Here is a 144,179-nt window from a genome sequence, read left to right as displayed (position 1 = left end):
GCCGGCCAACATCTGCTCTCTCGGCATGGTTGCTTCGCCAGAAATTTGACGAACAAGATTCTTGCCTGCCTGAAGGATCCATTGTTGTCTACGTAGACGCAAGCATACAAGACTGTAAAGCAACAATGGCTATCTACTGCCCGTGCAGACCTGCCCTGAATCAAACCTCTTTGTTTCAGCTTACGGAACCCCCTTCGTCGTTTTGTGCTGAGCTCTTTGCAGTTCAAGAAGCACTCTGCTCTGTGGCCGACATAACTATGCTCCCTGCGGCCCGCGTTGTCATCCGCACTGACGCCCTTCAAGTTGTCCGGTTGCTACGACCTGTTAGCCGCTGTCCCAAGATATGTCAGGACATCCACCGGCTCGCGGCACGCATCCCGCAGCCAGTACGTATTGAGTGGGTCCCACGGGATCGCTGATCTATCAAACCCAGGCAGATATAGCGACCCGCCTTGCGAATACAAACTCATCACCGCCTCGGCTCCTTCATTTGGACAATTTTACCCTCCTTTCCTAAAGAAAGCAACTCCTCCGGCACCGCACACGTGCTCTCATCCCTCCGTGTGCGGTAACCCTCCCCCGCGGTCTTACACGTGCAGAGGAGGTTGCGCTTAGGAGGATCCGGGTCGAGGTTGCCCTCACACCAGCCACTACACGGAAGTTGTCTCAGTGCCGAGAATTGTTTCCTAGGCCTGGGTGTCCGATATGTAAACACGAGGACATTGAGGTCGACATTCATCACTTACTGTGGGACTGCCCAGCTCTCAAGCCTACAAGGATCCGGCACCTGGTGGTAGCAGGTCTTTCACTAAGCAACCCTGCTTCATACATTGCCTGGACGCAGGGACCGTACCATCGTTCTCTACTGGACTTCATCAAATCAGCTAACCTTTTTCCATTCATGTAATCTCTACTACATCATTCATCACACCTTCACCCATCATTGATTCCCAGGGACAATAAATTTGGCTTCAAAATAATTCTAATAAATGTCCTTGCAAGCATCCAAATAAACGAAAAAGAAGCGAAAGCAATGTACCGCCGAACAACACAACACATTTCCACGCTTGCGCAAGTGAAACAAGATCTTTTTTTCTGGTATCCTTCATGCTGAAATAACATCACAGTCGTGCTTCTTTAATACGGACACTTTCCTGAGCAAAAGTGTCCATAAAGGAAGTCGTCCGTAATAACGAATGATGAAGAAAAACCAAAAGTCTCTAGAAACGATTTCTGACCGCGAGCTGGTTCTCTGCTGTTTGGCAGATAATGAAGTGAAAATTGGGCAATAATGAATGCTAAAGGTGATTCTTCGGGAACTCATTCTCATTAAAGGCATGCGGTGCAGGTTTTAGCTCGTTTGGACCGCCTAGTGATCACAGAGACGCGTTATGGCGCCTTTGGTGTGATGCTGTATCTCCTACTGCGAAGTCTGCTACTGACTAGTCTCATAGCTTCTGAATATGATTTAGAAGGGAAAGTATACAAATAATTTTTTCGCAGCCATTCATGCAATGCGGCAAATGATAAGGCGCCCCGACAGGGCACCTTGCTGCTGTGCGAACAATGGACAGGGTGAAAATGTACGAAGCCCATTGGGACCTACGTAATTTTGTCCCGTTTATAGCGATGGTGACAAAATCCCAAGTGCCTCTACCAGATGTTCCAGGCTTTTAAGAGGCTTTTAAGTTGAAAAGAATCTCTGCAGGTTCTCTTTCATGAAAGACCAAAAAACCCAAGAACGAGAGAGATATTTTTTCCTATTCAAGCACGAAAGCAAACGCGCCAAAGAACGGATGGGGAAAAACCTGCCGAAGCAATGTGCTGGTAATGCCACACTGACGGAAGTTCTCTGAAGAGAAGAAAATGGCATGAATGGAACGGTCAGCACTGCACTCCATGTGTAACGCAATGTCTGTGCTCACTTCAGCCGAAGAGGAACGCCGTGACCCCTCATCGAAAGTTGTGTGCAAGTACGCACATGTCGAAATTCACATTTCAAGCCCTAAAACACGAGCAAAAACCATCATCGTATTCCTTCATCAACTATATAATAGGTGCGCAAATTTATCCGGTTGCTTTAGTCATTTGTCCCGTTGGTGGAGTTCAGCTTGAGGCTACGATAAAGATCGTGCAGGCGCTCCCGTTCCATGTCCAGCTCTCGGCGGACAAGGCGCTCTCACGTCCCGCTTCCACGCAAGTGAGTCGGCCAGGAGGTGTTCGCGCTACAGGGAATAAAACGGGTGTTGCGCTTGTTGGATGATGTGCAGCCCAGATGGTAACTGTGCCGTAGGCGCACCAAGAGCAAGCTGGACAAGAGGAGGCTGGGCACAAGCGTGGGCGAAAGCTACCATCTGGTGCACAAGTTGTTCCTCGTCTTTTCTTGCGCCACAGAGGTCGGATGGTGAATACGCTTCAGACCCAAGAGCGAGGAGCACGGCAGCAGCAGCATTGACGAGATATCGCAGCAGCCGGGCTAGCTGTCGCGCTCCTACGACGATGCTTGCTGGTCCCGGTGCAGTGGCTGCGGCAAAAAGATGTAGGAGTCGGGCGACAGCTAGTGCCGAATGCTGGAGCACAAGGCGGTCCCGTTTGTTGCGAGGACGACGTGGACATCGAGGGAGGGATGCTAGCAGGCGCTGGGCAGTGGCGATGAGTGCGACACTGTGTTCTACGTCGACAGCAATCCTACCAGAACGTTCTACGGTGCCACCAGGGAAAGACTTTTCGCATTGTTGGGGTGCACCAAGAAGACTGTTCTTCAGCACAGAATCTGGGGTACGATGCAGACACAGCACGACATGAACATTCTCTGGTGCAGCTGTGGGCAATGCACCAAAGGCACGCGGGCAGTTGATCTTCAGAAAGCGCACGTCAAGGGCGAAGGAGCGGTCCCTGTATGATCGTTGCTGCTCCATCTTAAGCCTGTCCGGGGAGCGTTGCGGCATTGCAGCTGGAAGCACGGCAGCAGGGGCAAGTTGATGAGGGACGCCGCTTACGTGGGCACAGTCGAGGGCTCGCGCTGCACGCAGAGTTCCCCCGTGGAGGCTCTTCAGCTCTGCCAACTGTCGACGTTGTCCTCTGCAAAAGTCGCTGTGAAGCGCAGAGAATGAAAGATCCTGCACAAAATGGCGACTGCAGCAGGCAGGGCTCGTTCAGAGCGTGAATGGCGGCGAACGGAAATTCGAAAACACGCGTGCCGCGTGGTGCGCCGGCTGAGCGGGCTGTGTTGTTGTTGTTGTTAGCCTATCAAAAGATGGCACATACGCACACTGGCGGATCGGCCAAGAATCGGGTGGCTATTCACCTGAACGCAGTTAACAAAAAGGAAAAGCACGTGGGAGCATAACACCGGTGAATTTTTCGTCATGAACAGAAAAGGGATGAGTGTTTTGATTTTAAAATTTTAAGAATAATAATAAAGAGGGTGATTAAATATTAATGATTTTGTCAAAATGTAATAATTGATAGAAAAGAAAAGGTTGAAACACTTAGCAAGGCAGTCGGTGAGATTCTATCAGGAAATTTTGAACAGCGGTGCAAACAGATCTGTGGCTGAACCCAAATGTGGTGGCGCCAAATGATAGCAAGAGCGGGCTGTTCAAACTAAGGCCAAGATGCTGCAAGGGCTCCTCCAGCAACCTTTTTCTCAGTGAGTTGAATCGGCGACAATACAGCCAAAAATGTTCAATAGGTTCCGGCTCACGGCAAAATGCACAAAGGGGAGAGAGCGCCAAACCCAACTTGTGTAAATAGAAATTTAGAGGAGAGATGCGGCAGCGTAGCCTCGTCAGTGATACTTCAAGCTGCCGAGAGCAACAAGTTTTCCTGTTCCAATAATATTTAAGGTGCTCATAATCCGCCGATGTTAAAAGTGATGTGTCTTGCGTGCTTAAAAACGCACGTCGCCGAAATCTCGATGCTGTAATGTAGGCCTGTAGCCGGGATGATTGGCAACACGGGGCCGCTGAGGGAAGCCTTTGCGAGATTATCAGCAATCTCATTTACTGTCACACTGCTGTGGCCGGGAACCCATACTAAATGAACAAGGCTCAAATGCGGAGGAAGTAGGGATAAGAAAGTTGATAAAATGGGACCGTCAACCTGTGCAGCGAGGGACGAACACAAAGATAAAGAATCAGTAATTACTGCAACTGCTGTAATAGAGGGGTCTACCTTGCGTAGAGCAAGTACAACTGCTAGAAACTCTGCTTGAAAAATAGGGGTGAAATCTGGAAGGCGCAGAGAAAAGGACCAGTCTAAATGGGAGCAAAATATTCCCACACCTGCTTTTTCATTGCATTGCGATGCATCAGTGGCTATTGCTATATCGGTTGGTAGGGTCCTCAGATGATCTTCTAGAAGGCCATTTAGAATACTCGGTGGCAAAAGTTTTGCATTTTTTGGGAATATGTCGTCGAAAACAATGTGTATAGTGGGCCCATTACGAAGCGCAGGAAGGATATCATAAATGTTTACATCTAAAGGCTGAAGTAATCTTTGCTCAAACACTACCTGAGGGGAATTGAAACGAGACCAGGGGACACCAAAAAAGGAGGACGGCTGAGAACAGAAAATGCTTTGGGAACGGTGGAAATGGGATTCATAGATCCTGAGGTAAGTTTGCACAGTTAAAAATTGAAGTCGTGATAAGAGAGACGGAATGCGGGCTTCAAGGTACAGCACATTGATAGCCACAAATTTTGGAAGGCCGAGGCACATGCGAAGTGCTTCCCTCTCTAAAAGGACGAAAGGGCGAAGTTTATATGTAGCCGAGCCTGAAAACTACACTGATCCAAATTCTAAAATTGGCCTGACATACAATATGTAGATCATTAATAGCGCATCTCTGCGCATGCCGAACCGGTGATGACATAATCTCCGTAACATGCCCACGGCACGAGCCCCTTTCGCCGCGACATGGTCAATGTGAGGTCGCCAGGTGAGTTTGTTGTCATAAATGACCCCTAGGTATTTTAGGGATTGAACCTGCGGTATTATTTTTAACTGGCAAGTGAGAGAGACCACTACAGGAGTGAATAGAGGGAAAACAAGAGTAGCGCACTTGTCAACATTTAACTTCAGGTGTAATGAGCTCAACCAGTGCTCAAGTGTATTCAAATATGACTGCAACAGACCATATAGAGAATGTATATCCGGCGCAGCAGCAAAAAACGCAATGTCGTCCGCATAGACGTAAGTGCGTACATGGCGGTGGAGAGGAATTGAGCTTAACAGAATATTAAAGAGCACAGGAGAAAGAACAGCTCCTTGCGGTACACCTCGCGTTTGTCTATACATCTCTGAATGAGCACCATTATGGACGCAAAAGAATTCCCTTTTATGAAGAAATGCAGATATCCATGCAACTATATAATCTGGAAATTGAAGAGACTGTAGCCTATGTATCAGGATGGAGTGTTCTACACTGTCGTAAGCTTTGGCGACATCTAACGTAACCAAAGCCGCGACCAGGCGTTGACGATGAGCAAGGAGAATTCTGCTCTCAAGATCAGCATGTACATTCCATATCGAACACCGTGGCCGGAAACCGAGTTGGCACGGGCTGAGTATACTTTTGCGGTCCACAATGGCTGACACCCGAATTAGTAACAACCTTTCTATCAACTTTACCACGTTTGATGTTAAAGAAATTGGCCTAATATTATCCAATTCATAGCCTCCACCCTGATTTTTAAGTAAAGGGATCACCTTGGACAGCTTCCACTCAGAAGGTATCCAAGCGTGTTTGAGAGAGTAGTTTATTAGGTGCAATAAGGAGTTGGGAGACTCTTCAAATAGAATCTTGAGCATCTTTGTGGTAACACCATCAGGGCCAGGAGCAGCAGCTGGCAATCTCTGGACAACTTGTGAAAGCTCTGATAGATTTACTTGTGAGGCATTATCATTTGGTACACACTGGTGCAAACAACAATGGTCGCATAGGTAGTAAAGACGAGAACCGCTTTTGCAGGCCTGTGGCTATTAATTCAACCGCCTGGATAGCTTCTACAGGTGACATAACTAATGACTGAAAATTATTAGAGGACATGAGCTGTTTCCTAGACCGTAGAAAACCGAATAGTGCACGTCGGTTGCCCGCCTTTGAAAGATAATCTAAGTGTTCTGAGTCATATTTTTCCATTGCGCGAGAAACTGTACGTTTAAAGGTGGCTGCAATAAATTTATAATCACTCCAGTTATTCGGACATTGGTTATGAAGAAGCTTTTTCCATGCTGCCTTCCTCCGCCTGTAATCTCTTGTACAGTCCGCATTCCACCAGTTAGAAGAATTCCCTTTTATTGGCCTCACCAGGAACTCCGACTTTTTACGGCTTTCCTCAATAGCCAGACATATGCTTGCTGACTGGTGGACCTCGGCGATGTTAGACACCGGAGCAAGGGCAGAGCGCAACGCCGTCTGAAATCTGTCATAATTTACATGTGACCGCAACTGAGAAGACGCCGGAATAACACGACATATGATATCAAAATGAATAGGTATATGATCACTTGAAGTGCCGCTATCAACTGTCGACCAATTCGTTACGCCAATTCCAGGACTAATGAACGTGAGATCTAAGACAGATTGAGTGTGTGAGCGAAGATAAGTGGCCGATCCTGAATTTAAGCACATCAGGTTGTGATCAGAAACCCAGTCCCAAAGGCGCTTGCCGCATGAATTAGTCCTAAAACCCCAAGACACATGGTGAGAATTGAAGTCCCCAGCCACGAGAACTGGGTTTTTACAGTTTACGAGTAAAAAATCCAGAGGTCTAACATCCTGGACTCCATTGGGGAAATAACAATTTGCTATTGAAAATGGAGAGCACCCAGGAAGTACAATGTCTATTGCCAAAATCTCACAGTCAGGAGACATTTGTTGAAACGATACCACAGCCCTGTGGCAAAATTTTGAAGAGACTGAAGTTAGTAAACCCCCGCCTCTTGACTGGCGGTCTAGGCGAAATGACCGATAATTTTTTATATGAAAATGTTTGTCGGTTGAAAGCCACGTTTCTTGCAGAATTATGACATCCGGATTAAGCTGAGTAGAAAGGCAGTGTAAATCTGTGGAAGCGGAAAGAATAGAGCGACAGTTCCACTGCAGAACTCGCAACGACGCTATGGTTGCGAAAGTCTAGCAGCAGCAACTGCCTGCTCCAAAATGGTATCCTTGGGTTTAGTGCCAAGCTGCTTCTTCTTTGATTTGGGCTGGGTGCCCTGAGAAGACAACGAATGAGACATGGGGGACCTACTGCGCTTAAGAAGCCGCGCATCAGGCTCCACCATCTCGGAATCATACATTATATCAACATCCCTCGAAGTACCCGAGGTAGGTACAGCGGAAGTGACAGAAGTTTGTTCCTGGGGTTGTGATGCTACTGGAATTTGAGACCGGATAAGAGGACAGGGAATTGTTGTCGAAAGAGGTGCCAAACTAGCCTGCACGGCATGTGTAATCTGAGTCGCTAGAACATTTGTAAAGCACTCCGACATACTTGCGACAATCTTTTCTACCATTTTAGACATCGAAGCCTCCACAGCAGCCGCAATTGCCTGGGACAGCGTTGAGTCTAGCATGACACCTTGCCGAGCGGTCACACCGGCATAACCGCGGGCACGTTCTTTGACTTCTGAAATAGCGTCACGGCGCGAACAGCGTTTCCTGTCAATTATTTCCAGAATTTGAATTTCCTGAGCTCGAGAGGGACAATTTGAGTAGTTTGCAGAGTGCGCACCATCGCAAAGGCAACACTTCTCATTCTTCTCAGTGCAGGTGCTTGTTGCATGACCATCCCCACAGTTGCAACACCTCAAGTTGGATTTGCAACCGCCAGCGCTATGTCCATAACGCCAGCAGTTTTTACACTGCAGAGGCCGAGATGATAATGGGTCTACCCGAAAAATTAGAGGCCATGCCTTGATTTCAGAGGGGCAGGAAGTGCCGGCAAAGGTAGCAATCACTGATTCAGTGGGCATCCGCACGTTGTTTACATCCCGGCTACAGCGGTGCACAGCAACAACACCTGCAGCCGACAGAAGCTCAAGAGTCTCTGCCGGAGACAGGGAAGAGTCTACACCTCGTACAATACCTTTAGTGCACGCCAGATGAGAAAGGATGAAAGAACTTACCCGAAGGGAGGCAAAGGATGAGGAGTTTAGTAAATCTCTTACACAGGCGAGGTCTGGCGATCTGCACAGAATCCCACCGCGTCCAAACTGGCGAACCTCTGAGATTGACTCATAATGAGAAGTCGTCGACTGGAGAGCAGCCCGAACAGCACCAGGGTTGTTCATCCTGATAGCACCACCATCCTTAGGCACCAGCGCGACAGGGATACTGCCGACACCACTGCGCAAAAAAGCTTCCAACGGTAGGAGATCAGTTGACAGAGAAGCCGACCAGAGGGAACTCCCCTGGCCTGGAGACTGGGTGGACATAGTCCGGGCTTACTGCCTTACCGCGCAAAGACGCAGAGAGAAAATGCCACAATCAGCCACCCGAAACTTAGCCGATCGTTCCCAGCAGAGCAGAGCCGTCGGGGCAGCGATGAACAGGACGAACGCCACTGGGTCGAACGATCTCAGCTCCAGCTTTGTACATGCAGCTCCCAAAGCGACTCAGGCTCTGACGGATTCCATAGTGAAGGGCTCCGGAAAATTCGGCCACTCGGGGTTCTTTAACGTCCACTGTCATCGCACAGTACACGGGCCTCTAGAATTTCGCCTCCATCGAAATTCGACCGCCGCGACCGGGATCGAACCGGCATCTTTCGGGTCAGAAGCCGAGCGCCATAACCACTCAGCCACCGCGGCGGCTGTGATATAAAAGAGGTTCCGGATTTTCGGGCTCTTTGTGTGGAAGCGTTTTTCAGTGATTTCGGTATCTATATTCCTATAGCTCGTAACGCAACTCTTCGGGTTGCATTGGCGGGTTTCACATTTCGAGTATCATGTCAGAAGGATTACAGATCAGGTGTCGGACATCTCCAATATATGTCGATTTGCCTGCATTTACCAATATTTTTTTTGCTCCTATGACCACGAAGATGTATTCCTTTTCATTTTTACCGGTTGATGACATAGTCGATGGCATTCAAGGAGGAAAGGCCCTATGTGTGCAAAGTTTAGAAGGCTGTATCCTCGAGACCTTTCCATCTGATACGCGCAGATTTCAGAACCGCTGTTCCTCGGACAGCAGAAACAGGTGCAGGCAACTTGTGCTACCACGTCCAGAGTGCTTGCGCCCGATGCACGTCGCGGTAGAGGAATGTAGGAAGAGCATGTCAATTTCAATGGAAAATATCGCGGTCTCAATAGGCCAAATTTTATCGCCTTTCTTGTCGCGCGATTTACCACTGTTCCGGAGGACGCTCTCATTCCATTTAGAATCGAACACCTTGCAGATGGCTACTGCAGACCGGATGCTGGGAACACGTGCGAGTATTTGCGTCCGGTCGAAGAACAAGCTTTGATGTTTGCACTGCTTGAGCCACGATGCTCGGGCGCTACGCACGCGCGGGCATTTCTGTATCTTAACTCCGGTTGGTGAAAGTGGCGCGTGAGTAGATGTGATATTGCCCTGCTTTTGTGATGATTAATTTTTTCGCGAGAGAGCGAGGTGACCAGTGAGAAACTGGCCCGAAATGGACGGAATGCGGGCGCCCGAGAGAGAGCTATAGGGCACTTGCGTTGCAGAGACCGAACGATAGGGTCCGATCCGGTCGAGACTCAGAGCCTGACGGAGATTGGGCTTGGTGTGGATTCCGGCCTATTTGAGAGCGCGAGGCAGATACCTCGCTTGGTGGCGGATTCTGGCCTGATTCAGAAGCGCTCAGCTTGTAGTTTGCGGGTTAGACAATCGAATAGTCCAAAGCTGATTGGCATCCTAGTTGTAGTGGGCTCTGGCCTGCATGAGAGTTTGTAGCTTGTCCTGGGTGCAGCTGCCGAGCACTTTCTAACAAAACTGTAAATAAACGAGCCATTTGAAGAAAGTGTTGTCCTCTTCACCCGTGGTAGCGTGTCGCTGTGTCGGCAAGCACACGGGAACATCATGAATGAAGAACAACAACATGGTTGCATCATCTAACCTCACTACTTAAATGTTATGGCGAATTTCTTCGAACAAGAGCTTGTTTCGATAAAACTGATGGTCAAAGATGGGCATCCCCACGAGGGCGTCCTCACCCTCACCTCATGAGGATTTCACTCGGTGTAGGTGAGGGTGAGGGAGCATGGCTGGATGAAAATTATAGAAAACATTATAGAAAATAACAACATATCGCTAAGAGATATCACAGTGAAGAGCCTAAAAACCATTTCGTACCTTTTTGATGACGTTTAGCTTGAACTTGCTCTAAACTGTAAATAAGATTATACCGCGGGTAAATTCTGCTTATGTTGTTCACTTGGATGATGTAGTGCTTTTTTTCTGGTATTTACATTGTTTTATGTTTTGATTGTGATGCTAAATGTTGAAATGTTGTATTTATCTCATGTTGATATTTTAGTTTTTGTTTCGACTGCCTCACCCGTAGCTGTCCTGTGAAAAACTGAGGCAATACGCTGCCTCGGCAACGTGGGCTTAGGGTGCCTCTCAAGCTGCATTCAAGCAGCTTTTTTTTTTGCCCTCCATCCTCTCTCTCCCAGTGATACCTGCAACACTAAGAACGAGAAATAAACTTCAACTTCAAACTTCAAAATACGTGAGGACGAGGGTGAGGGAGGGCAGAATTCACTATTCGAGGGCGGTGGTGGTGTTCCAAACCGTACTCCGGGTTAGCGCTTTTGCCTGTGGCTCCCGTTATGAATTCCCATTTTAAAGCGCTACTTCTTAGGGTGAAGATCCCGGGGAAGACGTAGTTTGTGCACTCTGGAGGTACACGAGGTGAACACGAAACGCGGGTGCAGCACACCTCCGTCGTCGTGATGAACTACACCGCCGAAAGAAAGCACTCTTCTAACTCAGAAACCTTTTTTTTACTTGTGTAAAGTATTCGGGGAGACGCCCTGTATAGTGCGATAACAAGGGGCCACTGGCAGGGCCATGGAGGTGACTGCCAGTCCAACGGGGACCATGGTACCTCAGTCAACACTTTCATTATCAGCCCCGAGTCTGTCGGATGATCAGAGTGTAGAGTCAAGCACTTAGAAATTATACCTAGTAAGGCTATTGAATTAACAAGTTCTAGGCCTTCTTTGCCGGAACGAAGTCAGATTTCAGCTCATTGAGGTTTCACAGAATTGCGTTCTGCGCAAAAAATGCTTTTGCGAAATTCCACTGTCGAATCAAAGCCTGTTGGCGGCGTTGGTGTGGAATTTTTTTTATTCACGCTGTGAGTACTTCAGTACAGTCATATGTTCTTTCTATATTCTATTTTCTCTGGAACTGGGGATGGGAAAGCGGTGCCGCAATGTTGTGGGCAAGGGCGAACGCTGCAGTCTTACCATAAAAATAAAGCAGCACCTGAAAAGCCTTGGTCTGAATCATCGCTCGCTCCGCCTAGCATTGTACGATGTGCTAAAAAGAAAAAGTACTGCTTTTCAAATTATATTCGACATCTCTAGGTTTTATTCTGTCTCTGGTAAGACCTGTGACTGCGTAATCGCGCGCCTGATTTTATGAACTAAATGTCTATCAGGCATGGTAGGTAATTGACACTCAGCGTTTGAGTAAGGCGTAGACGGGCAAGCAAAAAAAATCACTGGCGGTTTCGCTTGAGGTTAACCATGAATTACCGAGCGCTAGCACCGTAAGTCCTATTTCGCATGGTTTATCCTGACTTTCTATGCTGTTCCTTTGCCTGAACATGCTTACTCTGGTGGATATGTAATATGATGTAAGTTTGCGTGTTATTGCATCGTTTTAGACATGTACTGCGGTAGAATTGGTCATTCTTTACATTCACAGATGCCTGGGAGTCCTGACTCCGCTCCAGGCGCAGAGGTGCAGCGGTTAAGCTATGCGCCACTGCCCCTGCGATGACAGGTGCTGCCGTCAGCGGTGGGGCTTGTGAGACCTATGTTGTTCCTGAGGAATCTCTCTCGGCTAATCATTAAATTGAGCTGCCACGCTGGGTCGTTTGCTCACAATCCGATGGGCAGCTTGTGATGACGTCACAATGTCACGTGACCAAGGTGGCCCACGTGCTAGAAGAAGGCTTCGGACAGACAGACAACCACTTTTCGGTGGATTGGAAGCAATAGAGCACAAAAAGGGCAACCACAGGAATCTTTCACTCCATACTTGGGGAGTTAGTGGTCCCTATTATTCATTCCTTATGCTGCATTTTAGCGAGCCGTTTTGATTTTCAAGTGGCCTCAATAATGTTTTATTTTAAGTAACCGCATAAGGCCTCACTGCAGCTGAAAGCCGACACCGCACCGGGGGAAGACACTAAAGAAATAAAAAAAACTTAAACTTGGGGAGCGGGGTCCGAACTAAAAAATTAGTTACGCCGTCGCCACGGCCCTTCTTTAAGTATGACATTTATAAGATTGAAAATGTGTTCCACTTACATTAACTAAATTATTTACAAAGCTTCTAGGATACGCCACGAAACACGTCGCAAAAAGACAGCAACAGAGCAGCAGACGCGAGGTATAGGCTGAGCGCATCACCAAGAAGGATTGCCACTCCGGTTTTCAGTCGGTCTGTTCATACATTTCTCTAATTTGAACAATCAGCTGGAAGAAATCCTAACGTCCTGCCTGTACGAACTTCGAATCTCTCGTGCTGTGCTTGTATTGTCGTCGTCTTCGTCACATAGCCGCGTTCACGAGAGTTGTTGGAAGTGCCAGTCTCTCACACTGTAGTTTGAAAGCGTGGTCTTCATCATTTTCCGTCCGTGCGCGTGGAAGCGTCATCAGACGAGCATGTAACAAATGGCACGAAATGGCGGGAGATTCGAAACAGTGAAATTGAAAAGACCCAGTGCAATCGCAGTGTCATCGGGTAATGGTAATTAAGCGACCTACAAAACTTCCTCGTTCTGAGTCTATTCTGTGCCTAGCACTCATTGTAATTATCGTGGTAACCGCTACTTATTTGTTTTCTAAATACTCTTAACGTACATTACTTTTTTTACACAGGCACAACAACGTACTGACTGATTTTAGCAGTCCATTTTAGCACAGTGAGCATGGCACAAGCAAACGGGGCAGCATGATAAGCTTTTTCTTTTGCGTTGCCATCCAGATTAGTGATTTCAAAACTGCACATCGCTGCAGGAGTGACGGTCGCTTTCTAGGGCTGCTGCACTGCCCACTGTATGTTCAGCGCTTGCTTTCTTGCGTCATCACATTATCAAAAGTTCTGTTGTCTTGTGGCGGGGTTGAAAAAAATCCTGGCCCGAATTAAAAGCAAATGCGATCGGAATTGGTAGAAGGCCAGAGCAAGGGTAATTGAACAATGGGGGGCCTGCAGGAGTCTCAAAACATAACTGAGAAAAAACTCTCCGGTTTAACTCAGCGAATTGATGGCACTGAGATATAGTTGTCGGGCCTAAATGTCCTAGCCACGAAGGTAGAAGACATGGAATCAGGAAATATCGGAACTTCACGAGCAGCTTAATACAGTCAGAAACCAGACAGACGATTTAGAAAGCAGAGGCAGGGGAAATAACCTCATAATTCACGAAAGAAAAGAGTTTAGCGAGGAGACTAGCAAGGAACTGGCAAAGGAAGTAATTGATGATGTTTTTTCCTAGAACAAGGTTTAACAGTGAGTGGTGTCGAAAGATGCCACAGGGTGCGAAAAAAGAAGTAAATAAGGCGCGACCATTCGTTTTGAAACTCCTCGACTTCTGTGAAAAAAATTTCAACAGTACGATCATACTATTGACAAAGAACACAAAAAAAAACAGATCAAAATCCAAACACCCAAAAAATCTCAAAATCATTAGCTGGTGAATTTTCTAAACAGGTTAGGGAGATACGAAAACAGCAGTGGAAAAGCTGTGAAGAAGAGGGGAAAGAGGGCGCCAAGCTTTACAGGTAATCTAGGAAAAGCTAAGCGTTAATCGCGTACTGTATTGTTGAGATGAAACAAGAGCTCCTCGCTTCAGGCTTAGAAAGAAAGCAAACTGACTTCGGACAAAGAGACTTCAGACCTTGAAAATACTAAATGTCAATTGCAGAAGCGTCATAAGCAAGACAACTGAGTTGGATGCCCTTCTGCCTTTGCACGACCCTGAAATAGCGGTTTTGACAGAAACTTGGCTTAACAATAGAGTGTTTGACAGTGAGTTCGTTACCACAAGCTACAGTTCGTACTGAAAGCATTGTGATGGTAGAGGTGTAGATGTCAGCATTCGGTTTAACTCACCCCTGTGAATTTTACCAATGACTGATGTACCCAATGTAGAGTGCATTTTTTGCACAACGTACTATGGAAACGTTAAATATATTATTGCAACAATCTACAGGCCCCCCAACTCTACCGTTGCCGTGTTATAGGAACTGAAACAATATTTGTGCACGAATGTATTATGCTGTCAGGATATATTAATTTGCCTGAAGTAGGCTGGTCAATTCATTCAGTTAAAAAGCACGGCCCCCATGGTGCACCTATGTTGGGCATTGCTCTTGGGTTCGACTTATTGCAGATTGTAGAAGAAAATACCGTATTTCAGGGAAATTCTCAATCAATGTTCGACCTATTTTTTCTTAGCCGATCAATTACTGTCAAAACAACTAGTCAGATAGTAAATAGAATATCGGGGGACAAAGCTGTACAGCTCGCTACTGCAGACGCCGCTTTACATAAGAAACCTAAACATTCATCCTATCTAAACTTTTCTCCAGCTTTTCTCAAGATGCATTGTAAGAGTCTCGGACTCTTGATCACTAATGACTTCACTTGGACTAAGCACATTGGACTAAGCATAACGGCTAATGTTAAGCGCAAGTGTTTCTTTCTGAAGAGATCTACGAGACTTCCTTCTGTCCGACTGCTCGCATACAAAAACATAATTCTGCCGATACTAGACTATGCATGCGTTATGTGGGACACTTTCTCTAAAACTTACACTAATAAGACACAAATGGTGCCAAGGAAAGCAGCTCGCTTCATTCAAAATAGACCTGGACAGTACGTAAGTGACAGAACTGTTAACCAAAGCGAACTTGCCCCCATCAACGCAAAGAAACCGTGTGTCACGACTAAAATTGGTCTTTCGAATTTATCAACGGCCATATAAGGCAGATATTACGAGAATAATTTCTGTTTCATCTGGTTACGCCACTAGGCAAAGAGGCACAGTAAGGCCCTTTACCACGCCCAATAACCGTTTAAAGTATTATTTCCGCGAACAGTAATTGAAGGGAAACTCTTAACCAATGACCACGTTTCGAAATCATCTATGTCGACATTTATTTCCAGCATTGTTTAAAATCTGTTGTGCATGCTTATTCTCCAAAATTTTCAAGCTACGTTATTCTACTTTGTTCTTGTGTTCGCTGCCTGCGTTGTTACGTCGTGTTTACTTATCTGTATACCATCCTTCTAAAATCCCCACTGGGGATTGCAGTATAAGCAAAATGAATATAGACTGCAATGGAATGTTATAAGTGCAGGGCGCATGTATGCATGCAGTGCGTGCAGAAGTAAAACCAGAGTGATATCTTAGGGCCAAACTCGTAACTGTCTCGGTTTTGTCTCACGTATTCGCTCAAACAGCTCACACACACGTAACCGCACACAGGCAACAGTATAAGGAGATAGCCTCTCGTTCAACAGAGCCTTGAGGGCTTGTCTTGTATGTTTATTACTGAGTAATAACGCCAAAAGTTGCAGACTAGAAAATATAACTAAGAATGTTAAAATGACTGTTAGTGGGCGTGAGTGTGAGGTAGGGCCGACGATGTGAGGGTGAGGGCGAGGGAGGGCCGCACAACGTTTCAAAATGAGGGCGAGGGAGGGCCATGGATTCAAAAGGGAGGGTGAGGGAGGAAAAGTAAAATCAGGGCGTTTGCCCACCTCTGCTGCCAAGCGGCTGAAGGCTCACGCCTTCAGCCAAACCACCTGCAGGAGATCGAGCGACCGGTTGTTTCCTGGCCGCACGGGGGACTGCATAGGCGGCGGAAAGTTGTGATGTAACACGGTTGGACACGGCTTCGCGTCTCTAACGCTGAGTGCGTTCCTCACACTGGATAGGCAGTGCGCCCACCCTGGAAAGTGGCAGTTAAATTAATGATTGATTTCGAGAGCTTGGTCCCCAAATAAATGCTGCGGCCTATTGCTGCAGTGCCGCGTGTCTTCCACAACGTTGTCAGCGCTAATGCATGAAGCCCACATCTCTCTCACCACCGCCTCGTACATCAGAGCGCGATGGAGGCGTCCACTGTCCCAGGGAGCCAGTTATGCGCCTTCCTTTCCTCAAAATCATCGGAGCCTAGAACGTTGTCAACGCCAGCGACAATGAACACAATGAAACCCGAAGATCTATAGAAAATGAAAATGAAAATTTGTTTTGGGGAAAGTAAATGGTGCCGTATCTGTCTCACATATCGGCGGACACCTGAAGTGCGCCGTAAGGGAAGTGATAAAGGAGGGAGTGAAAGAAGAAAGGAAGAAAGAGGTGCCGTAATGAAGGGCTCCGGAAAAAGTAATGTGGATAAGCTCAGCTCATCCAGTATATACAAGGCGAAATATGTCGGCGTTTGCTGCGTTCATTGGCGTTGGCGTTGAGAACGTTCTAGACGGCGATCGCTTTATGGAAAGGAAGAGCGCATAACTGGCTCCCTGGATATGCGGACGCTTCGATCGTGCTTTGATACATGTGGCGGTGGTGAGAGAGAGAGATGTGGCCTGAATGCATTAGCGCTGACAGCGTTGTGTCTGATATGCGGCACTGCACCAATAGCTAGGCCGCAGCGTTCATTTGGTGATCAATCTCTCGCGATCAACCATTAACTGTATGCCACCTCCCAGGGTGGCAGAGAGGGGAGGGGGGGCGTTGCCTATCGAGTGTTCCGAACGCAATCAAACCAGGCTTTTGCAGTTCGACACCAACGCCACCAACATGAATGCGAGATAGAGGTTTCCACTCACCCACTGAGCTAGTTGTGCGCTTTTCCTTTCGTGAAAATGAACGGCCTTTGCAAAGTTGTCAACATCAATGAACTCTATGAACATCGTCGGCTCACTTGTTTTGTTTGGTTTTTGAGCAAAAGCAATGGCACAGTAACCGTCTCACATATCTTGGTGGACTCCCGAACCGCGTCCTAAAAGAAGGGATTAAGGAGGGAGAGAAAGAAGAAAGAGAAAACTGAAAATTTAAAGTTGGATTTTGAGGAGAGGCGCGGCGCTGCGCCCCGGCGGAACACCTGTGGTTCGCTGCTACTAGTGGCGCATGCGCAGTACGGACTAGGGAGCGAGAGAGAGAGAGAAATATCTGTGACGAGGCGCGCGTTGTGACGTCATGTGCCTCCTCGGAGCACCGCCACGTCGAAATCGCAAGTTCGCGCCCAGTAAAGCTTTAATAATAATAATTGGTTTAGGGGAAAGGAAATGGCGCAGTATCTGTCTCATATATCGTTGGACACCTGAAACGCGCCGTAAGGGAAGGGATAAAGGAGGGACTTAAAGAAGAAAGGAAGAAAGACGTGCCGTAGTGGAGGGTTCCGGAATAATTTCGCCCACCTGGGGAACTTAAACGTGCGCTGACATCGCACAGCAGAATGGCCCCATAGCGTTTCGCCTCCATCGAAACGCAGCCGCTGCTGTCGGGTTCGAACCCTGGTACGCCGGATCAGTAGCCCAGGGCCCTAACCACTGAGCCACCATAGCGGGTAGCTTAGGGCACCGCAAGTTTTACCTTGAAATGACATTTGCCGGATTTGGCTGCCGGTGATTATGGTGTGGGTGTAAGACAGGCCCGGGGAGAAGACAGGCTTGACCTAGATTCAAAATGGAATTGGCGCACCTCTACATATGAGGTTGGCCACCATCGGAAATTTCAAAATTGAGTTGGTCCACGTTCGGAACCGACCTGGGAAAATGCCAAAATGGCCTTGGCCAACCCCCGAAAATTTGAAAATTAAGTGACCCACGTTCGGAAGGTACCTGAGGCATCCTCGAATAGTAATTGGCCCACCCCCGAAATTCGGGTAGCCTAGCGTGCTTTCGCACAACAGTTCGTGCATAGGAACGGTCAACCACCAGTCATTGTTTTTAGTGCGAAAACACTTCTAGCCGCACTCCCTGGGTTTCAGCGGTGTGTTCATGTCTGTGAAGCCTCCGAGAAGCAAGTTTAACTGGCTCACGTTTTCAGTGGAAACCTCAATAACGCTGTGACTAAACGGTGGCATCTACCTAAAAAATTGAGGCTGTTATGCGCCTTTCCGTTTCTCAAAACCAGTGGAAGGTTTAGACTCCGTTGATTTTGAGGTGGTGGTGCTAAAACTTTATTGGATGCACTGGGGCGGGTTTTAGAGGAGAGTGGAGGGTTTCACCGCTCCCTTGCCTGGGTGGTAGTCCTCATTCCGTGACACCATTGGCGGTAGCCGCTGCCCGCGCTCTTTGGACCAGAGCCTTCTGGGACTCCAGGTCCAAGCAGCCGTACAAGGTCGCCTCCCAGCTTTCTCTCGTTGGTTGATTTACTCTGTTTATTTGCGGATTTTTCTGGCAGGCCCATTTCATATGATATGCGCCTGCCCACATCTCACAAACTTTGTGCTATTGGGGATATGCAACTCGATTCCTCCATTACTAATAATGTCCATCGTCCTTCGTTTCATTAAGAAGTAAACTGACACAAGTTCTATGCTAGGCCAGTGTTGTGGGATTTCAGTAGCCAAAGGACAAACATCGCCGTCTTAAAAACCTCACAGGACCAGCAGTACTGAAGCAGACCTCAATCCTGCACGTTGTGTACAATGTCGTGAAACTGTGTCTATATTTGTGTGTACTCTGTGCTACATCAACAACCTGTCATCATCGTTTCACAACGTCTCCTATTGTTTCATGACCTGGTATAAATTCTCTTTACTCTCTGACCTATATCCATTTGCTGTTGAAGTGCTACACTCTTATGTGGTAAATGCTTTAAATATATATACACAGACAAAACGATATCGCAAGAACATTTCAATGATGTAATTTCCTTGCAATGCAGTCGCTGGAAGGAGTGGAATGACCGTATTGTTCTCGATGTACGAGGCTTCGTTTACCCCTTACGCGCACTCCCTCTACGCTGTCCCTATTACCAAGCATGCACTGCCAATATACCAGCGACTTAATCTGTAAAACTGCCGAGGTACACTGTCCGCGTGCTCATCATCTTTACCTTGCGACGAGAGCAGAAACGTCACATCTTAGGGTTGAAAACAAAATGACCCCATAAATGCCTCTTATTTCTAAGAATAATGGAGGTGATTTCGGCTGCACTCACCTTTCCACGCTCTCTTTCCAAATGGTTCCACATGGGAAAGATAAGTAATTTTATAAAAATGAGTTTAACGTTCCCAAGCGACAGATGCATGTTTCGGCTTGGGAACGTAGTGTCTTTTCGGTGCTTTCAACTCAGCAATGTAGAATTTCACTTCGCTTTCCTATGTATCTCCTTTCACCGTGCCTTCCACTCTCCTACACCCTCGAGGCTGTGAGCCTAACAGCATTTTCGCGCATTACTCTGTATCATATACAGCTCGTTCGGTCGAAAAGCCGTCGGCGTTGTAGTAGTCGGCCCAACGTGTCGGAAATAATTGGGGGCGGCGTAAAAAAATCGTAGCATGGTAATTTGTGGTTCTAGTGATTGATGATTGATTGGTGTGTGATAGGCGATGACGAGTTAATGAAATTATTGTAATTTATTGATTAATTAAGGAAATAAGAAAATGTCAAAATTGAAAAAAGGAAGGTGGTTCAAAGGTATCAATATGGTAATGAAAAGCCAATGCTTGATGATGCTAATTAAGAAAATATAGTGTATGCAATTCACTTATTAATTAACTGAAACAATTTCAAGAAATGAAAAATGCGTTCAAAGGTTTCAAACTGCTCAGGATGGAAAGCCTAACCCAGTACTCTTTCGCGTCATGACGGACGACTCTAGCGTCTTCTTCCTGCCACCGAAGTAAAACCGCGATGAAAAGAAATGCGGACACTGGAGCGCCTAGGCCCCGCTCTGTTCGCATTTCTTTCCATCTCCCCTGCACGTGTGTGTAGTGTTGTTTGAGCTAATGCGTGAGACAAAACCGAGACAGTCACGAGTTGAGGCCCAAAATATCACTCTGTCTTTACTATTGGAACGCACTGCATGCATGCATGTGCCCTGCACATATAACATGTCATTGTTTTCTATATGCACTGCTGAAATGAGACAGCGCGTTGTTGTGTCTGTGTATAAAATCATATGCACGCCAATAATATTTAAATAAAACAATGCAGTAGCGATTACCACGACAATTACAATAAGTGCTAGATACAGAATAGACTCACAACAAGGAACGTTTGTCGGTCGCTTAATTACCCTTACCGGACGACATTGCGATAGCACTGGGTCTTCTGAATTTCACTGAGCAGTTCTAATCTCCCGCCATTTTGTGCTGTTTGCGGTATGCTCGTCTGACGACGCTTCCACGCGCTCTGATGAAAGGGGATAAAGACGACACTTTCAAACTACAGCATGGGAGACTGGAAGTTTAACGCGCGTGAACGCGGGTACGTGACGAAGATGACAACATCGCAAGCACAGCTTGAGATCTTGGGAGCTTGTTCAGGCAGGACGTTAAGATTTCTCCCAACTGATTATTCAATTAAGGGAAGTGTATGAACCAACTTACTTTAAGCAGGAGTGGCACTCCCTCTTGATGATGTGCTCAGCCTTACCTCGCGTCTAGAGCTCTATTGCTCTCTTTTTGCGATGTGTTTCGTGGCATTTCCTTGGTTTCTAAATAATTTAGTTATTGTAAATGGAATATATCTTCAATGTAATGGATATCATGCTTTAAAAAACGCTGTGGTGATGGCATATTGGTCTGAAGCAGCGGCCAGCGGAACTGATTTTTTAGCGCTGCCATGGTTTAGCATCCCACACCCCAGCTATAAAGTTTTTTATTTCTTTAGTGCCTTTTCCCAGTGTGATGCCGGCTTTCCGCTCCAGAGAGCCTTTTATGCTGTCGCTGAAAGTAAAACATTATTTACACCCCTTCAAAATGAAATCGGGCGTTAAATGCAGCAATTGGGCTAAATAATGGTAATAACTAACTCCACGAGTCTTGAATGAACGAATCTTATGGTTGCTATTTTAGTGCCCTAGCGCTTTCACTCTGCCGAAAAGCGATTGTCTGTCTTCCCGAAGCCTGCATATAGTACGTGGGCCACCTTGGTCACGTGACGTTGTGAGGTCATTACAATCTGTGCCAGATCGTCAGCAAACTGCCCACCGTGGCAGTTCAATTAGTGATTAGTCGCGAGATGTTACTCAGGAACAATGTGGGTATAACAAGCCCCACCGATGGCAGCAACTGCTATCGCAGGGCAGTGGCGCGTAGCTTAACTGTTGCACCTCTGCGCCGGGAGCGGAATCAGGACTCGCAGGGATCTGTGAATGTAGGGACTGACCAATTCTACCGCAGCACAAGTCTAAAATGGTGCAATATGACGCAAACTTACATCATATGACATATCAACCTAAGTAAGCGAGTTCAGGTCAAGCAAAAGCATAGAAAGTGAGGATAAACCGTGCAAACCCGGGGCTGATGGTGCTAGAGCACGATAATTCGTGGTTAATCCCAAGCTAAAACACCCGTGATTTTTTTTTTGATTCCACGTCTATGCATTATCTAAGCCATGAGTGTCAATTTTCTACAATGCCTGCAAGAAATTTGGTTCATATAATCAGGTGCACGATTACGTGGCTACAGCCCTTACCAGGGAGAGAAACAAACCAAGAGATGTTCCTGTTATTTGGAGAGCAGTCTAACTTTTTTTCTTCTTTAGCACATCGTACAACGCAAGGCGCGAGGGAGCGAGGATTCAGACCATGGTGAGTAAGGTCCTGCTTTATTTTCATGGTAAGACGACAGTGGTCGTCGCCCTTGCTCAACACATTGTGGCACCGGTTTCCTATACTTCAATTCCAGCGAAAACAGACAGATGATACGACTGTACTGAACTACTCACAGTGTGAATGAAAAAATTCCACAGCAACGCCGCCAACACGCTTTGATTTGACAGTGGAATTTCGTAGAAGCATTTTTTGCGCGGCAGCTAGTTCTTTGAAACCTAACTAAACTGAAATGGGACTTTGTTCCGGGAAACAAGGCTTAAACCTTGAGAATTCAACATCCTTATCACGCATAATTTCTACATGTTCTGCTCCCACTCTGTTCATCTCACAGACTCGGGGCAGTTAATGAAATTGCTGACTGCGGTACGACGGTTCCTGTTGGACCGGCGGCCATCCGCAAGACCCGGCATGTGCCCCGTTGTTGAGCTTGTTGAGGTATTTCATCTAAGACTTTACACAATTTTAAAGAGTAGGCTTTTTGAGTTGAGAACAGCGTTTTTTTCGGCATAGCATTATCAGCGGTGTGGTACATCGCGGCGACGGAGGAGGCGTTCGGCTCCCCGCCTTTCGTGTTTACCGCGTGTACCTCCAGTCTGCAGAAACTACGTCTTCCCCGGGAATCTCCACCCCAAGAACTAGTGCTTTATAACGGGAATTTATAACGTGCTGCACAGGCAAAAAACGTTAGCCAGGGGTATAGTTCGGACCACCACCCTCGTCCTGAGACAGTACATCTTGCCCTCCCTCACCCTCACCTCTAATGATTTCACTCCCTCGCCCTCACCTCACCATGTCTTTCCTCCCTCACCATCGTACGCACGAATTTTTTTGCGCCCATCCTCCCTCACCGTCACCTCAGCGAGTGAAATCGACATGAGGTGAGGGTGAGGACGCCGTCATGACGGCTCGCCCTCGTGAGGATGCCCATCTCTGCTGATGATACGAGCTTTGTCGTCACAGCACACACAGCTCCCATTCAAGAGACCATATTGTGAGAACTAGTGAAAAACCAGCGGCGGCGAGCGGCGTCGCTGCCGTGACGCAAACATGATCGCGACGGGATATGCCCCATCCGCGCCGCGATGAGTCGAACTCAACACAGCCATCCAGTCACGCACTTTCTTCTTAAGAGCGTTGGTTCGAGCAGACGTAGCCGAATTTATATCACGACGATCAAATGACTTCCTCTAGTCGGCACACGTTTCGTCATCAACGCGCACTTCTTCACTCACTGTCGCGCAGTCCGCTCGCTGGGTTAGTCCCGACTCCGTAAGCCTTCGTCCACCGAGTGTGCCCTCCGTTTTGTAACTTTCGTTCGCGCTTCTTCGCCGTTTCCCGCGTTTTTCGTTTTCCTTCAAAGCCTAGCTAAGGATCTTATTGCGCGCTTCCTTTCTTTGTTTTATTTACAACACAGGCACGGCGACTGAGAAGGCGTGCGGCTTCCCGCCTTTCGTGTTCGCATCGTGGGCATCCTGATGCAGAAACTATCCGTCTTCCCTGCGATCCTTCACCCTAAGAACCAGCGCTCAAAAACGGGAATCCGTAACGGGCAAAACAAACAAGAAACGTGAGCTCAGAGTTAATCTAGCACTCCCTCGCTCTCACCTCATCATGCACTTCCACCCTTGCCCTCGTCTGACCATGCCTTCTCTCCCTCGCCTCATCCCCACAAATGTTCATTTGCGGATCCTTCCTCACTCTCACCTCACCGAGTGAAATCATCATGATGTGAGGGTGAGGACGCCCTCAAGAGGGCTCGCCCCGATAGGATGCCCACCTCTGTTCGTATTAGAGCAGTGGTTGCAATGTAATACCACCGGCGTAAAAATGAGTTAACAGCGTGAAAATAAAGCAATCGAGCCAAAAGACAAAAACAAAATATCAGTGCAATTCTAAAAATTTGTCCACGCAAAAATCGAACTAAACGAAAAAGAAGCGGAAGCAATGTACCGGCGAGCAACAAACATACATTTTTCCCGCTTACGCAAGCGAAACTAGACCTTTTTGTCTGGCCGTCTTCGTGCTTAAAAAAAAAACATTACATTCGTGCCGCGTTAATAGGAACACTTTCCCGCACAAAAGTGTCCAAAAAGTGAGTCACCCGCAAAAACCAATCATGAAAAAAAAATAGTTGTAAAGAATCTATTGATGACTGCGGACTGCTTGTCTGCTTATTGGCAGGCAGTGAAGTTGAAATCTGGCAATAATGAAAGCCAGCGGTGATTTTTCGGGTACTCATTCTCCTTAAAATCATGTGGTGCAGGTTTTAGCCCGTTTGGAGAGCTATAATGATCATAGAGACGCGTTATGGCGCCTTTGGTATGATGCACAATCTCCTACTGCGAAGTCTGTTACTCACTAGTCTCACAGCTTCTGAATCTGGTTTACAATGGAAAGCAGAGAAAGAATTTTTTCGCAGCCATTCACGCAATGCAGCAAATGATAAGGCGCGCCGACAGGGCACCTTGCTACTGTAAAACATGGAACCACGCACAGACTAAAAGGCCCTTAATACGGCATTTGCACGTTCGCTCTGTCTTTTGCATGCGCTCTCCACTCAAAATAAAAGGCCTTGAACATCTAGTAGAGGCACTTGGGATTTTGTCACCATCGCTATAAACGGGACAAAATTACGTAGGTCCCAATGGGCTTCGCACATTTTCACTCTGTCCATTGTTCGCACAGCGAGTTTCCATATTCACGTCGCGAAAATATATTGTAAACGTTTGGTCAAAACTGCCCATAATTCGAGTTCTCTATATTAACGGGGTCGTAATAGCTGAGCGCGACTCTATATGTTCGTGCTAAATGGTAGTATATTTATTGCTTGAGGCATACTGTTCACTACTTCACTCACGAAACGAACTGTGACACAAGCAAGCACCTTAGAAGAACCAAGATGTAGACTGGACATAGAAATTGACCGCAACAGGAATCCAGAGAAAAGGCATCTGGCAACTGTTTCCTTCCTCCATGGCCTCAGACTGCGTAGTCCGCATCGTGACAATAGCAATGGGCGTGTCATTGAACCGTCGCCACACATGATACTGTTTTGATATGCCTGTGCATGGTTTCCAGTTGACGGTGGCTTGTAACGGTTACAAACGTTGACTGTGTCCTTGCAAGCCGTGATGTAATTCCTCAACCAAGTAACGTCCCTGACAATGTGATAACCATCTGTTGTGAGCAGAACGCGCTACGCTAGCAGTCGAAGCTTCATGAGGCAGTTGAGTCTCGGTGTGTACCGGGCTGTCTAAAGTTGAGGAGAAGTGTGCCAAACATGTGACTGCTCTGCTTAATCCAACGATCTCATTTGCCTCGCCGCAATTCTATCCGCCACACATCATTACTTCTCTCTTGTGACCAATTGTAATCCGCAGTCAACAGCCAGAAAGTTGTGGGGTACATCTGGAGAGTACGGACCTACTTTGGTTAAAAGTGAATTTCAAAAAATGAAATCTATACGTTAATTGTTTTTCTTCGGTCTAAAGCAAAGACCCTAACCACTTGTTACAAATTATAAGCGTTTAAAGCGATCTCCGTGCCCCTTTAATGCATTATTGCTTCAGGATTGAGTTGGTAAATGTGGTTTAACGATCCAAAGCGACACGTGGACTGTGTGGCCGTGGTTCTTTTATCATCACGCAGCACATGGGCGTTATGCATTTCTATTGCACCGAAACGCGGCCTCGATCCTGCGTCAGGGGACATAGAAGAACGGGCTAACCAAGTAGCCATCGGTGCGGGTATTTCAGGATTTGAAGCTACAAGTTAATGCTCTTCGGCTCCTTTTTTTCCACACCACTACACGCAAGTTGAAAAGAATCTCTGCAGGTTCTCTTTCATGAAAGACCAAAAAACCCAAGAACGAGAGAGATATTTTTTCCTATTCAAGCACGAAAGCAAACGCGCCAAAGAACGGATGGCGAAAAACCTGCCGAAGCAATGTGCTGGTAATGCCACAATGACGGAAGTTCTCTGAAGAGAAGAAAATGGCATGAATGGAACGGTCAGCACTGCACTCCATGTGTAGCGGCAATGTCTGTGCTCACATCAGCCGAAGAGGAACGCCGTGCCCCCTCATCGAAAATTGTGTGCAAGCACGCACATGTCGAAATTCACATTTGAAGCTCTAAAACACGAGCAAAAATCATCATCTTATTGCTTCATCAACAATTCAATAGGTAGGCAAATTTATCCGGATGCTTTAGTCATTTGTCCCGTTGGTGGAGTTCAGCTTGAGGCTACGATGAAGATCGTGCAGGCTCTCCCGTTCCTTGTCCAGCTCTCGGCGGACAAGGCGCTCTCACGTCCCGTTTCCACGCAAGTGAGTCGGCCAGGAGGTGTTCGCGCTACAGGGAATAAAACGGGTGTTGCGCTTGTTGGATGATGTGGAGCCCAGATGGTAACTGTGCCGTAATCGCACCAAGAGCAAGCTGGAGAAGAGGAGGCAGGGCACAAGCATGGGCGAAGGCTACCATCTGGTGCACAAGTTGTTCCTCGTCTTTTCTTGCGCCACGGAGGTCGGATGGTGAATACGCTTCAGTCCCAAGAGCGAGGAGCACGGCAGCAGCAGCATTGACGAGATATCGCAGCAGCCGGGCTAGCTGTCGCGCTCCTACGACGATGCTTGCTGGTCCCGGTGCAGTGGCTGCCGCAACAAGATGTAGGAGTCGGGCGACAGCTAGTGCCGAAGGCTGGAGCACAAGGCGGTCCCGTTTGTTGCGAGGACGACGTGGACATCGAGGGAAGGATGCTAGCAGGTGCTAGGCAGTGGCGATGAGGGCGACACTGTGTTCTACGTCGACAGCAATCCTACCAGAACGTTCTAGGACGCCAACAGGGAAAGATTTTTCGTATTGTTGGGGTGCAGCAAGGAGACTGTTCTTCAGCCCAGAATCTGGTGTACGATGCAGGCTCAGCACGACATGAACATTCTATGGTGCAGCTGTGGGCAGCGCGCCAAAGGCATGCGGGCAGTTGATCTTCAGAAAGCACACGTCAAGCGCGAAAGAGCAGTCCCAAGACGATCGTTGCTGCTCCATCTTACGACTGTACGGGAGGCGTTACGGCATTGCAGCTGGAAGCACGGCAGCACGGGCAAGTTGATGAGGGACGCCGCTTACGTGGCCACAGTCGAGGGCTCGCGCTGCACGCAGTGTTCCCCCGGGAAGCCTCTTCAGCTCTGCCAACTATCGACGTTGTCCTCTGCAAAAGTCGCTGTGAAGCGTCGGGAATGAAAGATTCTGCACAAAATGGCGACTGCAGCAGGCAGGGCTCGTTCAGAGCGTGAATGACGGCGAACGGAAATTCGAAAACAAGCGTGCCGCGTGGTGCGCCGGCTGAGCGGGCTGCGTTGTTGTTTGCCTCCTTCATCTTTCTCTCCTTCCAGGTCATGATATAGAAGAGGTTTGTTTATGGCTTACGGGGGTTTAACGTTCCAAAGCGACTCAGGCTCTGACGGATGCCATAGTGAAGAGCTCCGGAAATTTCGGCCACTCGGGGTTCTTTAACGTCCTCTGTGATCGCACAGTACACGGGCCTCTAGCATTTCGCCTCCATCGAAATTCGACCGCCGCGACCGGGATCAAACCCGCATCTTACGGGTCAGCCGCCCAGCGCATAACAACTGAGCCGCCGCGACGGCTCTGAAATAAGAGGTTCCGGATTTTCGGGTTTTTTGTGAGGAAGCGTTTTTGAGTGATTTCTGTTTCTATATCCCTATAGCTCGTAACGCAACTCTTCGCGTTGCATTGGCGGATTCCGCATTTCGACTATCATGTCAGAAGGATTACAGATCAGGTGTCGGTCATCTCCAAAATATGTCGATTTGCCTGCATTTGCCAATATTTATTTGCTCCATTGACAATGAAGATGCATTCCTTTTCTTTTTTACCGGTTGTTGACATAATTGATGTCATACAAGGGGGAAAGGCCCTATGTGAGCAAAATTTAGAAGGCTGTATCCTCGAGACCTTTCCATCTAATACGCGCAGATTTCAGAACCGCTGCTCCTGGGACAGCAGAAACAGGTGCAGGCAACTTATGCTACCACGTTAAGAGTGCTCGCGCCCAATGCACGCCGCGGTAGAGGAAAGTAGGAAGTGCATGTCAATTTGAATTGGAAATATCGCGGTCTCAATAGGCCGAATGTTATCGCCTTTCTGGTCGCGCGATTTACCACTGTTCCGGAGGACGCTCTCATTCCATTTAGAATCGAACACCTTGCAAATGGCTACTTGAGACGGGATGCTGGGAACACGTGCGAGTATTTGCGTCCGGTTGGAAAACAAGCTTTGCTGTTTGCACTGCTTGAGCCACGATGCTCGGGCGCTGGCGGACACGAGGCGCCACACACGTGCGGGAATTTCTGTATCTTAACTCCGGTTGGTGGAAGTGGCGCGTGAATAGGTTTGATTTTGGCCTTCTTTTGGGATGCTTAATTTCATCAGTAGAGAGCGAGGTGACCAGTGAGAAACTGGCCCGAAATGGACGGAATGCGGGCGCCCGAGAGAGAGCTATAGGGCAGTGGCGTTGCAGAGACCGAGCGATAGGGTCAGATCCGGTCGTGACTCAGAGCCTGACGGATATCGGGCTTGGTGCGGATTCCGGCCTCTTTCAGAGCGGGAGGCAGATACCTCGCTTGGCGACGGGTTCTGGTCTGATTCAGCAGCGCTCAGCTTGTAGTTTACGTTAGAGTCACTAAATAAAGACTTAGAGTACCGGCACTCTTTTCTCCTATTGTTCTGTGCCGCCGCCACGATCATTGGTCTGTTTGCATCACGTGATATTTGTTTACACTGCGACGGTTCATGGAGGCTGCCATTTTGTGGCTTATGCGTTTTCAGTCGGGCAACTGTGGTAGTCCTAGTGCTGCGACGCTGCGAGTGCTGCCGGTGACCGACTCAGTGACCAGGGATTCCGCGCCTCGCAGCATTTCAGCTGCACAAGAGCATACGAGGACGCCGTTTTGCTGCGTGGTTGGCTGTTTCAACTCGCAGAATGATGGAAAACGCTTCATGCGCTTTCCGCTTTCCATGCCGTACGCCTACGATCCCCGCCGCAGCGCAGGGTGGCTAACAGCGTTGTTTACAAAATGGCCGGGCCAAAGTTAGCGGCGAGGTCGCCGAAGCGGCAGTCTGGCAACAATGATAAACAACAAAATGGCCGCCCCTGCTTACCGCCGTGCTGCAGTGACGGTACTCTAAGTCTTTATTTACTGACTCTAGTTTACGTGTTAGACAATTGAATAGTCCAAAACTGACGGGCATCCCAGTTGGAGTGGGCTCTGGGCTGCTTGAGAGTTTGCAGCTTTTCCTGGGTGCAGCTGCCGAGCACTTTCTAACATAATTGTAAATAAACGAGCCAGTTGAAGAAAGTGTTGTCCTCTTCGCCCGTGGTAGCGTGTCGCTGTGTCGGCAAGCACACGGGACAATCATGAATGAAGAACAACAACATGGTTCCATCATCTAACCTCACTACTTAATTGCTATGGCGAATTTCTCCGAACAAGAGCTTGTTTCGATAAAACTGATGTTCAGAGACGGGCATCCCCACGAGGGCGTCCTCACCCTCACCTCATGAGGATTTCACTCGGTGTTGGTGAGGGTGAGGGAGGATGGCTGGATGAAAATTATAGAAAACATTATAGAAAATAACAACATATCGCTAGGAGATATCACAGTGAAGAGCCTAAAAACCATTTTGTACCTTTTTAAGACGTTAGCTTGAACTTGCTCTAAACTATAAATAAGATTTTAACGCGGGTAAATTCTGCTTATATTGTTAACTTGGATGATGTAGTCCTTTTGTTTTCTAGTATTTACATTGCTTTATGTTTTGATTGGGATGCTAAATGCTGAAATGTTTTATTTAATTCATGTTGATACTTTAGTTTTTGTTTCGACTGCCTCACTCGTAGCTGTCTTGTGAAAAACTGAGGCAATACGCTGCCTCGGCAACGTGGATGTAGGGTGCCTCTCAAGCTGCATTCAAGCAGCTTTTTTTCCCTCCGTCCTCTCTCTCCCAGTGATACCTGCAACACTAAGAACGAGAAATAAACTTCAACTTCAAACTTCAAACTTCAAAATACGTGAGGACGAAGGTGAGGGAGGACAGACGTGGCGAGGAGAGGGAGAGGGAGGGAAGACATCATGAGGTGAGGGTGAGGGAGGGCAGAATTCACTATTCGAGGGCCAGGGTGGTGGCCCAAACCGTACTCCGGGTTAACGCTTTTGCCTGTGCCGTCCGTTATGAATTCCCATTTTAAAGCGCTACTTCTTGGGGTGAAGATCCCGGGGAAGACGTAGTTTATGCAATCTGGAGGTGCACGAAGTGAACACGAAACGCGGGTGCAGCACACCTTCTCCGTCGTCGTGATGAACTACACCGCCGAAAGAAAGCACTTTTCTAACTCAGACACCTTTTTTTTAATTGTGTAAAGTACTTGGGGAGACGCCCTGTATAGTGCGATAACAAGGGGCCACTGGCAGGGCAGTGGGGGTGACTGCCAGTCCAACGGGGATCATGGTACCGCAGTCAACACTTTCATTATCAGCCCCGAGTCTGTCGGATGATCAGAGTGTAGAGTCAAACACGTAGAAATTATACCTAGTAAGGATATTGAATTACCAAGTTCTATGCCTTCTTTGTCGGAACGAAGTCAGATTTTAGCTCATTGAGGTTTCACAGAATTGGGATCAGCGCAAAAAATGCATTTGCGAAATTTCACTGTCGAATCAAAGCCTGTTGGTGACGTTGGTGTGGAATTTTTTTTTTATTCACGCTGTGAGTAGTTCAGTAGAGTCATATCTTCTTTCTATATTCTATTTTCTCTGGAACTGCTGGATGGGAAAGCGGTGTCGCAATGTAGTGGGCAAGGGCGACCGCTGTAGTCTTACCATAAAAAAAAAGCAGCACCTTAAAAGCCTTGGTCTGAATCATCGCCCGCTCCGCATTGCATTGTGCGATGTGCTAAAAAGAAAAAATGTACTGCTCTCCAAATAATATCAACATCTCTAGGTTTAATTCTGTCCTGGTAAGACCTGTGACCGCGTAATCGCGCGCCTGATTTTATGAACTAAAAGTCTATCAGACATGGTAGGTAATTGACACTCAGCGTTTGAGTAAGGCGTAGATGGGCAAGGAAAATAATCACGGGCGGTTTCGCTTGGGGTTAACCATGAATTATCGTGCGCTAGCACCGTTAGTCCTATTTCGCATGGTTTATCCTGACTTTCTATGCTGTTCCTTTGCCTGAACATGCTTACTTTAGTGGATATGTAATGTGATGTAAGTTTGCGTGTTATTGCATCGTTTTAGACTTGTACTGCGGTAGAATTGGTCATTCTTTACATTCACAGATACCTGGGTGTCCTGACTCCGCTCCAGGCGCAGAGGTGCAGCGGTTAAGCTACGCGCCACTGCCCCTGCGATGACAGGTGCTGCCGCCAGCGGTGGGGCTTGTGGGACCTATGTTGTTCCTGAGGAATCTCTCTCGACTAATCATTAAATTGAGCTGCCACGCTGGGTCGTTTGCTCACAATCCGATGGGCAGCTTGTGATGACGTCACAATGTCACGTGAACAAGGTGGCCCACGTGCTAGAAGAAGGCTTCGGACAGACAGACAACCACTTTTCGGCGGATTGGAAGCAATAGAGCACAAAAAGGGCAACCACAGGAATCTTTCACTCCAGACTCGGGGAGTTAGTGATTACTATTATTCAGTCCGAATGCTGCATTTTACCGAGCCGTTTTGATTTTCAAGTGGCCTTAATAATGTGTTATTTTATGTAACCGCATAAGGCCTCACTGCAGCTGAAAGCCGACACCGCACCGGGGGAAGACACTAAAGAAATAAAAAAAACTTAAACTTGGGGAGCGGGGTCCTAACTAAAAAATCAACCACGGCCCTTCTTTAAGTATGACATTTATAAGATTGAAAATGTGTTCTACTTCATTAACTAAATTATTTACAAAACTTTTAGGATACGCCACGAAACACGTCGCAAAAAGACAGCAACAGAGCAGGAGACGCGAGGTATAGGCTGAACGCATCACCAAGAAGATTGACACTCCGGTTTTAAGTCAGTCGGTTCATATATTTCCCTAATTTGAACAATCAGTTGGAAGAAATTCTAACATCCTGCCTGTACGAACAACAAAGCTGAAAGAAGAAGTGTGTCTCTGCTAAAGTGGCTGCACATCGCTTTTCAGAGAAACCTCGTCATCCACGTAAATATGTGTCCTATTTGAAGAAAATTGCATCCTCGCCTTCTGAAGAAGCTCCGGACGTCCTCCCACCGTCTGAGACCTCCTGGGAACAATGCATGAGTGCAGCTTAGCTGGGCACTGACGCTAAGCTTACTGCCTCCGCTGCCACGCTTGCGGAGGTAGCTCTGCCGGCGTCTCTCGTGGCAGCATCTGCCACGCAGTCGACACCTGATCCACGGCGCCAGGTCCAGCTTTGTGCTCCCGGTTCATCGACAGATGCACCCCTCCTGCCTTCTCGAAATGCCGCACTGCTCGTGAGTGAACTGCCATCAGGGCACATGGCCATCAACTCTACACCACTGGATGGGCCTCAAACCGCACGCCATGATGAACAGGGCATTCCAATGGACTTATCGGCACATCTACCCGTGCAAAAGTGCCCTCGTCCAACTCACAAGCATCCATCAAATGACAGCCAACAGATTCCACTTTCGCCAAGTGATGGCTCCCAAGGTAAGCGCACTTGTCTTACGATCGAGAACTCGGTGGAGCCTACACCCGGATCGTCTTCTTACAAAGTGACCATTAAATCACTGACCAACAAAACCCTCACGGATATACCCAACAAGATTTTACAAGCTAACTTGGACGTGTGTCTCGGAACCAAAGGTTTTCGGGGCTTCACAGCCTGGACAAAGTCCAACACCATTGCAGTGTGGCTTCAGACTCTGACTGCTGTACAACGGCTGCAAACGCTCACCAGTATTTCACTGACAAGCGAGATCTCAGTGCCAGTACAAGTGTACTAAATTGAAGGCTCCGACTTGCAGCGCTGCGTCGTCTACAACGTCGGTATCACTGAGGATCAAACTGCCCTCCAGCGTGAGCTGTACTGTCCCACGCACCGTGTCACCCAGGCCCGACACATGGGAAAGGTGCGCTCTTGCATAGCCACCTTGCAAGGCCCTCTGTCACTACCAGCCCGTCTGTACTATTATGGCTATTTTACGGCCTCGGCCATATAAACCGAGTGCGGTATATTGCTATAACTGCTTGCGTACTGGACATATGCGCAAATCCTGCCCCTTCACTGCTGCCGGTGAATGTACATCGGAAGGGAAAGTGGCTTATCGATGCGGCCTTTGTAAATCCGACGACCACGAGATAACATCTCCAAGCTGTCCGACAAAACAGAAGGCAACACAACAGGCTCGTCGCCGAATGACTAAGCATTGGCCATTACAAGACAGTATAACTTCATTGCAGACATCCAATCGGTTCACAGCTCTCCAGTGGTCGGAGCTCCCTGAGCACACCTCGCATGATCCTTCAGCTCAGAAGCCTTCTAACGGTACTGTGCGAAAAGAACGCATCCGAAAACAGCCAACAAAGCAGCGCAGTGTGCCTGCACTACCGCAGGACGATATGGCCGCAGTCGACGAACAAATCGCACGTCTTTTAGCGGAGGTCACCAAGCTCGGCAACACCATGAACTGCTCGCTCAACGTAGACGGGCAGCGGAATCATCCGCCGCATCTATCAATGGCGCAGCAACATCGCGTTCCTGCCGCCCACCAGTGTCATTTTTATCCGCCTCTTCCCGAATTACCGCAATGCCACTGGACAACTCTGCGACTTCTTTGCTCTGGTTTATGGTCAACCAGTTGTCCTACCTGACGTCTGTGATTCTACAGAGCTTGGTGTAGTAACTAGAAATGGCAAGTTCCAGTCGTGCTGGTGTGCTGCTGTGGAACTGCAGAGGCATTTCCACCATGGTGGGAGAGCTCAAGGCCCGACTACAAATTCACAAGCTCAAGGTGTGGGCCATGCTGCTACAGGAAACAAACGCGTTGCCATCGATTCCAGGCTTCAGTGCCTACATTTCTCCTTCAATGATAGTCCGTCGTGTACAAACTACTGCTCTCCCGTGAAAGGCGGCGGTGTATGTGGACTCACGTTTTCTGCATGTATGTCTTGCTCTCGAAAACTGGTGCACTTCGTATCAAGAGGTAGTGGCAGTGGCTGCGAAACTTAGGAAGGGTACCGTTGTGGTCGTTTCATGTTATGTTAGACCAGCCGGTGGTGCTTCCTCCCGTATTAATCTTGGCTGGCTAACAAGTGTCCGTCGGCAGTATCCAGGGTGTCTGATTTTAGTCGGGGGCGGCATTAACGCCCCTCACCAGGATTGGGGTTACACCAGTTCAAGCCCTCGTGGCAGGCGTGTGCGGGACGCCTTCACGGGTGCCCAATTTGTGCTGCTGAACCATCCTGGGACAGCAACACGGCCAGTGCGTCAAACTCGCATTGCTGCCAATGCTCCAGACTTGACGTGGTGGTCGGGTCCGGGTGCTCCCTCCTCGCACATGGAGACAGACTGCTGGGGAAGTGATCATCACCCTATCATTATCGGTCTTCACACCTCACATTTCCGACCTTTAAGCTACAAATGTCCTGTGATCACATTGGGACAGTTTTCGCTCCTGTATGGACAATCTCTCCTCGGATTCTTCGCCAATCCTTGTTGAGCGCATACAAACAGCGCTCAACAGCGCTACAACTACCACCTGGACTGATGTTGGTCGACCGGCACCAGACCTCGGCCTTCTTAACTTGTGGGCGGCACGCCGTCAAGCATAGCTGGCTGCTACGCGAGACCTTACTTCGACGCAGGCACGTACGCGATATCACTATCTTACAGCTAAGGCACGCAAATATGAATGCGACCTCTCTCGGCTGCAGTGGCATGCGTGGTGCGAACAATTTTCTGCAAAATCCTCGAATGCCTCTCTCTGGCGAACATTCCGTACAATGAAACGCGGTCGCCGTTCGACTGACGCAGCGACAACCGCATGCTTCGCGGCTAACTTGTCGACAGATGATTTCGCCAAAGTAGCAGCGCGAAAGTTTTTCCCAAAATGCAATGCTGTGCCTTCTTCATCCGATAGTTTAAATACGACAGGCATCCCAGCGCGACAGCGTATACGAAAGCGTATTACGCGACAGCGTATACAGCACGTTCGGTCGAAAAGCCGTCTGCGTAGTAGTAGTCGGCACAGCGTGTCGAAAATAATCGGGGGCTGCGTAAAAAAATCGTAGCATGGTAATTTGTGCTTCTGGTGATTGATGATTGATTGGTGTGTGATAGGCGATGACGAGTTAATGAAATCATTGTGATTTATTGATTAATTAAGGAAATAAGAAAATGGCAAAATTGGAAAAAGGTGGTTCAAAGGTATCAATATACTCAGAATTAATAGCCAATGCTTGATAATGCTAATTAAAAAATAGTGTGCGCAATTCATCGATTAATTAACTGAAACAAAATCAAGAAATGAAAAATGCGTTCAAAGGTGTCAAACTGCTCATGATGGAAAGCCTGACCCACTACGCTATCGCGTCATACCCTTAAGGCGGAGCTTAAGTATCCTCTCCAATTCCTAACGCGACAACGTTAAGGAGCTGGTGTCGCAGAAAAGCCGGTGTCGTCGGCGTCTTTGGCGCGGTACGTGTGTCCAGCGAGAATTGTGAGACAGGCGTTATTTCCGTTAATTAAAACCAATTTTCATTTCAATTTCCTTTCCTTACGGCCCGGTTCGGGTGTCCATCGAGATATGTGAGAAATGCGTCCTTTCATTTCCTTTAAAAAAAAATATTTTCATTTTCCTTGCCTTACGGCGCGGTTCGGGTGTCCACCAAGATATGCTTCATTTCCTTAAATTGTCCGGGCAAGGGCTGGCACCGAAGGACGATGGCGTTTCCGTGGATTCCTTGGCAATGCTGCAACACGCTGTCGCATCCTGCTCTTAAAGGCGAACCTTAAGCGTCCTCCATTTTTTTTACTCACCAAAGCATCCAGTACTTCTTCCAGACTTGAAAATCTTATTTCAGATTAAATTTAGAAGCGTCTTCATTATTGGAATTGGCGTAATCCTTGTGATTCAGAATGGCGCCTCCCGATCGAACGATCAGTGTGGCCACCCTACTAAAGGGGTGCTCTATCGAGGCAGCATAAGAGATAAAAAAAAGCGGTTTTTGAGGAAAGTAAATGGCGCAGTAACTCTCTCACTTCTCAATGCACAGCTCAACCGCGTCGTGAGGGAAAGGATAGCCGGTGGAGTGTCCCCGTGTACAGAAGCGAGAAAGAAAAGCTCAGCCAGGAGGGCAGCGTCGTGCCACTGGGCCCAGCAAGTAAAACAAAAAGCTGGACAAAAGATACACTTTTTGTATTTACATTTTACACTACTGCTAATTTCAATTAACAGTTTAGTACAGCTCCTTGAGGCCAGCGATTGTGGTTGCAGTGCCCGAGCCGTCGTTGTGGATTTCAAGGACACTCTGCCTAAATATGTTCGCTGAATGAGCAGACATTTTAGCGCTGAGTACTAAGATATACCGTACAAAACTGCGGGTATGACGGCGTTCGAGCGTTCAGAAACCGCACATGTTTTCCTCTGTTCAAAGTGCGGAAGTAGTCCGCAAAAATAAGTAAATAAAGGGAGGTGTATCACTCCGCGTTGTTCTGTGGCCGTGTGCCCCAACCAGAGGTGGGCAAATGCCCTCATTTTTACTTTTCACCCTCAATTTTGACTCCATGACCCTTCCTATCAACTCCAAAAATTTGCTGGCCCTTCCTCGGCCTCACATCATCGGCACTCCCTCACCTTCTCCCTGACTGTCAGTCGTTTTAAATTTCAAGTTATTTTTTGATGTCAGCAACTTATGTGCGTTATTACTGAGTAATAAACATCAAAACAGGCCCTCAAGGCACTACTGGACGAAAGCCTTATATTGTTGTGCGTGTACTATCGCGATGGAAATAAATGAGAACAGAGCGAGGCCTAGGCGCTCCGCTGTTTGAATTTCTTTTGATCGCGCTTTTACTTGGGTGGCACGAAAACGATATGTTAGAGTCATCCTAGAATGACTGACGGGCGACTCTAGAGTCTTCTTCCTGTCACCGAAGTAAAACCGCGATGAAAAGAAATGCGAACAGTGGAGCGCCTAGGCCCCGCTCTGTTCGCATTTCTTTCCATCTCCCCTGCACGTGTGTGTAGTGTTGTTTGAGCTAATACGTGAGACAAAATCCGAGACAGTTACGAGTTGAGCCCCAAAATATCACCCTGTCTTTACTACTGGAACGCACTGCATGCATGCACGTGCCCTGCACTTATAACATTTCATTGTTATCTATATGCACTGCTGAAATGAGACAGCGCGTTGTTGTGTCTGTGTATACAATCAAATGCACGCCAATAATATTTAAAAAACAATGCAGTAGCGATTACCACGACAATTACAATAAGTGCTAAATACAAAATAGACTCACAACAAGGAACGTTTGTAGGTCACTTAATTACCCTTACCCGATGACATTGCGATAGCACTGGGTTTTCTGAATTTCACTGAGCACTTCTAATCTACCGCCATTTTGTGCGGTTTGCGGTATGCTCGTCTGACGACGCTTCCACGCGCTCTGATGAAAAGGGATAAAGACGACACTTTCAAACTACAGCATGAGACACTAGCAGTTTAACGCGCGTGAACGCGGGTACGTGACGAAGACGACAACATCGCAAGCACAGTTTGAGATCTTGGGAGTTTGTTCAGGCAGGACGTTAAGATTTCTCCCAACTGATTATTAAATTAAGGGAAGTGTATGAACCAACTTACTTTAAGCAGGAGTGGCACTCCCTCTTGATGATGTGCTCAGCCTTACCTCGCGTCTAGAGCTCTATTGCTCTCTTTTTGCGATGTGTTTCGTGGCATTTCCTTGGTTTCTAAATAATTTAGTTATTGTAAATGGAATATATCTTCAATGTAATGGATATCATGCTTTAAAAAAAGCTGTGGTGATGGCATATTGGTCTGAAGCAGCGGCCAGCGGCACTGATTTTTTAGCGCTGCCATGGTTTAGCATCACACACCCCAGCTATAAAGTTTTTTTATTTCTTTAGTGTCCTTTCCCAGTGTGATGCCGGCTTTCCGCTACAGAGAGCCTTTTATGCTGTCGCTGAAAGTAAAACATTATTCACACCAGTTCAGAATCAAATCGGGAGTTAAATGCAGCCATTGGGCTGAATAATGGTAATAACTAACTCCACGAGTCTTGAATGAACGAATCTTATGGTTGCTATTTTAGTGCCCTAGCGCTTTCACTCTGCCGAAAAGCGATTGTCTGTCTTCCCGAAGCCTGCATATAGTACGTGGGCCACCTTGGTCACGTGACGTTGTGAGGTCATTACAAGCTGTGCCAGATTGTCAGCAAACTGCCCACCGTGGCAGTTCAATTAGTGATTAGTCGCGAGATGTTACTCAAGAACAATGTGGGTATCACAAGCCCCACCGATGGCAGCAACTGCTATCGCAGGGCAGTGGCGCGTTGATTAACTGTTGCACATCTGCGCCGGGAGCGGAATCAGGACTCGCATTGATCTGTGAATGTAGGGACTGACCAATTTACCGCAGCACAAGTCTAAAATTGTGCAATATGACGCAAACTTACATCATATGACTTATCAACCTAAGCAAGCGAGTTCAGGTCAAGCAAAAGCATAGAAAGTGAGGATAAACCGTGCAAACCCAGGGCTGATGGTGCTAGAGCACGATAATTCGTGGTTAATCCCAAGCTAAAACACCCGTGATTTTTTTTGTTTCCATGTCTATGCATTATCCAAGCCATGAGCGTCAATTTTCTACAATGCCTGCAAGAAATTTGGTTCATATAATCAGGTGCGCGATTACATGGCTACAGCCCTTGCCAGGGAAAGAAATAAACCAAGAGATTTTCATGTTATTTGGAGAGCAGTGCAATTTTTTTCTTTTTTAGCACATCTTACAATGCAAGGCGGAGTGAGCGATGATTCAGACCAAGGTGATTAAGGTGCTGCTTTATTTTCATGGTAAGACGACAGTGGTCGTCACCCTTGCTCAACACATTGTGGCACCACTTTCCTATACTGCAATTCCAGCGAAAACAGACAGATGATACGACTGTACTGAACTACTCACAGTGTGAATGAAAAAATTCCACAGCAACGTCGCCAACACGCTTTGATTTGACAGTGGAATTTCGTAGAAGCATTTTTTTGCGCCCCAGCCAGTTCTTTCAAACCTCACTAAGCTGAAATCGGAATTCGTTCCGGGAAACAAGGCTTAAAACTTGAGAATTCAACAACCTTATCACGCATAATTTCTACATGTTCTGCTCCCACTCTGTTCATCTCACAGACTCGGGGCTGTTACTGAAATTGCTGACTGCGGTACGACCGTTCCTGTTGGACCGGCGGCCGCCCGCAAGGCCCGGCATGTGCCCCCTTGTTAGCGCACTACCTAAGACTTTGCACAATTTTAAAGACTAGGCTTTTTGAGTTAGAATAGCGCTTTTTTCGGCAAAGCGTTGTCAGCGGTGTAGCACATCGCGGCGACGGAGAAGGCGTTCGGCTCCCCGCCTTTCGTGTTCACCTCGTGTACCTCCAGTCTGCAGAAACTACGTCTTCCCCGGGAGCCTTCACCCCAAGAACTAGTGCTTTAGAACGGGAATTTAAAACGTGCTGCACAGGCAAAAAACATTAGCCAGGGGTATAGTTCGGACCACCACCCTCGCCCTCAGACAGTACATCTTGCCCTCCCTCACCCTCACCTCACCATGTCTTTCCTCCCTCACCTTCCTACTCACGAATTTCCTTGCGCCCATCCTGCCTCACCCTCACCTCAGCGAGTGAAATCGACATGAGGTGAGGGTGTGGACGCCCTCATGAGGGCTCGCCCTCGTGAGGATGCCCATCTCTGCTGATGGTACGAGCTTTGTCGTCACAGCACACAGAGCCCCCATTCAAGAGACCATATTCCGAGAACTAGTGAAAAACCAGCGGCGGCGAGCGGCGTCGCCGCCGTGGCGCAGACATGATCGCAAATGGAGATGCCCCATCCGCGCCGCGATGAGTCGATCTCGACACAGCCATCCAGTTACGCACTTTCTTCTTAAGAGCGTTGGTTCGAGCAGACGTGACCGAAATTATATCACGACGATCCAATGATTGCCGCCAGCCGGCCCCCTTTTGCTCAGCTACGCGCACTTCTTCACTCACTGTCGCGCAGTCCGCTCGCTGGGTTAGTCCCGACTCCGTAAGCCTTCGTCCACCGAGTGTGCCGACCGTTTTGTGACTTTCGTTCGCGCTTCTTTGCCGTTTCTCGCGTTTTTCGTTTTCTTTCAAAGCCTAGCTGAGGATCTTACTGCGCGCTTCCTTTGTTTGTTTTATTTACAACACGGGCACGTTGACGGAGAAGGCGTCCGGCTCCCTGCCTTTCGTGTGCGCATCCTGCTCCTTCTGACTGTAGAAACTGTGTGTCTTCCCCGCGAAACTTCGCCCTAAGAACCAGCGCTCAAAAACAGGAATCCGTAACGGGCTGCACAGACAAGAAACGTCAGCTCGGAGTGAATCTAGCCCTCCCTCGCTCTCACCTCATCATGTCTTCCTCCCTCGCCCTCACCTCATCATGCATTCCCACCCTTGCTCTCGCCTGACCATACCTTGTCTCCGTCGCCTCTTCCCCACAAATTTTCATTTGCGGAACCTTCCTCACCCTCACCTCACCAACCTCATGAGGTGAGGGGGAGGACGCCCTCGTGAGGGCTCGCCCCATTAGGATGCCCACCTCTGCTCGTGTTAGAGCAGTGGTTGCAATATAATACCACCGGCGTAAAAATAAGTTAACAGCGTGAAAATAAAGCAATCGAGCTAAAAGACAAAAAAATATCAATTCAATTCTAAAAATCTGCCCGCGCAAAAATCGACATAAACGAAAAAGAAGCGGACAGACAGAAAAACTTTATTGAGCAAGTGAGTTTAAGACCCAGTTGGGAACCTCGGCCACTGCGCGGTCCCGCACTGCATCAAGTAGATCATGTCGGGGCATGACGTCGGCAGCCCGACATTTCTCCCGCTTAGGCAAGCGAAACTGGACGTTTTTGTCTGGTCGTCTTCATGCTGAAAAAAAAAAACATTACTGTCATGCCGTGTTAACAGGAACACTTTCCCGCGCAAAAGTGTCCATAAAGCGAGTCGTCCGCAAAAACGAATCATGAAGAAAAACAAAATGTTATAAAGAATCTATTGATTACCGCGGACTGCTTGTCTGCTTATTGGTAGGCAGAGAAGTTGAAATCTGGCAATAATGAAAGCCAGCGGTGATTTTTCGGGTACTCATTCTCCTTAAAATCATGTGGTGCAGGTTGTAGCCCGTTTGGAGAGCTATAATGATCATAGAGACGCGTTATGGCGCCTTTGGTGTGATGCAGTATCTCCTACTGCGAAGTCTGTTACTCACTAGTCTCACAGCTTCTGAATCTGGTTTACAATGGAAAGCAGAGAAAGAATTTTTTCGCAGCCATTCACGCAATGCAGCAAATGATAAGGCGCGCCGACAGGGCACCTTGCCGCTGTAAAACATGGAACCACGCACACACTAAAAGGCCCTTAATACGGCATTTGCACTTTCTCTGTCTTTTGCAGCGCTCTCCACTCAAAATTCAAGGCCTGGAACATCTGGTAGAGGCACTTGGGATCTTGTCACCATCGCTGTCCATATAAACGGGACAAAATTACGTAGGTCCCAATGGGGTTCGTATATTTTCACCCTGTCCATTGTTCGGACAGCGAGTTTCCATATTAACGAGGCGTAAATATATTGAAACAGTTTGGTCATAACTGCCCATAAATCGAGTTGTCCATATTAACGGGGTCGTAATAGCTGAGCATGACTCTATATGTTTGTGCTAAATGGTAGTATATTTATTGCTTGAGGCACACTGTTCACTACTTCACTCACGAATCGAACTTTGACAGAAGCAAGCACCTTACAAGAACCAAGATGTAGACTGGACATAAAAATTGACCGCAGCGGGAATCCAGAGAAAAGGCATCTGGCAACTGTTTCCTTCCTCCATGGCCTCAGAATGCATAGTCCGCATAGTGACAATAGCAATGGGTGTCTCGTATAACCGTCGCCAGATATGGCACTTTTTCGCGATGCCTGTGCATAGTTTCTATTTGACGGTGGACGGTGGCGTGTAACGGTTACAAACGGTGGCTGTGTCCTTGCAAGCTGTGATGTAATTCCTCAGCAAAGTAACGGCCCTGACAATGTTACGACCCTCTGCTGTGAGCACAAGGTTCGACTCTCGGTTTGTTACCGGCATGTCTAAAGAAGCGGACCAGTGCGTCAAAACATATAACTCCATTGCTTAATCAAAGCATCTCGTTTTTTTTTTTTTTGAAAGCGAAATTTATTGCCCCAGGGCATCAATAATGGGTGAAGGTGTGATGAATGATCTCGTTTTCCTGGCCGCAATTCTAGCTGCCAGACATCGTTACTTCGCTCTTGTGGCAAATTGTAATTCGCAGCCAGAAAATTGTGGCGTACATCTGAAGATTTCCAACCTATTTCGGTTAAAACTTAATTTCAAACGTGAAATCGATACGTTTATCTTTTTTTTTCAGTCTCAACTGAAAACTTCGAAGACTTCTTATAATTTAGTACGCTTTTAAAGCTATCTGAGTGCGGCATTAATGAATTATCGCTTCAGGATTGGAATGGTTACTTCGGCTTCATGAGCCAAAGCGACACGTGGGTTGTGTGGCGTTAGCTCTGTTGACATCGCACAGCGTACCGCGTCATGCATTTCGATTCCATCGAAACGCGGCCTCGAACCTGCGTCCTGGAGCTCAGCCGAGCCCGCTAACCAAACAGCCATCCCTGCGGACATTTAAGGATTTGAAGCTATGGGGGTTGATGCTCCACGGCACTTTTTTTGTGTGTTAGCAGCACCAGCTGTACGCAAGTTGAAAAGCATATCTGCAGGTTCTCTTTCATGCACGATCAAAAAACTCGAGTACAGGACAGATATTTGTTTTTCAAGCACGAAAGGAACACGCCAATAAAAAAAAACGGATGGCGAGAAAGCTGGCGAAATAATGTGCCCGAATTGCAGCATTGGCGGAAGTTCACCGAAAAGAATTAACTGCCCAATTTATTACGTAATAACGCCGTGCCCACAGAGCGAAACACACGTGGCTGCACGCATTTTAAAAAATTCACACTTGAAGAGTCAAAACACGAGTCAAAATCATATTTTCATCAGCAATTCAGTCAGTTAAAATTTATCCGGTCTCTTCACTCATTTCGCCTCCCCTTGGTCAAGCTCAGCTCGAGGCTACGATGAAGATCGTACGGGCGCTCCCGTCCCATGTCCAGCTCTCGGCACACATCGTGTCCTGCCGTCTTGCTTCTACACAAGTGAGCCGGTGGGGAGGTGATCGCGCTACACGACCTGGTACGGGTGCTCCGCTTCTTCGACGACACGGATCCCAGATGGTAATAGGGCCGTCGACGCACCAAGAGCAAGCTGGACAAGAAGAATCTTGGAACAGGCTTTGGCAAAAGACGCCAGCTGGTGCAGAAGTTCTTCCTCGTCGTCTCTTGAGCCACAGAGGTCGGATGGTAAATGCGCTTCAGTCGCAAGAGCGAGGAGCGCGGCAGCAGCAGCCTGGACGAGATATCGCCGCAGCCGGGCTAGCTGTCCCGCTTCTACGACGACGCGTGCTGGTCCCGGTGCAGTGGCTGCCGCAACAAGACGTAGAAGTCGAGCGACAGCTCGGCCCGAAAACTGGAGCACAAGGCGGTCCCGTTTGCTGCCAGGACGACGTGAGCATCGAGGAAAGAGTGCTAGCAGGTGCTGGGCAGTGGCGATGGCGACGTTGCACTCTGCGTCGACTGCAATCCTACCAGAACGTTCTTGGGCGCCACCAGGGGAATGCTTTTCGTATTGTTGGGGTGCAGCAAGAAGACTGCTCTTCAGCCCAGAATCTGGGGTACGATGCAAGTCCAGCACGACATGAACATTCTCTGGTGCAGCTGTGGGCAACCCGCCAAAGGCACGTGGGCAGTCGATTTTCAGAAAGCACACGTCAAGGGCGAAGGAACAGTCCCTGGACGATCGTTGCTGCTCCATCTTACGCCTGTCCGGGAGGCGTTGCGGCACTGCAGCTGGAAGGACGACAGCAGAGGCAAGTTGATGAGGGACGCCGCTTACGTGGACACAGTCGTGGGCTCGCGCTGTCGAGCTACACGCAGGGTTCCCCCGGTACGGCTCTGCAGCTCTGCCAACTGTCGGCGTTGTCCTCTGCGAAAGTCGCTGTCAAGCGCCGAGAAGGAAAAATTCTGGACAAAATGGCGACCTGCAGCAGGCAGGGCACGTCCAGAGCGTGACTAGCAGCGAACGGAAATTCGAAAACACGTGTGCCGCGTGGGGCGCGAGTCGAGCGGGGTTTGAAGCGAACTGCCTTCATCTTGCTCTCCTTCCAGGTCATATATAATAGAGGTCCCGGATTTTCGGGCTCTTTGTGAGGAGGCGTTTTTCAATTCTTTCAATTTGTGCCCTGTTACGCAGCTCTTCGGGTTGCACTGGCGGGTTTCGCTTTTGGAGTCTCATGTAAGAAAGGTTACAGATGAGGTGTCGGTCATCTGCAATCTATGGTGATTTGCCTACATTTCATCATCAGCCTGACTACACCCACTGCACAGCATAGGTCTCTCCCATTTCTCTCCAGTTAACCCTGTCCTTTGCCAGCTGCGCCCACACTATGCCCGCAAACTTCTTAATTTCGTCCGCGCACCTAACCTTCTGCCGCCCCCTGCTACGCTTGCCTTTTCTTGGAATCCACTCCGTTACCCGTAGGACCAGCGGTTATCCTGCATTCGCATTACATGCTCTGCCCAAGCACATTTCTTCCTCTTGATTTCAACTAAAATGCCCTTAACCTGCGTTTGTTCCCGCACCCATTCTACCCGCTTCCGGTCTCTTAACGTTACACCTATCATTTTTCTTTCCATGACTCGCTTCGTTTTCCTTAACTTAAGCTCAACCCTTTTCGTTAGCCTCCACGTTTCTGCCCCGCAGGTGAGTGCCGATAAGATATAGCCGTTGTGCACTTTTCTCTTGAGGGATATTGGTAATCTGCCATTCATGATCTGAGAGAACATGCCATATGAGCTCCACCCCATTCTTATCCTTCTAGCTATTTCCCTCTCATGATCAGGATCAGCTGTCACTACATTTGCCAATGTTTATTTGCAGCTGTGTCAGTGCAGAGATTTACTTTCCTTTTTTGCTGCTTATTGGCATTATCGAAGTCAATCAAGGAGGTTAAAACCTATCTGAGCGACATTTAGAAGATTGTATTCTATAGAGTTTTGCATCTCATACACGCGGATATCACAACTGCTGCTCCTCGGACTGTTGTAAACAGGTGCAGGCGACTTGTGTTACCGCGTCCAGCGTGCTTGCGCCCGATTCGCGCGGCAGTATAGAGTGAGCAATAAGGGGATGCCCAAGGAACGCTTATTGGAAAGGTCGAAAGCGCACATTCCCTTGCGCGAGAAATTAAGACGCGCATATAAGGCGCATATATATACGCCGAAGGACCGAGTGTTTCCCATCGCTTATTTTCTCTTCTTGGACTGCCCGGTCGCGAGCACTCTACACGTATAGTTCGGCACAAAAACCATAGAATCGGATGTAGGAGCCGAAACCTGACTCACTTTATCGTCTCGGTTCTTTTTTTGAGACCATGAAATCATAGAAAGCGCGTGACTGCTCAGCCGTGCCTGAATGAATACCCCGCGACCGGATTGGGGATTAGCACGCACTGCACGTAGTCACTGTCACGGATGTGCTTCGAGCAGACAGCGCTTACTTTCGACGCCTTGAGCTTGTCAGCCATCACAGCAAGCTTTTGATCTCGCAGGAACCCTTTGAAGACGACTAGGTTGCGGCCGTCGGTGCCCGTGCACCCAAGCGCCGAGCAATACCTCGGCATGTTGAATCCACTGCTCGAATCAGAGCTGCCACGCTTTCTTCGAACCCGCGTCTTTCGGGCCAGCATCCGAGCGCCGTAACCACTGAGCCACCGCGTCGGCTATGAACCTTTTGAAAGGTGTCGCCTAGTTGGCAGCTTTGTTTCGGCAAGGGGGGGGGGGGGGGTACTGAGAAGAACCTGGACCTTGGGAGAGGCTACAGGGTGAGGAATAAATTATGCTGTTAGAGACCTTTTCTAAAAGAGGTGGATTGGCGTCGCAATATTGGACACTGGGCTGTACTCGTAGAGCAGGAAAGAGTTGAGGATTAAGCTCACTCAAGCTCTCCCCATAGCCCAAAAAATCGGTTGCTCCGGGGATTGTGAATTGATTGTGGTATGGGGGCAGACGTTTAGTATATTTGCAACCCTTCTGCTTTTGCGACAGTGCACTCCTGCAGAGAAGAATCTAGGCGAACAATGAAGTCATCGTGATCGCGATACTATGTGGCGACGGCGTCCGCACGAAAAGCTCCACATCAGAGTACGAAGGGCAGATCAAAAGTCGGAATTCAACGAGTTATGAAGGTGGAGTAGAGGCTGAACCCACGTGAGATTAAGGAGATATTTCGCAGTATGTCGTAGAATAAGGAGTGCAAGACGGAGCTTCGAACTGTGCTTGACACCTTCAATCTCTTTATCAGTTTCGCCTTGTAAATTTCGTTGTGAATCAATTTCTATAAATCTCGATCGCTGAGAGTGCTCCTGGACACCGGTGCTCTTGTCAACTACCGCGTGGGACGTGATATCTTGCATTCCAGTTTGGTGATGTTGGCTTAAAGGTAGCGGCGTGTATGGCATTCGCCAGTTATCCAGCGGGTTCAGCCTTTCACCTGGCCTGCTGTGCGGCTTATCGGGGGTGAAATGATTGAAATGAATAGATTTTTGACCCCATCTCGTGGAGACAAAAAATGAAAGAAAGAAACCACGTTCGTCATGGCGCTTATTAGCCGAGCTGCCCTTGCGCCACTAAAAATCATGGCATCATCATGAATGTACTGGCGCAAGGCGCAAGCACCGGCCCTTGCTATGAGCGATGAGAACATGAGCAAACCAAGCCAAGCAGACATTACGATAAATACCAGGTAAATGCCAGCCGAAACTCGCCCATCGGGAATTTCATAATGCAACAACAGATGACGTAACAAGTCACCTATAGAGCACGGGAAATACCAACAAGAGCGCATCAAAGGCGTTTTCCGCTTTCTTCCATTCTACCAGCACGTCGCCACTCCTGCCGCATCAGCCATGACAAGATTGTGCACCCATCATCAGCCTATATTTCCTTTTTTTTCGTAAGAATTCCCAAGGACTAGAATGACCTACCTGCTGCTGCTGTCATCCATTGCAATCACGACCACTTCAAGCGTTTAATTGAACAACTCATCTGTCATCGCGACTGTCCACCCCTCATGTAAAACCCCTGCTAAGGGGAATTTGAGGTATGAAAACTGCGTCTAAACGAGCATAAGAAGCAGTAAGCGCAGTCAAAAGAACCCGAACTGCGGCTTCGAGAAGCAAGTGGACGATGTATGAAATGATGTCGTTGCCACTCAAGAACCATTTGCTTGCCTAATATTATTAGTTGCGGCCAACTTGGCACGGCTTGATCGTGTATGCTCAGCTACCACCTCAGCCCGCTGGTTAAGCCAGCGTCACAAGCCGACGTGACCAAAATGAAAAGCGACTTATGTTAAATGACGCAAGCTGCAACGCAGTCACCAGCCGTCTTCTCTGTTTCGCGTCTTAATGCAGAAATGCTTTCTGTCCGAGCACGAAAGAAAAAGACTGGCTAGCCTATTATACGAGTGGACAGGATGGACTCCTCACGCGCGTCTCCGGCGGCTGAAGAGATCGTTCATCAAATTTAACTGACTAATTATTCATTTTGAAATTTCAAAAGTTCTCACGATGGACTATGGGCAATCGCCAAGAATGCGGCCCGAGCTTCAATATCGCGAAATAAGCCAATATATTTTGAAACCTTGATTCATGGTATGTGAAATGCCCTGCACTGTTTGACTCTCAGTTACATGTGCACTTGAGGCGGCCATTCGGGCCTTACACATGGGTCTTTTTGTTGGGATACACGACCAACCTTAGTCTGAAGGAAAGATCACCGCGTGCTGCAGCGAATAAACAATAAATTGCAGTCAGCCTTTTACTAGCAGCCAGCCTATTCTGTGGACAGTTCGAAGACCTCATGCAGCTATTGAAGACAACGGCCACGGTGTAAAGCAGACTGGAAGAAAGCTGGCATTCAATAGTGATTATGATTTTGTATCTATATAGCTAAAATAAATAAAAAGCTTTAACGTATCCAAGCGTAATCAAAAACAGTTGAGTTTATTTTACGCAGGTCGCCTGTCTGGTGGATATTATCGGATTTGAGATTTTTTTGAAATCCGAGTTCCACATTACGCGGTAATGCCGTCAGTGATGCACTAATGCTGGCCATTTACACTGCTTCGTCGTGGAGAACATGTAGGGGGAAGTGTGCTCCATGCACACCTCGTCTTTTTTTTCTCTCTCTCTCTTTCTCTAGATGGTCAATTTCGAGTGGCGGGAAAGGCGGGTACAAATGCCGTTAGGCAGTTCTTTGGTTGATTGTTCAACAAAGTCGCTTACCGTGACAGCTGGTAGTCCATCGTAGAGAGGAAAGCACACGTGTCTGATGCAATGCTCCGAAGCGGTGTGCTGCAGGAGCATATGAAGTGAAATCTTAGCGCAGCTGCTTTGCAAAGGGCGAGGTTATTGTCCGGTTATTATCCGGCTAGGCTCGAGCTCAAGTATAGTTTGTGAAACTGAGCCACTGCTTTAAGATTTCTCTTGTTCTCCTCTGCAGAGCACCGCTCCAGCTCTCAAATGGGCTCACGTCCTTACCTTGGCGAGCTCTTTAAGCCCAATCCCTTGTTACAAAATTACAGTCATGAGAATGCTGACCAGGTATGACGGAGCGGCGCCCAAAATCTTTACACTCTAAACTGGAAGGACCAAAAAGAGGTAAGTTGTCCTCTGGCGTGTGCGCTAAAGGACAGCTTACTCCTTTTTTGCTCCCATATGGGTGTATTCGTGTTTAGAGTGTACGGGCCGCGTTGCGCAACTACGAGAGCATGAACCGATAACGAGAAAAAAACTCCGCCATGCGTGCTATAGAGTGCAGACAAGCCCATCTGCATATGCGGAGGGCTGATGGGCTTGTCTTCGTTGTCAGGCTTCTATCATTCCTGCGGTGATCCCTTCAAGCTCTTTTTACTATCGCAATTTATTTTTTTTGTACTTTGCTTCTGTTTATCAGTTTTACAAAACTGGTTGCACGAATGTTATCACCACAGAATTATTCCGCTCGAAACGAGACGGGGCAGTGCTATAGTTGCGTTGTTTGCCTCATTGTTAATTCGTGTTCGCATGGTTGCACGTAGCCACCGGTGATTGGCAGTCGGCGCTATTGCTATTCCATTTCAGGTTACCTTGCCCATGACTGTATATGCACCGTCAACCACAAGAGCACTTGAGTGACCCCGAACGCACATTCTTGAATTTATCTCCACGTGAAAATTCATCCCTGAAAATGTGCGGAAATTAAGGCAACCAAAAGAGCCCAGAAAGAAGAAACAATTTCCTCGGAAGCACTGTGGCGGTGGCTCATGCAGCAGGAAAGTTTGCAAGTCTCTTTCGAATAGTACGGGCCAATACACAGTGCGGCGTCGCCTTGAGAAAGTGAAAGTTACGCAGTACAGGAATGTCGCAGCAGCCGCTTGCGGAGGGAGTTCCGCACGGATGACCTTCACGGCACACCTGAGTCTGGAAGAGAAGCTATGTTTCAGCAAGAAAAGCGTAAACATGTCAGCACGTGGCTTTAAAGGGCCTCTTGAAGCCGCCTCATCTTAGCGCTTGCGTCGTTACACGTGCGCTGATCAAGTCTCCCGTAGCGAGGCTGGTGTTATTGCACAGGATGTTGCTCCGCTTTTCACCAAGTACAAAAAAAAAACAAATAAAAATAAGGAATTGAGAAGCTAATAACCTCCTTGCTGTAGTACTTATATGGAGCATTTGTCGTTTAGGTCATTATGAAGCACGGTGAATTCAGTGATATGGAGCACTGCTGCAATTAGCTCTTCGCCAGCTTTGATGCTTCTGCCCACGGTATTTCAAAGCAGACTCCAGCGCGCCGAATATTTCTTTTTGAGCTACACCTTGCCATTCGGAAACAAAAAGAAAAGAATCAACGGGAAAGTAATAATAATAATAATAATAATAATAATAATAATAATAATAATAATAATAATAATAATAATAATAATAATAATAATAATATTAATAATAACGCCTCTATTTTCCATTATTGTGATGGGGGAGGTAGGGAGAAAAAGCCGGACAATCGGCTTGACGAGGCTTCCACCCCCCAATAAATAATAAAAAAGGTAAAATAAAGGCATAAGCAGAACAGTGTAGCGTGTACAGAAAAATAAAAGTGCACTTGACGACACATTCATGGATTGTCAGCACAAGATTCACAGAATCAGAAATGACGACATTTGCAATGGGATGACTGTGATGAATGGCCATCGTTTTAGCAATGTGTGTACGGTGAATCATGAACCACGCGTAGTCAGCAGGCGAGGTAAAAAAAAAGTATGCCGGGATTCAGTATGTGTGATCTTAAACAGCGGCAGTTCGACGAGACGATAGCTTGTCAGTCAAAAGACGTCACTAATATTTCTGATTGCTTCGCGTAGTTCCAAGAATTCTTAAAGCACCTGCGACGCTGTTTCACAGACTTTGTGGATTCGCCGCAGTCGGGCAGTGGGGCGCCACCGCATTTGTGAAGGCATTTCGAAGCACTAACGAGAGCGGCCATTCTTTTTCTTCTTGTTGTGTTTGATGCGTCAGCTGGGGCACCACCACCAGATGGCGTTTGATAACAACGAAAGTTCTTAGCGACTCAGCCAACCTTTTTCTGGGCTCGTTACAGACCACGAGGAAACTGCACGAACGCGCAATCTCTGACTCATGCCCCCCCCCCCCCCCCCGCATCAAAGACGTCCACTGTGCTTAGATCCCATCCCTGGAACACTTTGACGTTCGACATACTCTCCTTTGACGCGCCCCGAGGCTGGCTTTCTCAGCCCAGTATAACTTTATCTTGACTCAGAAAAAAAAAGACCTGAGGGGGGGGGCAAAAGGAAAACAAGGTGCATAGGAATACAGCAAAATAGTAAAAGCTGTGTTTATAGTCGGCTAGGCTCTCCCGCCTTCTCCTCACACGGGGCATCGCGTGAATGCAGACCCTTTCAAGGGGTGCTAACCTCGGGGCCTCTCGCTCCGGCACCGCCTCGCTCTCGTTGGGAGGCGATGGATCCCGGGTCGAGAGCGGGTGTCTATCGCGCCCGTGAAATAGCGCAGTCGTTAACGCCCGCAGCGCCAGGAAGTAGCCCGGGGCCACCTACACTGTCGCAACGCTAAATGCGCTCCGCTAATGGAACGGCAGCCCGAAGGCGGCAGTCGGGGCCCGCGTGGCGACAGCGGTGGCGGATGCGTGTACTACGCAGCGCGGGCAACGCAACGCCGCTCCGCTGCCGTGTCGGCCGACGAGGCCAGACACGGGGTTCGCTGTGGTGAGGCAACCTGTTGAAATATACATGACGCGGTGATCATTCCTGTCCTGCTCACGTGCTCCGGGGCCTCCTCGTAGGCACCTCCCGAAAGCATAATTCACTGAGCTTATGCTCTGAGCTCTTGCACTCACCGCCATGCGTGGCGTTGACGCGCACCTCTCGCTGGCTTCGCTATTGCTGTACACTCCGTTCCTCCTCCCGTTTTTTTTTTTTTCTCACCGCAGCGACGGATGTTTTTGATGAACAGAACAAGCGTATAAAAACAAATCCTAACTGAATGAAGCGCTGTGAGCTAAGAGGAATATTTTGGGACTATGATTTGTACAGCTCACGGGGAGGATTCAGCGCTGCTCCGAGACTAGATGACATCAATACCATAGAGAAGTACACACTTGCAAGAATACGATATTGCTGGAGGTGTCTGAACATCGCCACAATATATAAAGCCTTAGTGCAGAAAAATAAAGGTCGATTTGCGTATTTTGGCCGAATGCGAATTAGGTGCGCTAGCAGATTGGTTTCCACTTCGGTTCCGGCGTTTAGATTCAGTGTTCAGGAATGGCAGTTGTTTGGATAGCAAAAATTGGTTAATGTCCATATATGCGGAATTGGTCATTCTCTGCATTCATAGATACCTGGGAGTCTTCCTACCACTCCTGGCGCAGTGGTGCAGTGGTCAAGCGATGCGCCACTGCCCTTCTGTGGCAGGCGCTGCCATCGGCGGCACTAGGTTGCTTGGTTTAATTGGGTTGCGATCCAGGTTGCTCACCCCGAGCAGCTTCTCACGATTGAATGGGCTACCGCCTGACACGGTGGCCAGGCTGCTCACTTACCCACCACTTGGTGGGCAGGTGAGCAGCCTGCCACAAAACTAGCTTCAGATAGATAAACAAACAGACAACGGATAAATGAGGGGGATGGCTACTATAAATGCTAGTGCGCTAAAAACGCAAATCGTTGCACTGTAATGGCCATGTATAGGCAACTTATCAGAGAATGGTCACAGCTATTACATCTTACCGTAATTAGCGGAACGGCCAAACTGCGCAGCATTTAAGGCCCTGTGGTGGAGCTGGGTCCTATAAATGAACAGACATGTACGGTGGCACGTAAATTAAACAACAATGTGACATTTAATAATGACAAAATATATATATAACCCGTCAATGTACTCCCGACAGATGTTCAGAGCAATACGAGTATACACCCACATCACAGCCCGCTGCAAAGGTGCAGTTCGATGCACTGTCTCTCACAGTCAGAGTGGGATAGTGAAGAACGCTTCCGCGGTTTCAGTTTCTTCTCATTCCCACCAGACGCACACAGAACACGGCACAAGGAGCACACAGGCCAAACGTTTCCTTCGCACGCGCTTACACGTTGTCCGATCGTATTGTCTGTGGCACTGCATGACCTTAGTCACTTTCTGCACTCACATCACGCACAGAAATGCTTCACACTTCTTGCGGCGGGGGAGGAGACGTGCTCGGCGCTTTCACGAACGTCCGCACCTTCTCCGCTATTGGTCCAACAAACCATATGAGCGAAGAGAGGATGCATGCAGTCGCCATGCTGTAGAACAGACCGTCGTAGCTGTGCCAGTTGTCCTTGAAGTAACCTGCAAAAGGAAGCGCAGAGTGATGGACAATCTGTCGGTCCGCTGATCGCCAGACACGCGTAAAGGTTCGCGGCTCATCATACAGTTGCCAGCCCGTTTTCCTTCTCAGCGAGCGGAGACCCCGGCAGACCGGGACCGATCTCGGAGCGCATCAACGTGCGTATGCATTGCTCAACGTGCTATGAGGAAAGCTTTGCGAGGTACGCCGGAAATGTAAGAGGGACCCGAAGTCATTTGGGACAATTTTCGCACGCTTCAAACACTCGGATTCTATATTCGCTTAAGATTATATTTTCTGCTCAAGAGGAAATTTTTGAACGTCTGCCGGCAGTTAACAAGAACGGTTATATGTCATCATAGAAAGCGTTGCTTACAGAAATTGTTTAAATAAATGTATAGCACGTTTAACTGTAAAGCGCTTCAGTGTGCGCAGGTAAATGTCAGGCTGCTTTCATTTTAAAAGCATGCGGCGGAAATTATTAAGAAACACACTCCACAAGCAGCAGCAGCCTGTCTCGGTTTGGTGCAATTTATACAACAAACCGTAGAAGGTCATGCAGTGAGCATATCAGCCGTGAGAGCCCAACGCACGATACTTTTCGCATCATCTCGCAGCCAACGGCAGCTTTAAGAAACACTGCCTTAATGAGACGGTTATTGTATAAACAGCACGATAAAGTTAGCCATCCTTACGGACTCACCGATGATGAATGGTCGCAGTAAGGAAGCAATGCCAATGAACATGTTGGACATTCCAAAGGCCATGACAGCTAGATGAGGTCCCAAGAACTCGGTGAGAAGAACGGGAGACATAAATATCAGCCCGCCGGTCACCAAACCGAACAGCAGGGTCATCAGCACAAAGGACCAGTAGCTGTCCATGGAAGGCATGACGAGCATTGTCAGACCCGTGATAAAGCCTCCGCAAATAAAGATTCCTTTATTGTCGATAATTTTCTTGTAAGCCAAGAGGCCCGGAATGGGTTTGCTGAAAAGGTCCGTTATGCCGTACACAGACAACAGAAACACCCCTTCGCTTTGCGTCAGACCTTTGTCCGTGGCATAGTCTGGAATGATGATGATGAACGTGCTGAACACGAAGAAGAAGCCCACCGCCGAGGTGGTCACCAGGATAAAGTGGTAATTTCGCAGCAGCTTCAGGTCGTTGAGCACAACGCGAATCAAGTTTCCGCACAGGGAGGAGCCAGCGCGGTCCACGTCGGTGAGCGACGCCTTGAGAGACGACTGCTTGCCACTCGTCCTGGTGTCGGGAGCAGTGTCGGGAGCTGACCCAGTCTCCCAGAGGGGCTCGAGGGGGCTGGGGTCGTTCAGTTTCTTCAGGCTGGTCGCGGGGCTGCACGCGTGGTGCTGGTCGAGGTGCTCTTCCCGGCTGTGCCACTGGTCGCCATCGGACAGCACCATGCACAGGCCGGACACGGACACGGCGCACGCCGACGCGCTATCGTCCGCGAAGGCCGAGCGAACGGACATGCGCGAAGAGTAGCGCCTCGCGAAGTTTCCGCCGTTCTGGAAAGGGTGGAAATCGAGGCTCTGGCACTTCTCGCGCAGTGGTTCCAGCATCTTCTCCTCCTCGGCCTCTGGCTTGGGCTCCTCGGCTTCGGCTTCCCTGTGCGGCGCCTTGGAAAGGGGCGTCAGCAAGATGGAGCCCATGACTCCGTGCAGGATGGTGGCGCCGTAGATGAGCAGCGCTCCGCGCAGGCCGAACTCGTTGATGAGGTACTCCAGCAGCGCAGGCCAGAAGAAGGAGCCGATGGTGGAGCCGGAGTAGGCCACTCCGCAGGCGATGGCGCGGTGGTTCTCGAAACACTGGGTGAGTAGCAGCGGCGTCAGGTTGCAAACCATGCCCGTCCCTATGCCTGCGAAGGTCGGAGAAAGTCTGATACTTACCGCACTGCATAATATCAATGAAAAAAAAAAGCAAACAACCCGCACGAGCATGCTCATGGATAGGCGCACATTACAATTATGAATCTGTGCTTTAATATGTCCTTGTGTGTGAAGAAAAACACGCGATAATGATGGTAGAGTAAAAAAACGATCATAGCGACTATGATAAATTAAGTATACTTTAAGAATTAGTCTTCGTCGTTAATAAAAAAACGGTTTTAATTAATTAAATTCATTAAATTCATTTTTCTTCCATTGGGATTTGAAGCAATTGTTAAGTTGTCCCTTTGCGTAATCAAGGTTTTAAAGCTGCCATGAGGCGTAACCGAGGTGTTCGTATTTATTTATCGCATTTTTACAACCAGTCGTTTACTGCGAAAAAAAATCAAAGCATAAAAATCGCAAAAAAAATTAATGCAGATTGCCATTTCTTTTCTTTTTTCGCCACCGATGTGATTCCAAATTTGCTGCAGTAAAGCGGAGTAAGGCATATTAGAAATGAGTTTTTTTGCATAATTGATCGCAGCTTATTTAGTAAATTAGCAGCCATGGACATCCCCGAAGGCACAAACAAAATTTCGATTCAAGAATCAGGAGATTCCTTTCGCTCTAACAAACTTTTTATGAGTGTCTTTGCGCATTTTCTTGTACGATTACAGGCAGAGAAGCGCGCCTTCGTGCAGGTGAACTATACTTCACTGACCAGCCATTACACGCAAAATTCAACAGGAGATGACAAAGGAATTTTTAAATATGTGTAACGCGCAGACTTACACCTGCCTATTGAGGTTCTCGCCAAGCCAACCAAGGTACATTAGCAAATGCTATCAACATACAAAATTCTTTTCAAAATATTCAAACATTCTTTTCAAAACACTCTTTTCAAAAGAGAAAACAAAAGCGAAAACACGCGCTACAAGGCGCTCGCCCTTGCGTTACATGTCAAACAGCCTAGCAAAAAAAAAGACAAAGGCACAGCGCCTCAGTCTATTTTTGTGGCGCTGTTTGGCAACGAACTGTGCGTGTCGAGAGAAGACAATGGAAGGAAAGAAAAGAAAAAGAAAGAAGGCAGAAGAGAGGACGTGCGCCAGCTTCTGGCTATTCACTGAAATGCGTCCCGGCCAAACGTATGAACTTGTGCCAGCGCGAACACTTGTCTCACAGACAAGCGTGCACCACTGCGAAACAACAATGCAAAAAAAATAAGAAGAAAAACACGCGTACGTAAACGTCAGCAGTCTGTAAAGCTTCCAAGTGTCAATTTAAAATCTCCACAGTCGCTTGGAAACTAACGTCTGTCAAGACCACGTTTGTCTTTCCGCTGCCCTTTTCATTATAGCAGTGCGTTAATTCTCAGCCTCTGCCGGATGCGCACACGCAAAAAAGTTGACCTTTTAACGCGCACAATCAATGACAGCGAAATCAATACTGCGCTTCGTTCTGGGCACCTGCTGACAGTTTGCCAATTTTACGCATCGCAGAAACGGCTTTCGTTTTCGGTTTCACGAACTCGGAGATAAATTAGACTGCGAGCGGTGGTGCCAATACTTGCCGTAAAATATTCCCAGAAGAATGACAACGACGGTGATGTCATCGGTGAAGAAACACGAGCTGATGGCGACGGCTGTGACCACCACTCCTGCCGACACGATTAGCCTTATGGACAGCAGTCGGCTCAGGGCGCCGGCAAAGGGTCCTGGGGCGAAAAAAAATACATATATACAAGACATTTGGGCACATTGTTGAACAATGCTGCAATACAGCGAGCACATGTTTAAACCTAGTTTTGCACTTTGCAAGAGCAGCGGACATTTTTTTGCAGTGAGCTGATAGCTGCGTGAACAGTAAAATAATTAGGGGAAATAACTAGCGTGATTAGCCACTTCGCCAAGTCGATTAGTCATAGGATGAAAAGAAACTTCATGCAACGGCGAGGTTTAGTGAACAATCCAAGGGACGGGTTACGCGTCAACGATTAAGTAAGAAGAAACGACAACCTGAAATGTCCCACAATGTCGAAAACAAAGGTTAGACCGCCTCTCCGTGGTGGCGAAATGGGTATATATGGCGTCCGGCTGCTCAGCCCAAGATCCCGGGATCGAATCCCAGCGACAGTCGCATTTCAACGGAGGCGAAATCCAAAAGACGCCCATGTGCTGTGCGATGTGCGTGCATATTTAAGGACCCCAGATGATCGAAACTGATCCGGAGTCCTCCACTACGACGTTCCTCGTAGAATTACACTATCAGGATTAAATAAAAAAAATAAATAAATGATGAGCAGTGCGCGAAAATAGTTTTTTTGATGTAGGTTGTGCGACCACGCAGACAAAAAGCGAGGGGGTAATTGTTGTCGTCAGCCAAGTAATTAAATAAAATTGATTATTAAACTTTGTCTGGCACTGCAGTTAGCGCACAAGTTTATATTGCAATCTTAGAGGCAGTCGCAATCCCTGACTGCTCCAACTTGTAGAATTCTTCTTGCACTCGCGTGCTCCGCAATGTCCGCCTCCAGTACGAGTAATTAAGCTGGCGCCGCGGGGGCTGAGTGGTTACGGCGCTCGGCTGCAGGCCCGGAAGACGCGGGTTCGATCCCGGCCGCGGCGGTCTAATTTCGATGGAGGCGAAATTCTATAGAGGCCCGTGTACTGTGCGATGTCAGTGCACGTTAAAGAACCCCAGGTGGTTGAGAGTATTCCGTAGCGCTTCACTACGGCGCCCCTCATAGTCTGAGTTGGTTTGGGACGTTAAACCCCCATAAACCACAAACGAAACCAGTACGAGTAATTACCCATGCAAGATGGTGACAGTCGAGGCGAAACTCTTCTTCAATATGACGCAGATGTTGTGTACGGCGTTTATCCCATTCCGATGGGCAAATGTGAAAGGGAAACGGGAAATAGCTACACCAGCCGCCTGTACACCGCTGGCGAACAAAACCCCACAAGCAACAAGTGCGTCACATCGCACCGATCGTCACCGTCTTGCGGGCGTAATTACGCGGACTGAGTTGAAAGTTTGGGGGCGCGCATACGTCGGGGAACGCGAGTACAAGGAAAAATCTGCCCAATGGAGCATTCATGGAACGTGACTTCCTCTAAATTCCCAATACAAGCATGCATGCTATCTGCAGAGAGTATAAAGTTCATTAATTCATTTTAGTCAGCCAGGCGATTGAGGACGAGAATTGTGCTGTCACGTTGCGCCCGACTGGTCGCATAGACTATACTTGCGAAAAAGGCTTTTGTGTGCTACTTATTGCTTGTTTGTAAAAAAAAACAAACAAAAAACATGACAGACTAGTTTTGAACAGCAAGTATAGCTAGTGCTGATAGTCTCTGTTTACGTTTCACCAAATGTAAATTTCTCGCTGCAGAGAAAGCGCCTGTAATAATACGTCTTTGTAACGCGTAAATCACTTAATCCCAGTGGCCAGCTGAGGGCACATCGCCCCGGCGCACACGCGGTACAAAAGAAAAGCGCCTAAAACTTTCCACGACGCTTGCGTATCGCCGGAAGAAGATTCAGCGGGCACAAAGGGAGCCGTGCTTCTGCTTCGATCACTTGACGACGGTGACGTTCCAAAAACGAGCGAAGGCCAAGGGCATCACTACCGCGATCGGAGGTCCCCGAGCGCGTGTTGCGCATGCACGCGCGCACGCTGTCAGTCGTTGAAACGGCAGTCGGGCGTGCTGCGCAAATATCTTGGACCTTTGTCTTGCGCGTACAAGGCCGCACAGGTGTCCCCCCCCCCCCCTTCCCCCCACGGACGCCGTAACGACAGCTGCCGGCGACGGAAGATGAATCCTCTTTCGTGCGCAGACGTGTCCGGCCAGCCGTAGCCGCAGTGGGGGGCGAAGTTTGTGCTCGTTTCTTCGTGTATACCTTATATGCATTACCGAAGCGCTTCACGTGCGCTCGAAAAACGAATTGCCCAACGCGGAAGTGGCCGACTGCCACCCATTGACGACAGCCAGCTACCGGGAAATGCGTGGGGCAAGCCGGGCACCCGCAGCGCCTGCTTTCCTCACTCATAATCGCCCTTCGCGCGCACGTCTGCACGCCCTCCGTAAAGCTCCTCCCAGGTCGGAGTTCTTTGCCACTGAACTGGCCAAGCCTTCGTAAAGACTCCGCTAATTATGGGCCGCGTCCTTTAGTACACGCGTGTTTCAATCCCTCGAGCGTCGCAATGTGACTGATAGTCTAGCGGTACGGCGTATGTCTCTCTCTCAAATCCACGCTACACAACCTACCTACGTAAGTAAGTAATTGACAGCGTAACGTATATCCTGGTTGCATAATTCCTGATTGCTTAAAATTTTTCCGCAGAGTAACAGCACGTCTTCCTCAATAGGAAAGTTTATACGAACATTTCCGGTGCCATCTGCTATTGCAAATAGACGATAATCTAGTACTTATTGGAACAGATGCACGACGTTTGAAACATCCGCTACGCTGACAGAGTGTTATGAACATTTTCACCTCTCGATAGCTGCTTCAGCAAAACAATATTACCTGCATCGGTCGGTGTTTGTCATCTAAAGTATTACACAAGAGCTTTATAGAGCAGCACCGATAAATAAGCTTCAAATCGAAGTAGCGATACCACCGCTTTTCAAAAGCGCTTTCGCCGATACAGCCATCGCGAAATTTCGGGAGTTTGGCGGCGTGATGTCGACACTAGTTTCCGATTGTTTCGGTGTCGTTCGTCTATACTTGTCTTCAATGGAGACAGCGCGCCCGCCTAACGGTAGTTCCTTCATATTACGCCTGCTACGGATAAATATGCTTCGCAGAGAATGTAACCGCACAAGTAAACGCCGACCGAAATCCGAGCGTGCCGTGTTTATATCGCAGGCGACTTCGAAACAGCTGCCTGCAAATAAAAATGGAAACAGGTTTAAATCCCCTCAGTGCGATACAAGAAGCGATCTTTGCATACCGCACTCATACACAGAGTGCGGGTACGGAATCGTTTTAATGATTCATGAGCACCTGCAGAATGCGGACAACAGCTATATTTCCAGCGTCAGCTGAAGCGTTAGCGTTACCGCGTTATCACAATCGTTACCGCGCCTCCAAGGAGCTAAACTGCAAATGGTAGGGTTCGACTTCCCGAAGCGACACATGGGCTATGAGCCTATGAGGTACACCGCATAGTGGAGGGCTCCATATTAATTTAGACCACTTGGAGTTCTTTAACATGCGCTCACATCGCACAGCACACGCGCGACTTTTGCGTTTCGCCTCCACCGAAATGCGGCCGCGCGCGAAATGGTAACGGTACCATGAGCGAAATGGTAACGGTACCAGCGCACGCTAATATGCTGAAGCATTATAACGGGAACGGCCACTGTTCGCAACTGACACCTGAAATAGACGTTAAACAACCATCGTATTTCTTTTTTTTCCTTTTTATTATTCAGCGTTGGTGTTTCATTTCATTCCGCACGCGGTTCGCAACTTGATAGAAATGTGAATAAAGAATTTTCATCACAAACATCTCTATGGCGTACGCATGCTCTGAGCTGAGAGGGTTTTGAGCCGTTCATTTCTGCGCATCGCGCACGGAGGGGGGTGGGGGGGGGGGGGGGGGGGGGGGGTGCTCCTTTGTCCGCGTGCAAAGGGAACGCGACGAGCGCTCGTTTCCTACCTATACAGGGTCCTGCCTTTGTTCCCGCCCACGCTGCGTATTAATGCGGCTTGCAGTCCTTGTCTGGAATTCCCGCGCTTTCACGGAGGGTGCTCAACAAATTGTGTCTTCCGGTTCGTAACCTTTTTGTTGTGTGATGGAGGCAATAGAAGTTGGCATTCATATTAAATTTTTAATGTTGTGTTTCCCAGGAGCTCGTTGCATCTCGGTGTAGTGCGCACCAGTGGCGACGCACCACCTTCGTGATATGCTTACAGAAATTGCATAGCTGTAAAAGAAACCCGCTGCTCAGCAATTCTCGCGTCAGAGTAACATTGTGGACAAAGACGCAGGCTTTAAAGGAGGAAGCAGGAATAATCGCGACCAGCTGGGGTTCTTTAACGTTCCCCTAAATCTCAGTATACAGAGCTGTTTCGGCCTTTGCCTCCATCGAAACGCGGCCGCCACGGCAGAGATTCGATCCCGCGACCTTGGGACAGCTTTGCACTAACCCGACCCAACTGTTTATAACAACAAGTGAGAGTCGACAAGTGTTGGTATCTTCGCTCGTTCAGTTCCCTTCCGTGCGAGGTAATTCCAGCCGGCGAAAAAATGCGCCTTCATTCCTTGGCTTGAGAGGCTTTTGGACCCCTTCTCGCATGTCGCGTCTTTTGCGAAACCGGCCGTGCGGGCTTGTGAAGCGAATAGCAGCTCCGCCTGCTGCTCGTGTTTGCGACGTACGTCGGCGCTTCGCGAAACGCCGCCAGCGTTCCACGCAGCGATCAAATTTTGTTGCCGCGAGGTGCGCGCGCAAAGAAGTCGCGATTCTCTCGATGCGTCCGTTGCGCTGACTATAACGGGGAGCGAGTTCCTCGGTGCGAGCGGATGCCCCGCTTTCGACAGGGCGACTTGGAAGGTCTTCGCAATTTTCCTCCCTGTCGCGGAGAAAATTGGCCGTTTTGTCTCCATTGCGCGCTTCTACATGCTGCCGTTAGAATATGAACGCAAAAAAAAAAGCAAGAAACCATATCAGTTCTCGAAGGGCCGATTACTGAAAGTGCGCCTGTCGACGGGCTGTGTGATGCAGTGCGCCAGCGACGTCAGCAAACGGAGCTATCTTTCTTCTTTTCTATTCTTTTTTTTGCGATACTTACGCAGCCGTCACTATGATCCTGGATGCGACATGCGTGCGGGAAGTGGTTGCTTGGTGGCACTTACAGTAACGCGGCCTCGGATATTAATTTGCCGATTGCCTGAGCATGCTTCATATTAGTTTCCTTGTGACCGTACGCGAAGCTTCCCCTCTGCAGTGTAGTTGGAATGATTGTCGTGCACCATTTGGGCTTATAGCAGCGTCGGCTGGCTCCTCAATCTAACGTTCTGTGCTATTTTAGTGCAGAGGCTCTAACATCCGACCTGCTCGCGAATTGCGATGCCAGATATATTCCGTATTCAGAGCCCAAGTGTTTTCAGCGAGGACGTCGGTGGGATCTTAATCATATGAATAAAAAACACCTGTCTCAATCTCGTGGTTATATCAAAGCAAGTATGAGTGATTAAATTACAACCTACGCAAGAAACGAGGAAGTATAGAAAAACATCGGAAACTTCTGCTCGCCAACCTCTCGCTTGCCTGAAGAATGCGGAACTTGATATGTACGGCAAATGGAGCGACCACGACAGCGCTTCATAAATTCCCAACGAGTCTGCCAGCCCCTGGCTTCCGACATGCACAAAAAAAAGTTTGTTTCTAATTAAGTTACTCGTCAAGATTCTTGCAGCGAGTGAAGACAGAAACTGACAGAAAAAAAAAATGGAGAAGAACACAGCACTCTTTTTTTTTTTCTGTCAGTCCGTGGTTTGATGCCTGCAAAGTCCGCTTCTCAGCTTTATGTTACTCGGCGGCGCAGTGATCGATCCGCTGTATTTATTAACCATCTGCCCCGAAGATGAAAACAGGCACGGGCTCTAACCGCACCGGATACATTCCTCTCGTATAGCGCCAGCTGCTTCGCGACACACCTGTATACCGCAGGTTAGCGCAAGAGGTCCCCGATTCAGTATTCGATATCCGCAACCGGTTCTTGCCCTGGGACACCGGACGCAGACACGATCGTGAATACAATAGAGTGCGTGCCGCTCGACACATATACGGTTCCCTATAGAGCATCGCGAATGTTGAACCGTATACCTAGCGCACGTAATGCCGCGATTGTGCTGTTTCAAGTCGTGCGAACGGATCCGATACCGATCGATATGTTCGAACATTTCAAGAAGAACAGAAGGGAAACGAATGGCTCAATTGCCGGACCTCTAGCTGCGAGCTCTGAAAAAGGCGAGAGCGCTCTGTAATCGACATATGCATCGCCGATCATCACAGATCACCATATATTTGCCTTAGTTCTTTCTTATTTATGTCGTACGACTTCCTCTATTTGCTGTCGCGTTGCAACGGAGGAAAAAAAATGTGCTTCCGTGAAAGGTTGCAAAATGCGACACGCCCCCCCATTAGCAACGAACCCCTTTAGCCGGGGATTACGCCCCCTCCATGACCAACAAGGCGCTTCAGACCTCTCTGTAAGCTGCGTGATAATATATATATATATATATTATATATATATATATATATATATATATATATATATATATATATACCAAAAGTGATTTCTGGCAGCTGATTTGGTCTATATATATATATATATATATATATATATATATATATATATATATATATATATATATATATATATATATATATATATATATATATATATATATATATATATATATATATATATATATATATATATATTAATGTGCTTCGAGGTCGAGGTCAACGTGAACTACAGCTTGACTTAGTTTCCTGATCATTTTTCTCATCCTTAACTTCCTTGTCGTACAGCACGAATAAAAGCCATTGGGCGCTGGGGGCTTTTGCTGCCTTGGTTGCAAGGCAACCAGTTTAAACAGCGGACCTCGATCGCACCGGGCGAAAGTGTTATTAATAAATGTTCCGGTCACTTGGTGGTTGTGTATCTGGACGTTCCGCATTGTGCACTTTCTTCTTGCGCAATGTATTCGCCGAGCAGCCACCACTTTCAAGGCGTAGTTTCACATTACAGAGGACAAACACGTGCGAGAACGGACACGAACCACATGGCGATCTCTTGTATTGACTGTGCGTGTTGGGGCCCGTATTTCTTTTCGCGGTGTAAAACGTGTCGACAAAAAAGCTGTCTTAACGCATTAACTTTCTATCCGCCACTACGACGAAGAAAATGGACAGACTTTTTTGTAATGACCTGAGGAAACTTGAAATCTCGCATTTCTCAGAGCTTCGTTGAAATGAGTCCGTACTCGGCGCGAAAAGGTGAGGCTGACGATTTCTATTCGTATTTGCTCTCTCTGCCTCCGTACGGCTCGTAAAGAAAGCAACCTCCTTGATTATTTATTTAGTAAGTTGTTGTATAGGCAATACATGGTACTGCCCGTGGGGCATGACAAAACGAGGTAATTAGTCTCCTGACGAGGCCCTGGCCCCACTGGGCGCAACAACAGCGGCTACAAAATACATGTAGACAGTGCGTATACAGCTAGGTACAACAATCATCACCGTACCAAAGTACACATGACACTGTACACAAATCAAGAAATCAGAACACAATAACATTGCAACTTTCCGCAATAACACTGCGTTAAGATGGCTAGATCTGGGTTGTTTTTTTATGTCGCACAGGCAACTAAGTGTGTCATGCGCCCAAAGGAAAGGTTTCTACCCGTTTGTCCAAGTCTATTGCGCTATAGTCTTTTTTAAAAATCATGAACCACTGACTAGCCCAGTTCTCTGCCTTGACAGGAAGCAAAAGGTGCTTAAAATATTATAGCTTGTTTAGGAGCTTTATTTCTTTAGATAAACTGCTTAGTTATATTGGATTTTGTGGCACATAAGCTGCTAAGGCTATCATGCGGCAAAAACAGGGTTAAAATGTCTTGTGTCGAAGAGATTAATCTGTTTGAAATCTATACTTTGTTTAAAACATTTCCTTCCTCTAAAAATCTAAACACGCGCGAAAAATCAACAAGCCCATTTTACACTAAAGCAGCATTGCGTGAAAAGGCATTTGGTGATTCCAGACTAGAGCAAATATTTTTCTTTAGTGTTTCTAGTTTTAGTTATATTGGATTTTATGGCACTAAAGCAACAAAAGTTGTGATACGCCAAACGTAGGGTTAGAATGCCATGTGTTCAAGGAGATACCTATAGTTTCTTTAAAAATTGGCTTCTTTAAGAAACTTGAGAATAATTGAAAAATCAGCAACTGCTTGATCACCTAAAAGCAACATGGGTGTAGTGGCTTGTATTCGTTGTAGAATGTTCTAAAATATTTTTTCTTAGTTTTCAAGTTTTGTACATGTAATTAGAATGTTTACTGTAAGTTCATCGCCATACATTTCGCAGTAAGGTTTGTCTTGCTTTGTCAGTAAGAAGTTCTGTGTATGGTGTGTGTGTTTGTGCCCAATGCGTAGAAGACATAAAATAACTTCTGTAAAACGTCCCTGATGTCTACATGATTTCCCTTCTCCTATAATATTTTCCATAAAACTTGTTGCTGGGCTGGTAGGTGACACATACTTGAATAAAAAGGAGCGCAAAAAAGACAACAGGAGGAAGACACCTACTGTTGTCGCAATTTTTTTGTGCCTCTCCTTGCTATTCAAGTACCCTATAATTGGTTTTACAGAATGCAGTTTCTTGTTTACTTGCTCCTTCCATGTAGCCTGCCCGTGGCCTGTGCAATGTCAGTGCACGTTAAAAAACCCCAGGTGGTTGAAATTGACCGGAGCCCTCCCCTACGGCGCCCCTCATAGCCTGAGTCGCTTTGGGACGTTGAACCCCCAATAACCTAATCTTCTTCCTGAGTTTACTGTACATTAACTTCAAGAAATCCCTGTGCGGTACGTTCACTTGTTTTATTTGATCAATTCGGGCTTGTGCAGCGCATGCATCTGCTTTCTCATTACCCACAATTCCAGCATGGCTAGGGACCCAGCAGAATATAATGCTATGTTTTGTGTCGTGACTATGTTATGCATGATGTTTGCTATTATGGGATCAGCAGCATTTCAAGAGCGCAGTGCTTTGAGCATACTAAGGAAGTCAGTGTAAATGATTCTGTTTTTGATGTTCTCTCTCACTATTTGTTCTACAGCTTCGAAGATGGCATAACACTCGGCAGTAAAAACCGATGCGCACTTTGGCAGTCGTATTATTTTTTCACTGTTTCATTGAATTACTGCACTTCCAACTTTTTTCGAGCCATCAATGTAAAATTCAGTACAGGTGTCATATTTTTCTTGCAGTGCGAAGTATCCTTGTAGTTTATGCTCGTGTGAGGTTTGCTTTTTGTCTGAATGCGTCAGTGAGGAGTCACATACTGCGGGGAGGCTGTACCATGGCAGCAGGTGGTCTTGTCTCGGTGGAACTTAGGTAGAGTATCTAGTACAGCTAAATATTCGCATACATCTTCAAAGCGCAATAATAATGGCCTGATAAAATTCGCTTTGTTGCTGAATAATCTTTTGGATGGCCACTTGGTGACAATGGAATGGCAGAGATGTTTCGGAAGAGAAAGGATCTTTATGACATTTGTGCATGTCAGTGCGCTTCTTCGATCCTCTAGAGCGGGCTCATTAGCTTCAACGTAAAGGCTGGTTTACCGGGGATGTTCTGTATGCTCCAGATAGGCGGAGACCAAGGTTATGAACAGGGTCTGATCGTTTAAGGTAGGATGCTCTTCATGAACCATAGCCTACGCACCCATAGTCCAGCTTAGAGCGTACCAGAGAGCGATAGATTTGTAAAAGGCATGCTCTATCAAAACCCCACCGTTTTTGTGAGAGCCCTTTTACTACACTGAGAGCTTGAGGGCCTTTCTTTTTAAGGTTGTTAACGTGTGGTATGTTTCTAGTTTTGTGCATGCGAATAAAATATAGTTTACTGTGAGCTCGCCTTCACGTATTTCACACAGATGTTCGTCTTCCTTCGTGAAAAAGAATATGTGTGTGTCCAATGCCAAAACGGTATAAGATTTCTTCGGTAAAATGTTCTCTACGTCAACATGATTTTCATTCAGACAGAATGGGCTTTACGAGATGTAGTTTATTGTTCACTTCGTTATCCCACGGAGTAGTCTGCCTTTATTCCTCAATTTTCTGTTCACTCAATTCATGTAATCTCTATGGGGTACATTAATTTTCTTCATTATAGCGCTACGAGCCCGTGCAGCACAAGCATCTGCTCTCGTTACCATCTATCCCGACGTCACTTGGAACCCAGTAGAATTCCGAAGTGTGTCGTTGTGTTGAGTTGGGTTTTATGGCACATAGGCAGATGTCCTTGTGTCGTGACCGCCACTGCAGCGGTTGCCTAGTCATTTGAGCATCCGCTTCGCATGCGGGAGGTGCGGGGTGCGATCCCCAGCGCCGACGGGTACCCACCGGTGATACGGTGGGTACAAGCTTTCCCCTGACCTGGTGGTCGGCTTATTTAGGGTGAAATGCTTCTTGGGAAATGGGTCTCTGACCCCGCCTTGAGTAGAAGAAGAAACATTGTGCCACGGCGCTCTTTGGTCACAGATGCCCTTGCGCCGCAAAAATCATCACCGTTGTGTCGTGACCTCTGTTATGTTGTGTATTAAGTTTTTTTTTTTATTAAGGGCTCAGAAGCACTTCTGGAGTGTAGTGCCTTGAGTACACTCAGTGAATTAGTGTAGCTGATAATATTTTGGCAATATAATTTATTACTTTCTCTACAGCTACACAGATTGCATAACATTCAGTCGTAAAAACTGACGCATACTGTGACAATCGTATTATTCTCCTTTTTTTTTCCCAACAGCGCTTCCGACATGAATTTCTGTGTTCGAGCCACCTGCATAAAATTCTGCCTACCTTGCATGCCTTTCTTTTAGTGCGGATTATTTCGCTAATTTGCTCATGTATTGTTTGCTTTTTGTTAAGGTGTGATAATGTGAAGTCACATACAGGGAGGCGGCAGTGCCATGGAGGGAATGGATAATGTCTTGGGGCGATGTGGGGACCAGCATCTCATTTCTCTTCAAGGCGCAGTAGTAGAGACCTGACCGACTGGGGCTTATTACTGAACAGTTGATTTGGCTTTTCCTTTGTTTGCACGCTCGAATGAGCTGTGCCGCCGCTGCAACGCGGGCGTGCTGGGACTGACGTCCATCACCTCACGAGTGTGCAGGCAGCAGGCCTCGCCTGATGGGCGGAAGCATTGCGGGCAGCCGACTCAAGGGCCAGGGGTCCTTTTTCAGAGATGGCAGAGGAGCCTTCAATGTCCCTGCCGGGGACGTGAACGGTCCTGCCTGGGCAGGTGCGTGCCAAAGCCTGGTGTGGTGTAACGCTCCGTCGCACCTCAGTGGCGAAATTTGTGCTTGGAGTGAGAGAAAATTTGTTAGCCACTGAGGTACGTCTTGAGGTACGTCTTCTGAGGTATTTTCCTTTGTCTTTGACGTGATTATTTATTTTTACGCCTTCAAATTACAATTTACAACAGTTCAATTAACAATGGAAGCATAAGTCGCCGAAAAGAGTGCTTTTCCTGGTGTCGGCGTTCTCCGCACTCCCGATGGGCTTGCCACTACCATTTTCCGGAAGCCCACAGACACTGGCAAGTACCCGGATTTTACATCTCTCCACCTTATTGGCCACAAACGTTCCGTAGCGTCCGCTCTATTCAACCGAGCAGCTAGGCTGTGCTCCAGTCCCGGGTCTGCGCTCTTCCGAGCAGAATAAAGTCTGCGTCGACCTCGAAAACAATGGGTGCCCACGACAACTGCTTCAAAACAAAGAACGCCGCTGTCTGCAACCTGCAGACCCCCGATTCGCCGGACAACAGAAACGCGCGAGCGTGCCTTAATCCCGGGGGACAAGTGAGGCTCTGGCGCGAATGTTTGCGAAATACGACGTGCGCACTGCGCACGTGCCGTCTAGCGAGCTAAATTAACCGCTCTGTCAGGTAAAAGATCGTCTGGAGCGCCCACGTTACCGCAGAGTCGTGCATAGGATCCCCTGGAAAAACTGCGATGCTTCTTACACTGGCGAGTCAAGCGATTTTAAAAGACGATTAAGAGAACACAAGAACGACGTCACCCAATGGCGCACGTCCTCCGACACCCTTGCAGAGCATGCTCAAATGATGCAGCTCACCACTGCCTGGCAAAACGACGCCATCTTGGACACAATGAAATCTCTACCGTAACGATCGCTGTTGGAATTTGTTTACATACAGACTACCAAGAACCTTTCGTCAGCAGGACGAACGGCAATCTCCCCAATAACTACGCCCACTCACTGCTCTGTCAAGTACGCATATAAGAAGCGGCCCATTCCGTCCATCCTCATAGTAAACAAGGAACCCGTAGGGGCCTCGAAACGTCATGCTTTAAATCCATTTGTGGCGAGCATATGTTTTATTCAACCACTATGCTTCCACCTCGTCGGATAGGATGCTGTCGAATCCCTGACTACGATATGGATATTGCTTACAGGAGGCTACACGCCTCTTGATAAAAAGGAGACTAGCAGTAATAGTCACAAACTATTCGATATTAGTTAACCAGCCTACTAGTCAGCACGTCTTACCTGTATTCTGATGCGCTACACCACTGACAGTTCTAATAAAAAAAATCGCTATTCTAACTCAAAAAGCCTATTTTTAAACACTGCTGAACATCTTATGGGAAACATCCGGTAGATGTGTACTACTTGTTCAGCATGCCTGGCCGCAAGGACTCCCGTCTCTTCCGGTGGGGGCGCCTTCTGCGGCTGTTGCTAGGGCTCCCTGCCGCGCGTTCTTGCCACGCTTCGGCCGGCGCGAATGCGAAGATTTTGATAAGCGAGTTGTACGGAAAAGCGCCGTCATCGCGTCTGCTCGGCATCGCGGTGAGGAAACTTCTTTGCTGGCGGAACGGCATCACGCAGCGAGCGTGCAAGGACGTCCACCCTCTATAGAGCCGGAACTCCTTTCCTTCTGCAGTTGTGGTGCAAGCGCCGGCCTCGAAATGAGCGCAGATCCCGTAACCGCAAGAAAGGCGCCCTCGTGAGGGCGGCTGGAAGAAGGCGGAAAGAGAAAATAAAATTAAGAAAGCGCGCTGGCGTAGTTTGTTTACCGCTATATTTGCTTGCTCGACCTAGTAACGAATGTAAGCAATGTGCTCCACAGCGCCGGAGGCGGTAGATAGCGCCGAATGCAATTTGCAACGAAGCGATACTCTCAGCCAGTGAGTGGAGGCGAGGGAAGCACGGAGAATTAAGGCGGGCCCGCGTAGAGAGAGTACCGTTCATCACTCGAAGTCGAGATACAATCGGTCTAAACACGCGAAAACCTGGCACTTCACCCGCAACCATCTGCTAGCCTAGCACTATATATATATATATATATATATATATATATATATATATATATATATATATATATATATATATATATATATATATATATATATGGGCATGTTCAGATAAGAACGGTAATCGAGGTCCCATGACCATTTTTTGTTTTCAATTAAAGTTTTATATGTGATAGGTAAATGTGTCCACACAAAGGAATGAACCTTAGTTTTGCAAGAAACTGCGTAGTTTTCTCGGAAAAAAATCGTATGTCACAAGAGGTGGAGAATGTCATTTTTGCCACTTCGCAAAGTTGCAAGTTTGCAGCATCACTGCATGCACAATAAATTTTTTCCGCACATAAGTGTTTTTTCAGTACCTCTTTGCAACTTTTTCTACGCGAAAAATAAAAAATACGTTTTCTTGCTATTATAATCTTTTAAGTAAAAAATCGCAAACTTCGCTTCCGGAGCTATGCGGTGCAAAAAAGGCACTTTTCAGGGCAGCCTTAGGGCAAGATGCGTTAAGATCTCCCCACTGAATCTTTTTCTCAGTATTTTTCAGCTACTTTTGCTCACTTCAGACAAGTTTTGTAGCTCTACAATTGACAAATATTTTTCAATATGGCCTCAAATTTGGCCCAAGTTCAAAAACGTCAAAAAAGTGACAAATTTTATTTTGATTTAAAAAAAAACATCATCACCGAATTTTATTAAAATTTGCCTGAATAATCCTCAATACTTTATAATTTGAAGGCATCAAGAAAGTGTTGCATTATATTGTTTTAAAGTATGAAAATAAATACAAAACCGACTTCATTATTTCAATCCCTACGACTGCTCACTATTCCCTCTTAGGATGCGCAATCGTCAGAAGCTGGATTTAGTATTGGTTTTTTGTGGGTAAATTTTAAACGCTACAGTTGCTGAGTTTATAAGTGCAAATTTTAAGTGTTTTTTTTTCTCTTACAATCAAAGGCGTAAGGCTCCTATTCGCTTTCGTACTGTTCTAACAGTGGGACCTAAATTACTGTAGGCATATTTTAGCACGTTTTTTTGGAGTGACGCGGGTGTAGGGGTAGTTTATGCAAACAATTAATCCACCCGTCGCTACTCTCAAGATGCCTTTAACCACTGCCTTTAACTGCTACCGCCGCTCCAGGGATGAACCGCGCTTGGCAGCCGCTCCTATAGCTAGGTATGTAGGAAAATTTCCCTGCAAAGACGCTACCCCATACCGTTGCACGAATGTGCAGGAAAACTTTCTTGAAAGTAAAGGTTTCTAATTTTTGAATTTTTCTTCTATACTCTCCTCAAGAGTACCACTGAGTACCACTCTGTGGTTATGGTCAATGCGACAGTTACTCTTAAACAACAGACTTGCGAAGTGATTCGTCCTAAATTACTTTTTCTCTTACATTGTGTTTATGGGAAACTAACCAAAAGCTACCGATCGCCTGGCAGTTATGCCTCAGCCTTCAACCGAGATAGCCCTGGTGAGCGGATGTTGTTCGGATCTCGAGTTTCGCGAGTCGTTTTCCAGGCCTGGTAGACCCGGTGGGGTCGTTTTCTGTACTCATGAGTTTTCTCTGCGCTGAAGGGCTCCCTCTACAAGCGTACATGGTATCTCAGTCTCAGCTCGTACACCAGACCAAAACGGCATCAGTGTCGACGGTGGGCAGCCTGTGTTAAAAATCCATCCATCTGTCCCTCTCCTTTTTTGGAAAATCAGCCCTGGGCCCTGCATCTGTCACCTGCTCCTCTGTCCCGCGATAATCTTTGGAAGCGTTGAGCTTTTGCATTCATGAAGAGATTTCCGCGGCGAACGTTTTGTGCCGGCTACTCAGAAAGGCACAAACAGAGAATCGAAAAAGGACGTAATTTTCGCAGTGTAAAGAGACTCAATGTCGCTGCTCTCAAAAAGGTCCTACTTCCCGAAGAAGCTCTCCGAGTACGAGAAAGTGACTTCATCTGTCAGAATTGTTACCGTCGGTTCAAGGAAGACAGAGATAATATGCAGGCAGAGTCAACCGAAACATTCCAAGAATTCCGCCCTGGGAAGAAATCGTAGAAAATTTAAACTCAAGTGTCAGCCTTACCTCCGAAATCTCGCCCCTAAAACCACCGAGCGCTCTAAAAAAAATGGCTCAGACTTTCCTGTGCAAAGCGAAAGAAGGAAGAGGTGGAAAGAGCTACGGTGACGAAAATCCGATCGGGGATACAGGCAGCATATATCATCCCAGAGACTTCGCGTGCGTCAGAAGAAAAGTGTGCACAATGCAGCAGCTGGGAAGACAACCTACATGCTGCCTACAATAGGTGTACGTCCTTTCAAGAGCGTTGCCAGCTGCTGACACTGCTACCACGCAACCTAACCGTGAAATATGTGCAGGAAGTTATTCCAGAGGCAACGAGGTACGTTATCCGAAAATCGAAGAAGATGGTGGATGAAGAAGGCGTATGGTCAACACAGCAGAGATATACAAGATGTAAACTTTAACAAGAAGACATTACCACCGTTTTAAAATATTACACCATGGATGAACTCGATTGCTCTAGACCGACTACGAACAAGAAGGACGTTGTGAGAATCGAAAAGGAGGGTGAGAAAGAATGGATACCTAAATGCTTCATGGCGCGGTCCTTGCGAGAAGCATTCAGGCTCTACAAGCAAGCTCACCCTGCCTCCCAGGTTGGCCTCACAAAATTCATATCCTTGTCTCCTGAGTGGGTGAAAGGCTCGCCACAGCGGCAAGTATGTGTTTCCGTATGCTGTGCAAACTTTCAGTTGTGCCTCGTGGGACTGCAGAACGCGTCCGGAAGGTCGCTTTCTTCCGAGGATATGCGGAGTCTCTACGTATACCAAGAACCTACTGTGTCATGTTTCCTCAGGAATTGTGAGCACTGTCCACAAGATGGCATTTTCACTTCGGAAAATTTTGAAATGAGCAGCAAGGACGAGGTGTTGATTGCTACATGGGAATACGGTGAGCTAGTTAAAAAAACTCTGACCGCTTCATCATTTATGAGAGAATTTCTAAGAAAGACCATGAAGTGGATTCCCCGCAACTATATTAGATCTGTGCAAGCAAGAGCAATACATGAAGAAAAACACAGCTGCAAGAGAGGAGTAATTGTTTTGCATTTTGATTTCGCCGAAAACTGGACATTTGTGCTACCAGACGCAGCACAAGCGTATCACTGGCAGAAAAAGCAGGTCACCGTATTTACCTGCGTTGTCACGTCAAGAAAATCAACTCGGAACTACGCCGTTATTTCCGACGATATCTCTCATGATTCAGCTCATGCATGCTTGGCTCTGTCGAAAATCTAAGCACACCTCGAAGACAACGCGCCAATCTACACCAAGATAACATATGTGAGCGACGCGGCTGCCACTCACTTCAAGAATAAATATCAGTTTCATGAGCTACAAAGTAGTGAACGTCAAGAGACGAAATGGATGTTTTCGGTCACTGGACACGGCAAAAATGCTTGCGACGGCATTGGTGGGCTTGTGAAACATCAAGCATCACACCACAACTTGCGGAAGCCTGCAAGTGAGGCCATAAAAACAGCCAGCGGCTTCGTAGACGCAATTCAAGGAACGCTAAAGAATATCACCATTCTGGAGCTCCCACAGAGGGAGCTTGCAGACTTTCGCGAAATGAAGAAGGAAGAATGGAAAATGGCAAAGAAAGTGCCTGGGGTTCAGACGCTCTATATGTGGAAGTATGTTCAAACAAATGAAGGCAGTGCATCCTACGTGGCCTCCACCGTTGCTTCGGAATGGAAAAGACTGTGATCTGGTTTGTGCATCGTGCTCGACAATATACTCTGCGCATACCAAAGTCAACTGCTGCCGTTTATTCCGTTACGGCTTTCTGAATTGCAATCTGCACAAAAAGCGGCATATCATTTGTAAATTGCGTCCTGATTAAAACTCCTCCTGATTAAAAACCTTGCAGATAAATTGTTCCTCTCAGAAGACGACGTTCTGTCTCCTGACAGTGCCCTGTAGAACCATTGAACACAGAGGTAAACAGATGCAGGTACGGAAACGTCGGCTTCAGAAACACATTAATATTAATTTTTATATATAAAATTTTTTCTAAGAACCAAGAAATGATCTAATATTTTTAAAGAATCGATTACATACCAATGTACCTTACGATGATAAATTAGAGAATACAAAAGAAAGTTTGACCGCCACCAGCCAGTTCTTGAGACATAAGGAAAATAGCGACTTTATTCCCATATTGACGGATTAAGAACGCCGCTAACAAGCGAGTAGAAGCTGTACAAACATTCAGGATTATTCGCATATTGTGGTAAATGAAATTTAACCACGTTCAGTGAGTGCTAAATCAAATTTCTGACAGTTACTATTTCTAAGAGGCAGTAATAAGCAATTATATAATAACAAAATATGAACTCAGTTTTGTATCTATTTTAATACTTCAAATCAATATAATGCAACACTTTTTTGGTACCTTCAAATTATCAAGTATTGAGGATTATTCGAACAAATTTTAATAAAATTCGATGAAGATTTTTTAAAAATCCAAGTCAAAGTTGTCACTTTTTTGACGTTTTTGAACTTCTACCAATTTTGAGGCCATATTGAAAAATATCTGTCAACTGTAGAGCTACAAAACTTGTCTGAAGTGAGCAAAAGTAGCTGAAAAATACTGATAAAAAGATTCAGTGGGGAGATTTTAACGCATCTTGCCCTAAGACTGCCCTGAAAAGTGCCTTTTTTGCACCGCATAGCTCCGGAAGCGAAGTTTGCGATTTTTTACTCAAAAGATTATATTAGCAAGAAAACGTATTTTTTATTTTTCGCGTAGAAAAAGTTGCAAAGAGGTACTGAAAAAATACTTATATATATATATATATATATATATATATATATATATATATATATATATATATTCATTTATAACACCGCTGCCATCTAGCTTGCGAAAGCGATGGGTGGTTGGATGACGCATCTTCACGCGCATGCAGAAATCGCGGTAAAAGCTACCGATGTTTACGTCCTTGTTCAGCCTTTTGTAAATTCAATGGTATTGCGAAAGCGTGGTTTGCGTGAGCGTCGAAAACAGCGCGACGCAAGATTTTGCAGCTGAGCTATTTTGGTGGCAGTCATCACAGATCCCTCCAGCCATCTCATCAGGGGTTCTTCCCTTTATCTAATAACATTTCGCTCACAGTGCAACTTGAAAAAAATAAACTTTCGCTGTCACCAGCCGCGCACTATAGCTAACGGCATTACACTTAGAAGCTGTGACAGTAAGCGAATTCACTATAAATATTAACGCCATCCGCATCCGCCCTCACAAGCTTCCGTTGCACGGCCACCGCTCTCATCAGCGTAATTCTCGAGTCGGCTGGCGACGCATGATACGGGATTGCGTTGCCATTTTTCCCTTAAGTTTCTGTTCAGTTTATACCTCCCACTGATGTGGCTGTACTGCAGTTCTTCTTCAACGAAACAATCAGCGAATACAGAGTAAAATCGTTTCTAATCATATCTACCGCATGTTGCCTGTCTCTCCGGCCTATACTTTATGTAACTTTAATTAAAAAGTTTCGCTCTGTCTTGTTCAATGAAGCGCCAGAAACATTTTATATAAGAAAAACAGAAATAAATTTTCTCCTCTAGCAAAATGGCGTGCATCTGGATCAGTTGGTCCCCATGGCCGTCGGTCAGCAGCGCGTAACATTTGTCTCATCCATGTTGGTCCCAGATGTGAACGCAGATGCAGTGGTATCACCAGGGTCAGCTACACCCGATGCGGTAGCTGTCGCCCCCCCCCCCCTCCCCCTTCATCTCTTCCCAATAGTGGACTGATGTAAACATGTCGGAACTTGTGAAAGCGTGGGTACCCGTAAGCGAAATTTAATACGTTTGGAGTATACCATGGGATGTTTATATTGTATTTTAAACATAATTTGTATTCATGATTGCGCTAATTATATGTGAAAAATAGGCTGGTCAAATTTTTTGCTCGGTATCCGAAATATATTAAAAAATATCTCACCTGAAAGCATGCTTCGAGCGTGTGTGTGTGTGTGTGTGTGTGTGTGTGTGTGTGTGTGTGTGTGTGTGTGTGTGTGTGTGTGTGTGTGTGTGTGTGTGTGTGTGTGTGTGTGTGTGTGTGTGTGTGTGTGTGTGTGTGTGTGTGTGTGTGTGTGTGTGTGTGTGTGTGTGTGTGTGTGTGTGTGTGTGTGTGTGTGTGTGTGTGTGTGTGTGTGTGTGTGTGTGTGTGTGTGTGTGTGTGTGTGTGTGTGTGTGTGTGTGTGTGTGTGTGTGTGTGTGTGTGTGTGTGTGTGTGTGTGTGTGTGTGTGTGTGTGTGTGTGTGTGTGTGTGTGTGTGTGTGTGTGTGTGTGTGTGTGTGTGTGTGTGTGTGTGTGTGTGTGTGTGTGTGTGTGTGTGTGTGTGTGTGTGTGTGTGTGTGTGTGTGTGTGTGTGTGTGTGTGTGTGTGTGTGTGTGTGTGTGTGTGTGTGTGTGTGTGTGTGTGTGTGTGTGTGTGTGTGTGTGTGTGTGTGTGTGTGTGTGTGTGTGTGTGTGTGTGTGTGTGTGTGTGTGTGTGTGTGTGTGTGTGTGTGTGTGTGTGTGTGTGTGTGTGTGTGTGTGTGTGTGTGTGTGTGTGTGTGTGTGTGTGTGTGTGTGTGTGTGTGTGTGTGTGTGTGTGTGTGTGTGTGTGTGTGTGTGTGTGTGTGTGTGTGTGTGTGTGTGTGTGTGTGTGTGTGTGTGTGTGTGTGTGTGTGTGTGTGTGTGTGTGTGTGTGTGTGTGTGTGTGTGTGTGTGTGTGTGTGTGTGTGTGTGTGTGTGTGTGTGTGTGTGTGTGTGTGTGTGTGTGTGTGTGTGTGTGTGTGTGTGTGTGTGTGTGTGTGTGTGTGTGTGTGTGTGTGTGTGTGTGTGTGTGTGTGTGTGTGTGTGTGTGTGTGTGTGTGTGTGTGTGTGTGTGTGTGTGTGTGTGTGTGTGTGTGTGTGTGCGCGCGTGCGTGCGTGCGTGCGTGCGTGCGTGCGTGCGTGCGTGCGTGCGTGCGTAAACGACAGTCACCGAAACCAAAGTGCATAGGGGAATAATTTTTATTTGTAGTGCTGACCGGTGGGAGAATATTACTTCGATTAATACGTCGCTTAAATAAAATTACTTATAAAGCACCAGAAAAAACAACCATGCCGCCGGTGGGATCCGAACCCACAACCTCCGGATATCGCGTCCGGTGCTCTTACCAACTGAGCTACGGCGACGGCTGTCCAATCTACTGCTCTCGTGGGTATTTATGTTTATTGCGTGTAAGCAAACTTTGAGAGTGTTCACCAGCGCCACCCTCGTACATAGCGGCGGACGTACCACTTCCTGTATCACCGCGAGTGTGACGTGCAACCATGGGATATGAAACCATTTCGTCCAAAGTATACTTCAATTCTAAATGGGCAGTCGTCGAAAACTTATGTGCAGCACACTGCAATCTGCCGTAGAACAATCTAGCGCTCGAAATCGTGTTTCGGGGAACGGTCAAAACACTTTTCCTGACGTCATTTCGTTTATCATAACTTCTAGCAGGCAGACAACCACCACTACTACATTACGAATGGAGAAACTCACAGGGCCGGTCGGCTCCCATAAACGCCCATGTATGTGTCGGTTGACAGTTCGAATCCTGAACGACGTTGCAATTAGCGATTCGGTTCTAGATCGCACGCAGGTTGGAACTCGACCAGTACCGCACTTGTATGGCAATTTGAGGGCACACAGTCTTTGCGCCAGAAACGGAGCTACGGGCATGATGATGTGTCCTTTCTCGGGGTGTATATATAAGGCTAGCCAAGTACGACACACGTCGGAACACTTCCAGTTTGCTGATGTCCCTTTCGGTGAGTGCTTGCGGCTTGGTGACGTCTCTCGCGGTTAGGTGACATCGCGTGACCTTGTGACGTCATCTCTTCATGACCAATGGGGGAATTTTATGACAACGCCGGGTTCTCTTACGGGTGGGGCTCCTGATGACTATCGCATTACAAGGGTCTTCGACCAAACCGTTGCGTCAATGGATCAGTGGTACGTTCCGCCGTCGAACAACTTAAATCCAACTCAAGTCAAGTCAAATTTTATTTTCAGCATCTCGCGTCTACTGACAGCTTTGATGTTGAAAGGGAGCACAAGCAAAAAGCCAGACAAGGGCTTGATAAGGCCTGCACCCCGTGGAGTTGGATCGGAGCGACGCGGGGCTAACAAGTCTCACAATGTTCGAGAAATGGCAGAAAAAAAGCCGAACTTAATTTTAGTATATTTTTAATGTGTCAGATATACAGCTAGCAAGCGGGAAAAGTATTTTTGACGTATTTGCTAGGAAGCATTCATATTGATATTTAAGAATACGGACAAAATAACACAAAATCAATATGAAATCAGTATGATAAGTTCGAAATGCATTTTTAGCGCAACCTTTCGTTGCTAACGGACTGATTGCGCAGTAATGACCAAGGACAACTAAAGAGGCGAATGGCCTATTGCCCCAACCAAACTTACCGATACCTACTGAACTTGCATGCGTAAGAATGACCAAGGACGTATAAGCAAACCAATGAAGGTAGTTGACACAGATTGGATAGCAGCTAAAGTACACTTGCAAGAATGACAAGGTACTAACATTTAATAATACAAAGCAAACACTTTCAGAAACGGCACTAGATACATTCGCGAGGAGTGTATAGTAAGTTGTCTACGCCAGTATGCTCTGTCTGTGTCAGAGAGCCGAGTTTTCCCGCGCAAACATGTCCGGACATGAACTCACAATACCTGTTCATTGCGGTTAATGCACTGCAAGTGATGGGATGGCAAATGCAACAAAGTGTTTGCTAGGCAAACAGCAATGAATTCCGAATTCATTCTCCTGATTAAATTATTTGCAAAGAAAAACAAATGAACGTAAATAAATCCATGAAAGAACAATTGCTCTACAGGGTCGCCTAATATGAAAGGCAATACGGAAGCGCGTGGCCGCCGGACTTTGCGAAGCGCGGAGGCCACGCGCTCCCGTGTTCCCTTTCATATTGAGCGACCCTGCTCATGGTCGCAGTACACCTTCCTACCACCAAGTATAATATTGGGTCAAGCAGTTTAAACGCCCTGCGGAATCAATGGAAGATGACCCCCGTACAGGGCAGGGCACGGTACTTGAAAAAAGTATCTATTCCGAACCAAATACCCTCAGAAATTGTATTTTCGACACCGATTCAATATACCCAACTAAATATTTATATCCGATACAAATACTGCATTGTCAATACTTCGATACGAAACTGAAATCGCCAATATTAATAAAGCTGGTAATATGATGTGCTATATTAAGAAATTTCTCTGTGGTTCCAGGAATATTTTTAGCCTATTTGATATAGCGCACTGTATCTGAAAGGCACTTTGTAATAGTTAGCTGCTGGGCTAGTTGGTTTGGAAGGGCAAATATGTCGATCGATTTCTCCTCATTAAACAGCTGTGAGTAAGCAGCGCCCATGTTGTCTTCTTTCTTGTGTGTTGCACGTCTTGGCGCTAGAATCCTTTTATTATATATCAAAGGGTTTATCCACTCCACAGTCGGCGCAGCTGGTTTCGTTAAAACATTAGTATTGGAATGAAGCCATGGGTACGGTGAAACGATCAATACCGTAAGTAGGCTAGCAAAATCTTTTTTCAAGCTAATGTTCTTCATGCGAAACACTCTCTGAGCACTTGACTACATGCGAATAAACTCGAAACCGCTTCTGACGCTCTTCGCTTGTTACCGCAGTATATATTGATTGTCTCTACATTTGCCCTGTGCTAAAAGGTGCAAGGCCCGTGTACTTAGGACAGCCGAAAAGTTATTTTCCAGCACTGTGCTTCACAGACGTTCGAAGTAGAACATTCTTCGTCGAAGGCTAGAAAGAAAACAACAAAGAATAGAAGGGCTAAAATTTTTTATTAGGCAAAACATATCTCGGTAACCTCTTGTTTAGACATCTATTTAATTAACGGCAGTCAGAGCATTTCATAAGACGTCGGTCTGAAAGAGCCTCGCAATGCGGCCATTCTTTAAGCGAAGCAAGTGAAAAAAAAAAAAAGGCTCTTAACAGGAGCGCGTTCTATTTTATGAAGGTGGGTTTTAACGCGAGACGTTAAGGAACCCGTTCAGCGGGGAAACCGCCGTAGATGGCATTGGCGTGTCGAGGAAGATCGGTATTGGTCGACAGGGTCGTGACGTCATAACCACATGACCTGGCGCGGGTAAATAATGCACCCCACAACGACCACTGATGACGTCACAACTGATGACGTCACAACGGAATTCTTCATTGGTCTACACGGCCATGTCGTCATTTCGCCAAAATTACTTAGTGCCTCTGAACGAAGAAGAAAAATTGAGCTGAAAACAAAAACTGATGAGCGGGGACTCGAACCGCTGCCCCTTGAGTCACGAGCCGGGCGAGCTACCGCTCGAGAACTCTCTCTTCTTTATTGCCTTCAAAGGCATGGGAACATAATGCAGTGCAAGTCAGGTAGCTATTTACAGAACTGCAGCACTCTTACTAGCTGGCAGTGAACATTCCAGCTGTTTCAGTTGTGTTATATTTCGAAACAGCAATACAATTTCATCATCGAAGTATCTGTCCTTCATTACATTATGGGTTTTTAAACACTCGTTGGATTTGGTTAAAGGGAGGTCTTGTGAGAAATAAAAATAAAGATTTTAAAATAATAAAATAAAGTGTCCGCATCTGCAGAGTGATATGTAAAGAGTACCCCAGGCAGCTGAAAGGACGCATTGACGCTATCGCATCATACTCCAAAGCGCTAACTCGATGGACACATCCTGGGCGTACGGGCGGAGCGGTCCGCCCGACCGGCGACTTACTGAGCATGCGCTGCACAGCCTCAATCAAATTGTAAACAGTGAAAAGGCCCATACAAGTCAACCATAATTTGTTTAGTTTTGTTAAACGTCGAAAAACAAACCACACCTTTCAGTGAACCCTCAGATGTTGCTGCTTCATGCGGCATACGCCTTCAAGCAAAAATGCAGTACTGCATAAAACAGGGCCAGTTGCTGCAATTCGTGATAAAGTAAAGTAAAAGACGGCAGGATGTACTGAAAAAGGAAACGGAATAAGCAGAGGCTCAAAAGAAAAGAGAAAGCCGCCGCGGTGGCTCAGTGGTTATGGCGCTCGGCTGCTGGCCCGAAAGACGCGGGTTCGATCCCGGCCGCGGCAGTCGAATTTCGATGGAGGCGAAATTCTAGAGGCCCGTGTACTGTGCGATGTCAGTGCACGTTAAAAGAACCCCAGGTGGTCGAAATTCCCGGAGCCAATCACTACGGCCTCTCTCATAGCGTGCGTCGCTTGGGGACGTTAAACCCCCCAAAACCCTAAAAGAAAAGAGAACGGTTTATTAGGAAGCAGGAAACTAGTGAACTGTCATTTAGTGGTGCCTGGGAGGACAAGCACGCTTTATTTATCGGCTCACAGCTCGACATGAGGCTTTGTCTCTTGCTCTGAACGCGCCAGAGCCCTGTTCGAAAACAGACTCCCGGCTCATTGAGGCAAATCGTCAAGAGCTGAGGACTGTGCGTGGGTTGTCCGTTGCTGACGCTACTTAACAGCGAGTTAGCCTTCGTCCGTGGCACGTGCTTTGTTTTTGTCCTACTTTTTGTTAATGTGTGCTTTTACCGATTAGAGCGCGGTCGCAAACTCCCTGCTTCTTAATTATTGCGCATAGTTAGTGAAGAAAGGGGCCTGCCCTGCCACTTTCTTCACTAACTATAGACACACCGACCCCCTCTGCGCAGTTCACCCAAGGTTCACCCATGTGTCACGCTACGGAGTTAGTGAAAGTCAGCCGTGTCGTCTATTTTCGCTATGCACGGGCCCGAGCATGCTGCGCAGTTATCTACATAAAAACAGCGATAACGCGACCTCGGTGTTATCGATTACGGGAGCTATCATCCCGCACCACACGTGCCGCCGCGCGAACCTTGGGAAGCCGGTTGTCGCCGGCTCTACGGACGAGGTGTTCTTCCGAAGAAACCACCTGCGAGTCTGTCCGACTTCGCCTCTCATGCATTACTAGAGGCATCACCGCTTATCAAATTCGCACAGCGTCGTGAAAGTTAGCGTCAGCCATTCAGAGGCCAAGTTCGCAAAGCTGATCTCGCGCATGAACGGCTCGTGAACAACGCCAGACAGCCAGGGCACCTGTCAGTCATGAATAGCTCTCACGTGAGACCGGATTTGGCCCTAGCCTCTGAGTGGGTGGCGCTGGACTTTGTCAAGGTCGCGCACTGAGTTCAAGGTGGCAACTCGTGGCGCGCTCACCGGTCATGCAGAGCGTGGCCCCTGCGAGGCTGAAGGGCCACGAGGCCTGCTCGTAGCTGCAGCGGTAGGTGCGCACCAGGGCCACGTAGAGCACGCCGCCGGCGCGGAAGAAGCCCAGCACGAACATGTTGATCCAAAAGACGGCCGCCACGATGACCAGGCCGTGCAGCTGTCGCGCGCGCAGCGCCGGCTTGCGCGACAGTCCCATGGCTCCTGCGTGGCCCGACTGGCGCTGCGAGGGGGAGAAGGCGACGGTATTTAGACTGGGCCGCTCCTATGCGCGGCGCCCGCTTGCGCCGGATGTCGCGGACGCGGCTTCACCCCCACCACTCTCGAGGGAAGAGAAAAACGAAACAATGAAAAAAAAAGCTTCGCGCGGAAGTGCCTTTCGTTGACCGACTTTCGCCGCTCGCGCAAAGTGGTGACTCGGTGCATGCGTTAATGGAGATCCGTCCCCGCGATCATCCCGCGGCGGAGAAAGCCCCGGCTGCAGACAACTGCCGCGCGCACCTTGGCTTCTTGGCAGCAGTGCCTGCACGGTTCCCACGGACCGCAGTTACTTTCGGCTTTACCCCTGCTCTTATGCAGTTGCCCTCCCCCGCCGGCCCCTTTCTCCTGAAGCAAAAGCCGCCGCCAGACACACGTGCAAGGGGAAGTACCGTGCCTCCTCGTTTTATCACTTTTTTAAATCAGCGGAGTCTTCGCAACAGGGTGCAAGCACGGGCAGACGGCCGATACCGCCAGGGCTCGCTCCCCTCTCTCCGTCGTTGCATCAGCGCTGGTCATGACTATATAGTCGTCCTCCAGCAGTGCGTGCATGTGTGTTAGGTCGTGCACATTTGTGTGTGTGTGTGTGTGTGTGTGTGTGCATGCGGGATGAGAGACACGCGGTGAACATTACCGCCAGAAGCTGTAATCAGTGACGTGCCAAGATAAACGGGATTAAGATTTCGCACCGACACGAGAGATGCTGTAACGAAACACCGCGAGGTGTTACCAAGAAAAAAAAAATGATTTCAGCGCGCTGTGATGGACGCCACAGATAAGGCTGTGGTAGATAACGCGATACGAAGCCGAAGCTGCCATGTTTTGCAGGCATCTTTTCACCAACAGCGTGAAAAGAGTAAGTATACATCACGCTTCACTTATATATATATATATATATATATATATATATATATATATATATATATATATATATATATATATATATATATATATGTATATATATATATGGGTTGGACTTACCGGTTTTTATTCTTTAAAATTCGGGGGACATCTTCCAGCGTTTATCTCAAAACGCAGATTACGTTTCATTTTTCGGCGGATATTATTTCCTACACATTAATTGCTGTTTTTTCTTCGGTGATATAAGGATGTATTCCTGTGCGGCCAAAATTCACCGATAATTTATCTTGGCTTTTTTGTCAGTCTGAGCATTCGATTAACAGTAATTAACGCACAGATAGCCGTTAATTCTTTTCGAAGCACTTATATACCTCTGCTTTCAGAAGAAAATTTTGTTGCCAATAAAAATGAAAGCAAATTATGAAACCGTAAGAAAAACCGCAAGTCGAAGCTGATTTCTCAAAGATGGGCTGCCATGTTATCGCTGAGACGAGAGGGCAGGGCATCGCATGGACTGCCGGGTGACGACACCGATGGAACTGCCGCTTAACCGTCGCGGTAACCTGAACATGACCCTCTTTCCTAGCGCTTATACATGGTCTACAGTGCTGTAATATGCAGGGGAGAAACCGGCTTGGCCAAGTAACTGTTCTAACCGAGTGATGAGAGTGAACAGCGCTACGCTAGCAGACGACGTTTGGCGATGAGATGAAGCCTCCCAGTCTGCAGAGGTTCCTAAGGTAATGGAGCCGTACTTCAAAGCGCACAACTGCGCTACTTAATCCAAAGGCACCACCGTATCGGCACGCCCCTGGCTTCCGCATTTTCTTAATTTTCCCCTATGCCTGAGTCTAACTCCTACTAAGAGCCAGTTAGATGTGGAGTGCATGCCAAGGATACTGATCTTTTTCGGTCAAAACCGAATTTCGAAAATTGAATTCAGCGTACTTATATTATACACTCCGCGGTGTCTCAGTGGATAAGGCGCTTGTCTACTGAGCCGGAGTACCCGGGTGCGATCCCGACCTCGGCGGCCGCGCTTCGATGGAGGCGAAACGCTACGGCGCCCGTGTGCTGTGCGATGTCAGTGCACGTTAAATATCCCCAGGTGGTCGAAATTATTCCGGAGTCCTCCACAACGGCACTTTTCTCTTCCTTTCTTCTCTCACTCCCTCCTTTATCCCTTCTCTTACGGCGTGGTTCAGGTGTCCACCGAGATATGTGAGACAGTTACTGCGCTATTTACTTTCCTGAAAAACCAATTCTCATTTTTCATTTGCTTATATTGTTTTTTCGAGGAAAAAAAAAACGGAAAAGTCGAACCCTTACTTATAAGCACTGCTTTCGTTAAAAGAAATTTACATTTATTTCATCCAGCTGCCGCGGTGGCTCAGTGGTTATGGTCCGACCCGAAAGACGTGGGTTCCTAATTCCCGACGGCGGCGGTCGCATTTCGATGGAGGCGAAATGCTGCAGAGGCTCGTCTGCTGTGCGATGTCAGCGCAGGCAAAGAACCCCAGGTGTTCGAAATTGTCCGGAGCCATCTACTGTGGCGTCCCTCGTAGCCTTAGTCGCGTTGGGACGTTAAACTCCACAAAACCAAACCAAACCATCCATTTCATCCTTATTTTCTTGCTCCCCTGTGGATATATTCTTGACGGGGAAAACTCTATTTAGATGCCCAATGGCACGCTCGGAAGACAGTATAAGGTTGCAGGACACGAGGCGCTTTACACGAAGGATTAACACTGCCGTGCGCAAGAAATCACAGGGTACAAAAACAGAGCAAATAAAACAATCCTAAAGACCTAAGCATGTAGCTATCTAATAGGCAACCGTCGCAAAGAATATACGACTGAGGCCGAATGAAACTCCACAAATTAACACTATCACAACAGCTGTGTAAAGAACTTTGGTCTTACGAAGTGTACAGTTGATAATCTTTCACAAAAACAGGTGCTTCTCAGAGGGCTTAAAGCAAGATGGATTTCGCGTTTACACTTCTTCGGATTAAATATTATATGCTTCTTTACTAGTCACAGGTTCGAAAACTGCAGACACGCAGTGTACCGCAACAACTTCAGCGCGTTAGAACATTTTTATTCATATTACGGACAGCATTCACTGATGGTGTTGAAGGCGCCGGATGACAGGCAAAAGGAACGCAGAGTGTCAAAACCGTGTGCGCGTTCTACTCCGCTGATATGACCGGTGCGCAAAACAGGTTGTGCAGAGGGTCGGCTCGCGACTGCAAGCTGTATCTTTTAAAGATATTTTTTTTCTGTCATCATTCGTTCCTCTCATAATTCATTCAAGTCGCGGTCACCCACACCTCTAGCATGCTTTATATTGGGGCGTAAATTATGCGAAGTTTTTTCTCTAAGATACAGTCAAGCAGTCAGTGGCTGCACGTAGCTTTTAGTTCGTTTTTTTTTTCTTTGCGCGTGATGCCCACATGTTTCAGTCTGTACGCATGGTTGCCGGAAAAACATCGCAGGCGTTATCAACTTATTTTCTGCCCTACTCACGTAATCGTATCTTCCGCACGATGTGCTCCATCTCTTAATACGAAGAATTCTTGCTTCTGTTTTTGTTTAATTCACTGCATTGCACTTCGATTACGGCAAAAGAACAGCTTGCGAAGAAAGCCAGTTTGCCTCATTTCGGAATCTCCACGATATCGACAATCAATAAGGAGCGGACTTAAGCACTTTCTCTCCCCCCCCCCCCCCCCCCCCCCCCTTAGAAAAGAACGCTAACGCTTTCTTACGGGCGCCTCTCGAAGACTTAGACAGGCTATACCTTCGTTAGCCTCCGACAGAGGATGCTTGTTGTTGCTAGCTTTGTGTCGCTAAATAGACAAAATCCAGTCGTTGCCCTGGATTCCATTCTACGGCGTTTGGATCGGTTTATCGGGATGAATTTTGTCAAAAATCGCCACCAGTTTTCTAATAAGCCGCATATGTCTGTAGTCGGAGCCGGCGGCCCGTTAGCTATAATGAAATGGAAGTGACTAACGAGGAAGAACTGCTCGCATAATATTGCGGATAAAACATGCCTGGTGGTGCCGGGCAAGGAAGGCTCCGTGGTGACCTTATTTCGCATCCGCGTTCATTTCTACTAAATCGGGTCACCGCTACTAGTTGTGCTGAACTCACGCTTCAATTATTGTGACAGGGAGTATTATTGTGACGGAGTATTGTGTGAAGAACGTATAAGACCAACGTTTTTCCTCTGCCACTCTTTGATCTCGTGTTACGCTTATTTGACTGATATTCTTGTTCCAGAGTCAGATGAAGACTCACCATTCAGCTTGGTTGAAGTGCTAAAGCTTTGGGTCGCAGGTCACATTGTTACCGGGGCAAGATTTAAGCGTTAACACTCCGAGACTTTCATACGCCGCACAGGTTTGATCACTACAACAGCAAGCGTCATTCAGTCAAGCGTCACTCGAGCGAAGAAATGTTTGAGCCATGTTCCAACGTTTTTTCCACCGCATATCGATCAGCCTCCACAAACTTAAATCCGGGATATAGACAGATCGACATTCTTTACACGCAAGGGAAGCGCGTACAAGCCAAGGATTCTTGAACGTCGATTTTAATCGTGAGGCAACTGTGGGATATTGTAAGACATTGTTATGGAAATACTGAAGGTAATGGTCCATTCTCCCGATGCGTACCAAACTCTTTATTTTAAAATTTGTCCATTGCTCGCATCGAGTAGTGAAGACTGGAACAGAAAAGAAATGGGGAACGTTTTTGACGATAGCAAGCACGTTAATAGCAAAAAAAAAAATGCAAGTCTGCTGAGGGGAAATCTGCAGATATATTGATTGTCGCAGTGGAATCCTACAATATATGAAAAAAAAATGCGTTCATAAACAATATTTCCCGTTGAAACAATTCCCTTGTCCAGAATTTCTGGGTATGATGGGGTACAATGGGTAACGGGCCAGGCGTCAGCCGCATGCCTTAGATGTGATAATAGATGCTGATGCAAGGATCTATTGTGGCACCTGATGGGGGTTGAGCACATCCAACTTATCTTTGATTGGAGTATCCTTCCCTGGTGCTCTCTGAGGCCGCTGATTCATCAATTTGTTCCGCACATTTTCTTATCTTTTGTTCGGCATCGAAACCTTGTATTTTTTTAATTACTCCTTCCCAGAAATCCTGTCACTGGGAAGCCACGATATCGATTTGCGCGTTATCTTCGCCCGTCATTGTTATCTGCTACTCGGTACACCATCATTGTTCTCGAAGGGAGAGTTATTATCGATGCTTGCATTTGGACGTTTCATATGGAAGTTTTTCGACGGGCGCGTACGCATCTGAGCTTATATGCACATTAGAAATAAAAATTGAAGACATGACAGTCCGATTCGTATTAGGCAAATTATAAGCGGCAACTTAGCACCACAGAAAGTGAAGGCAGACTCAAGTAGCAGGAACCCTCACAGTCGCAGAAGCAGTCTGAGGTTAAAACTTATGCTACGAAAAGGAAAATGGTCGGGGTAACGTTAAGCGACAGGAAGACGGCTGAGTGGGTCAGGGGGAAAAATACGTAAGTTAATAATATTCTAGCTAAAGTCAAGAAGGAGAAATGAGTATGGGTAGGGCCAGTCATGCGGAGAGCAGACGACCGGTGGTCGTTAAGGGTAACGGAGCGGATTCAGAAGGAAGGTAAACGTAGCATGCAGGAGGCGACAGAAAGGTAACTGAGTGGGTGAGATGAGGAAGATTGTAGGAATATGACGGTCTCGGAGAGTGCAAGACAGGGCTAAGTGGATATCAGCGGGAGAAAGCCTTTGCTGTGCACTTGACGTTACGTGGCTGACGGTGGTCGTCAAAACTGCCTTTCGGACGACTGAGTTAGAGCCGTGATACACTGAAATGATTTTAAGGCGGCAGGTCGGAGATTTTCGCCCGACGGTGCGCACACGATGCCCGGCTTCGAAAGAAACGCCCGCCGCCTCCGCCGACCTGGACGAGTGACTTAATAATAATAATAATAATTGGTTTTTTGGGGAAAGAAAATGGCGCACTATCTGTCTCATATATCGTTGGACACCTGAACCACGCCGTATGGGAAGGGATAAGGGAGGGAGCGAAAGAAGAAAGGAAGAAAGAGGTGCCGTAGTGGAGCGCTCCGGAATAATTTCGACCGCCTGGGGATCTTTAACGTGCACTGACATCGCACAGCACACGGGCGCCTTAGCGTTTTGCCTCCATAAAAACGCAGCCGCCGCGGTCGGGTTCGAACCCGGGAACTCCGGATCAGTAGTCGAGCGCCCTAACCACTGAGCCACCGCGGCGGGTGAGCGACTTCCGGTGAGACCGGAAGCGGCGCAGAAAGCCCATTCTTCTGGTTTGACTGCTCGCGCCTGCGGTCGCCTACGTGGCTGCACTGATGGCTGCCATGGCTGGCGAGCGACGCAATGATGTGGGCTCGGAAATGTGATTATCGTGGAAATAAACGCTACATATAAAGCATGAAATGTCGCTTTTTTCCGAGAACACGACTAACCTTGGATCGCAATGCCTGTGCTTCCTACCTGAAGCGAAAGGTGCCGATGAAAAAAAAAAAAACACTCCGCTAGTATCCGCGGCTCAGAGAGCGCCCCAAGGTACGCGACTTCATGCATTCTAGCATGCAAATCTCTCTCTCTCTCTCTCTCTCTCTCTCTATATATATATATATATATATATATATATATATATATATATATATATATATATATATATATATATATATATATATATATATATATATATATATATATATATATCCGGTTTCAAGTTATCCGCAATATCCGGTTTCAAGTTACGACATATGCCTTAAAACACCCTCGTTCCGTCGGACAAGGTGGCCGAGTTTTCTTCGCGTGGATTGGTTTGTAAATGGCGTGGTAAATTCGGCAACAAAGAAAAAAGAAAGACTAGGTGGCCGAGTGGTTAAGGCGATGGACTGCTAATCCATTGGGCTCTGCCCGCGTGGGTTCGAATCCCATCCTCGTCGAAATTTCTTTTTAATTTTATATGATTGACAGGTGCAGCGGACACTTTCTGAGGACGCACAAATCCTGTCCACAACGATGAGCCTATAAAGGCTTTCGCCTTAAAATTAGTACAATGGCGTCGAAGTGAACATTTTCGTGATTTTTACAGAGGGGTCAGCGTCGCTGCTTTCACAGACCTCCTCGGTCAGTGGTATTTGCCACTTGTCGACCAGAGTTTCTTTCGCGTCGAGGAATACGCGGCGCAGCCCGCCGCTTCTTCGCTCCGTGTGCCTCCAGATGGGCGTTGCGCCGCTGCAATACTTTCTGCCGCGCGAACTTCGTCGAAAAAGGCGTCTCGTGTACCTCGACCTTTACGCAGCCAGGAGCGCAAAAACATGCAATGTCGGTGTGAAGTGGGAGCACGATATGTGTGCAGACACGTTAAAAGGGGATTGCACACAGTTGTGGCAACAAAGGGCACTTTTTGGTGACTTGGATATCCTAGAGAGATACACTAGCTGTATGTGTGCGGCGAGCCTCCTTTCATTTCGAAGTGCCCGAATTTTCAACACTCTGTGCGTCATTACAACCGGGAACCGAATTTGGTAAGGACTGCCTCCCCGATTCATTTTTTGTCCCCTCTGTTACCAGTAGATACGACCTGTGACGTCACACCTGATATGAAGCCAAGCAAGTTCAGTCGCTGGACCCGGTATCGGAGTGTGGAGGCAAGCGTTCTGAAAATATGAACAATAAATGATAAAAAATGCTCACGAATGGTTTCGTTCTCCACTATTACAATATTAGGACTATAAAGTATAAACTGCGATGCCGCGAAGGAGAATCATAAAACTTTTCCGCACATATTATTTTAATGGCGAGACTGCGCAATACACATGACTTGTCACCTTCCTACGGCGCTGCGTAAAACGCATGGTGCGGGGACAACTAATGGATTGCCTCCTTTTTCGGGGGCGCTCGTGCGAAAGGTGCAGTTCTCGCCGTGGACGTTGCTAAAGCTGACATCGCTCAACTACGGCGCCAAAAGGCTGCTGTTTTAGACCGCCTCATTCGCCACCGCTGTCTGAACCAATTAATTGAACACAGGACGCACGTGCCAGATTCAGGAAATCTCTCGCGTATAAGCTGACCTTCATACCTCTCCACTGCCAGCGCGTACAAGATAAAAACGACAGCAACGTGAAGAGAAGGAGCAAACAATGACGGACGAGCAGCTGGTATAGAAGAAAATGCGGGCCGTAAACACGAGACGGGCCATGGCCATCACAGCTCCCGGACCCCTAATCCGCACGCAGGGCTGCTGTATGTGCTACATAAAAGCAAGCAAAGGCTATATAATCCCTCAGCAGCGCGGCATTTCTTTACCAGAGAGCCCCGCATAGCCACCGCTGAGATGGCCTCCTTAAAGTCATCATAATCGTCATTAGCCGGGATGATATGCGTCCACTGAAGGACGCATGTCTCTCCCATCGATCTCTAATTAGGGCTAATTGGAGATCCAGTCCCAGCCATCCCATCCCATATAATCTCATCTTCCACCTGTCCGGCTCTCTGCCGGTTCCGGCTGCCTCCCTTTGAACCCGTTCTTTTCCCTCCAGCAACCGTAGGTTGTCTGCTGCCGCACTGCATGCTCCGGCCGAGCATTTTCCCCTCGTGGTTTCCGCTACGACTTTATTCCCCAATTCACGTCGGTCCTTACCTGTCCCTCGGCGTCATCCCCATCGTTTTATTTTTCCCCCACCATTCGGCACGCTATCCTCAATTTAATTTCAGGCCGTTTTGTAAGTCCCCAGGTTTCGGCCCCACAGGTGAGTATAGTGACCTGATACAAATCTAATATACTTGCCTTAAAGATATCGATAAGCTGGTGCTCATAACATCGCAGTGCCAGCCAAATGCGATGCAACTCATTATGTGGCTTTTCGGTCACTGCTTTGCCCAGGTACATATACACCTCATACTCACTACACATCGTAAAATGAGGTCCGCAGTTTTCGTCATTTTAATTTTTAGGCCTACCTTTGAACTTTGCATGTGCAGGTCCACAGTGCTAAGCGTTCACATAAGCGTTCACATAAGAGTTCTGTGCAGCTCATCTTAACAGCACATTTTGAGCCCCTGCTGGTGCTGGAGAGGATCAGAGTTGGAAAAACAGCGCACCTTTAGACACGGACAAAGGCAGATATAACGACACATCGCTGTGTCGTTATATCTGCCTCTGTCCGTGTCTAAAGGTGCGCTGTTTTTCCAAATATGAGCTACCAACTAGCCCGTTTGACCACCCTTGCGAGGATCAGAGACAGGCCTCGAACCATTACGCGCTCCAGTGCATCGAGATTGAATAGAGAATGCATATTAATATACATTCAACGTAAACGCCAGTACACAAATACAACAAAAATGACGATATGAACATATTAACAAATTATCACGTTCTCGTCACAGCGTCACGAAACAAAATGCCGGAAAAGTGCACCTCACTCGAAGTTGTTTTTTTGGGGGGGGGGGGGGGGGGGGGTGGGGGGGGGCAGGGGGGGGGGGGGGACTAAATTCGATGGACAGTGACAACTAAAGACAAGCTTTGTCTGGAGTGGTAGGGGGCGGGACTCGCTGGTTATGTGGGACTCCCTGGTGATGTGGAACTCACTGATTAGCATAGCATGTCGCCAACAAGCCATGCACGATAATGCATGCAACGCGGGGCTGCGCGACAAGAGAAATTACACATGCACATTATGGACAGCATCACAAAGGGAGCCGAGCCAGCTCGTTATTGCAGCATCAAACCAGAGGGTGTATGTCCAACATGCTCAAAGACCGCTTATGCGATAAACAGCCCGAACCGCACAGGGTCACAGCGAACGGCCCTTTCATGAGCTATGACTGCGTAATTCGCTTAGGATGACGGACCAGCCCGAAGCCCACGAAGACACCAATAATTGGAAGCCCCACAAAGGGCTCTTGCTCAAGCCCCTAATTGCTAAAGGCACTGCGGCGCATTCAGTGCATCCAATAACGACGTTACACATCAAGTATAATTCATCAGGGGCGTCCTTGCGCCTGATTAATGCGTCAAAACTGCAGCGGCGCGCATCCTCGAACGGCAGTGTACTCATAGTCGCTCGGCGTCAATAAAAAGCAAATGACGCAGCGGGGATGGCCTCGAAGCATATACGGTCCTCCGTCACAAACGCGTATAGTGACGGGTGTGCAACCGCAGGATCGCGCAGAATAGAACGACTCCTTTTGGCGGCGGCGCGATGCGATTAAAGAAGGCTTTCGACTCTGCAGGCTGCAACCGCCACGCTCCTTGCGCGGCATATCAGGAGTCTCGCATTTTACTTCTTTTCTGCGTTACTGCTAAGCGGCACACTCAGGAAGCTCTCGGGCATGTTTTCCGGGAGACAGGACCCACATGGCCCCAGCGTATCGTCTGTCCGTGGCTCACTCTCCGGTTACATGTCCGAATAAAACGGGCCGTTGAGTTGGATGACCGCGGCGTCAGTGAGGATAAGGCGTGAGCAGTGAAGACAGCGAAACGTGAATCTGCGGTCCCTCACCTGTCCCGCGCACCGTACACAGCCTCATTTTTCATGTTCGCGGCGGGATCTAGACCTCCCAGTAAACGCCTGTGACGGGTGTAGATGTTTTCCGTGTCGTTAAAAATGATTGAGTGCAGGGTTGTAGTCGAGCACCGCTTCCGCAGCTTTCAGAACATGATTCATGAGGCTTGTTCCCGTACCCTTTCCTGAAGCCAGAGCAGGCGGCGTCCAGAATGTATAACGCGGCTCACTGCTCGTTAGCATTCCGCCAAGCACTGAACTTGGTGGGCGCAAAAGCAAACGAAAACGACCGGGCCGGAAGGAAGATAAAACTAATCGCGTATAATCAACACCTTCTTTTCACCACTTGTGGTTCGTAGAAAATTAATGATGGAACTTATTGATAGCCTCGCGTGACAAGCTCAAACGAACAGCGTTCAGACGAGCTGAATCCATCTGGAGAGAGCGTGACCGGAGGCGCGCCAGTTATGGTCACGGACACAATAATATAGACCGCGCTTCAGCGAGCGCATTACCTAGCGAAAATTAATGGGATTTGAATGTTTATAAAAGTAAATGCCGCTTGCGCTCTGACGCATAAAAGCAGCAAACTTTCTACTTTCCGTTACGCAACGGAAAGGAGGGCCTCACCACCGATGTATGGTCCATATATTACTCTGTACGCGACAGTATGTGCAACGCAAAGTTCAGCGTAACATTATTGGGCGTATTTCGTTTAAGTACGCATGGACAAATGCGCAACCAATGTTTACAGCCTGTAAGATTTGTACCGTCTTTTTTCCCTAGCTTCCTCTATTTGCGGCCCAATACTTTAATGTCAAACGGGAAATCGCTTGACAATAAGATGAAGGGCTGATTTCGTACATTTCCGAATTATGTGTTAAAAATGCAAAACTGTTGAGCGCAGCCGCAGCAGGGTATTCCGCCTTATTAACAGCAGCCCCTCTCCCATATTTTCTTTGCTGATTTTCCCCGAACCAAGTAACAACGGGTCTCATGAGGGTTTAATCCCCGCGTTGTGATAAAAAAAACCTTAAGGATACCTGGCTCGCAGTTCCATGGGAAATTCCCATTACAGCATTTCACCTCTGTTCCTTGTAATAAAACTGCACGGCATGGGGCTGGAGACGCCCATTACTGCTTTATAACGCGTGCAAGTCGCCAACACGTGCGGCCCTTTAATGACTCGGGGGAGTTACTGTTTGACGCACGAGGGAGTTTCCGAGGGGGTTTCCGAGCCATACCGGCTCGTGCGGCTGACTTTGTCCTGGGTATCCGCGATTCACACGCCGCTATGAGAGTTCGTCTCTCTGCAGCTCTGTCCGCGCGTTTTTAAGAGCGTTTGCTCTTACTACTTTCATTCGTCAAGGACGCGTCTGTCTGCAATGAACGTCAAATTGATCAAAACAGTTACCACGTGATTACACTATATCACATAGCAACAGTGTGAGCGTAGCGCCTCAATTGATACCGATACTTTCGATCCGTTATATATGTGCCAGTATAGCAGCCATCGAAGTGGACCCCCTCCCCACCTCCAGGACCACCATTTGCATAAAATTTGAAGGCTACCCGTTTGACGCAGAATGTTCGAAATGGTGTCAAATGACTTTGCATGTTCCTGAGGATAAAACTGCTAATTGAAATGAAGCCCAAAATATATGCGGGATTCGCACCGACGACCTTTCCGCCCCCAACCGTTCATTCCGAGGACCTTCAGACAGCCATTACGGCTGAACCATTTGTCGCAGCGGGTTCCGGGCGGTGTCAAACAATTCGTGGCGTTGTGATGCACACGGTTATAAAATTCATTAACTGATATAACGAGGAAATGTACCGGATGTAGCGAAGGTGGCTTTAAATCGCAATAGTAAGCGCAAAATCCATGAGATAGATGGCGCTGATTGTCTCTTAGAAATAGGGTGCCTCGATGGCGGAGGCGAGCGGGCATCCAGGCCCTCTACTTAGAAAGGAAACATCCGCGGATGTTTGGATTTAGTCTTCTACAGGTTTGCTGAGCACACCGATGTAAACACTTGAAGCTCCCGCAGCCAACGCTCTCAAGTCGAACACTGAGTCAGTGTTGGCGGATTTTTTTGTTTGTTTGTTTTGGCACACCCCGCGAGAACTCTTAGTAGTGTCCCGAAGAAAGCGCTTTCCCGGTAACATGCTTGGAGTTAAAAGCGGAACAAATCAGTATATGTTCACTACACTGAGAAAGTATCAGGCGGTTGCTTTGTTATTTGACGGTGGCAGGCATTGGTCCTTGATGCTGGTCCCCTATGCGCCTTTGACGTTTTGGTACCTGAAGGAAACTGCCGCATGTGCTCATCACCGGCACATTATACGGCTACGCGCCCGCCTTTCACTCGGAGTGTCATGTTTGCTGTTGATTTGCTGTTGATGTTTGCTGTTGAGTAAAGTGCCATTTCTTCGTGGAGGTAGCCTGGAAGTCGCAAGCGTGGCCAGTACTGTTACCAGGGGGTCTTGGCGTCCATTAAAATGCCTTCAGCAACACCCACGGCTGGAGCCAGTATATATGGCTTTTGACACGTGTGAGGTTTAGAGTCACACTGCTGCTGCTGTGTGTGTGTTATTTTACTGACACACAATATTGCCTGCGTAGACCGGTGTGTTTACTGCTTCAGACAAAAGGCAATGCGTCTCATTTGAATGTCACTTTCAGCGCAGGAGATGCGCATGCCATGTTTCGGGCCGAAGAAATATACATGGACTGGCCCCTTTTTTTATCCTAGTTACGTGAGCGCTCAGCGCCTACTACCGGCATCAGATGAGACGCGGCCATTTCGCGCGCTCATAAACGTAGACAAACCTTGGCGCAGCATTGCGTCTGCGCATTTAAGCTCACTGACGTTTAACGCTGAATGTCTCGATGCCGCCTCGATAGCGTGCGACGCCAGAAAGGTTTACTGGCGTTTGATCTCAGTGCACCGCTTATTTATCAGAATGTGCAATCAGGAGAAAAATTTCAGCCCCAGCAAACAAGAAAAGACAACTGATTTCTTGACGCAGTTTATGCATGAAGGCTGCAATTCAAGAGTGAAATTTGCATTCTCAAGTTCCTCCGCAGCACTTTGAGTTTGCCTTTCGTGCAGGTCCCGCATTCCGCAACTTTTATTCCCCATAATATGCGTCTCCTTTCAACACTCTACTTGCTTAAAAAAATGGTTCAATAAAGAATAATAGTTTGTTTTTTGTGCCCTGCTAATAGGTGGAAAACGCCCATACCATCGCCAGTGCGCAAAAGTGTAGTGACATTCGACGGTGACCGGATTCCACTAGTTTCTTCCCGCTTGACAGCAGGATGTCCTCCCTTGCAAACGACTGGCGTCTCGCAACAAGACGGAGAGCGAACAAAAGGAAAATGGCTGGCCCCTGGGCCCGTGTCCAGACAAGGAAAGCGCAAGACCGGATGCGGCAGCGGCAGTCCCACGCCGCTCGAGGCAGACTCACAGTAGTTGTAAACCAGTCTGAGAGATCGTCGTAGCTATAGCAGATGTAGCTTGCTTTTATTTACCCTCTCATTTACTGCGCAAACGCCCCAACCCTTTGCATGCGTCTGCCTTTTCGGTGTCTGCCCCGCGCAGACGATTTTTTGCCTTTCTGCTCGTTTCTCTCGACAGGCGGCGAACGCGTCGAGGGTTTTAACGATGCGCAAACTACGTGCGTAATGGCGCCCCGCAGAGCGTACTTGGCTGCTTCTCCGCGACAAGAGAGGATCCCGAGTTCGAAGCCTCAAAAACTGGCGCTTAAAAAGCAACGCTAAAACTTCCGGCGGCTGCCGCGAGACGCTTCGCCGCGTGTTAAAATGAAGCTCAACAGTTCGCTTAATGACGTTAAATTCTCCGAGGAAGGTCCATCACCGAACGCACTTTTAAAACACGCGCCAGCAAATATTCGCCGCTTATATCTTGTACCTAGCCAATATGTTCCGATTCGATCAAGTTCCGCGATAGTCTGCCCGATTTTTTTACTTCTTACATACGCAGGCGGAAGTTGAAGCGAATTGGGCTCTGGGGTGCCTAATTTAATTGATTGAAGAGAAAACTTGTGGTAACACCACCACCGCTGGATACCGTGGTTTGTCATTTGCACGGGCACCGGCTAGCGGAGAGACGTTGTCACGTTGCACCTTTTGCTTTGTCATTTACTGGCTCGGCGTCAGCCATCCGCGGGAATGTAGCTCAGCTAATTTATGCAGGTAGAAAATGCGCAAACTAAAAACACAGGCTGAAATTGTAACCGGCTGGCTCCACTGAATCGCATGCACACCCTCTCTTTATGCGTTCACTCGGAAATCCGCACGGCCAATATCTCCTGCGCCGGAGTTTGCATAAAGAGCTGCTACCGAGAATGAAAGAACACAATTAGCGGGAACTATGGACTAAACGACGCCGTTTAGGAAAATGTGTACCATGGCTAATCACGCGTGACCGCCAGAGAAACCGCCGAGTTTAACTACGTCCACGACTAGAGCAAACTTGCACAATACGAGAAGCGTGTTCTCGGGAGGAAGTAAAAAAAAAAGCGCATTAACTGGGTCAGTCCGCGTGCGCCTTCTTCGCGGTTAATACTCTCTATAGGTAGCGGGCTTCATTCAACGTATAGAAGTCGGCTCGGAAATTGCGCCGCCTACATATATCTGGCCTAGCAATAAAGCTGGAGCGTCAGTTTGTCCTGGCCCAGACGTCAATTACCGGTTGTCAGGCGGGGCGGCGGCGGCGGCACGTGGGAAGGGGGGAATAGGAGGCGACGCGCTCCAAGCCTTTTCCGAACCTGCGCCCCTCCCCTTCCGTCGAGGGGCAATCAACGCGAGGGCAGAGAATGTGCGGAGATCACCCCACGTTGTCGATCCCGGTAGCGGTAGGCAAAGCAAATAGCGGTCTCCCGCAGTACAAACAGCGCGCGGCGCGGAAAGGCTGCGCGTTCCAGCGCTTCCTCTGCGCCGTTGAAGGTCACGGCCACGACGACGCTCGTCTTTCGAGCGTGTGCGCGCTTCCAGAGAGAGAGGGGGGGGGGGGACCAAACTGAAGTGGAGCGCCGCGGTAATGCGTTCCCGCTCAATTCTCGCGCCATCTGGCGGAAATTAGGACCTGCGCGGTGGCGTTCGTGCGACAATGCATCATATATATTGGGGCTGCAATCACGCGTGCGGAAACCACAAGTAGACCTGGAAAAGCTGTGGGTAGTGGTTCGTTAAGGGTCGGTTTCTTACCCGAATGCAGTTCCTTTGACTGTCAGAATCGACCGGTGCATAGGTGCTGGCCAGTCAAGAATTGAACATACGTACGACCAACATCGCGTACCCGTCCGCATGTCTGCTATTTTCTGCTTACGACAGCTTGGGGCTAAGGTGCGTCTATAAGCACCGTGCGCTGGAATGGGGCTGCCAGCAATCTGCGACACGTAGGGCCACCCCCCGGCCGAGTCGAGCACTTAGCGGACGTTTCCGCTCATTCAGTGTGTACACGGTTTTGTCGACCGCTTCTTTTTTTTGTTGTTGTTGTTCCGGAAACACTGCTATTTAGTCCCAGAACACTTCCAGATTGAAGATGGCGTGTTTTTCGAGCAAGCACTTAACCCAAGGAAAAAAATAGAAGCGTTAATAGCTGGCACGTCACCTGCACCGGCGCCTTTGAATGCCGCGCTGCGTTATCAAAACCAGCTCGACACACATCGTCTGCGCTGGCGCAAACCTTTTCAATCGCCGAGCCATTGATAGTGAATGCGCTTTGGGGCTATAGTCAGATACAACTTAAGTCTCCAGTAAAGCGCCGCCCACATTCAGGGCCGCCACGCAAAATTCCTCCACCACAAAAAAAAAAAACAGTCCGTTGCTAATACTTTCATTGTTGCCTAATGAGAATAAAAATTTTAAGTTCAAGAATTTTTATACCTGGCTCGTTTAATAAAGTCAAACGTTGAAAAGTTGATCTCGTCTGCTGTTGTGGTTGACTTTCCTCCACGGTACGCGGAGGACAGGACGCCGCGAACCGTGGCCCAGTGTTAACAACTTCTGTTTTCTTAAGTTGTATCCTACTATAGTTACACGATCTATGTTTGCTGCTTCTACTGCTTCGTGGCCTCAGGGCTGCGGAAAATCTAAACGAATACTTCAGAAAACAGTTTGTTCTTCCGTCGAGCAACGTACTAGTTTAATCACACCTAAGGCGTACGAAATACCCAGCGACTCGGGGCTGGTCAGCCTCACAGGCCGCTGGGTTCGTCTGCACGCTTTTATCGCCCCAAATGCTTTCTGATCTACCGGCATTGTAGCGTTTCCATTGTGTAGATATTATGCTTTGTGCAGTGGCTTCCTCTGCCATTTCCACCGACATCTACGTTAGGCTTTCGAAACATGTAAATACAGCGGCAGCTACGGGCATAAGGCAACGATACCAAACTTGGTAAGTACAGTTGGTCCGGAAGCGCGTGAGGACTGCTTAAGCCATTCCCCGCTTTCGTAGCTCACACTTCATTCGCAATAAGTTTGGAGTGTTTTTGGCAGATGTGCGCACGTTGCTGAGCGGCGGTTTTCCTTGGCTACTTCTATAAACAACACCCAGCTCTTCGTGAGCGCAGAAGGCTGCTTTTGGAATTCTTCAGCGCATTATTTGACCTTTCGGGAAGTATTCATTAATTCGATGTTCTGGCAGTGTGGTAGCCCTTAGGTGGATGTCAAGGAGTAATTACTCCTTTGTTCATCAATTCCTTCGAAATTAGAGCCACCATTGCAGCGCGTTCGGGAGAATAGCGCAAGCGGCACGCGAAGAATGCGGATGTCACAGTTACTTTTCTTCTTCTTATCAAATTATGACAACTATTGCAGACCTCTCCTATTTCATTAAAGTTCTTCTCTCCTCTCCTCCATCAAATTATGCTATTAATTATTTTAATGTCTAAGGCAACAATAAATAAATTCCTGACGCTTTTCTTGCTTTGAAATACTGTTGGCTACTTTCGTATATACGTACCCTAATGAGCCCCTCTTCTGAACAGTCTTGAGAGATTTTTTGTGAGCTTTACCAGTCCCATTGGACTAAACATTTCAAAAACATCTTAACGGGCGCGACAGAAAGTGCCATTTTTTTGACATAGTATTTGTATTGTTTTAAGTACTCTTATAACGATCCCAAACATTTCAGGAGTATTTTTGGGCGCAAAAGGGTTATAAACAAAAAACAACAATTTCAAACAAGAAGATGGCTCCAAAAGGCGCCGATTTAAAATTATATAGTGATGTTGCCACCGGGCTGTGACAAGTCTTTTGGTCTATCATCCAAAAATACATTTGTATATATAACAAGCATTTTCGTTCGAAGATTGTTCTGAAAAAAAAAAAGTTAACGTAATTGAGATCTGCTTTGGTAAGCAGGAGGAAAGGATCTATTCAGAGGTAAGTTTGCTAACTCCATGCACATTACAAGTTCCAGTTGATTTTATAGTTCTATAAGAACTCATAGACCTGGTTAAAAAACGCGCATCACGTGCAACTTTCCCATTGTACTGAATTTGCATATCCGAGTGCGGCCTTCCGCACAGTCGATAAACATTTATACCGCAACTTGGCGCATTACTGACGGCGTTCACTCGTTGCATTAGTGCCACGCCAGAGCAGAAATGGGCCCGCTTTTCAGGCACGCACTTTTCAATGCCACGAGTGATGTGATTCAAGGGTAGTCCTGTACCGGAAACGTCCGCTTCGCGCAGGTTACCACGGCAGATGGCGCGACGTGTCCGCTCGAAGACAGCAGCACACGGAGCCTATATAAGATCACCAACAGCCGAATTCATACGCCGAATTCATAGTGGTGGCCTAGTCGTTTGAGAATCCGCCTCGCCTGCGGAAGGTGCTGGGTTCGATTCCCAGTGCCGCCGGGTACCCACCGATGATACAATGGGTACCCGCCTGTTGCTGGGCTTCTTTAGGATGAAATGCTTTGGAAATGGGTTTTTGCCCCACCTTGCGTAGAAGAAAAAGCTTTGTGTCATGGCGCTCTCTGGCCACAGATACCCTTGCACCATAAAAATTCATCATCATCAGACGGCGCTGTAATGCACCCCTGAACTCAGCGTAAGCACGCAGGTTCACACAGGTCGTTAGTGAGTTTAGCACTGAACGACATATTGTATCGAAATCGAGGATGCTGCGCAAAGAGTTGAGAGGTGCAAGGCAGGGAGGAGACCGGTACTGCGTCTAGCCCCCGCCCCGTTCCTTCAACTCATTTCTTTCTTTTAGTGCCTTTCAAATCAGTGGGAAAGCTAGTTTGTAGATCACTTTCATGGCCATGTCACCTGTTTCTTTGTGCCCGCCTCTGGGAGTGTAAAATAAGTAACCGTCACAGGGTGTGCATCTGTCCTGAAAAATATAGCGCAGGTATACGATCGCCGACACACCACTTTAAGCGCAGTTCAGACATTCTATTATCTTTCTTTCTTTTATTGGTGAGCGCACTCACTTCTTATCCCTTCAGATCAAGAATAAAAGTAATTCAGCTAGGTATCGGCACTCCTTCCGTGCGTGCCATGAACGCTTATACGGGGTGTTGCTAGCTATCAGGTCGCTTGTTCGCGCTTCTTATACTGCACAGTGAAACGCACTCACTTTATTTGTATTCATGGCAGTATCAACGTGTGCTCCTGCTCAGATAACCATTGGAGCGTGGATACTTTAGAACACGAGTGAAAAAGAGAGAAAAAAAAAAGAAAAGCAATGATCGCTAGCGGGAGTGTATACAGGACCGCTGGATGAGAGCCAAAACGAATTTTCGCAAAGTAACTGTACGGCCGTTTGTTTCTTAATTATTGGGAGAGGGCGTCCTTAACTTCAGGCTATTGCCGAAGCTTTCTCACATTAACGGCTCTTCCTCAAGGCGCATTAAAAGCAGCGTTCTATCTCAAGCTGGAAGCTTCTTTTCCACCCGACTGAACCAACTGCAGGCAAAACGTAACCTAGCGATGGGTCTGCTCTCAGCAAAGCTTCTAACGTATCTCATTCAGAGCCGTACGTGTGTGTCACCGGTCAACAAACCCGTGGTTATTGCTCCAAGTGTTCCAAGACGCGTAGGCGCCGAGCACAGAGTCTTGTTCACAATGCAGGGGACAATTTACACACGACCTGACAGAAATTTTAGCGCTGCACTTGCCTTAGAAGGTCGGATAGCGGCGTGGTATTCTTGCAAAATACTCAACAGTTCGTTCTCGACAGGAGAGGCGCGCGTACTGTCAGCTTGTTTTTTAAAACTTCACTTTCGGCGAGTTACAGCGCAAGGAGACACATCCGTTCGCTTCTGAAACAACAAAGCGAAAAAACTAATCTAGCCAAGGCTTGCATACAGTTTTACCACTTTGCAAAGCGAAGATATCGTTCTTTACTCCACCTTACGTGGTCAGCGAGCACTTGTACTAACTGACAGTTTGCGCGGGTATATGAAGAACGCTGCTGCAAACAACCTTTCGTAAACTCACTCCCGCCAGCTCAAAGAAAGAACTAAAAACAAACAAACTATGGCCATACGTGCCTAGCAGCAAGGTCTTAGTCTTAGCTCAGAAACCAGCCGAGAACACAGAAAGCATCGGAGACATTTAAGTGCGGAGAGCCACGGGGCTTCATCGCCGTATAGAGCGCCAATAGAAAGTGAAGTGTTTTCGCAAGGCCATGAAAACACCAGACGACTCTCGGTGCTTCCGACCGGGCCCACGGGCTGATCCCAAGGACAAGAGATACGAGCGCCATCTAATCCTGCTTCCGTTCCCTAAGACCCCCGAAATACGGGGTATCCTCGCTCCCTAAGTGGCGACGGAGCTTTCAGAAGCCGTATGCACACCGTCCCAGTACCCAGCGCCTCTGCAATAGCCGCTGCGCATAAACTTTTGCCTTTCTCTCCCTCGTATGCGCAGGAAAAAAAAAATGCCTTCTCGAAATAAGGGAACGGTGCATCACTTATTCACTGCAACGCGCTTCATTGAAGACGAGCTACGGCGCCGCGTGGCTTCGCTTGACGTCTCCAACGAAGATGCATGTACTGCGCACGCGAGGCAATTTGCGTCGCAGCGGGGGCGTATTCTTTGCACGTTCTTTTTTTTTCTCCCTGTAATTTCACCCAAGACGACGATTGGGCGCACATAGCGCGGCGCATTGCAGACACGTGCGTTACGCTGCAGGGAAGACTGCCGCAATGCCGAAGCCCGCCAATACTGAACCTGCATGGAAGGCGACGCGCAAGCCAGACAAGTTAGGGGAACCGCTTTCATTGCTGCTGGTTACCCTGAAACGGTCGTTTAATGCGAACGTCTGAATTATAGGACAAACTATATGCCATGAAGTAATCAGAAATAAGCGCCAAACATTCGAGTTTTGATGTCTTCGTTGACTACAGCGTCCTCGCTTTCGTGACAAACTTGGCACGTCAGTTTCAGCTCGTTCCTTGTCATCTGCCTTACATGACTATAACCGTCCGATGCGCTGTGATTTTAGCGCTTTGACAAGTCGTAAATATTGGCGTACACAGTTGTGCGCAGAGTCATCAAGGTGGGGGACGCGGCGGTTTGGTGTCGCCCTAATCGTTTGCGAGCTATTGCGAGCAGCGAGTTTTAATAATTATTTCGGAACTATAGGGTCCACGCAGAGCTTTCAAATTTGCCTCGAATACCCGCAAAGACCACATCTACAGACCTGTTTCGCTATAATATAATAATAATAATTGGTTTTGGGGGAAAAGGAAATGGCGCAGTATCTATAATATTCCCATCGAAATCATTTTCAGGATTCCTTTAAGTCTGGCGACATAGCCTGGCGCGGTAACGCGCTCTGCCTCAATGCATGCATAACTGCTCTCAAAAGAGATCCGCGCAAGACAATCGGTGTCAACGCACGCTTTTCACTCTCGAAATCGGCCGATGGTGGCAGCGCCTTTTTTCGTTTTCGGGTATTTTCTAGCTTGTGAAAGCTCCGTTTTCGATGACATCGGTCTCTTTGTGATTACAACGGTGTACCTTATCGATGAAGGCCAACTTCTCTTCCTCAGCGTCCCTTTAAGTTCGTAATACGCGTGGTCGAATATATAGAAGAAGAAAATGGCGGTGGTATAGCTCTGGTTAAACCTGGAGTGACGCGATAGCTACAGGTGGACAAGCGGAACTTGCTCAGTTGAATTGCAAAGTCAGTCTTTCGCCGCTCCGTTTCGCTGGGCGTTCCTTCTTAATCTTCGTTCCGCTTGACACGGCGCATGCGCACAGCTGTGGCAGCTCGGTTTCGCCGGCGCGCCGCGCCGCCGGCAGCAGCAGCTGCTCCGCGCCACGTGGCTGGTCACGTGACCAGCCAGGTGACGAACCACGTGATCAGCCATGGCGCCGCGCCGCCGGCAGCTGCTCCGCACCACGTGACAAACGACGTGACGGCGTGGCGGCGCAGCCACAGCCACAGGGTGGCTGCGCCGCCACGCTGATGGCTCGAAATGCTACCGTAATGTAGCTATCGCTACAAAAACGTCACAAGAAGTGAGCAAAATGCGGTCAAAGTTACTAATTACAGAATGTTGGAAGAGTCCGATAATACTCACAGACTTAATGTATTGTTTTTTTTTCTCCCTGCTTAGCAGGTATATTTATGATTTGTGCTCCGAATTGTATAAGAATTATAAGAGAAGTATAGCACTGAAGACAGTGTTCCTCCATGAGGGACAAAAGGTTCCGTAAGGTTTCGTGATGTTCTAGAGTGCTGTCGCGAGCCCTGATGCATATCCTGCCCAAGCCGACTTCCTCTTGATTTCGACTAGGATATCATTAGTCTGCGTTTTTTCCTTTACCCGCTTTGCCTGCTTGCGGTCTCTTAAAGTTACACCAATAATTTTTCTTTCCATAGCTCGCTGCGTTCTCCTTAACTTAACCGGTACAATTTTAGTTTGTTTCTACGTTTCATCCCCATAGGGAAGTACCCGCAAGAAACAGCTGCTGTGTACTTTTCTCTTGAGGGATATTGGTAAACTGCCATTCGGACCTGAGAGACCCGGCCAATAGCTCTCTGAAATACGAAGCGCTAAAGTATAACCCGCATAACGAAGTTTTAGCACAGCCGGAAGTCTATACAGCTACTCGTTTCCATTGCCCCAAGGGCCGCGTAGAGCGCCCACCTGATACGGCACATGCGCAGTAGGCACCTGGCTGGTCAGGTATCACTTATATCCTTGCGCTCTCTCTAATACTGAGCCGTTTGGCTTCCGTATAGACATTCGAATTGCTCTTAATTACAAGCGATCGAGAACCTCAGTGTTCACTGAGAGGCAAAAACAGTTAAGCAACGCGGCAAGCGGCCGAAGTGTAATGCCACCCCAACTGCAGCTGTCCTTCAGGAGAACTGAGATCTTGGCATGTTGGTGCGGGTTCGAACTTAGAAAAACTGCTCGTGAACGGGAAACACAGACGCGAAGCGCACTGTATACAGCGCTCGTCCCGGGTGTGCTTCTTTTCTGTGCTTCTTCGCGCGCTGTTTTCCAAATGTGGGAGGTAGCTGTGCTTCCTGCCACTATTTCGCATTTGACTGCAAAACTTGTGATTCGTAAAAAGAGCGATTTAAATTTTGCGCCTGAAGGAACCGTCCATACTAATCGACCGACTTATTAAAACTTTGCAACGCTATGGGGGCTATGGTGCTGGCCCCAGCTAATCAGACACCACGTTTCGCGACTTGTTGACGTGCATGCACTGACCAATCATGAACCGTGGTGACCTTACCCGGCGAGCCGACTCACTCTGTGCACGTTACCTAATGCTGCACCACGCGAGTGAGACGTATTGCATTGCAACGCGAAGGAGGAGGCAAGTTGGTGAAAACATGTGGCAAACAAGCAGCCGCATATGTATACAAGAACCATCGACGAGTGGCCGACTGCCGGCGTTGTGAGAACGAGGCAGAGGGTGGGTATACTGCATGGCAGTGACCAGTGTGGAGGAAAAAGTTTGGTTTAGAGCTCCCTTGATTCCTCCAAAGTGACGTACGGTGGCACTCCAACTAAGCGCCGAACCCGCATTGCGACAACTCTTGACGTGTGGCGGAGAAAGGTAGCCCTCTGTTCTGAATTCCCTGCTGTGAGCTACGCAGGAAATCTGGGTGCGCGTTTATGGATCCGCTTCCTCGAGGTGCTCTGTGCTCATATGCAGGCGCTTAATTTTCACCGCATGCAAAGTGATAGCGGAACGCGCTATACGCTGAACCACACTGTTAAATGGAACCTTAACTTTAATCACGTCATCGCTGAGCTGCGCCACATGATAAATCTGTATACGGGCAACTTCCTCACGTTCACCACTCGGACACCACGCAATTCCCAACAGAGCCAACCCACAAAAGGTACATTTTCGCCCTGAGCTACCCTCATCACTTATTTTACGCGACTGCCCGGAATAAACGAGAAAACTAAGTTGCCGAAATCAGGAACGGGAAGTTTTCCCCTGCCTTCGGACCTGTGTGGCTGGATCTAGCCCACAACATTGGCAGACCAGTTAGTTTTTAGTCAACTGTATTAAACATGAATCGCAAATCCACCAAGGCTAAAAATTACGCGACATAGGCCCTGGGCATAGGGTATCTTTCGAAATTATTCCGGAGCCCTCCACTACGGCACCAATTCCTTTCTTCTTTCACTCCCTCCTTTATTCCTTCCCTTACGGCGCGGTTCAGGTGTCCAACGATATATGAGACAGATACTGCGCCATTTACTTTCCCCAAAAAACAAATTATATATTATAGGGTATCTCATAAAGGCTCTCCTAACTAATAAAACTGCCTTCTGGGCTCCCCGCCGCGCGCCGGGCGTAGAGTACTTGCCTCGCTCGCAACCAATAAGCGACCTACGCACGGCGAGTGCGAGAAAACACGGCGAGATGGAATGCACGGGGCCAGCAAATAACGGAGGAAGTGCGTGCGGTTGGAGAAACACAATGCGGTGGCGCAAACATGTGTTTCGAAGTGGAGCAAGAAAACAAAGGGTTCAGCAACGACAAGCACTAACAGCTTCACAAAAGATGGCAAGATAACAATAGCGATGTTTTTATTCTAGCCTACGAAGCCCACAGCTCTAATCTACAAGACTGCCGTCGCAGACATTCGAATTGACATTTTGAACAGAAAGAAAACATGACAATACTTCAGGCCACTCAATGTTTTCGTGCAGCTATATGACGACAGCAAGGAGGATGCAGAAGTACTCAATAAAATTCATCACGCCATTCAGCGCAGTGAGATTTTGGGAGGCTAGGCATCCGCTGATTGATGCAGGCCAGAACTGAAGCAAATGAACTGAAGACGAAGCTAATTGGGTGGTACTCTTCTATAATTTCCATCCGGGCGTTAAATTATTTAATTAGGGAGTAATCACTCATTAGCGTCTACCTGAACGCAGCAACACGGGTACGAAGGAAAGCTGTACACCTATACACACTTTATTCATTTCGACAGATGCGTCTCTGAAATACCGCTGAGTGTCCTGTCTACTCTGCGCTATATTCTCTTGCTGAGTTGGTTCTTCGAAAAATGGGCGGACCTGTACCGGCCTACGTCCCCTTTTAAGTTTCAACGATTCTCAATAGCAAATCAATTTAGCCAATCTTAGTTGCGATTTTTTTTAATGGCTTTGCCTAGGCGCACGGGTACACATCAAGCTGTGCACAGTCTTTCTGCGCATTAGATTCTGGTCTTACGGGACAAAGGTATACAGTTCCTTCCAAAGCCATCAAGTTGTATACTACTGCTGTAATCGAACCGAAATCTCCTTGTCAAGTTTTGGCTTATGCGCAGGTCGTTCCTTTCGCAGAACGACGCTAGGCGCTTCATCTTGCCATAGGCACTTGCAGAGAAGTGTGTCGAGTGTGCGCTCTAAGAGCCTACGCTCTTGGAGAGCAATGGTGCCGGTCTTCGCCTGCAGCTTTCTTGGTTGCACGGCTTCCATGGAAGGAGCTCACGTGAAGGCGCCTGCAGTTCCCGCCCATCAGGACCGGTTCCGCAGACACCCTTCCGGTTGATGAAATACAACTTTTAAACACCACCACCACCTGAGGCTCCAGCATCCCCCCCCCCCCCCCCCCCCCCCCCCCCCCCCCCCCATCCCGAGAGATCGCTCAAAAGTTCTGATCACGTAGTACTTCGCCACGAGCAATAAAACTTGCATCACACGTATGCTGATGATAACGGAAGGAGAAACTACTGAGAGGGAAAAACCCTGCGTGCAGGTATCACCACCCCCTTTTTTTTAATTTTCTTTTTCGGAGAACTTGGCCTCGTGAGAGCTTTCATGGAAACGCTCTTTAATGTGTGTGATGGCTGCTAACCCGGTCAATGCTTTCCTCTGTCGTCTTACGTGTCAGCAGAACCATGCATCTTACGTCGAGGAGGTCTTGTTTGCTTTCTGCTCTGTTTGAGCTCGTGTTCCTGATAAGATGTAGCAGCGACGCAGCTCATTGGCTGGTGTGTCAAGGCTGGGCCCATGGGCATTTGTAGCGGGAAGTACGGAAAATGGCATTGACACTGACCTTTTTGCTTGGCTACGTCAGTTGTTCGCTAGTAAATTTCACAGCGTAACGTGAATGTGCACGCGAGGTGATTAGACGGGAAAAGGGGTTGGAATTTTGCCAAGCGAAGTGCGCAAGTCAGTTTTTCCTTGCTCTTTCGGTGGGGCAACATACTATGCTGGCCGCAGTTTTCTACAGTCATTCTTTGGACAAGTCCTATGAAGTAATTTATGCATCCACATTTGACAGGCGCTTCCACCTGTCTGATCGCGAATACCATCGTCACTGAGGCTACAAACGAAGTATACTGTGATATATATATATATATATATATATATATATATATATATATATATATATATATATATATATATATATATATATATATATATATATATATATATATATATATATATATATGAAGTATTGGTGAAAAATATTTTCACTGGCCACAGATGACATATCTTACCTGCTTGTTTGAAATAAAGTGTGCACGTCAGTTAACGTTCGAAGGAATTCACCCCTTTCGGCACTTACCAAAAGTGCCGATACCAAACCTGTCACACGACTGGCGCTCGAGCACGTTGCATGTTGGGTCTAACAAATGCCTGTCATTATTCCCCTCGCTTGACAAGCGTGAAAAGGGCTCCTGTCGGCGCAGTAAGCAAGCACTTTTCTTCCTTTGGCCTTCACGCGCAGGTTTCCGTGTCCCTGCGGCACAGCCGGGTTCCATCCGACGCGGTTGACCGCAGGGTCCCCGGTAGCAAGAAAACAATGAGGCACAGAAAGCAAGCAAAAACAACAAAGTGGAGCAGAGCGTCGTCGTGAGGTAAAGAACGAGCTGTCACGATGTCTCACAGCGCGGCGAGCAGCTCACCTGACGTACTGTACCTGAGCACCGGCTGGCGACGGGCGAGTCGAGATCACCGCAGAAAGAGAGAGCGGGTCCGCTGGCGCCAGATCACAGCGCCGAGCACCAGCGGCGAACAGGGACACCGAATCTGACGTCCGCAGGCAGCGGCGGGCGCAGGGAGAGAGACTGGCCGGAAAGTGCGAGCGTGCGGTCGAAAGGGAGCGTCGCGGACTGCCGCTGCTCCCTGCGCTACGCAACGGCCTGTGAAGCCGGTGACGCCGTCTGCTTTTCCCGGTGGCGGCGTTACGAACGAGCCCTCCTTTCCTCCCGGGTGCCTTCTTTCTCTCTCTCTCTCTCTTTTCCTTCTCTTCGTGTCTTCGCTCCGGTTGGCAATGCGGCCTTTCATGCCGATTCAAGCGGTTCCCTCTGCCGCTCGCGAAGTCGGGAGTCAATGTGCGCGCAATCAATTTCGCGTCGCTGAAAAAGGCAAAAGAGCGTACTGGAAGCAGATTCTCGGATGCTCGCGTTGGGTCGGCGTCGACGCCTCCTCATTGGCTGCTTCGTGCTTTCGTGCGTTCCGTCTTTCCACAGATTGGACGCACGTGGTTGGGTGTCACTGGGCCGGGGTCCTCTGTCTGAGCTCATCCGTCATAATTGACTGTAGTTGGCCGCAGGGCCTTCAGCCTTTGGCCCGTAGATTGGAAGCCTTAATTCGAGCCAGCCGCTGCGAATGACGTCGCGAAGTGTTTCAACGCGACGCTAGGCTACGTAGGACTTCTACCTTTCTCTCTTTATTGCTTTTATGGGCACGAAGCGGTTGTGAACGCTTGCGCGTTAGAAAAAGAAAGCGTATTTGCCTCGAAACATAAGTCACTGCACAGTGTAGATTTTACGAATTCAAGTGAATGCTTGCACATCCCAGGAACGAATTTTGCGAGCACCACTGAATATATTGCATTTATTTTTCTCCTCTTAATCTCCTTCCCTAGACCAGTCACATCCATCTTCTTAAGTTGCAGTCCTTGCACAAATGGGTTAGCTCTTCACTTATCAGCGTTTCTACTTTCAGAATGCTTTAAAACAGAAAACAAACGGCTGTGCGCCACACTGTATCGCCGTGCATTACTACAGAAATGGACCAGGACGAATTTTTCTTTAGCTGCGAAGTTTCCGAGAAAGCTGTATAGGTTTCCTTTGCACCCATATGTCTGCTCTCGGGGTGATGCCAATAATTACTCCCTTATTACTGATATCAATTCCTTTCTACACGTCCGTAAATGGCTGCATTCTAATGTTTATTTGATTTAGTGCATTGCTGCGGGGTGATAAAGACAGGCAGGAGAGCAGACACGCGAGGAACATGAAAAAAAAAACTGCGCAATGGATGACTCTGCACCCACCAAAGAAAGAACGGAACACGGCCGCGCCGATAGCGGCATGCACGGTACTCAGTTGTGTCGCCTGATCAATGAGACCTAAGGCTGCCCTCATTTGACTGCATCGACTTGCATTCTCGATTTGTCGGTCATTATATGAAGGGGCTTCAAGAGGCGGCCATACTAGAAATAACCAGGTATACCGCGTCTTGCGCCGCCAAGAAGGGCACATAATCAACAGCCTGCCTCCGCTAAGAAGAACCGGACAAGCATAGGGCGCGGGAAATGACCTCCAACCCTATACAGTCGTGCCTCGTTAATATGGACGACAAGAGAACACAGAAAAACTGCACGGAAAGCGCAGTTTTGCTTACGTAAGGTTCCATGAATTACAGTTTCATTGCTCCAAGAGGCGCCATCACGCGTCTCATGGACCAATAGGCGCTCCGAACGTGCTAAAATTTGCCCCGCATGATTTTAAAGATAATGGCGACCGGAATATCGTACCTGGAGCTTCCAAAATTGCTCGATTTCCACTTCGTTGCATGCTGCTACGAAGAGAAGCAGACCGTAATCATAAAGCTTATTTTTCATATTTATTTTCGGTTTTCTTCATGATTCGTTATTACGGGCGGCTCGCTTTATAGACACTTTTGTTCAGGAACCAAAGCGTCCATATTAACGAGGCACGGCTGTATACACGGTCGGAAATAATTTCCCGCACCCTATAGTGAACCTATAGGGTTCATCACCTCTCTTCCCATAAGCCCACAGCGGATTTGCACTTGACCTGGAGAAACAAGCGACACTGTCCAGCCAACGTGCTTCAAACAGGCGTGAAAGACCGGGCTCAGTCTTTGCGTGAAATCATAGCGAGCTCTTGAGCGTGTCTATCATCTGGTCCGTAATCGCGTAACGAAAAATGCAGATGTAGCGTATGCCACCTCGGAGGATGAGCGGTGAAAGAGCGAGAAGATGGAAAAAGAAAGGCCGCGAGGAAGAGTGTTCCGGTTTGCAACTCTGCACCAGAGAAAAAAAATGGCGGATATAAAGGGGAAATAGAAGGTTGACATACAGTGTGAGAAATATGAGAGGGAACAAAATTTTTGCTCAAAAGGCGAATTTTGTGATTGTTTCCTCAATAAATTTCAGGGTGACTTTTGGATATTATACGCCAAGAGGAAAACTGGTTGTGCTTCTCACACAATCAAGAAGTAATCTTTTAAATGAATGTTCAAACTTTGTTCCCTGTCACATTGATCAAGACGTACGTACGAAGGTCGTCAGTTGAGGACGTGTCTGTGGCAGAGTCACAAATTAGCGGTGAAGTTTCATGACCTATAGGGGGCGCCACTGATAATACAACATGGCTGCCAAAGGGATGATCCTGAGGCCGCTCTATCCCTGCGCTTTGCTTCGCTGCGCTGCCTGAGGCTGCATTGAAACGTTCGTGCGAGCGTGCGGCTTAGGCGAAGGAGCCCTCAATGCGGTCCCTGTTTTGTGCTCTGGCTCGAAGGTATATATTATCAGTCAGCGTACAAGCATTCCGTGCGCAAACACAGCGGGTGCAATATAAACACCCGACGCAGGTGTGGATGCATGGTCTGGTATGCAAAACATTTCGCTCCCGACAATGGGGAGCGGCAGGTGCGCGGAGAGAAAACACAGATAGCGAGAAAATTTCCGGGTTTTACCTTTTTATGGTACCCGCGCGGGCGGCAAGTTCGCAGTCTGTAAATCCGCTTTTAACCCGATTTCAGCGCATACGCCGTCGCATCTTCCTGCCTTGACAAGCAAAACCCAAGGAATCGCGACCTGTGCGCAAGTAGAGAACGGGAATACAAAACATCAATGACGGTCTGCAGTGGTCATTTCGGCCCCACTGGCTTATTTTGGAGCATTTACATTTAGGCAACGATTTTTAATGACGTAAGTCGTCAACAAGCCCTGATGGAAATATTTTTTCAGCAGCGATCGCCTTACAGGGGAGGTAGCACCGGCTTTAAAGAGAAGCCCTGCTAGTATACTTCCTCAGTGTCATAAATGCTGCGGATGTCGCTCCACTTCGTTGTAAAGTTAAACAACGGAAACTACCTTTTGTGCAATTCGTCTATACCGCAAACGTACCTTCAAATCTTTCTCAAAACTGCAAGGACCCATATGGCCCATAGGACAAGCAACACTTACTCGAAGTTTACAGCCAGATAATTCCGAGCCAAAACCTCGTACTCATTGATAGCTCTCATCATTACACGGGAGGGGGGGGCTCATTATTATTGAGCTAGCACTTATAGTAGCCATTCCCCGCATTTAGCCGTTGTGTGTTTGTCTGTGTGAAGCCTGTTTTGTGGCAGGCTGTGCAGCTGCCCAGGTGTGTGTGTGTATGTATGTATATATATATATATATATATATATATATATATATATATATATATATATATATATATATATTAGCAGACATGGGAAATGAAGTGAGGGGCTCGTTTGACAAACATATTAAGGAAGCCAACAGTCACCGAAACCAAGGTGCATAGGGGAATGTTTCTATTTTTATTTATTTATTTTTTAAATATCTAGTGCCAATCAATTAGTTTTTTTTTAAAAGAAAATTACTTATAAAGCAGCTGAAAAAACAACCATGCCGCCGGTGGGATCCGAACCCACGACCACCGAATATCGCGTCCGGTGCTCTTACCAACTGAGCTACGGCGACGGCTGTCCAATCTGCTGCTTTCGTGGGTATTTATGTTTTGCGTGTAAGCGAACCTTGAGAGTGTTCGCCAGCGCCACCCTCGTCCATAGCGGTGGACGTAGCACGTCCTGTAATACCGCAAATGTGACGCAGAACGTCATCTAACGACGAGGGCGGAAACTGTGCGAGAGCCCTCTTATACTACCTATGGCATCAAGACTGCCAGAACCGAGACCCCCTTAAGCTATTAGCAGACATGGGAAATGCAGTGAGGGGCTCGTTTGACAAACATATTAAGGAAGCCAACAGTCACCGAAACCAAGGTGCATAGGGGAATGTTTCTATTTTTATTTATTTATTTATTTTAAATATCTAGTGCCAATCAATTAGTGTTTTTTAAAGAAAATTACTTATAAAGCAGCAGAAAAAACAACCATGCCGCCGGTGGGATTCGAACCCACTTAAAAAAAAACTAATTGATTGGCACTAAATATTTTTTAAAAAATAAATAAATAAAAATAGAAACATTCCCCTATGCACCTTGGTTTCGGTGACTGTTGGCTTCCTTAATATATATATATATATATATATATATATATATATATATATATATATATATATATATATATATATATATATATATATATATATATATATATATATATATATATATATATATCAGGCAAGGTTAAGGAAATGAGGGACTCGTTTTTGACAAACATATGAAGATGAAGGGACCCAACAGTCACCTTGGTTTCGGTGACTGTTGGCTCCCTTTATATATATATATATATATATATATATATATATATATATATATATATATATATATATATATATATATATATATATATATATATATATATATATATATATATATATATATATATATATATATATATATATATAGCAGAAAAGGAAAGGGAAATGAGGGGCTCGATACTCATATCAGAATAGCCAACAGCCACAGAAACCAATACGCACGGGGGATTTTTTTTTATTTGTGGTGTTGATCAATTCGGAGGTCGTGGGTTATATGGTTGTTTTTTCTTCCGCATAGTCCGCATATATGGACATTAACTCATTATCGCTATCCAATCAACTGCCATTGGTGAACGCTGAGTATAAAAGCCGGAACCGAAGTGAAAACCGAACAGCTGGCGCACCTAAATCGCATCTCGCCTAGCTACGCAAACCGACCATAATTTTTTTCTTAAATTTACTTTTTCAGATCAACCTCCATTCATATATCTCCATTGCCACTAGAGACGGAAGCAACACTCAATATTGTCTACTATCATTTTTCCTCCACCTTTCAGAAATTCTTCATCTGCCCACACAAGCGAAAATACTGAAGTCCGGGATTCTCATCATGCCTCTTATATCTCTGAGTTTACATTAGCTAAGCCATCCCAGCAAAAAAAAAAAGAATAATCATTATTTACCTTCATCGTGCAGTAATCTCGTTAACAGCCGTTCCAATGGCCTCGGCTATGACAATGCCAGTAACTTTTTCTTTTCTTATTCTTTTCTTTTCTGCTATGCATAATTGTTATTATCATTATTTATTTTTCTACTTCGTATTGAATTACGCCGTTATAGTTTGTGGCATGGGCCGGGACACTTTCTCTTTTAATTCTCTTTCGTAGTGCCGCCATAGTATTAGTATTAGTTCAACATACCATGAATTTACCGAATTTAGTGCGGAATCGGCGACCATACTGACTGCAAGTGTTGCGCAGACTGAATCATGCAAGAAAGGAGATTTTTTTTTTCTTAAAAAGTACCTGTACGCTCAAGTGGTCGCTGCTGAAAAATGTTGCCCTCAAGGGCGGTTCACAATTTAAGTCAGTCGAGATCATTGCCCAAAAGTATTATACTGGGAGAAATAATTATGGCATAAATGCACACTGATAACTGGCCACAGTCTTGGTCACAGGTTTTGCAATGCGAATCCTTGATTACGCTGCAAATTTAGAGCCACGCGCAAAAACGGGGACAATCGAAAGAGCGCAACCAACAGGACTGCTACAGCGCTAGTGCTGAAGTTTATGTGTTTCTTGGTGGTGTTGTTTCATCGCGCTGCTTTAAATTTTCATGATGAGTAACTGACTTGCCCACACTGCGATTTCACTTAACTTGATTGCCTACTCCTTCTCGAGCTTAAAATTAGAGGGAACATATGCAGGTTTACCTTGCCCTTGGACGCACAGCTCAAGCACTGTGGTAGACAGAAACTGCAATTGCGTGTATGTTTTCTGTCGCATTTTGTGCTTTATAAGTGCGCTTGGATGTTACATCAGCGTATTACCGTGGCTACGTGAAAATTTTCCACTAAAAACTCAATAGCACGCTAAAAGCGCTGCGTGACAGAAGTAACAGTACACAAGTTGGGTGGTCCCGGAGGCGGCCGCGTGGAGGCGACACCGTGCGTGAAAGTTGCAAATAGCCGCCGACAGCCAGTCGCTAGCCAAATTCGCAAAGTCGTTGGCATATCTGAACGGTTCGCTGGCGGCCAGCGCATCGTATACACATTTTTTTTTTCTGTTGTGATCGGTCAGCACACGGGCATTAGTCAATCGGAAGCCGCTTTGTGAATGCGGTCCCTTGTTACTGCATGTGCCCGCCAACTGGAGCGCAATAAATTATGGACTCGGCTATATCTCAAGCTTGCCGCCATATACAAAAACAGTGGCAAACGCAGTGCCGGCGTGCCGGCTACGGGGACCATGCAAGGGGCGTGCCATCTTTGCTAAAAGAAACCAGGCAACAAGGTTTCTTTCTTAGCCGTGTACAAGTGCACGATTGTTGGGCATCGATGTTAATCGTGAGGCAAGTGTGGAATATTGTAAATTACTGTTATGGAAATATTGAAGGTATTGGTCCGTTCTTCCGATGTGCAGCAAAGTCTTATAAAGTTTGCCCATCGCTCACATCGAGTATAGTTATGACTGCCGTGGAAAACAAACTAATTGGTTTTTTGGGGGAAATGAAGTGGCGCAGTATCTGTCTCATATATCGTTGGACACTTGAACCGCGCCGTAAGGGAAAGAATAAATGAGGGAGTGAAAGAAGAAAGGAATAGGTGCCGTAGTGGAGGGCTCCGGAATAATTTCGAAAACAAACTAGCGAACGTTTTTGACGTTAGCAAAAATGTTAGTAGCAAAAAATGAAAGCCTGCCGAGCGGAGATCTGAGGATGTATTGTTTGTTATAGTGTAATCTTGCGATATATGGAAAAACTGTGTTCATAAACAACTTCCGGTTGAAAAATCCGCTTGTCTAGAACTTCTGGATATGAGTGGAGTGGAGAAAGGTATAAGGAGAACTCTTCTCCTCATCTTTCTAGTCGTTTTGGTCTTTAGGGGCGCCCTTAATGGCTCCACTATACGGATGAAAATCAAACCCCATTGCTTGGCAACGTTTGGCAAAAGCGGTGCATGCTGTGAGCGTGCGACGCATTACCGTTGTTTCCCCATTGTTCTCTCCCTTTAAAGTCCGCGTTTTCCATCTACCAATGCAGGGCAGCCCCTTGGAACCCTATTTCGCTTAACCGTCTCCCCTTCCCTTAGCTTCTATCCTTTACTCTCTCTCTCTGTGTCTCTATTCGAGCAGAAAAGCGATACGTAAGCTCTGAGCGGCGCGAGTGCCTGCAGACCTATAGGTTAGACACACTTGCTTGTCTGGCGTTATTTATTGTGCATCATAAACCCAGCATGTGGACGTTTTTTTTTTTGCATTTCGTCCCCCTTCGAGAATTCCAGCGGCTAGGATAGCAACCACTTACCGGCAGCACAGAATTTGCTGGCACCCAGAGCTATCGAGGCGGTGTTGAGTCACACGCTGTGCTACTTTGTTTAGTTCAGTCCCGAAAACACATGCGAAGACTCGTTATACTCCAGTCGGGTCCACAGTGCTGCCCACACGTAAGAGTGCCCTTCCTGTTGAATGCACCTGCTGTGTACAACAGTCTACTCACAGTATTATGAGCACAAAAAGGCGTCGCTGTAGTTGTGAAAAGCGTACATAAATAAAAAAAATCTAGCAGAGACACTGCTCTCGCTCATTACGCAATGTTTTCTAGTTTATTCGCTGCAAATGAAAGGCGGATGGAGTGTCAGCAGGAAGTCATCCATCTGCCAACAAATCAAGGTGATGTCCGATAATAAAGTCTTAGAAGCTTAGCATTCTGCAAAAAAAAAATCCTCTACTAGAACCGACGTCACCAAAAATGCACAGGGAGAGTTCCAAAGCCAATAATACAAACGGTTCACTCCATAAAGACAGTTCTGTAAAGGCAAATTCCCTAAAGTAACATGATATTGATGCAAGCTATAATGAAGCAACAGAACATATCGCCGCTCAGAAGTACTTCCGCGCCGGCGGAAAATTGAATTCAGGCAGCGTACGCTCAATGAGAGGCTCTCAACGGCGGGAGCGTATACTTATCTCCGGGGCGAGATGAGGGACGTGCAAATGAGATCGAAGAGTAGGCGGCAGAACAGATGCTCGACACAGCAGTTCCGGTCTTTTTGAGAAGCAAACGGAGGGAAGAATGCTGAAAAATATAAGTGGTACTGCTATTGTGCGCGACCAGCTAGCGGCAGGAACGACGCTGGCAATATTGCACTCGAAAGAGTCCGCAGAGAAGAATATTCTATGATTTTCGTCGAGCGTAACTGGTGAAAATATGGCTAACAATTTATTTGTAGCATGTCTTGTGTTCAGGAAATGAACAGAGGGCAAAACACAGGTCTAGAACGACCGGGCTGTGCGTTCCGCAGCTCCCAAAGCAGCTGCGACCAGGAAGGCAAAAAATGGCGATACAATTCCATGAGTAAGTGCACATGCTTACATCCAGACCATTTTTAACCAAATGTTATCGCTAGATATCGCGTGTTCAGCCCGAAACACACCCAAAACGTGTTCTAGAAAAGCGTTCTGTCCTCTGTACGGGCTGCTGGGGTTAAACGTGACAGGAATAGAGAAAACTGAGCGAACGTTAAGTGAATGAAAAGGTGTCGGCAAGACTACGCACTCCGTCTGAAATAGCCAGCAGAGAGCATACTATGTGTTCATGCGCAAGGTGTACAAATTTGTACCAACTTACCCTCGAGACCATACTCTTCTCACTGAGAACTCACATTTACAAAGCACCTGACCACAGCTTCCTGAACCTAACACCGCGGCCTTCTTGGCTTATGCAATAATAATTTATTAGTATATTGTGAGACGTTTTCTGCAACAAAAATGCCCATGTCACCCCTGAAGAAGGCGCCTAGCCGGCTCCGAAACGTCGGGACTTTTTAACTTGAAACGTTTTTGTTGAAGAAAATGTCTCACAATTTGCTATAAGTTATTCCCAACCAGACAGGAATTCTGTCGAAATGTTTAGTTTTCAATAATAATTTCAGTGTGTGTAAAGGCCTTATCTTTATCGAGAAGTCTAGGGGTGAAGGCGTTCAGAGCAGCGAGCTCAGCTGATATCCGGAGGTGTTTGATCGGGTCACAGTATCAGGGTAGAGCAAATTCTGAGTCCTGCATGTGCCATCTGCGGGTGTGATGAGACTACATAGCCCACATTCCTTTTAAATGCCCTGCCTACAGTGCCGAAAGACAGTCTCTCTGCCGTGGTCTGGAGCGTATATATCCACGCCCACTGACGGAAATGAAGATTCGCGCCACTGGCCGCGGCGATCGTCGGCGGTGAAGGCCTCCAAGGCTCTGCTCCGCTTCTTGAGGACTTCTGGCCTGCACGATAGGCTGTGAGTGTACCGAACGCTGTGACTTCGCATAGTGACTTTAATTTCCTACTACTCTCTCTTCTCATTCAGCTTTTAATCCATTCACCCCTTTCCCCCCGTGCAGGGAAGCAAACCGGTTATTCTTTCGGTTAACCTCCCTGCCTTTCCTCCTCCTCCTCCTGAGGTGCAGCGACAACACTGGTCACTTTTATAGGGCGCCCAAAAGTGATCGTGCCCAAAACGAGACCAAGCTCTTGCATTTTGTTTGAGGTCGCAAGAGCTAGATGGCGCTGTGTCCTTGAAAATACTAGAAAGCACTGCCTAGTCGGGCGTTTTCTCGCGGTATGCAAGGAAGTACTGACAAGACGAACAAAAAAGGAAAACGAACAAATCGAGCTTTCTTCACAGCGCTTCCTTTTGTTGACTGCCTTCCGAATTGCAAGAGTTCTCTTCTGTCCTGAAATTTCCCCGGATACTTTACAAAGGTCATTCTTCGCCAGTCGCTGGCATAGCGAAATAGGCGAAGAGCTTGGCCTCACACGTTTTGAATGTTGCGGAAAATACTACGCTATCTGCGGGTAATAAGGGAGTAATTACTCATTGGCATCCACCCAAGGGAAGCCATATGGCTACAAAGGAACGCTATATACAGCTTTCTCAGAAACTTCGTCCTGGTCGCTTCACCGAAGCAGTCGCTCTACCAACAGAGCTAACCGGGACGGCAAGCTTATGGTAGGGCGAGAGCGCATTGATCAATAACTCGAAGTGGGAAGAGTGTTGGTCAAATGTTTAGGTGAATCCTCCAAGGTGTAGTAGGTTTGTAATAAGGAAGTAATTACTCATCGGCATCCCCCCCCCCCCCCCCAGCGCAGCCATAGCTTTATAGCTTTCCTTTGCAGCCATATGGCTGCCCTTGGCTGGATGCCAATGAGTAATTACTCCCTTATTACAAACTTACTCCACCCTGGGGGATTCCCCTAAACATTTGACCAACGCTATCTGCGGGTGTTCGTGCTGAAATTATCTCGCCAGTGTGAAATATTTTTTAAACTTATAATTGGTTCTTAACATGCTCGTTACAAAACAAGGATGCGTGACAGCGCGCAGAAGCTCCGCAAGACGGGAAACTTTATCAAACCCATCAGACTGGCAAAAAAACAAAAATCAGATTCTACAATCTATTAACACCAGTAATGGCACAAAACACGGTCCGCGCAGCCAGACGTGGTCACGTTCTTTATTAGCTTGCTAGGTTGGTTGTCGGAGTCCGTGCGTGGGCTGTGTCTCAACAGCTCCTTGGATTGCTACGTAAGTTAACGCGCAATGATCACCGGCCTGTCCCCTGCCTCCGTCCCGCACCAGTCGCTTCGGTTACGCCGTATCAATACTCTCCTCTACGCCATTTAGTGCGCTTCGCCGAGTCCAGGTCAGCCACACCTAAAAGCGCCGTGTAACTATCGTAAGATATCTCTACGTGGCAATGACTAAAAAGCTTCTCTGCCCTTGTGATGAGTGGTAGTGAAATAGCTAACCACAGCACGCTTCAGGTAATCCGGCAGTGCCATGTTGCTGTAAACCCGAGGGACGTAGGATCATGATGTCTTATTAAAATCAGTTTTTTCACATATCGCTTGCCGGCCTACAGTAGTTGTTGGGATAGGGATCGTGGCGGTCAGTGTTGGCTCCTTCCAATGACACCGTCGCCACAGAGGTCGCAGTCACAATTTAATTGTGTGATGATCTCGTGAGCTTTCGACCGCTAAACGATTGTGTCTCACGACTTGGGAGTAAAGGTATAGGAATTTGTCATCTGCAGTCCCTTGTACAGCTAAATGTAATAAATGGGCGCGCATTTCGCCAACATTCAGTCGAAATATGCTTTGCTCGTCTGTCTCCGCTAGTCTGATTTCGTTCCCCCCATACCTTGCGGTCGCTTAATTTTTGTTCGCTCTTAGACTCTTGACAGATGACACCCAGAGTATTTCGACGAAAATACTTAAACTTTTTTTTTTCGCTTGATGTCGCGCTCCCTCAAATCCGTGCGATAATATAGTCATGCTCCTTGCGCTACGACTTATTCTCTGTTTTTTTTGTTTCTCATTAACGACGGTGTATATTTTTCTTTTTACCATGTAAGAGTCATTTCGCATTCGGCTATGGGAAGGAGTTTTATGGAGACGAAGAATGTTGAAACAGGCACCAGTAATATCATTCGCCACGTTGATCATTCAAAAGGCCCCAAATACGGAAAGGATGAAGGCAGTAGAAACAGATTAAAGGGAGTGCAAATCGAGAGTTTACTAAATTTCAAAAAGTTCCATTTGTATAATGCCACTTCGAAAATAAATTTTGCACTGCATAAAGCCAGAGACCAAAAATAGCTGAATGCTCAGCAAGTACCTGTTCGGAAATGTGAAAAACGCGCGATGCTCTGGATGCCCATGTCCTTCTTCTTACGCATGAAATAAACAGTAAGCTTCGTGTAATTTCCCGCGCTCTACTTAGCACAAGGTCGTGAACTCACTTAAACAACCTAGCTGCGTTTGTACAAAAAATTGACAGACGATTACGATAGCCAATAATTGCAAGTTGGAGCGCAGTTCTTCACACGCCACCTACCACCGTTGCAGCTGGTTGCGTTGCGTTGGCAGGAAACAGCTATGAATCAGGGTACGACTACAGCTGCCTCAGATAATTATCAGGACGTGGCATGCCACAGAAAATATAACAGTAGAATGGAACACTGGTAGAGACAGGAAGGAGAGAGGCAAGCGGAAGTTGAGCAATTCATTGTAAAGAAAATATTCGAATGAAACCTCGCGTCCAGTTTAAAAACGTCCCAGGCGGCATGCGACACTACTGCTGGTTTATATAAGGTGAGACTCAATGCTTCCTATTGCAGTTTGAACAATATTTTGCAATTTGAAGCCCGCAACTCGGTATAACAGTAATCTTGTGTTGCTTTGGGATTTGCACGTAGCTTTTGGCACCTACAGGGCGAGGAAAGGCGACAGTTTTATGCTAGTTTGCAGGTCTAGGCGAGAGACAAAATTTCGTGCCACCAGAAAGAAATCAGTTTAGATTTGTTGAAGAAAGGCGTTACAGATGGCCACATGTGAATTTTTGGACGGCGATTCACGAATTCAAGCATCAGTTTCTTTTTAGAGCTCACATTTGATTTCTCGTTTTTTTTTTCCTGCAATTAGGTATTTAAAAGACGGTGGGAGCTCACTATATCTTGGAGTATGAATTCGCGTTAGGGTCATTACGCCTTAATGTTCCAAGTGTGGCGTTAGGCCGTCCCCGATTTGTCTGAAAAATTCATGTCCTATTGGTACATGGGAAAAAGTACTTTGCAAAAATATTTTTAGGAACAAAAATTATTTTTAATCACTGAGCTGATTGTAAATTTTTTTCTTGGGATAAACGTGCACAGCTTTTTTTTGTCTTTTCTTTGGCTAGGATAGCTTTCCTTATTTCTTTAAACAAAGTTTCTTCTTTCTTTTTACAAAAACGAAACATGATTTTTTTTTCTCTGCATCGGGGCCTTTGGGATTACGAAAAGATACTCTTGTTCTCGAACACAGGGATTTTATTTCAGCGTGCTATCTTACTGACCCGGATTACGCCTTTAGCCCTTAGGTTTAATGGTTCATTGTAGAGCGATGTCAAATGTTCCAGCGTGTTAAAATAAAAATGCCATTGTGAATAAATGCACTTCAGTTTCCTTACTCTTTGTTCAGTTCTATATTTGAAGCCACTTATTCGTATTCAGTTCATATTCGAAAATGCTAATAGTCACCCGCCCCTACTCATGTGCCGCGTTTTTTTTTTTTTTTCCCCACTGGACAGGGGCAGAGCAGCAACCAACATGAAGCAGACTCCGACCTTGGCAACATGAAGACGGGCAACTCGATACGAGTGAGTCTTGACGAAATAGGCGTTGCGAACGGTTTCTCGGAAGCAAGAGAAAGAGAGGAGACGGGCCCCGAAGGAAAATGCAAAAAAAACAGCAAAGAGGGCATCTGCGCCGAGCAGAGGGCATGCGAAGAGGGCGCGCTCCTCCGAACGACGCCCCCTCACATTGCCAACCGCCGGTCATGCGTCGTGCGGCATAGATTACAACGTGAACCACTGCTCCCTTTCCGAGCGGCTTCGAGCGCTTGCAATCAAAGTCCTTCCCCAAGAAATACACATTCGAGAATTTGTGGCGTCCCTCCGGAGGCCAGTCGCTTGAAAGACGCCATAATAAAGGGTCTACTTTCTATTTTTGTGCAGCTTTTTCAGTTATTTAAATCAGTTGCCTCTGTTTACCCGGATTATTTGTTGTGCCGCGTTCAACGCTCCTCAACGAACCAGACAAACGAACTAAACATTTACAAAATAATAATTACTAAAGGGGCCGCTGGACAATTTAGTGTGCCTGCCGGCCGGCTGGTCCCGAAGCAGAAGATGGGGGTAGCACTTCATTGAAATGCGAGGTCAAGCGTGCTTTCGGGCGCATCACTGTACACGTGCTATCAGTGCAGCGCCTACTTGGTGTTCGTGGAACAAAATTTACTCCCACGAAACTCCCTGCGTTCAAGTTCGACAAAGCTAGCAATTCAAACGAGTCATGGAGCGCCAGTGCATGCTATCGCCAGCCAAACATGAGAAATAGCGGTGTTTTGAGCGTGTGATTATTTTTGTCAGGAATGTGCCCAAATGGAGCAGGCCAAATTTAGTCTTCCTGATTGGTAAGACGTACGCTTTCAGATGCTTTTAAAAAGTTCGAAAAGACTTTAAAGAAACAGCTTTTTTTTAATCCAGAAAAAAGCAAGTGTTTGGCGTAAGTATATAGAACGATAATAAAAGCAGAAAATGCAGAAATTTTGCTCAGTGTCTCATTCCACTTCGTTTCCGAATTGCGGAGATCACAGGCGAACCGGCGATCAAAGCGGTACGCCCAAACATTTGATTTTCTGTAATTACTTACCCGCCTTGTCTTGCGCCCAGCCGCAAACTTTAAAGGCGCTTAAGAGATGAAAAAAAATTCTTCGCTGTACTGGCTCAGTGACATCCCCCGTGCAACAAAAGCGGGAATTTTCTTAGTAATAATAATAATAATTGGTTTTGGGGGAAAGGAAATGGCGCAGTATCTGCCTCATATATCGTTGGACACCTGAACCGCGCCGTAAGGAAGGGATAAGGGAGGGAGTGAAAGAAGAAAGAGAAATAGGTGCCGTAGTGGAGGGCTCCGGAATAATTTCGACCACCTGGGGATCTTTAACGTGCACTGACATCGCACAGCACACGGGCGCCTTAGCGTTTTTCCTCCATAAAAACGCAGCCGCCGCGGTCGGGTTCGAACCCGGGAGCTCCGGATCAGTAGTCGAGCGCCCTAGCCACTGAGCCACCGCGGCGGGGCTCATTCCACTTCGTTTCCGAATGGCGGAGATCACAGGCGAACCGGCAATCAATGCGGTACGCCCAAACATTTGATTTTCTGTAATTATTTACCCGTCTTGTCTTGCGCCCAGCCGCAAACTTTAAAGGCGCTTAGCAGATGGAAAAATTTTTTTTCGCTGAACTGCACTGGCACAGTGACATTCCCCGTGCGACAAGAGCGGGAATTTTCTCAGGCAAATCCAAAATTTTCGAACATTGGAGGTAGAATGCGCCCGTTAATAAGGTATATATAAGGTGAGACTCAATGCTTCTTATTGTAGTTTGAACAATATTTTGCAATTTGAAGCCCGCAACTCGGCATAACAGTAATCTTGTGATGCTACATATATATATATATATATATATATATATATATATATATATATATATATATATATATATATATATATATATATATATATATATATATATATATATATAGCCAACCGTCACTGAAACCAAGGTGCATAGGGGAATGTTTCTATTTTTTTTAATATCTAGTGCCAATCAATTAGTTTTTTTAAAGAAAATTACTTATAAAGCAGCAGAAAAAACAACCATCCCGCCGGTGGGATCCGAACCCACGACCTCCGAATATCGCGTCCGGTGCTCTTACCAACTGAGCTACGGCGACGGCCGTCCAATCTGCTGCTTTCGTGGGTATTTATGTTTTGCGTGTAAGCGAACCTTGGCACTAGATATTAAAAAAAAAAAAGAAACATTCCCCTATGCACCTTGATTTCGGTGACTGTTGGCTTCCTTAATATGTTTGTCAAACGAGCCCCTCACATCATTTTGCCTTGTCTATATATATATATATATATATATATATATATATATATATATATATATATATATATAACGCATCTCAAACGATTTGAGAGATGTTGTAAAAGCGATACGCAAAAATTAGCACGTTTCAATGGCTTGCGAATGCGTATTGCCGCACGTATTTTTTGTACGTATTGCTGTACTACGTGTATTTCAGTAAAATGTAACTGGGTATCCAAACACCCCATAATATCAAAATTGAAAGCGTATATAAGATGTAAAATTGGAGAGGACACTTAATCTCCACCGTAAGGGTGTGACGCGGTAGCGCACTGGGTTAGGCTTTCCATTCTGAACAGTTTGACACCTTTGAACGCATTTTTAATTTTTCTCAATAGTCAGTTAATTGATCAACTACACACTTTAAATTTTCTTAATTAGCATCATCAAGCATTTTATTTTCATTCTGAGCATTTTGACACGTTTTAATCCCTTTTTTCATTTTTTATTTCTTTAATTAATGTATTAATTGCAATACTTTCATTAACTCGTCATCGGCTATCCCACACCAATCAATCATCAATCACTAGAACCGCAAATTACCATAATATGGTTTTTTTTTTACACAGCCCCTGATTATTTCCGACACGTGGTGCCGACTATTACTGCGCCGACGGCGGCTTTTCGGCCGAACGAGCTTTATACGCTGTCGCGTAATATTGAGTCAGATGTAGTCAACTAATTTTGCAAGTTTAAGCCGCAATGACATTACTTACAGATGAGAGCAAGATTTTAATAGCCATTTCTTTGAATAAACCTCTTCTTTCAAGCTTTCTTTGTTTGCACACGATATATTTTGTCGCTTATGCGTCATCAAACCGAAAGCGCCTTCACCACACGAAACGTCTGCGCGTGCTTTTTCTCCGGAGCTGAGAGCCTGCGGCAATGAACGCGTTCAAGGTTACCGTCGCAGATCAGTTAGCTATGGCATCGCAGCTTTCCAAGGGCATCATTCGCACGAGAAATAAGCTTGGCAAGATGTTTGTTGCCAGTAAGTTTCTTAGCTCTGGTGGGAGCGCTGGTGTACGATTACTCCCAAGTCGTCTCGTCAGCCGAATACAATGCTATCCCATGAGCTTGGTGCGATGCGCGACGCTGGGAATGCGAGCTGAACAAACTTGCGCTTGACGCCACCGACTCGCCTTGCACGAGGGTCCATCGGTGGCTCCTCCCGTGACAACACCCGCGTACGTGAAAGCGTATGGGAGCTATAAATGACGTGCGCCTGGAGCGGATGTCATTCGACAGTCCACAAGCATTAAATTTCAGCACCGCCTAAGTGCTGCGACAGCCGAGTGTTTAAAAGGTAGAACCGCACGCAGATGTCCCAGACAGGGAAGATCGCAACACGGCTGCACTAGCTTGCGCAGTTCACGCTTCCACTGGCCTGCGTATCCACATGCAGTTTACCACTGCATGGATCAACTAACGCCGCAGCGACGGGTGCGCACCATTTCGAGCGGACTACCACTGATAGCCGGCATTTGTTTAAGCTCATCTAATAATGATGAAAGTGTCGTTTTGGACCGGCGAACCAATCACATTTTGAAAAAAGACGGCAAGCAGAGCTAGTTGGTCAATATGCATTTTTCGTTGCCTGTAGTCGCCTTCGCCGCGCGGTTTAAAATTCCATAAATCCAACCACGCCTTCTCGAAACATTATGGCACACTCCTTAACAAGCAGTTTGGTTCTGTGGAGTTCTCACGCAGTTTCAAAGCAAACGGTGGCTATCGGCGCTGAATTTAAAAACTTTTAAGTGATTTACTTATCCAAGAAGTCTAAAGACATTAAATGCCATCAGAAGTGCACTGGGAAGCAATGGAAGGTGTCAGCAATACATTTATTTGGGGCAGGCAGTAACAGCTGACCCGGACCATTGGAGTGAAATAAATAGGAGGATAAGAATGAGGTGGAATCCATTTGGCAAGTAGTCTCATATCGTGAATGGCAGTTTACCAATATCCCTCAGTAAGAAGGCGGGGCGGAACCTGTATGGCGGATCCGCCAAACAGGTTCCGAAACTTGGAACTTGGAACAGGTTTCGAAACTTGGAGTTTATCAAAAAGGACTGAAATCAAGTCGGGGCAGCGCAGCGAGATATAGAAAGTAAATAATATGTGTAATGTAATTATGCAGGAAGATAGCAGAATGGGTCAGGGAACAAACGAGAGTTAAAGATATTCTAGTTAAAACCAAGAATACAAAATGTGCTTGGGCGGCGCATGTAATGCGAAGACTGGTTAACCTATATATGGACCCTTGTTAACAAAATGGATTCCAAGAGAAGGTAAACGTAGCAGAGGGTGACAGAATATCGGGTAGGCGGATGAGATTAAGATGTTTTCGGGGATGAGGTGGCCGCAGCTGGCACAGGAATGGGTGAATTTGAGAGATGTGGGAGAGTCCTTTGTCCAGTAATGCACGTAGTTAGGCAGGCTATGATGATATATTCAAGCGGTTGACGCTACAGAGGTCAGGTGCTACCTGCAGAAGGGACACTCACGCCTTGAAGCGGGCCTGTCTGCAAAGGGACTGAAGCTCTACTTAATTGCACAATACTTTGAAATTGCCGAAAAGAGTATATACCTCACAAAAATCAACGCACCCCCAAGACGCGCGAAGCTTGAGCTACGTAGCTTCTTTTAGAAAGCGCTGGATAAGAGGTTTCTCTAACGAGTCTGCACTTCGAGATGCCGACTTATGTTCTCAGTGTACACCTGTTTTAGGTCGACTACAGACGAAGAATCCGGGCTGATAGCTGACACTGCCGCGCTGGCGTGGCTACAGGTGCAAGTGTAAGTGACGTACTGCGGGTGTAAGTTACGTACAAGCCAGATGCGAGTGTGGGGCGTTCCTTCATCGTGCAAAGTGTCTCTCAAGATGGCGAAGGTTCATGTGCCGGGAAAGGAAACGGTATAATGTTTGGCTGCTTAGCCTGTCCAAAACTATAGTAGCCCCGTTAGTTCTGAAAGCCAAATCACTCGGTACTGTTTACGATGATTAATACTATCTCTTTCCTACTTTTCAGTGCGTGGAAGAAGCGCTGATGGTGTCAATCATGAGCTGAGGTTTTTCGGAGACATCAGAAGTCCGTTAACTGGCATGCTCCTCGCGGAAACAAACACGTTGCCAGACGAGTTCACCGAGCTGCTCCTGGTTGCTCTGAAGAAGCCCTATATAGTGCTTTATGAGTGGCAAAGAAAAGGCGAACATTTTTGCGCCAATTATGTGCAGGAAAGTGGGAACAGACCGGTTCTTAGGCGATGCAACTTTTCGGAGTGTGGGGTTATAATCTGCGTGTAGTCGTTCTGCGTAACATTCTTTATACAGGAAGGAGCATGTAATGCCAAGGCCCAAATTGACGTTGCCTGATTTTGAACAACCATTCGTTTTGTCAAGATCATGCAGGCTGTCCAGCGTCCAGATAAAACTATATGAACAGTGTGTGATCGTGGAAGCCAAGGATGTAGTCGGGTTATGCGCAAGAACATAAACTGGCAGCAGACCTCTCTGAGTAGCGGGAGGTTGGGATTAACCCCAGCTTCACACGAATGACAGTAGTGTTGTACTACTTTTTGTGTAACGCAGAACCTCTCTTGTAGTTTTCATATGCCTATGGCAGTGATAACAGAGCTTTGTTTTCTTTTTCCCGCGGGCACACAGGGTGCTAATTTGCTGTGAAGAGGCACGTTCTGACCGTGTAAAGCGCATCGTGTCAGAAACGAACTTGAGTGGTCCTACGCTATGGGTTGGCAAAGGTGCCGGAAGGTGGAAAAAAATTCGAGCTTTAACGTGACGAGGAAGTCACCAAATTTGGCCTCACAATGGGCCTAAAGGATCCATGGTTTGTGTAGTCCCCCCATGAAATTTTTAAGCAGGACTTTGTGCAAACGTGTTGGGTCATTGGACTAAGCCAAATACAGTCTCAGAGATCATGATGATCAAGTGGTTCATCTGGAAATTGTGTCCCTACAACACATGATAGCAGAAATTGACTAAGAGGCCCCTGTTAATAATCTTTCGTGGTTACAAAGAGTGGAATATACAGACTGAAAAACTTCATGCCTAGTGAGTTGCTGTACTTGCTGTTGCCCACTGCAACACTGCAAGTTTTGTTATTTGGATGCGGACCCACAGCGACCTATGCACAAGAGCAAACTATACGGCTACGTGGCTGTGGAGTGGCGAAGTTGTCCGGAGCGCTCCTACCGGACGCTCGCGCAACCGCTAGAGGCGCCCTCGGTGGCGCCGGAGTTACACCTGCAGGGTGCCTTATAGTCGGTTACAAGTCAAGAAGGCAGCAGCGAATGCCCCTCAGAGCAGGCCCTCCAGCCAATTGGCGGCGACCATTTCTCATGACGTCGCGGTTGCAATGCAGCAGAGGCTAGACCGGAAAGGGAAGGAGACGGTCCTTTGTCCACGTGCCGTGGGGAGTGGGTTGTTCGCTATTCGGGCTAGGGGTGCGGAGGGGTGAAAGGGTGTAGTTGGAGAGCGACAGTTAACGCTGCAGAGGCTGCAGAAGTAGTGAGCGCGCAAAACCTTATTACTCCGCTGCGTATCATTCGTTCTTCTCGAACCTTTGGTGAGCGTTTGGGCGAAAACAAAGAGCGGTATAAAACGAGGTGTCAGCATTGGGTATCACGGTGAAAGCTTTGAGGCCCACAGTGATCAGGTCCTCTGGCTATAATTACCACTGAGTGGGAACTGCTTTTTAGGCGTGGATGGAGTCAAGAGCGTTTCGCCCTACGAGCCGCATGTTATACAGCCACATGTCATTCTTATACTTCTCGAAGCCTCGATGAGTAGCAGGACGAAAATGTAGCAAGAGGTTAAATGAAGTGCAAGAGGCTGCCAGTCATGGTACGTGAGATTTGTTGCGACCAAATACGCCTGTGTTTACCTTGGTTGAATGGTAAACTACTTTTTGAGCGCAGACTTAGCCTGCGCGAGAAGACGCACTAGCTTTGGCAGCGTTGACTACGTCAACACTCTCTGACCACTCATGGCACCGGAACAAAGGACCGCCTCCTTCCATTCCCTGCCTAGCCTCTCTGCTCCATTGCCATAAGTTGTGCGCAGGTATGGTATGAAATCGTAGGTGACTGGCAAGTGCCTCCGTGAAATGGGGTTAACAGTGACGTCATGAAAACCGGTCGACGCCATTGGCTGGAGGGTCTCCTTTGAGGGGTACTTTCCGCTGTCTTCTTGACTTGTATCGTACTTTAGAATGCACGCGACGAACAGTCAGCGAACAGTCTTCACCTCAAAAAACATCGGCGTCCGCCACTGCCGGAAGAGCCCATCAGGCCGTGCCGGTAAGTGTCCAATCAAGACTCACTTCCGGCCCGTGATTTCCGCCTCACTCTTCACGCGCCATTCACGCGTTTGCGCGCTGTGCTGGACCGCGTATCTTTTTGCGGTTCAATCGGTACATGAATGATGAGAACACAATAGAACACATTTTGCTATCATGTTGTACCCAAAAGTGATGAGCTCCCAGATAAGAAAAAATTCGAAACTTTCTTGTCTGAAGCAACTTGCAACACTATCGCTTAGCAAAAGGGTTACAGCACAGGAGCTGAAACTTTCTGACCAGCTATTTTCTTTAGCTCTTATCCGCTTGCTTTATGGCTACCCATTTGCCCCGACTGGTCACTAAAAGCACCGCAAGGAACGCGAGTCGGGGACCGCCGCTCCTTTTACTCCCGGCAGTGCAGTCTAAAGACTTCAGTGCAGTCTATAGCAAACTTTCGGCGCCCTGTCTCGGCGCTCTTATCGTCTGCGCGAGCTTCGTCTCCAGGGTTAGTCACATATGTGTATCCGCACACCCTCCCCATTGGCAGCTCTTTACCTTCGCTTGATTTTGTGAAAAGGCAGCTGTTAATTAACAATTTTGTTAGCGTAAAACCGAAGCTTTTCCCAGAATTAAATAAACCGGTTTAAAAGCTGATTAGCTCCGCAAAGCGGCCACAAATAGAATTCACAGAACACGTGTTACTATAAGAGAAAGACGCGCAAGCTTCGGGAGTATTCAATGCGTCATGAGGAGTCTAAAATGCGTTTTGGCCCTCAGGGTGTAGCTTCTGTGTAAGGCTTCGGACTTAGTGAACTTCCCTCGTTAGGCCGCTACAGAATGAAGAAAGTTCTGGAGTTTCGTCTGGTAAATTCCGTTCTCGGAGCTTCCTGTAACTGTATTTTATCAATTCGCCGCTTTTAATTATTGGTCTCTTCAAAAGCACAGGTTTGTTGTGGGGGAAAGAGTTTATAGTTAAATTCAAAAGTTATTAAAGCAGATATCAAGATATCACGATACATGAAGTATTACAAACGAAGACTCTCAGACAGCCACATAGCTTACACCTTAGCAGCCGCATGACCGCGCTCAGGTTGGTGGTAGTGAGCGAGTACTATATCAGCAATAAATTAAACGCGAACAAGAAGTCTTAAATGCCAACACAAAAATATTTGCTGCTGAAGATAAAATACAAGCGTGGATTATAAACACCACTAAAGTACACCCTTCGCGCCTTTGAAGTGAATTTTACCTGCGGTATAGTAATGAGCTTCCTCCGGATAAGATCTCATTTGGCTGTTCGTGTTTCAGTTTTCTTATTCGTGCTTTATTTGTTGCTGGTAGTATGCCCTTGACTGACACACATTCCACATTGAGCAATTACCCCACAATTCATTGCACTAACATAGCTGCGGTTTTGAGCTGTTATTGATTCTACCTCGCCTTGAAATTTCCGGTACGTCCTATAGCTAGCCTATTTGGTAAGGCGACTTGTCCGGACAGACAAAGAGTAGAATGGGCTAGAAAAAGAAATAAGGTCTGGGCAGACAGGATATAGTTTCATCACCATCATCAGCAGTAGCAGCAGCCGCAGCAGCCTGACTACACCCCCAATGCGGGGTAAAGGCCTCTCCCATATCTTTGCAATTAAACCTGTCCTGTGCCACGTGCGGCCGTCTTATCCCCGCAGATGTATTCAGTCCGTTACCCTTAAAGATCATGGTTATCTTGCCTTCGCGTTACATGCCCTGCGCTCTTGGTCTAGTTCGACCTACGGTTCCACTTAGTAAATGGAACTTTTTTGCAAAAAAGTTGCACCTATATAGATGTAACTGTGATCCACATATTCCTAAAATAAGCGAAACATATTTTCAAGTTTTTCGCTGGAACGGTGCCCAACACCTGAAATATCTGGAACGCAGTTCCAGATATTTGAAGAGGAACGCCGTTCCGGTTAAATCTGTCGGCAACGGTGTTTTCTAGCACCATTAGCTCCCGCAGTCTCTGAAACCAGGTGGCTTCTGAACAGTGTAGACGTCGACTCTCAGTGGTATCTATCAGTGAAACAGTACGAGCAGAAACATCTCGATAATACAAAATCTGCTGCAGTTCTGCCACAATCAGACTCTTTTACACCATGTGGAGATCTTAGCACTAAATCGAAACATGAATGCTGTTGTAGATTAACCCTTGAAACCTGAATAAAATATATATTTCCTATAATCTGTCTGGATATGACCCTGTTTCAGCATACTTCAAAAGAAGTCAGATATTAAGTATGACAGCACTCTATAATCAACGACTGTCCGAATGTATATACTTACAATACAAAACTGATTGTAGTGCATTTTTAAATACGTTTACTAATACAGACCCATACTATGGTTTAAGAAAAGTCAACTTCTTAAAACCTCGTATAAGAACCAGGTATAGTGAACAGTTGATTCACTGGCAAATCCCGAACCTTTTGAACTGTTACCCTCGCACACTTGATCTTCCTGAACAATCATCATCCTTGTCATCCTTCAGGAAAAAAAAACTAAGCTATACTTTGCGGAACATATGTGATTATTTGTGCCCTATTCCTGCTGTGTTCTCGCATTCTCTGATCTTCTAACTGTTCATTTGATATGCGTAAAGGGTTGTATTTCTTATGCGTTTGTATATGCGCTTTATCCGCGACCAGTGACCGATAGTTTTGTTTTGCTCCATGTCCGCCAAGTTGTGTTGCATATGTAATCTGTGGCGCCGAAGGCCCAATCAGGTAACTTGTACGTCACCTTTAACCTCGGTCCCATGGCAAATTTGTATTTGCTATAAACTTTAAAAATAAATAACTAGCTAAATAAATATTTGGGCATGTCATACTGTGTCGACAATCAGACTTAAAATAGCAAATAATTCAACCTGTCTATGAGAGAACTGAAACAATTTTTTTAAAGCACCATAAAACTCGCCTGAAATGCAACGACCCACCACCTAGTCACGTTTCACTGCGATGTGTAGTAAGGAAATTCCTAGGTAGTCATACAAAAGTTACCTAGGAGTGTAACGCAAAAGATAACTTGCGACCGCGCTACTCAAGAAACGCAATGTCTTTAAAAGCGCGGCAAAAGTTCGCTTTTTTAATCCTACACTGATTGCTTGAACATCTTAAAGAAATAATGTTATCAACTTTTGAAAACTTTGCACAATTCTAAACGCTACTTTGCTATCACGTCTTTTACAATTATTGCACTTTTCAATGTGCACATCAGGCTCCCATTTGCAGTGAACAGGAATAAACAGCTCATCCGTGTTTGCATTTTGGGCGATTTTTCTGCATTTCGAAGAATTTGGATCCACATTTCACACAAAGAGGCGCTGTCATATTCTTTCTTTACACAGTTTCATTGCTAACACGGCACCACGTGTGGAGACACCGGGAAAAACATATATTCTCTATGACATATAAAGGGTGTATGCCCCGTGTAAACATTGTACCAGGTATTTCAGGGAACATTTCCAGTAATTTAAAAAATAGGCTTTTGAGAGAAAAAGGTGGTGTTTGCGGCATAGTATTACCGGTGTTGGAAGAGACCAGAAAACCGATGAATCGTCTTAGGTAGCAAGCTGGTTAACTAATTTTTAATAATTAATCATTAACTATCGCAGTTAGAAACTGGCTGCAATCAGAGATTTATAGCCGGTTGTTATTAATAGCCATACCAGTTTTGGAATTTCGAAAAGCCGATTATCTTCGGCGCTATGGTCGAACAATTTTTTTCTTGATCGTAACAAAATACATGCGCTTTCGAATAGCATGCAGGCCAAACAACGTTTCCAGTGCGTAACTAATCGAAAAAGCCAAATTTTGCCGACCCACAGTGCCAAGGATAATCGCGTTTTCGAAATTCCAAGAATTGATCTGGCTATTACTAACTGCAGGCTACAAATCTCCAATTGCAACTGGGCGCCTAACTCTAACAGTTAAAAAAATAATTATTGAAAATGAGTTAGCCAGCTTACTAAAGACGGTTCACCGGCTTTCTTATACTAACCAAGACTCGTTATTCTATGCTGCAAAAGCCATATTTTTGCCTCAAAGAGCCTATTTTTGAAATTTACTAAAAATCTTCCCTGAAACACCTGCTATAGATGTGTTTCTTTTATACAAACCCTTGCTGGTAATGTTTGTACAATACCACTGCAAAATGATCTCCCATATCCCAAGGCAACTAAAACAATGTTTCAGGGATTACCTGAACTGCAGTTGCTTGAACTCCGTAGTCCACGATATCTGTGCATCCGTGTAATGTGCTACAACGGTAAGCAGCTGCAAACAAAACATATATTATGATCAATATTAGTGCTTGCAGCATATAACAAATAATACAGGACCACGATGCAGCACATGCATTCAAACACTCCCTTGGTTTCACCTTACAACTTTTGCTGATCGCGAGGGCAGTGGACGCCAGCAGCTGCTGACTTGCCTTTGTAGTGCATCTGCAGCAAAAAAAAAAAAATGGCTGTGGTTTAGCTCTGATTAACCCTAGTTGCGAAAGCTTCGTTTCCTTGGCACGTCGTCTACACTGCGTCTGATTCGACGCTCTCGAGAACTCAAACCGGTCTCTTCCGCAGTTAAGAGTCACTTCGGGACGTGGCACGACTTCTAGCCATATCTTCGTTACGACGCTTCTCAACTCGTGCAGCGCGTTCTTCTGGCGTCTCTTGAGCGTGTTGTCTCTTCCTCACTTCGTTTGTTGCGTCGTTGTTGCGTCTCTCGCGCGGTGGCTACGACGGCTGCGGCAGCAGCGACCACCTGCGCTCCGCGTGACGTCACTCGGTTTCGCGCATGCGCAGCTGTGGCAAATCTGTAGTGTGGCTCACGCGAAGCCTGGTGTTGACGAGCCTAGTGAAGCGTTTTCGCTTCAAAACGGAACAATGGCTGATGCGGAGAGAGGACCGCGTACATGCACTGTTTCTTCAATACAACGCGAGCACATTCATTTCAGAACAGTGATGTCATATGACGTCCTTTTCATTCAGCCATCTTATAGGATAAGAAAGGATAGGATCGGATCGGATCGGATCGAATAGGATAGGATAGGACAGGATAGGATAGGATAGGATAGGATATGATAGGATAGGATAGGATAGGATAGGATAGGATAGGATAGGATAGGATAGGATAGAAATAACTTTATTAAAATGCCGGCAACCGACGGTTTAACGCGTCTTGACGTCGGCCAAGCGTCGACCCGGGGTTATGCCCTACATGCATCAAGATAACATGCAAAAACGCAATGTTTCGTGCGTAATCACTGGGTACTGTCACAAACAAGTCTCTCCTAGATTGTCTCTATCGGTATTCTTTGCACGGGGCCACCTCTTTCTTTTTTTTTCCGAGCAAAACGCCCTCATTGCAAAATAATTAAACCCCTGCCCCCGTTCTAAATATCAACGCAGGCCAATATTTGTATCACTCAGTACTGAAAGGATGTCCCTTAGTCATCATTTAAGCAGACTTGATTGTCCACGAAACAGCAATACTTAGTAAAGACCCTGAATGAATAGAAGTAGCAGAAATGTCTGTATTTCCTGCAGAAACCTGGCTTTTATAACTACAAATGTATTGTTTACTGCTCACTGTTTGTCAACATTTGATGAATTACAAGACAGTTAGTAGACATTAGTTTCCACTGTCACCTTCAGTTCCTCAATAGCTGTTCTTCAAGAATGGCCTACATTTATTGATGCATGTGATTTTCGGCGCACATACTTTTGCCACGTAGCATAGTGGGCGAGTTTTCAATGCACACTGAAAGGGAGGAAAAGCAATAAATAAACGAAGGACAAGGTTAAAGGAAAAAAACAGGTACAACTATATAGCTTTTTTTATCAGAAATGCACTACAGAATAAAAAGCCAGTTGTAAGTTCAACGCTTGTGTGTCTCTTTCTTTACCTTGTCCTTCGTTGTTGTTTTTTTTTTGCGCTGTTTTTCTCTTTCAGCGGACACTTTTTGTGAGTAATATTGGATTTGCAGTGGTAGTCTGCTGGCAGTCATTTATGCAATTATCAGAACGAAGGTATACGAATCACACAGCAGAGATAGTGTTCTGCCACGGGGGACAAGTACACAAGAATTAAACACGAAAAGAAGAAGCATATCAAACTTTAGCGAAAGAAAAACAAAATCTTGTTGAATGCAGTGGAGATTTCGTAGCAATATTTCACTATCTTGTGTTAACTGGCATGAGAGTATCGTCTGCTGATGCCTTCATGGCCAGCTCAATGGAAAAATAATTGTTCAAGGGTAAATATACGACATGCACTGAGACAGCAAATAAGGTTTGCCGGGTGTGCCTGGTACTCGATGAATTGGTGCATAAAGCAAGACAAAGGGCTGAACCACGAAAAAAGAGCGAACACTATATGCACTGCCAACGTTGTTTTATTTTGAGTGTTTATAGGCTAAGTAGATTACAGGGCTGGTTACACTGATTCTATTTTCGTGGATAGAAGTACGTTGGGGCAATAGAAGATACACAAGATGTGGCACGTTTATGTGATGATGATTATGAATTTTTATGGCGCAAGGGCATCTGTGGCCAAAGAGCGCCATGGCACGATGTTTTTTTCATCTACTCAAGGTGGGGTCAAAGGCTCATTCCCCAAGCATTTCACCCTAAAGAAGCCCAGCACCAGGCTAAGGGAAAGCTTGTACCCATTGTATCAGCGGTGGGTACCCGGCGGAACTGGGGATCGAACATCTCCCTCCCGCATGCGAGGCGGATGCTCAAACGACTAGGCCACCGTTGCGGTAGGCACATTTATGTCAGCACTTTTCGAAACACAAATTGGTTTGGTGTGCTTGAAACCATGGTTGTCCATGTCACAAAGTAAAATTAATGAATTAAGTAAGTACCCACGTGTTCTTTCTTAAAATGTGCTCTTAATTGGAAGAAGCGTGCTCAGATCACCTGGTGGATACACTGTCCCGTGCGCCATTCCTTGTCGCCTGTATACATAGTGATGTGTAGCGGACTTCATACCGAGTCGGAAAACTGCATCGGCAAGAGGACTGCGTGTTGGCCAGAGAACAACATGCAGGTCAGCCCCATCGGGGCTGCAGTATATGTAAATAAATAAATAAATAAATAAATAAATAAATAAATAAATAAATAAATAAATAAATAAATAAATAAATAAATGAGCGATTACCTTAGTAAATACTTTGTAGGCAACGCAGAGTAAGCTGATCTGTGTTTAATCTTTCAAGTCATTGACGTCGCTTTTCTTATGGAGTAAGATGATGTTAGAGTTCTTCCAATCTTCTGGCACGCTCGAGGTCATTAGGCAGGCACGTACCTTGGAATTTTTTTTTTGGAAGGGGTCCAAGGTGACTTCTTCTAGCTGGTTCGAGAGGAGAGAGGCCTAGTTGACTGAAAAGTGGGGGAGTTGAACTTGATTTCGGGGGGGGGGGGGGGGGGGGGGGGGGGGGCTTTCCCCCATTAAAGCCGAATATCTGTTCTGCAGCGAGATCGTAAATTCCTCTACATTTCCTCTTACCACTAACTCGCTGATGGGCTTCCGCCTCACTAGTTTCTTCCGTTCCCTCTTCAAATCTATGCCAATTCGAGACCTTGCCATCCTGTGGTGGCTACAACGTACCTTTCCGAGGACCTTACATTCTGCACGATGCTAGGGTGAGCAGGGTATGAAGCCTATGTAATTTTTAGTCTTACCATTCGGGCCCTTCCACGTCCACTTCCTATTCTTCCTGTTCTTCCTGTTTGCGGAAGAAAGTACTCATGATCCGTAAATTATTTCCCCTCTGCCAACTCTACAAATAGCGCATATCAAGCGCTCGCTAAATCTTGCGCCTGGTTGACTAAAGCGACCTGATCCCAGGTATAGCAGACATCTTCAAAACATCTTTGCGAGGAATAAATCGGATAAAGCGGATTTTTTCCCACATTAGACGCCTTCAAGGGGCCTATAGAAAATGTACAAATTTAAGAGGTTTTAAAAAAAAAAACGTCTGGGAGATGTGAACTGAAAGGCTTGGTTTATCCGTGCGTTCTTGTAACTGAATTGTAGACGTTTGCTCTTTGGCCGGGAAGCTATTCTGGTACGTTTATCTGCGCGTGCTGAGCCTGCGCTGGGTCGGTGGCTGACGCGTGTTCATAAGCAACTCAGCGAATGCTGAGCCGAGCTGAAGAATCTCACACATGGAGGAAGGAAAGAATTCAGGAGAGGCCGCTTTGTCACATTTCTTTAAGCCGGGCTTGAGGGGGTATTCCTCGGAAGCTGACCGCCGTCTGAGCGCGCTTGCGCATGCGCAGCAGACAATATCGCGTCGCGCCGGGACACCGTCAACAGACAGACGACGCTGCTGTGCCTAACTATTAGCTATTTATTGGCCGATGACGAAGCCAATAGCGGCGCCATCGGCCAAACACTCAGTTCCTGCGAAAGCACGTGACTTCCGGAACACTTTTCTTTATGCAGCTCGGGTAGCGGAATCAGCGGGCGGCCGAAGCGAATGGCGGGACGCTCTCTTGTTCGCAGGCATGGGTAGGTTGGCTAGCACGGGTATGGCATTCTTCCTGCATTTCATCACGCACAAAATGCACGTTCGCTCTTGCTAACTTGGTTGGTTCCTCGAACCTATCTGGTCTTCTTGCTTTGCGGATAGGTCGAGAAGGCGCGCAGCTTTTATTTGCATTGTACAGCGGCTAGGCTGAAAGCGTCAACTACTTTGCCTTACAACCGGAGCCGCCTTCTTGGCACACCAAACAGGGCGCGCATCCAATATCTGGATGAAAATATTTTCCCCGCATTTCCTTGCGCGCTTTTCACTTAATAGTTCTATTTTTGTGTTGTAGCCTGGTCGCCAAGAACCTCGCGGCTTATAGAGGAGCTATCGCGGCAAGAAGAAATCATCGGTGCGTCACGCAGGCTGGGCAAGGAGGCGGGAAGTCTTTTGCTCCGCTTGCATGGCGACGTTACAAACACAGCCAGACATGTTTCAATGTGACTGTAGTAAAGGTATATATAGCACGCCTTAGGAGACTCCGAACGAGATTTTGGCTGCTTGTGTCGCAATGCTTCTGTTTCTTTTCTTTTTTTGTCTGCTACACAATTCATTTCAGTTAGATGCTCCTTTTACGATTTTTATAGCTTCGCGCCTTATCTCCTCAGCTTCTCCATTCAATTCATCCAGCTCAGATGGCGTATATTTTTATGTGCTGTTTTACTGAACCCAATAAAGAGTATTGTATTATTATTGTTTCTTTTCATTTACGCGCATCAGGAACGATTGGCGCCAACATCAAGTTTGCAGAGATCTTTGCAGACGCTGCACGCTCTGCGACTGACCAACGGGGAGCGCCGAGATGGCGTGAAACGTGGGGTCACGTGGGAGCTGAGCTGTGGCTGCGGCGGAAGCAAAACCGTTTATTCTTATAAAAACACATGAAATGTTGCCTTGCATCTAAAAGCATACGCTGGTCATAACAACATCAACACATTTCATGCAGCGTTTCTGTCGCGTTTAATCATGTGTTGCCTATGCGAACATCAAGCGACCTTGCGTGTCCCTCCGACCGAATTCGCTGGTTACGCGTTGCATGTGAAAGCACTGACCGCAAATCGCATTGCGGAGTCACCGACTGCGCCGAATGGTTTCGTTCTAGTCGCAGCATGTGAAACAGGCCTTAGATGTTATTTAGGTGGCCACCACCGCCACCGAACAGCGTGATTGAGGTGTCCACTGACCCAGTGAGCCAGATATGCGCCTTTCCTTTCCTTAGCACCAACGGCGGGCTCAGACTGTGAATAAGACAGCACAGGGAACTACGCTTCGTGCAAGCGGACCCTTGAGTCCGTGAGGTGTGCCGGGAACGGGATCGACCCAGAACCACAAGCGGACGGAGGCCGAGTATGCACGTGAGTGCAGAGACGCCAAAGCGGGCCTGTGAAAGGCCCAACCTGCTAGTCGCCAGCGAAACGTCGAAATGGCCCTCCCAATCCAGACCTCTCAGCCGCTAATGCCAATCAGCTTTCGCTGATTAATGCGCTGGACCGGTAAGCTTAGATCTGCTATTTTTTTTAATTTTATATCAGCCATTTGATAGATGTTATTCCAGAAGATGTCGTCGTCGTATTTTTCGCGGATGACTGCGGCATTTATAAGGGATTATTGTGTAATTTAGATCATGATTCATTGCAGAAATCTATCGAAGCAGTTACTGACTGGTGCACGTGCTGAAGAATGGAAGTAAATGTAGAGAAACTGTACTGCTCCACAGTGCAAGGAAAAAAATACCCCAGTACATTTCCTTGCATGCCTTGCGGTATATCTATTTTAGAAGTTCAGAAGTATAAATACTTAGGAGTTACAATTTCTAATAAACTCACGTGGTCAGCTCACGTTTCCGATATTTGTTCAACGGCAAAAAGATAAATTGTGGTTCATTAAAGAACGCTTCAGGGTGCTCCGATAAATACTAAGATGATAGTGTATATTTGTCCTTTAATATCTAAACTGGAATATGCAGCAGTAGTCTGGGATAATAATACTAAGAAAAATATTAGTGAATTATAGCGAACCCAAAAAAAGCGGTCAGATATGTTTGGAAAATATGAAAGGATAATTCACCGACTGAATTAATGCTAAAAAATGTTATCCAATTATTAGAAGTAAGAACGAAAATCAGATATCTTCTGTTGCATCACAACTGCCTTTCAGGCTAAATTACTTCCCAGCTACCCAGTTTCGTGAAGGCAGTGAGCCCCAGAAGAACTCGCCATACTCATCAGTATTCACTAGCCCCCATTTTTTTCCAAAACCAACTCTTATAAGCAGTTTTTTTTTTTCGCGCACGGTTACGGATTGAAATTCTCATCCCATTGATATTTTTAGTCTAATGCTTCCATGGAAATGTTGGAAAGTCATTTTAGCCAAGTGTAGAGCGAACCAGATGTCTGTTATGCAATATTTTGTTACACATTCTTTCAAGTGTATTCACTTGCTAAGTCTGTATTGTTATTCAGGGTCCCTCCTACTTGGGATGAAGTGTTGTCCTGCAGTATGCCCAAATAAATAAATAAAATGAATATAATATCGCCTCACCCCACCCAAAAAATATTCAGGATTTATACTCAGGCATTTAAAATAAGATAAATAGCTCTTCTGACGCCCTTCCCCTTTTTATCTCGTACCTCTAGTATCTGGTTAGAGCGTCGAGAGCAGTCACATTACTACCCGTTTAACACAAAAATTAAATACACCGGCCATATGGGCTCTGTTCATTTTCACCTTATCCCTTCTTCGAACCGCGATTTTCATCGTTAACCCCTCGTAAATACATTGAAATAGTTCCATCTCCATAGAAGCAGTTCGTTGTTCGAGCCGTTCATATAAATAACGGGGGTCATATTAACCCTTTCTTTCTCACGCGGCACCTGCTTGTGCAAATGAAACTTTCACTATTAGCATGCAGTCGTCAGGCGAAAACAAAAGCACTAGAAAAATAAATTAGCTTAGCTGGAGTTTATTTCTCCGAAAAATAAGCGCACACATGTGTATACGCTAGGAATACCGTGATACTCCCTGTGAAACTGGTCCAAGCAATCCGTCTTCATCGGTGCGAAGGTACACACATATATTTCTTCCATTGCAGCCTAGTTCGCCGATTGCATGCTGGCATCTTGCAACGGGGAGGATTGTTCTGAGGCACTTTCACTCGAATGGGGTTCGCACTTTCGTGCCTTATTGCATCCGGAATATCCGACGCCCTGTTAAACGCTGTAGTGGCAGAAATTCGCCTTGCCTCTTCTTCATCTCCTACGACGTTTTCTGTCCTCATGAGTTCATGAGACCAAAGACGATGAGTAGTTTGAACACCTCAAGCTGATTTTCTGAATCATTTCCTTATCCTTCGCTTGCGAGCCACGGGCCAACATCAGATACAGAGGTAACCTTACAGTCCTGACGGCAACGCACATGCACGCCCGACAATTTTCCCTTAACAAATCTCTCGCTGCACATTTTGCAACAAAAATTGGATATGAGCAAGGACGCATATTGTTCTCGCTAAAATAGAGGAAACATTAGCCAATTAATGGCAGGTCAGGAAAATATTCCCTAAAAAAGGCAGGCGTACGCCGACTTCTGCAAAAACACCGGGTTTTCTGCTCTGCTGCTGCTGTTGCCGCAGCACCTGCTTCCATCTAGGGAGGCTTTTATGAAACGTCCATGTGAAGCGAATTTTTAAATTTAATTTGGGAGCTTAGCGTCGCATACAAGATTTCGAAACTCGGGGTACTTTTTGGCGACATATATGTGGCCGCTGGGCTACAAAGGGCTAACGGGACACGACTTTTACGATTCTGAAGGCTGTGGACTTGGATACTTTTCACGGGCTCAACTTTACTCTAAGCGGTCCAGAATCTCTCCTTCCCTCCAAGAGGCTCTTCTGGGCGCTGCTCACGACGGCCGTGTGGAAATCGCCGGCGCTATACTGCGCACTCGCATCGACGTTTGGCCGCGACAGCTCGGGCGAATGGCAAGAGGCCATCAGGGAACTATATAGCGAGGACAGCCGCCCAGTTGCTCTCGACACTTCCTGGCGCCGCTCATTGTTATTTATTTTCTCTTTGCGAAATCCTCCTGGACAGAGTCGACATCGAACACTGCGCTGGCCTATCGAACAAGACTCCTTTGATCTCTCCGCCTTAAAAGCTTCCGGCGTAGACTGTGCCCGCTTCCTCCGCATCACCAGCGTCCTTGACGGCAGCAGCAGCTTGGCGATCGATGAGAGCAGAGAACGATGGGCCTTGGTGAAGGTGGGACCTCCGGCTCGAGGTCGCCTGCCTTCACCGCGAGATACTGCACGCGCTACATTCTTACCCAGCCGTTCCGAGGAGAAGCCACAAAGAAATTTTGCTCTATTCTCTTCTTTCACTCCCTCCTTTATCCCTTCCCTTACGGCGCGGTTCAGGTGTCCAACGATATATGAGACAGATACTGCGC

At 47.0% G+C, this 144,179-nt stretch overlaps 1 protein-coding gene and 2 non-coding genes across 5 annotated transcripts; 1 reads left to right on the top strand and 2 right to left on the bottom strand.

Annotated features, from left to right (window-relative positions):
- Window positions 1-52,877: 52,877 nt before the first annotated feature.
- Window positions 52,878-110,079, bottom strand: LOC144113157 (monocarboxylate transporter 5-like). 3 transcript variants are annotated; one of them, XM_077646084.1, is made up of 5 exons: window positions 109,830-110,079; window positions 82,701-82,932; window positions 56,842-56,985; window positions 54,083-55,258; window positions 52,878-53,381 (listed from the first exon to the last, which is right to left on the bottom strand). In XM_077646084.1, exons 2-5 carry the CDS (start codon window positions 82,906-82,908, stop codon window positions 53,218-53,220), a joined length of 1,692 nt encoding a protein of 563 aa, XP_077502210.1. In that variant the 5' UTR covers window positions 82,909-82,932; window positions 109,830-110,079; the 3' UTR covers window positions 52,878-53,217. The 3 variants fall into 3 exon arrangements, with proteins under 3 accessions (XP_077502210.1, XP_077502209.1, XP_077502211.1); XM_077646083.1 differs by having other exon boundaries at window positions 109,816-110,075; XM_077646085.1 differs by lacking the exon at window positions 109,830-110,079 and adding an exon at window positions 83,211-83,234.
- Window positions 77,527-77,600, bottom strand: TRNAS-CGA (transfer RNA serine (anticodon CGA)). Its single transcript has one exon. It is a non-coding gene; the product is annotated as a tRNA-Ser (tRNA).
- On the top strand, window positions 89,768-89,849 carry TRNAS-GCU (transfer RNA serine (anticodon GCU)). The gene has a single exon. It is a non-coding gene; the product is annotated as a tRNA-Ser (tRNA).
- Window positions 110,080-144,179: the final 34,100 nt, after the last annotated feature.

This window comes from Amblyomma americanum, chromosome 1 (assembly GCF_052857255.1).
Source record: "Amblyomma americanum isolate KBUSLIRL-KWMA chromosome 1, ASM5285725v1, whole genome shotgun sequence".
Taxonomy (NCBI): Eukaryota; Metazoa; Arthropoda; class Arachnida; order Ixodida; family Ixodidae; genus Amblyomma; species Amblyomma americanum.
This window is presented reverse-complemented; position numbering and strand designations above follow the sequence as displayed.

Coding starts and splice junctions, on each gene's coding strand:
- LOC144113157 (XM_077646084.1), bottom strand. CDS start 82,908: ATGGGACTGTCGCGCAAGCCGGCGCTGCGCGCGCGACAGCTGCACGGC. Junction 56,986..82,700: donor GGCCACGCTCTGCATGACCG/GTGAGCGCGCCA, acceptor TTTTCGCCCCAG/GACCCTTTGCCGGCGCCCTG. Junction 53,382..54,082: donor ACTGCGACCATTCATCATCG/GTGAGTCCGTAA, acceptor TTCCTTTTGCAG/GTTACTTCAAGGACAACTGG.